The sequence below is a fragment of the Neopelma chrysocephalum genome, unplaced genomic scaffold, assembly GCF_003984885.1.
Source record: "Neopelma chrysocephalum unplaced genomic scaffold, ASM398488v2 Primary Assembly neopelma1_23, whole genome shotgun sequence".
Classification (NCBI taxonomy): domain Eukaryota; kingdom Metazoa; phylum Chordata; class Aves; order Passeriformes; family Pipridae; genus Neopelma; species Neopelma chrysocephalum.
In genome coordinates, this window is record NW_020897691.1 from 22,799,233 (window position 1) to 22,943,411 (window position 144,179).

The 144,179-nt window shown below is 39.9% G+C and overlaps 3 protein-coding genes across 4 annotated transcripts in view; 1 reads left to right on the forward strand and 2 right to left on the reverse strand.

The window, feature by feature from the left end:
* Positions 1-17,768: 17,768 nt before the first annotated feature.
* Positions 17,769-22,939, reverse strand: SLC35D3 (solute carrier family 35 member D3). Its single transcript, XM_027690120.1, has 2 exons — positions 22,504-22,939; positions 17,769-21,355 (listed from the first exon to the last, which is right to left on the reverse strand). Exons 1-2 carry the CDS (start codon positions 22,937-22,939, stop codon positions 20,526-20,528), a joined length of 1,266 nt encoding a protein of 421 aa, XP_027545921.1. The 3' UTR covers positions 17,769-20,525.
* Positions 22,940-26,880: 3,941 nt separating this feature from the next.
* On the reverse strand, positions 26,881-71,908 carry PEX7 (peroxisomal biogenesis factor 7). Of its 2 annotated transcripts, XM_027690130.1 has the most exons (10): positions 71,770-71,908; positions 70,460-70,517; positions 68,793-68,943; positions 64,382-64,459; positions 63,979-64,087; positions 52,838-52,944; positions 52,318-52,431; positions 48,045-48,100; positions 40,102-40,201; positions 26,881-29,538 (listed from the first exon to the last, which is right to left on the reverse strand). In XM_027690130.1, the coding sequence occupies exons 1-10, from the start codon at positions 71,897-71,899 to the stop codon at positions 29,470-29,472; spliced, it is 972 nt and encodes a 323-aa protein (XP_027545931.1). In that variant the 5' UTR covers positions 71,900-71,908; the 3' UTR covers positions 26,881-29,469. The 2 variants fall into 2 exon arrangements, with proteins under 2 accessions (XP_027545931.1, XP_027545940.1); XM_027690139.1 differs by lacking the exon at positions 64,382-64,459 and having other exon boundaries at positions 71,770-71,902.
* A 7,128-nt stretch (positions 71,909-79,036) lies between these two features.
* Positions 79,037-144,179, forward strand: part of MAP3K5 (mitogen-activated protein kinase kinase kinase 5) — a 104,490-nt gene continuing 39,347 nt past the window's right edge. Inside the window, exons 1-11 of the mRNA XM_027690150.1 lie at positions 79,037-79,534; positions 111,258-111,397; positions 114,126-114,149; positions 124,024-124,217; positions 124,482-124,650; positions 125,616-125,722; positions 129,304-129,474; positions 133,467-133,579; positions 139,838-139,997; positions 142,056-142,209; positions 142,740-142,847. Of these exons, the coding sequence (XP_027545951.1) occupies positions 79,132-79,534; positions 111,258-111,397; positions 114,126-114,149; positions 124,024-124,217; positions 124,482-124,650; positions 125,616-125,722; positions 129,304-129,474; positions 133,467-133,579; positions 139,838-139,997; positions 142,056-142,209; positions 142,740-142,847 (1,743 nt within the window). The 5' untranslated portion in view covers positions 79,037-79,131. The remainder of the gene's footprint in view (positions 79,535-111,257; positions 111,398-114,125; positions 114,150-124,023; positions 124,218-124,481; positions 124,651-125,615; positions 125,723-129,303; positions 129,475-133,466; positions 133,580-139,837; positions 139,998-142,055; positions 142,210-142,739; positions 142,848-144,179) is intronic.

Here is a 144,179-nt window from a genome sequence, read left to right on the forward strand (position 1 = left end):
GTGGGTGGGAAATGATGGGTATTTTATGTCTCTCTCTCAACTTCTCACCGATCCTGTTTCCTTATTCCTTTACTTTTCTACGACAGGCCGGGCATCCCCGGGTGGTCGTGGCGGGCTCAGCAGTAAAGGGAGAAGATGATGTTATTTCCTTCACCTCCGCCTCCAGTTTCTCAGTTAAAAGTTCTTTAGTACAGCACCATCCAGCTCTGCTGAGTATCTTTTAAGTGAAATAAATATACTCTCCTTGTCCTGGTTTCAGCTGGGTTACAGTCAATTTTCTTCCTAGAAGGTGGTACAGTGCCATGTTTTCAATTTATTATGAGAATGCTGATAACTTGTGTTGCTGAGCAGCGCTTACTCTAAGTCAAGGACTGCTCAGTTTCCCATGGTCTGCCACTAAAGAAGTGCACAAGAAGCTGGGGGGGTGTGCATGGCCAGGACAGCTGACCCAAGCTGGCCAAATGAATATTCCATACCAAGGAACATCATGTCCCAATATGGGGGGATTTAGCTGAGAGGGGCCAACTTCTCCTTGGGAATGGGCTAATCAATGGCTAGTGGGTGGTGAGCAACTGTATTTTGCATCACTTATGTTTCTTCGGGTTTATCTCTGTCTTCTTTTTATTACTATTATTATTATAATCATAATAATCATAATTATATATTTTTTACCTTGTTTAAATTATTGAACTATCTTACCTCAACCCACAAACTTAACTTTTTTTTCCCTATCTTCGTGCCCCTCCCACCGAGGGGGTAGGGAGAGTGAATGAGCAGCTGTGTGGGACTTAGTTGCTGTTAGTCCACTGGTACTGGGGTTAAACCACAACATGCCTGTTGGCAGGTATTCTAATTGCATGAGCGTATCTACATCCAAAATAGCCTTAGAGAGTGTATTTTTCTCTTTACTCTTCTCACAGAGAGCGTTCTGTGACAAATGTCCTCACATCAGCAGGATTTTGGAAGGGGAACTAGATTAAACGTGGCTTTTAAAAGCCACCATCTCTGCCCTAAGTCATAACACAGTAATGACCAACCTGCTGGCTGAAGAACACATGGAAAGGCAACTTCCATAAAGGAACATGCACTGTAGCTCCTTTATCCATCTGTCTAGAAGCTCCCCACCAGGCTCTTCTCTGAGGGTTGTCCTGGCTTCCTTTTTTCAGATAGCAGAGTTGTAGTCTGAGATTTTTTTAGTAATTTTATATGCAGTTGATGTTCACCATTTTCTCATTATTTCTGAAATTTGTAGTTCTCAATTTCCTAAGAAGCAGTGAGAGAAAAGCAAAATCCAAGAATGACCTTAAGTGCAGGAACCCACTGTGGTGGTGCATCCTCCCCAACCCACCACCACACCCATCTCCCCGTCCCTTCTAAAAAGTCAATTCACAACATCTGCCCCAGAGTTGGACTCCAGATTGTGATGTGGTGCCTTAATTTGTTACTTAAGGAATAGGGGCTAAGGTGTCTCATGGGGTGCCAGAGCTATCAGTGTTCAAGGCAGAGAGCCCATTTTAAGTCACTAAGCCAAGTCACCAAAGAGGAATGTGCATGGGGAAATCTCATGCCTTTCTGAGATGTCAGCACCTTGTGCTAAGTGAAAAGACAGGAAGCTTCTACACTCAGTATCCTGAGCCCTGAAATAATACCTTCTGAAAATAGGTATTCAAGGCAAGAAGGGCTCAGTCTTCCCTTAAGCAGGATCACTAGGTGGTAATGGTATCACTAGTATATTTGAAAGGTTGAATCATTCACTCAGAAATTGGGTCACAGAATTTAACCTCTTCCTCTGCCCAAGGAGGGATGCAAATCCATACCAATTTGAATACTCTGCACACTGGGAATTTTTAAAGCTATATAGCAGTTCAAGGAGGAAGACTTTCCACCTCTCTTGAATAACACAAGAGGAAGCAACTGTGTCATTTCTTATTAGCAATGGTAAGTCATCTGTTCTTGACTCTGCTCTCAGTACTAGCTATTTATTTTATTCATAAATGTAAATGCTACCTACAGTAGAAACAATGGTAACTCTTCTTATGTCCTGTAGGAGACCACAGCAGCCAGCAAGTAAGAAGTCTGGAAGACCAAACTTGTCAGTGTTTATAAGACATTCTCAGCACAGAAAAATTGATAAAGGCCTTAAGGAGATTTAGAGAAAATAAATTGATTTCTGGATTCCAGTCAGGCTGAGAAAAAATTGAAATATATCTCCTGTCAAGACTCAGATTTTGCCAAATCTGAACCTATCTATCTTTTCAATAGATTTTCTACCTATTTCAATACCCCAGTTCCACACGCCCCATACCTCCAGACATTGAAGCATTGTTTTCAACAAAGTATTATTTTTTTCTTTCAAGGAAGGAATAGAAACCATAGAAGACAGAGAAGTTCCACAACAGAAGTTGTATCAGGGAAGACCAGAATTCATAACAGCCATTTAAAAACAAACAGAAAACAACCATACTATTACAGTTTAGGAAAGCAGAAGGACTTGAATAACCAGCCATAGACTCAGGGATAATCCAAGCATGGTAGCAAACCTTTGTTTCAGCTGTTACCAGTGAAGCTGATGTAGAAGATGACAAGCAGGAGGACATAGACAAAATGTCTCAGGGCCGGATATGCTAAACTGTAAATTGCTATCCATGATTTGGAAACAGAGCATGTAATCACAGAGAGAAAAAAATAGGCTAAGAAATGTGAACAAAGTTTCTCATTATTGGAGTGCTAAAGCTCTGGAAAGGCCTTTCAATAGCAGCAAAGAGCCCATTTTTAAGAGCTTCATAAATTAGTGAAGGGGATTATTGACTAGACCAAAATGACCCTAGATATCCTTAGAAGTTCCAAGTTCATGTTTATAAACCAGAGAACAGAGACTCAACAAGGTCCCTGAGACACTAATCACAATGACCCTTCTGTTGGATCAAAACCACTGTTAGAATAGAATAAAATTTCAGCCGGATCAGGTAACAGTGCAGACAAAGCAAAATTTTGCTTCTAGTTCTTCAGCTTTCGCATTACATATGGGTGAAGTTCCTAGTCTTGATTGTGGTCTATAATTAATATGTTTCAAGCAAATTCTGGACCATCTCTTTATTTCCTGTATGGACACATGGACACATGAGTCCTCAAAATGAGTGGGAACATTTTGTTACCATCGTACTCAAAAAACAGATGCTGACAGCAATCCTCCGTTCCTGACACTCTTAAAATGAGGAGACCCTAGTACCAGACCATGAGGCTGCAAAGCCAGAGAAGCAGTAAAGTCTCATATGCAGTGATTAGAAGGATGCCTATTCTGCAACAAGTGCTTCCCCCTTCTGCTGGAGCAATGCCACAAAAGCATTTGAAATAGAGTTCACCTTGCACTAGCACTTGGGCATGTAGCCACAGTTAGTTTCTTTGCTGGTGCATCAGAAAAAGCATGGTGCTTGCATCTTCTTCCTCACAGAGCTGCCAGAAAATGAAGGTTCTGTTCCTGGAAGGGCAAGTGCTGCTGCCCAGACTCCCTGGAACACTTTCAGATCACTGCAAACAACCTGATCCTACTTTGAATCAATGGCTCAAGATTAATAAATTTTCAGAAGGTATGAACCATGGATAGAATGACCATATGGACCTGGTAGCAATCCTGCAGAGATAATAATACCAGAAATTAGTATTTTGCTTTGAGTTTACTTACTTTTTGAAAATTATTTAAATAAAATCAAACCCTTTTACAGACAAACCAAAATAATCAAGAGATCTATCAAGACTTCTCAATTATTTTTCTCTTTTAAGATAAATAGGGTGCTTTTATGTTCACACTCAGTCTTCTGCTAGGTAACTTCAGCCCACTGACAGTCTCTGAAAAACAACCAAAGGGACAGGAGGCCAGCTTTAATCATTTGTAGCTAATACACTGCGCAACCTAGAGAGACTGGGGAGGAAGTTGAAAGTAGTGTATTCCTTACAATTATCCATCTTCAAAGGAAATAAAGGCTTTGGTGGCATAAAAAAATGAGTGGTGCTGTGGTTATGCCATATTTGCTGCATCCTTGTCGTGGGTTTACTTTGGCCAGATTTTTCAAACTCCTACAAAAATGCTATAAGTTGGGAGAGGTTCACAACAGGCAAGACAGACTCAACGTGAGGAATAATATTAAAATTTATTGCTAACAGGATAGAAACTAAAAAGTAACAAAATACACAGTATTAAACACACTTTTAACCACCCCTCGGCCCCCTGCATCAATACAGGAGAAGAACTCTCAGGGTGATAGCTAAAGTCTCTCTTCCAATCGGGGTGCGGGGGGGGTCTCTGTACCCCCTGAGGTCCTTTCATGGCCTGTGGGGGTACAACTTGCTTCACCATGATCTTCACCATGGGTTACAGGGAGTTAAAGCTCTGAGTCTTTTCCCTGCTACTTGAGGTCCCTCTCAGGGCAGTAGGTTCTCGGGGGACTCCTCCCCCAGGTTGCAGGTTCTGGGGTTCATCTCAGTCTTTATACCCCAATAGTTTTCACCAGAGTCCTACCCAGAAATAACCTGCTCCAGTGTGGCTTCTCTCTCTCTCTCCCTCTCTGTTGCAAATTCGAGCAGCGGCAGTAGCTGTGCTGGCTGTGCTTCTCCTCTCCACTCTGCTCCCGAGCACGCTCCATGCCATGTGCTGCTGCCGCTCCGGGCCCGCTCCGGGCCCGCTCCGCTGCGTGCCGCTTGCTGCTGTCGCGCCAGGCAACTCAGGGCCCGGCTAGCCTGCCACCACCCCTCCCCCGTGGTGGGGGGAGGTGGCAAGGCCAGTCGGAGAACTCCCAGGCAGTTTCTCTCTCGCTCTCTGGAATTTCTTCTGAGCTCTGCTTCATGTCTTGGCCAGGGGCCTGGCTCGGCCTCAGTGCCGCGCCTGCCCCCGGGGCCAGCAGCTGCCACGGACCCAGAGTCATGTCCGCCGCCCCTCGGCCCGAGCCAGCCCGACTCCAACGCCGCGCCTGCCCTCCTGGGGGCCCAGGCTCTGTCCCCAGCTGGCCACTCCGGGCCATCGCCGCCACCCTCGCTCGCAGTGCGGGGGAAAAAGCGGCAGGAAACTGCCCCAGCCCTGGCCCCAGGCCTGGCAGCTCTCTCTCTCTCACCCTTCTGGCTCCAATTTCTTCTGCACCACAAGCCTTCTCTTCCAGCTTCTTAAATATGTAATTCACAGAGGTGTTACTACAGCTTCTCATTGGCTCAACACCAGGAAACCCACCTGGAACTAACCATCTCCAGCTCCAGGGGAGGGCTAGTAAACCCATGACATTCTTGTAGGAATTAGTTTCATTCAAGTATGAACTGTGTTGGTGGCTTTCTAATTTACATTATGTCTCTGAAAGGTTTTCTATAGCGACTTTTGAGAAGAACTTGGGGTTTTAGACAAATAGAATATTGTTCTCTCTTTCATGGAGATGACCCAGATCCAGTCAATGACTCAGATTTTTATAGCCCTTTTAAAATTTCATTTTATTTTTAGAGTGCAGAACCTTTTTTGGATTTGTTGGAGCCTATTCTTTTCCAGAGACACATTGCTTGAGAAATCACAAGTGATTTCACATAAACACTCAGGAAGGATCAGAGACTGTGAAAGCTGTAGAGGCTGTAGGAAAACCTGAGGTTGGAGTACAGCACTGTAATGCACTGCAATGGATTATCACACATATATTAAGTGGAAGAGCTACTTGCTGTTCAACATAGTGCAAGCCTTTGCCATACTTGTGACTTTGGGAAGAGATGGGGTAGCTGGGACCTGTGTTTCCTGCACAACTCTGCAGTGACAGCACGATGCAAAGAGAAGAATTTGCTATGCTCAGCCACGACAGAGAAATGCTTCTGCTTTCCTGGCCATAGGACAATTATCTGCTGTCTCTCACAAAATGCAAGCCTGTAGCAATGGATTTATGGAAAAAGTCCTGCCAAAGATGGACTGGTGAATCAGAAGTTTTTAATGTTGTTTAAACACGTGTTAAGATGGCTTTTTGCATTTCTGCCAAGTCACTGCTCCTTCTTCCCAACACCCTCTGTAAGACCCCTTATCTCTCAGGCAGGAGTGTCCTGGCAAGATGTCTTAAGGTGTTCTCATTGGTCTTTTGTTAACCCCTTCCTTATTTGGTTGTTAACTCCCTACCTGATTGTTTTTTTGTAAGACCCCTCACCTTAAATGGTCCCCTTTGACCCTCCCAAGAGCTTTATAAACCCCTACCCCACAATAAACTTCCTCTTTCGTCCGTCTCTCCCTGGTGGTCTGGTGAGTGCTCCTTTGTGGGGTCACAGCACCATGTGGGTGGGGGGCAGGGTGGAAGGGCATACACCTTCCAGGTAATGGACTGAAGCCAAGGCCTGAAGGTTCACCCCTCCAACTCATCTACCGTTACAAGCCCTTCTTTATGGGCTCCAGCTCTAAACCTCAAAGTCCCAAACCCTCTGGCTCTAACGACAGGGAAACAGAAGCCTGAAGCCTGACCCCACTGAGGATTTTTTCCTCTCTCACTGACAGCCCCAGACTGAAGACCATAGAGGGAGTCTCTGAAGACAAACTTGATTTATTTGTTGCAACTTTCTGACAGTCACTATCCCATCACTCTCCACCTATCTTGTCCATTTGCACTTGCTCCTGGAGACTACACTGTTCCCTGCTATAGAAACAGTTGTCTGCAACAAGGGCAGTAAGTGTACTGTCACAGGTGTCTGGGTAGCTACTTCCATAGGTCCTATAGCATGCTCTCTGGTATCAGGAATAGATAACCTGGTTTAAAAAAAAAAAACAAACAAAAACAAACAAACAAACAAACAAAACCCCCCCACACAAAAACAACCAAACCAAACCAAACCAAAAAACCAAAACAAAAAAACACCAACCAACCAACCAAAAAAAGACAAAATAAAATACTATGGAGGCACAGAAAGCTGCCTTGTCAGGGCTTTTGGGGCCAAGCATGTGAGCTGGGCAGCTCAGGAGCAGTGCATGGGTGCTACACCCATGTAAATCAATCCAAGTAATCCCATGCTCTCACACAGAGCTACCTCAGGTGTCTCTGCACCTGAGGCAATCTGTACCTTAGATAATCTTCCCAAGAACAATCAGGAGTTATAGAGAGTAACTCGTACACTAATCCTCAAAGCAGACCAACCCAGGAGTGTCACAACCCACTTAACAGAGAAGGAACAAGAATTTCAAAGCCCTGCAGAAGACCTTGGGCAAGGCAGTGTCTGGTGGAGTCCTGTGTCCCCCAGGAGGGATGCAGTCCTGTAGTTGGCTCAGGCCAGCAATGGGTGCCTAAGCTTGGGATTTGGAGACTCAGGCTGCCAACTAGGACCTGCTAACATAGGAAATGCTAATCAAGGCAGTGCACCTGAAGATGCTGTTGGCAAGGTAATTTCAATTCCTTGTTCACTTGGTGCCTGTGGTAATTTGCCTAAAACTTGAAGTTTGCCATTTTTTGCTAGTTTTTGCATCGCTAATGAGGACTAACCAAAGTCCTCTACATCTTCGTTTAGTTACCACAGAAACATCATCTTCAAAATGTTGTTACTAGAGAGCCTCCTAAACACAAAAGATTCACCGTATAGAAGTACTTACTAGTGAATGAATACTTACCAGTGAAATAGATTAAACATTTTCTATCACAGTATGAAATTCTCCAGGATTTTTTCAAATAACCACTGACTATTAGTATGTTCGGTCCCATTGGAGTCATTTGTGAAACTCCCATCAACTAAACAAGAAGCAGCTAAGAAAAACTGTTTACCACTCACACTCCCTTATCTTCTAAAGGAAATGATGTTTATACATGCCTAAGTCTATGTGATCAGTAACTCCACAGGCCCAAGAATTTTTCTGAAGTAAGGAAGTGTTTAAAAAAAACCCTGCACGTTACCCTCTCTTACTTGGTTTACAGTAAGAGGCTGACTTTTTTTTCTTCTACCAAAGAGTAAAAAGAGCTGTCAGCAGTAGCAGCAACGTTTTCCATTTGCAATGTATATGCTCAGCTCGTTGCTATAGAACGCTAGACAGTATGAACCCAAGTGACAGCTTGGCTGAGCCTTTCAGTGCGAACAATACACCCTGGCCTCAGAGGACTTTTCTGTACAGGAAAAAAGAGCATACAGCAGCTGCTCTGCTGGAGGACTCACTGCATCTTCTTTATCTCACTTCTACACCTGTGAGCTCTCTTCATTGCTTCATCTTCCTCTTTTCAGACACAAGCTATTATGAATTGTTAAGGAATATTACATAATACATTTTATTAACAAGAATTTACCCACAGATGGAACCTGGTATTAGATGAGGCAATACTATCTATCTGCCCTGACAGGTTTGTGAACTGTGAGCAATTTTATTATGCACTTGATGCAGTTTTATCTTCTAGTAGCACATACAGTTGAAGAGTATCACTCAACATTGTATTTTGATTGCAAAGTTTTTGGACTGAGACTATCTCTTGTATAAGCAGAGCCTAATGCAATAGGGACCTCATTTTGTCTGTGTCCTCCAGACACTTCTGGACGGAAATTCTAAATATTATCAATCCATAAGATTGAATTATTCCTGAATCCTTCCACTGCATAAAGTTGGTATAATGCTCTTGGTGTTGTGTCTATTCCTTTACGAAATTAAATCTTTGTGCATTTACTGCAAAAGTACAAGGAAAAAATACAAACTATATGCCCAAGGAGAAACACAAACACACACACATGTATCCAGGTGTTTACAGAAGTACTCCTCACCCGCTGCCTATCTCTGAGGTCCTGCACCAAAGGAGCATATGTTGGCATGTTTTCTGGTGGGCTGCAGCAGTTAGAAATTTACCACGATGACTGACTATCTCGGTTCTCTCCAAGGCACAGAACACAACTGTTGAGCTCTGATCTGGCTGGCATAGCCAGAGGGTGCAGGGTTCAACTCCTGAGACCAAGCCATAGGTGCAACATATTCCTGTCCCCATCCTACTTTTTGCAGCCCTGTTGGCTACACATAGCTCAGGAAAGTCTGCATCTCAACTGCTCAGCATTGATACGTACCTTTGGCTTCTGGGAAGGGCTGGTCACCTTAATATAGGGGTGGAGAGCTCCACAGCTGGAGGAGCAACTAAAATCAGGTTTTGTCATCGGTGGCCACATGGCTTAGATCCAATGTTTTCTGTCTTTGGAGGGTTCAGCCATGCCTCTGTTCAGCTATTAATGCTTTAACAGATGTGAATCAAATTGTCATTGAATCCAGTCATTTCAAATTAGAACAAGTGTAAGTCTTCAGATTAAAATACATAAAAATCAATGAAAACATTTTACTGTACTCTTGGGATTATTTTAGAGATGCAGTTACAGATTTCAGTCAGCTGTGGCTGACTAGATTTGCTAAAGAATCTTGCTGTTTTAAAACTGTCCTGTGCTCCCACATGTAAGATAGTTAGATCAATCCTCCGGAGCCTAATTTTTAGCAACTTTGGAGTATTTTTTGTGTCACAAAGTACCCTGAAGCACATCTTCCATTCTGCAATACAAAGAGCTGATGCCTACAAAGGATGTGGGAGCAGAAAGTAAATGGTGGATACCACAAAGGGGAAACATATAAGACCATTACCTCCTAAAGCTGCAATTCTCTCTTGGTGTTGCACAACAAGACACCAGCCCAATTCCATTCAAGTTTTGTAGACATGATGGGTGGAAGTAGTAAAATTGAGGTTTTGATGGCTATCTATTGACACAGCTTTGTGTTGTGCTTGTAAACTGGGCATTGTCTAGTAGCTCCTTGAGAGGGTTGGAGCAAGTACATCATTCACTTACAAGGTATACTCAGTCTTAGGAACACAGTGTAAGTGCCCATAATAATGATAGATATTATATGTCTGTTTGTGATTACTGTGGTATTTTATAGGTTAGGAGGTGGGGGGTTCCAGCAGGGCATACACTCGAAAGCAGTCAGTGCTGGTGAACTTTTTCAGCAGAACTCAATGGCCTTTGCAAGGACCTTTCTTTACTTTTAACCATGCTGAGTCACCTTTTTGGCACAACAGAGGATAAAAACCAAGCCAGAGAGGGCAACAAAGAAATTGACAGCAGGTAAGCACAGTTTTTAAAATAAGGATCAGTGGCAGAAAGGAGTAAGTAAATTGCTGATGGAAAGGTTTTATAAGACCTTTGAAGATGGAGTATACCTTGAAGAAATCCTTACAGACTTTTTTCCTAGAGAATGCATTAGAGAAAAACATACAAAGGACCATACTAGGTCAAACCAAAGGTCTATCTTGCCTGGTATCCCATCCTCAGCAGCACTATAAGCAGGTGCCTGGGATGAGAGCAGGAGCCTGTGCATGTTACATCCTCTGAATGCTTTCCCAGACTCAACATATTTCCATTTCAAAGGACTTTCTGATCTGTATGAGGGTTTCTGTATTTATTAACCCTCTGGTACCTGCAGTACATGGGTATATGGAGTTCTCTTCCATGTATCTACATTGTAAAGTAAACTTTTAGCTTCTGCTGCATCCCTTGGCAGCAAGTGACACTAGTCTAATGCTTCCTCTGTGAAGGACATTTCTATTTGTTTTGAACCCAGAGCTACTGCACAGTCCTCTCATTATATCAGATAATTCTACTTGGAATAAAAATAACATAATGAAAATTATAATTATACCTGAGACCCAAAAGAAAACTCAGGGCCAAAGATGGAAGAGGCCAGTCTGCCCTTGATGGCACTGAATAGTCACAATAATTTTGCCCTGTTAGTAGTGTAGATATGGCCAGAAGGGTCAGCAGTGCAAGATCAGCCTGAGATCTGATAGTGTGAAATGCAGCAGAATGTAGTTTTTAGCTAAAGATTAATCACTTTAGATCCTTCTACAAGGAAGCTGGTGACTGAGATGAGGAGCCTGCCAGTGGGCAGCTGGAAGGAGGAGAAGGGCAGTTATTAACTCAAGTGGATCTGCCATTGATGGAGGAAGTTTTTAGCCCCTATTGAATTCACCTGCTCCCCATTTCCTGCATTGGACATTCCTGCCCCTGAATTTTGCCAAGCAGATTCACAGTTTGTAGACTGCATCTGAACTCAGGAGGCAGGTATCTCCCAGCATAGTGTTTGTGGTTGGACACAGGGAGTGGGGTGAAAACCTTAACTCATGACAAAATAGCAGCAAACTGTGTAGCACCAAGAGAAAAAATAGCCAGTAAAAAGCTCTCCATTTGTCATGCCTAAATTCTGGATAGGCAACAAGTCCCACAGGGAACTGTTCCACAGCATGGGAAATTGCAACAAACAAGGCAAAAATCCTGAACAGCATCTCAGCAGCTGCTGTGACAGGTATATCAAATCACACTCCCCTCACAAGAGCTTTTTTATGCTTCTCTCTGCTGCCACAGTACAGAACTCTGTAGTTTTATGTCCATCATTTCCTGATCAGGAGGGATGTTTATAGCTCATGTGGGACCTTTTTGTCCTGAAACAACTTTTTCCCAATCAATTTCATTGGCATTATGGGACAGTGACAGTGTAGCAAAAGCAAGCCAGCTCTTTACTTGTTTTGAAGCACATTGATCTCCCCAAATCTACAGAATTAACCCACAGTCCAAAATCAATGCATGAAAACCCCAAATACTCATGTGTCCTCTTGCAAAAGTGAGTGAGAGCACAGTTTCAGAGGGAGTGCAATTCTGTTTACAGTTAAAAAGACCCCAGCAATGAAAGACCTGGATATAGTCCAAGTCTAATGGACTTTATTTAAACATACACATCAGCCCTGGAACACAGCAGCTCCTGTCACAACTGGTGTAAAAAAATGCCAACTTTGGTGGATCATCTTACCTTTATCTCATATATCAGATAGACCAAAAGCAAATGGAGTAATTCATCTAAATCTTTGCCAGTCTTTAAGAAAGCAAGTTAGCAGAAAAAAAATATATTACTAAATTAGTCTGAAGACTGTGGTCCAGAAAAGAAAAAAAATCAATGTTTCTGGCTTTCTTTTTTTTTTTCTGGCAATACTGCAGTGTGAATGCCAGTTGAGGCATTGTCACAAAAAAGTATGGGTGGAGAGAGGTTTGCTCCTGAAAGAAAGCGGTCAGCAAATGAAATGATTGTAAAGTTTAAAATTTCATCTGGATACACAAAGGCAAAATAAGGCAGCAGATGTATTAACTTACAGCCTCCCAGATCCCTGCATGCCTTGGATGGCCTTGAAAGTGCTGTGGTGCATTGGGATGCCCATGGCTCAGATCCAGGCATCTCCTGCTGAAGCACCTTATGGGGTCCCCACACCTGTATTTGGTTCAGATAGTGATGCTGGATTTAAAATAATCCAAATTATCTATGTCCTTCTTACTACTACTCAAATGTTTATTTATTATTGTGACTTAACAATGCAGAGCAACTGTAAGTCTTTGGAAATGTGTCTGGGGGACTCTGCTTTTTTTGCTTCCCTTAGCTTTCCTTCTTCCCTGATAGCTTATAATACTTACACAAGTTTAGCATTTTAGTTAAAATGAGAGTAGTTTTTTGTATGAATCTGCAAAATTGATCTTGTGTGTCTCTACTGGCAGCCACCCACAGTCAAACTTTATGTGCCCTAATGCTGGAAATGCACTTACCTAAATTAGATATCCCATCACAGCAGAGCTCACCGATAGCAGGGCAGATCAGTGCTACCTGCACTCTGGGAATCAGCTGGCTAGTTCTTATCTTGCAGGAGATTGAATTTGTGACTTCTTTTTATTCTAAGGCTCAAACTGTAAAGATGCCAGAATTGTTTGTCAAGTCAGCTCAAGAATAACGGTAAATCCCTGACATTCTCAAATGGATTTGAAGGTTCACTGTAGCAAAGCCACTTTACAGAGCTCATTCTTTATTACAGTCCTCACCTTTACATCTTAGTTTTCCCAACCACTTTGAAGGCAATGAAAATAAGGCAGCCACCAACCTATTCATTCCATACCTTGAATTATTTTGCAAGCTCAGCCAGCATTGTATTGCCTGCAGGAACTTGCTTCTTAAATAAATCTTTTCTTCTAAAAAAACTATTAGTGAATTTGCATATTTCCTTTCAGAAGTATAGAGGGAGATGTGATTGGCATTTAAAAAAAGTAATAAAAGAACTGTTTTTCTGCAGTAATAGTCTGCCTGAACTGCACAGGTAATGTACTGCTCCTCTCCCTCACCATACCACTGAGCACCCGAGCTGACCTGTTACTGTGTATGGGGAGGGGACTGAGTGAACTGCGGTGTGTCAGCTCGCTCTAAGGAGCTGGTTTTTATTCCTGCAGCAACTGCTTTTACAATCAGTTGTATTGCCACAGCAACGTCACTAAATAGATTTGGGGCAGAGGGGCTGTTTCTTTGACTTTGCATTGCTGGAATTGTGAGTCTTAGCTTCTCAAGCACAGATTTCTCCTTGGTGGGATAGAGAAGTAATCACAAAACCCACCTCCAACACTCTCCTTGGCTTGGGGAAGTGGAACACCAGCCACTACTGCGCCACTAATGCAGCAAAATGCTTTCATTTAGGTTTATGTCCTACTGAATGAAGGCTCGGAAAAGGCACAAAATGAACATATGCGTAAATGTTTTAGTGCAAAGGAGAGAACTCCTGGCTGAGAGCATCTGTGATGGCAACTGGGAAGGGTTGAGATGACTGCTCTATATTGCCACCTAGGAATTTCTGTTCACACTACAACCTGAGCCTTCAAAGTTCATCAATTTATGTGCCAACATGTTGGTACTATACAATCCACAAAGAAGAGCCCTACCAAGAAATAATCTCTGTTTTCAGCTCATGCTTTAAATGCAGACATGCAGTGAAACCGTCTTGGCTCTGAAGATCTTACTCACTGTACTTGTTCATTATGACTATAAATCTGTAATGAAGCTCAAGTACAGAACAATGTGTCCTTATTTTTGTCTGTGAGAGTGGCATCTGACATTCTTTTTCTGCTGGCTGCTGCTTTGATTTCCCTGAAGAGGACTCACAGGCTGTGTTCCAGGTCCAGGTCTCTAGATGTTGTGCCCTATCTGACCACAACAGGGAGACAGGTGAAGTTTTCAGAAAAAAAAAAAAAAAAAGAATGGTGCCAAATCAACACCAAAGCTCAGCCAAGACCAATATTTGCAGGTTCTGAAGAAAGGCACTGAAGTAGATAAAGCTGGGAAAAGTCTAAAGCTTTTACAGCAAATAACCCAAACTCCTCCTGCAAAACCTTCTGTCAAAAAGGCAGCTCTGATTGTCATTTTCATCTTCCACATCAGCCAGCTATTACGTAGCGTCTTTCTTGAACTATAGCACTGAATATTTGGAGCAGCTGTTTTTATAAAAGATATAAAAGACAAGCTTACTTAATCACTGTTAAGTAGATTCGAGCTGGACGCAGCATGAGTTGCACTGGTTTGATCAAGTCACTGCAACATCGAAGTGGCCCAGAAGAGTTCAACATTCAGAAAGCACCCCAGGACATGACCAGATATTACAAATTATTCTGCTCATGCATAACTTCTATTAATAAAAAACAAACAAACAAAAAAGTTGAGACATTTTGAAAGTCCAATCCTGTCTCAGGAATCTTTGAAATATTCTTCTGGTTTGGCAGTGACCTCTCTTTGAAGGATCCTTCTTCACAGAGACCTGCACCTCAGCTTTCCTAAGTTAAGCAATTTCTTCCATGGTGCCAGGCAAATGCACCTCAGTCTCTCTTCTTTTAGAAAATATTGTAAATCCCAGGGCCAAAATTGTGTGTCTGTGCACTCAGTTGTGGTGTGTTGTGTGTGCACCGGCCTTCTGGTGTTCAATGAATATGCAGACTCAGTGGCCTCTCAGCCACTGTGCTTGAGGGAATGCAATTTTTTTCCCTGTAAAATTGTGATAAGGACATATTTAGCTGCTTTTCATATGTTTTCAATAACATATGTTGTTGGACCTTTTCTGTGCTCCTGACTATTCACTCACTCAAGAAGATGCATTGACAGAGGGAACCCCTCTGCTTTTCAGAGCCCAAGTTGGCTAGCGGTTTGATAATTAGAAGGGAAAATCCGTATTTTACCTTTTAGTCAGGTGTACGTGGTTTGGAATTGGACTAACCATAAGGACAAATTTGCAGAGATACTCTGAAGACAAAAAATTCACTTAAGAGAATTAAGACAACTCAAGACACAAGGAGTTAATGGTGATATACCATAGCCTGTAGCTGTTTTTATTTAGTAACGATACTCATTATTTACAGCAGCCAGAAAACCTGACCGGTTTACTATCATGACCAGTTCCAACTCATTATTCTCTCTAATTTGACTGCCATGTCAGGTATGAGACAGTCTGTGACCTTAGAAGTTATTGCTCTTTTTCAGAGAAATCCTGAATTCTGTTAAAGAATTGTTGAAATCTTGTTCTGTCGGGAACAAAATCAATAGCAGCTAATTATAAAAAGTGCTGTAATTTTGAGAACAGAACTGGCATTGCTTTTACTTGATAAAGGGCAAAATTATAAATAAAATTAATGTGCCCAGAGCAAAATGTCCCACAACTGTCCAATAAGGAAAAAAATCACAGGACCACAAAAAGCAAATCCACTTGTCTTTCCGCCAGCCAGGTCATTCATTCTGCCTCTGTCCTTCATGTGTATTGCTCTTTCAGGGCCCCAAATTCAAGTTTATTCACTGCAGGTTCACTGTATTGTTTGGCCATGGGTTTCTAATGCTGTTGCTATTTTCCTTCATGCGAGAACATTTGCTTTCCTGCAAACTATCACATATTCCCCATTCATCCTAATTTGTAATTCACATATTCTCCCCATCCATCTTTATCCTATTCCAGGTACTTTGAGCATTGTTTTCATGCTCTCTGCCACTCTCTCAGATAGTCTCTCTACTTTGCAAATACAATGTCTACCGTTGAAGTGTGACTGGCTTTCTTAGTCTCCACCTATAATAAAAACCAGCCTGGCTTAACAGCAGGTTTATAGCCTTATTACTTAAAATGTTCTTACTGTGAAAAAATCTCCTTCTGGTTTTACGTGTATAATAAATATCCACACTGGCATGCACAACCAGATTTCAGTGCTGGCTGGCTGGCAGAATGAGAGCCCTCACTCCTGCGTCTGTCCTGTGCACAGCCCAGCTCTGCAGGACACTGGTACGCAGCCCTGGCCCAACTCCACAAGAAATTGGTACACAGCCACATCTGAGCTATATAGGGAGCTGGTATGCAGGGAGCTGGTGGGCAGAAACATGCACAAAGGTAGCAAGAAGAAATCTGGTCATACAAGATCCCTCTGGTCCAATCCTTTCCTGCTCTTTTAATTAAAAAAAAAAACCAAAAACCCCAAAACCATAGCAGAAGCCTCTGTGGCACGTCCTTCGCCACTGGCAGAGGTTTTCAGGATGGGCACTGGAAACGAGATTTGAAAAAAAACATTTGGAACAAGGAAAGAAAAAGGAGGGTTGTGCATGCTTATCAATTCCTGACAGGAAAGAGGTTGAAGTGAAAGGCTTCCTGATGACCTACAACAAGCTACTGAAGCATGAATATAGCAGCTAATTGAGACACAGAGTCAATTGCCCGCACAGCACTTCAATTCAAAAATACACAGAAGAAACCTCAAAGCGATATGTGAAATTATACAGGACACAGGCAGAGAGAGTTAAGGTGTTAAGCCTTCACCATGATAAGCAGTAAAATGCTCAAATGTTAATTTAGAGACCAGAGCTGAGGGGCTTGCACCTTTCTGCCTCCTGAAGCCTTTGCAGCAAACAGACATAATTGAATTACAGGAGGTTGTTAAGCACTGGCAATAAACTATCCCTGGACATATACAGGACTCTGGAGTGTTGCTTAATAAACTGTAAAGTTTCTTTCACTCTCAGATGTTTTTCTGTAGGTTGTGTATTTTTCTTGCGGAAGTGATGGCAAATACAAGATTAGTTTGTCAGCAGTGTATGCAAATTTTGAATTTATCCTTAGAAATTTTAACTGTACTTGCCTACGAATAATCTGTCCTCTCTTTAACTTCTTTGAGAAAAAAAATTAGAAAAGACAAGCCAGTCTGGCTTTTGCTGTCCTATTGCATGTGTATTTGTGCGCGTCTGTGCGTCTACCTGAAGATCTAGGAGTGCTATAGCAGGTGTTACTCGAGGATGTGTTGACACTGAAATTCATGTTTATTCTCAAAGCGGTCATTGTTCATCAGGTTCATTTATTATCTGGTAACAAGGACAGTTTCTTTCTCTAAATCAACCTGGAGGCACATCTGTGTGGAGCTCTAAGATGAATTCAGTAATAATCACCAACTGCAGCCCGCTCTGGTACAACTCAGTTTCAGCCACAGGCTCATTATGTACCTTTCATTCGAAGCAAACAGGTAAAAGTTAATGCTTAAGTCATCTCCTAGGGTTGCCATGTGGCATAGCTGGTAATACAAATACTTAACATTGATAAATAAATTAATATTAAGTTATTTTATAATAGTGACTTTATAATAGAACTATTAATTATGAGCATCATCTTACTTTTATTTATTCTAAAGTTACAGCAGTTACACCAGTGACACTAAATCATTTTAAATAGGTAACCAAAGAAATCACTGCTGAGAACCACAGAAACTTCAAGCTGTACTGAGGGCCCAGCACTTCCGATTCCTGTATTCCTTTTTTCTGTTCTTAGTCCCTCTGTCCATAACAGTATTTATAGCATGTGGTCACATGTTGAGAAAACTTGGATGGTATAAAGGCACAAGAATAACTATAAATGAACCAAAAATGAGCACCCTGGAGTAGCAACAATAAGAAAACCAGAAGGCTTTTGGAAAGCAATGCATTTTATTCCCACATCTCATTCTGCAGTCTTCCGCTGATGCTATTAAAATACCTCAGCACGAGGCAGTATTTTTATTTTATTGTGCGACAGCGTCTGTTACTGAAAAAGTGGATTGCATTTGCCAAATTCCCATTTTAATTCAGGGAATTTACAGGTATAAACAGAATACAATATAATCACATTTTTGATTATACATGCAAATGTACAACATTGTAACAGCAGCTTTTTTAATAATCAAAACTGTTTCAATTTCCACAGATTTCTAAGAATAATTCAACAACAGTAAGTGGCAAAACATTTACTCCCCCTGAGAAAAATTCCTGAAACAGGAGTCCAGGGGGAGAGCTTCCTACAGCACGTGTCAAACATGGGAGTGTGCGCTACAGGATCTAAGACTGGTATCCAGGTGGTAAAAAGATCCACACTTTTTGTGGACAGAAAACACTGAGCACAGTGAAGACAGATCAGAAACGTGGGTTTCTCTCCAGTCATCTGTATGATTACAATGCAGTTCAATATCATAATGAGTCCAGTAATACAGCAACTATAATTCATAGGCACAAGTGTCTTTAGTCTAGGATGCATTTGAAAAACTAACAAAAGCCCTATTATATTAGCCTAGAAACAATAAATAGTGCTTTTATTGAAAAGGTCCCATATGGAGCTTGCACAGAAAGTAAATGTATTTTGGCATCCAGCCAGCATCTCTCAGCTCTCAAACACAAACTATACATAACCTGTGATGTACAGATCTCCATGCCCCGTCCTCCAGCTCAGCAGCTACAGCCTTTTAGCCTAAATGTATTTATGGACATCTCTTTCAAAATCCATGGGTGATGCCAGGTCAGCCAGCTTCTGCATTGGCTCAGAAAACATACTGTCACAGCACCTGATGTTTCTGCCTGCATTTATTGACAAGAATTTAAAGCTCCCCCGGAGAGCAGTTTTGCAAATATTCCCTGCTGGGCAAATTGCTCACGTTGGACTCCAGCGCTGAATGTGCTGTGAGCTAATGCTGCCTGCTCAGCTTGAGAGAGCATTGGACTAGGCACAGATTAATTAGGGCTGTGGGAATAATTGATTTTCAGTTCAGTGGCTTAATAAATTATAATAAATAATTATTAACAACAACAATAACAATATTAAATACAACAACAACAAACTTGATTCATTTTTTCAGGAGATGATAATAGCTTGTTTCAGACTGCGGTCGAGATGGCCCCAATGGCCACGACACCCTTTTGGGATGAGAAATACTGAGCGTCAAATCTTTTCTCTCTCTAGTCTGAGCAAAGGTTTCACCCAAGTACCTCCACCCACCAAAAGGATATTCCCAGGCTAAGAAACACTCAAAGATTTGTTTCCACAGTCCTTTCGGTTAAACAGATGTGTGACAAAATATTATCACATTCACCAGAGGCCTCACTGGAGTGACTGCTTCGCGCTTCCCACAGGAGCACTTGAGTGGCTGGAGGTAGAGGCAGCTCTGTCTCTCACAACCCACAGCGACAGTGTGGGCACCGGGGAGCTGCTTCTACGAAAGCCATGGACATCCTGGTGCTGAGCGCACTGAGCATCCTGACCCACAAGCACTCAGCCATGGGATCTGCTGGAGCACACTGCAGCTCTCGCCTGCCTGCCCACGCTTCCTTCCACTGGACAACACAGCACAGGGACAGCAAGGGCTCATACTCACAGAGCCATGTACCAGGATATAGAAGCACTGTCCTGCAAAAGCATCCCTGGGAACTCTGGAGAGTTGGTGTCCCCAGTTCTGCTATCAGCCTCTACTTATGAAAGAATGGATGGAGAGGATTCCTAGGTTCCAGCCCAGGCTCTGATTCACCTGACTTTAGGGTACAAGGAGGGATGACAGAAGGCACACACTTTGTCCCTAATTTTTTTATAGCCATCTCAAATCCAATCAACACATAATATTTCCAAACTCTTTTATTTGAGTCAAGCTAATATTCCAAATGCTATGTGTAGTTAAAGCTCATAGATAAACATCCTTCTTTTGCTAATCAAAGCTTCTTAGAAGTCCAGATCTGGTTCTGCTTTCATGTACACCACCACAAGACAAAAGTACTTATACCGAAGACACAAAGTACCCAATTTAAACCAGGTCCAAGGCTCAGCCTGGAGAGTTTCAATTCTTCATTTAAGAGGATGATTTTATGCCAATATAACTTAACTGGTACAACCTCTAGTTCTGTTGCAATTGTACTGACATAGAGGAACACAAAAAAGTACAGTTAATAGGAGTCTATATTGTAGGAATATATTTATATAGAGTACCTATAATTGGATGGATATAGACATGGAAGCACATTGACAGAGCCTCCGAATGTGTAAAAATCACAAGGCTCTAGACACAAGCTAAGCTCTAGGCCACTGCTGTGTCACTGGCACTGCCAACTAACTCAATGGTACTGATGTCCCTCATAGCCCAGGCTGCTGGGCAAGCACCTCATGACTTCCCATTACCCAACTCTCTCTCTGTGTCTGCAGCAGAGGACTCCACACCTTAGCTGGGGTGGGACTAAAGTGATGTACTGAAAGCAGCTGAAAGCAAGCCCAAAGCACGAGCAAACTATGACCTTTTGCTTTTTGACAATGAGGTAAAGTCATCCTGCATGATTTGGATTTGTAAGCATTGATGTAAAATGTATGCTCTGCCTTTCCCCTGTACAGAGAACCGGGTGTCTGTCCTCAAGAAATAGTTTTCAAACCTGCTTTTTAAGGGTTTGGTAGCTCTTCATTTTCTATCAAATAATCCTTCTTTATATAATTAGCACCCCTCACCAACCTCCATACTCCAAGATAGGCTTCTTTCAGCGAGCTCCTGTTCACTTCTTGTGTGATGGTGAATTTTCCCTGGAGCACCGGTGCCTTGGCAGACTTCTCAGTGATGTCCTTCTCTTCCTCTCCGCTCTGGCTGTCCCCTGTGGCTGATCCTTCCACTGGTGCTTCCTCAGCCCCCTTCCCCTGGGAAACTGCCTCCATGGCAAATAGAGCTTGGTCCCCAGCCTGCCTTTTCCCCTCCTCTTCTCTAGCTTCTTTCTCCAGGTCCTCATAATTGCTCTGCCGTCTGGTCTCAATGTACTTGGCCACGCAGTAAATGACAGACCCCAAAGTATTGACCACAACACCAGCTATAAATAACCTTGTGGGCTCCACATCATTGAATGCCACCATGCCTACCGTGATGGTGGCTATACTCTTCACCACCCCTACAAAGCTGGTGGTCACAGCCGAGTTAATGTAAGTGCAGTGAAGGGTGGTAAAGTTCATGGCACAGCTAATCAGGACACAGGCAATAAAGATGCATACCATGGCAGGGTCCTTCCATCCTGGGAAGGACCAGACATTGATGGAATCCATGCTGGCAAAGGAGCAGATGATGAGAAAAGGCGTGGCTGAAACAGCAATGGCGTACTGTGCTGTCAGGGGTCCATATTCACTGTCTACACTGGTTTTCTGAATGAGCACCAGGTAGGCAGCATGTATCAGCACAGCCAGCACACCTGTCACATAGCCCATGGCATCCCCGGTCAGGTCACCAGCTCCTGTCAGGAGAGTCACAGAGAGAAATAAGCATGTGTTTTGCATGTGAGACAGAAAGAGAGCACTGTTTTGGACTAGAGGGATATTTAGGAAATAGACATCATTGCACTTTCCGTAACTCCTAGGATTTGTCATGCTTGTCCCATGGCTGGACACACTTGCCTCCCAGCAGATATCTCATTTTCTTTTTTTTCAATCTGCAAACTTACTGAATGTCTTTCATGCCCCCCCCTAAATCCCACAGTCAAAATCAGATTGCTTTCTCCCTTTTGTGAAGACACTGTGGGAGATTTGTAGCTGAAACCGCACATACACACAGCAACCCTGAATGTCCTCTTGCCAGCGCAGACACTTGCCAGCTCTGGCTGGCCAGGCTGCCTGATCTCCAACCCACTGGCCATTCTGCACCCTCTAGCAACGGACCCCTGTGGGGTCCCTGAAGCAAGAGCTTTCCTTCTGAGCCCCATCAGACCTCTTTGCAGATTAAACTATTCATTGTACGTGTGCTCTGTTCCCTGGGACAGCCCTCAACACAGGAGTGCTGCCAGGCCACAGAGTGCCAGCTTTGCTTCCTACCCCACCTACACCTCGGCTGGAAAGCAACATGGGTCCTCCTGGTCTCAGAGGGTTGCAGCTGACCCCTAAGCTTGCATCTACCCCTGTAAGATTGCACTTACCACAGTAGGGCTGCAGTTGCCCCCATGGGCTTGTAGTTGCCCCCAGAACATTACATCTACCCCGCAGGTGCACCCACTTCCTATAAGACTACACGTCCCTCCATAAGGTTGCACCTTCCCTAGAAGGGAACCACAGGTTTACACCGACCCCCATAAGGATGCACCCATCTCCATATGCACCGAGCCCTGCAAGAATGTACCAATCATCCATCCCTGCAAGGCTGTACCTGCCCCCGTGGGGTCGTAGCTGTCCCCCCAGGACTGTACACCCCTCGTATCCTCACGTCTTTCCCCCCGCCGCCCTCCTCGTCCCGACCCAAACCCGAGCCGGAGCGGCCGTGGCTGCCGCTGCAGAGGCGGCGGCCCCGTCGGGGCGCTCCGCGGCGCGGCCGCCCGCCCCGTCCCGCCGCATCTCGGTCCGCCCCGTCCCGCCCCGTCTCCCCCGGTGCTGTCGCGGCCGCGCTCGCACTCACCGGCCAGGGCGGCGCCGCAGGTGGTGATGAGGACTGCGACGAGGACGCCGGGCGAGGGCATGCCGTCGCGGAGCACCAGGGCGCCGGTGACGAGGGTGACGAGGGGCAGGCAGCGCTTGAAGACGACGTACATGGGGAGGCTGAGGCCGCGCAGGGACCAGAGGGTGAGAGTGGACTGCAGGGTGGCCAAGGCAGCCACGGCGGCGAAGGGGCGCGCCAGGCGGAGCCCGAAGGGCGGCAGCGCCGCCAGCCCCCGCCGCCGCAGCGCCTCCAGCCCCAGCGCCGCCGCCGCGCTGCTGAGGCACTGCAGCAGCGTCAGGAAGGCGAAGTGGTAGCGGGCCAGCAGGAACTTCAGCAGGATGTTCAGCGAGCCCGAGCAGAGCCCGTGCGCCACCGCCACCGCGACGCCCCGCGCCCGGCCCCGCCACCGGAGCATCCTCCCCGCGCACGGCCCCGCCGCCGGGGCCCGCCGTTCTGCCGCCCGCCCGGCCACCCGCCCGGGCACCCGCCGCGGCGGTGGCGCGGGGGGACGGGGCCGGGCGGAGGCGGGGGGCGGGCGGAGGCAGGACGCGCTCCCGGCCGGGCAGCCGCCCCCCCCCACTCGCACCCCCCGCGCCTCCCCCCACGTGTCCTCCCTCCTCCACATGCCCTCTCCCGTCCCCTCCCCGTCCCTGGTGTCTACCCCCGCTATCCCCAGGGTGTCTGTGCCGCCGCTCTCGGTGTCCTCCATCCCGCCATCCTCGCCCTCGGTGTCCCCCCAGCTTCGCCCCGCGGTGTCTCCCGGAGCACTCCCGGCTCAACGGGAGTGGGAAAGACCCCCCGCCGCCCGCAAGCCCTCCCGAACCCGATCGGGTGTAGGAGGGAGTGCAGCGGTAGCGGGCACCGCGGTGCTTTCCCCTCGGGGATAACTGCAGGGTGCCCGCAGCTCCGCGGCGGAGTGCCACCGGCCCCAAAATAACGTGGAAGACCCGTGGGAAACCCCACGCCTCTCGGAGCGGGAGATCAGTGCAGGTTCCCCTCCGCGTGCACAAGCAGGGGGGTACCGCTTCTTTCTCCTCAAAATTATACGGCCTTCCAGGAAAAAACATGCATCGAGCATACCGGCAACATTCTTCCCGTAGCCCCCCGTTTCCCCGCGTCGGGGTCCCGGCCCCACCCGGCTTGTCCAAGGGAACCCCTTCTCAGGCAGGGGACGTCGGAGAGAGGGTAACGGCTGCTTAGAAAGCAGGGAGAACCGAGTTCTAGCAGGGGGATTTTCCTTGAGAAGTCACTAAAAACTGGCAGCCACACAAAGTCTTTGAAATTGATGTTTTAAAGCATCATAAAGTTTAAATAAGCTGACTCCTTCTCTTCAACTTGCCAGATGAAGGTTTTAATAGGAGACTGCAATAGACCACCTCGATTCTGAGGAAAAGCAAAAGCAGTTCTCTCAGGCAGCCAGTCCTCTCTACCAGTCTCCAAAAGTGTCAGGCAACGCAAGGGAATTAAAATTTTATTCAGAGCTGCCTTATAATCTTGAGCCTTCTTTTAACATTATACATGTTAGGTTTCTCTCATCAGTAAGAATGTGTTTCACCCATCAATATGAGATTAGCAAAGTTATTCTTTATTTTAAACAAAACCAGCCTCCTGCCTCTTCACAGGAACAGTTATTAGGAAGAGCCAGCTTGGGAGAAAATGGCTCGATACCCAAAGCTTGTTTTCAGAAGACTTGCCATAAAAATATTGGGGCAGATCCTGACAAGGATTGCCAGCTCTTGTGGGCTTGTACAGAACTTTGCACAAGCACCCCATGCATTTCAGCAGTATTAAAAAGGCATAACTATTTTCTGTGAGTTTTCTGCAGAAAAATATTGTATTTCAGTCTTAGTTTGTTTCCCAGACCTCACTAGATACCCCCAGCTTCCAAAGCCAGCTGTCCTTCTTCCCAGCCATTTCCCTGGAAACTCTTGTACAGGTTGGTGTTGGGTAAGACCTGTAGCAATCACAGGAAAGGGGTGCTGATGCCAACAGTTCTCAGCAGGTGTTTGGAATGCCAAGCAAGCAAGTGTGCACTAAATGAGCACGCTAGTATGGAGGAGTGGCAAAAAGAGCACATGGGACCCACAGCACTGGTCTCCTTGAGCCAGGAGCAGCTGTGTATGCCCAGGATTAGTGCTGGGCACAGTAAGGAGCTCTCAGTGGTCACAGGGATCAGTCACACCAAAGAGGATGTGTTACAAATTTCCTGGGTTAGAACTAGCAGTGGAGCTGGTACAGGCAGGGGAAAGGAGGCAGGGCAAGGTTTATGAAATGAAACAAGGTACACATTGAGTGTCTGAAGATGAAAACTGGTAATGAGGGAAAGGAAACCATAGGTACTGGAGTCCGGGTCTGGCTTCAGAACCCACTGAAGAAATGTGACAACACATTTACACCAGCCTCTATTTGGACTCACCCTGAGCCCACATGCAGCACAATGTACAGGAACGTGTGGATCACCGTGACAGTGTTTGCACATGGGAGGAAAAAAGCTCCTTCTGCCAAATAAGTGCAGATGGAAAAAAATCTAATTGTTCTTTCTGGAAATACTCTAGTAATTTGGACTCCATCTAAGTGTAACCTCTGGAAGAAACAATTTAGTCCCCTCACCAGTGAAATTACTGCTAGAGAAGTGAGTCTCTGACATTGCAGACTATTAGGCTGCGAATCTGCTTTGGGGACTAAATACTTCTCTGACAGAAACAGAAAAACAAACAGAAGCATAAAAATTTTAAGACTATCTCACTTGTAAGGAATCTAGAATGATCATCTAGTCCAACTACCTGACCAGTTCAGGGCTAACCAAAAATTAAATCGTTAAGGGCATTGTCCAAATGCCTCTTGCACACTGACAGGCTTGGGACATTGACCACTTTTCTAGGAAGCCTGTTCCAGTGTTTGACTACCCTCTTGGTAAGAAAATGTTTCCTAATGTCCAGTCTGAACCTCCTCTGGTGTGTCTTTGAACCATTCCCATGCATCCTATCACTGCATCCCAAGAAGCACCTCCCTCTCCACTTGCCCTCCTCAGGAAGTGGTAGAGAGTGATGAGGTCGCGCCTCAGTCTCCTTTTCTCCAAACTAGACAAGCCCAAAGTCCTCAGCCTCTCCTCACAGGATATGCCTTCCAACCCTTTCACCAGCTTTGTGGTCCTCTTCTGTACACATTCAAGGACCTTCACATCCTTCTTACATTGTGGTGCCCAGAACTGCACAGAGTACTCAAGGTGAGGCTGCACCAATGCTGAATTTGGAAACTCAAGTGTCCAAGTACCACTTTTGGTACTCACCTATGTTGCAAAGGCCGCATCTCTTGCAACACCTCTCATGGTATTCCTAATATTAGTCTTGTGTATAGATAGCAAAGGGAGGTGGAGGGGAAGCTGTTGTCCCTTGCCGAACCATCCCTTTCTCAACATGGATTCAGGCCAGAATCAGTACTAGTCTCCCATGGCCTCTCCACCACTCCAGAGTCAGAAAAAATGTCTTTTCCAGCACTTCAGTGGGAAGGAATTGGATAAAGCAAAAGAGAAACATCATTTGAGGTGACACTGCAGTGAAGATACTTCTCCCACACTAGCTGTTCTGGTGTCCAGAGAACAGTGGGTGCTTACTTCATAAGTTGACTCTTTTACACAACTTTGGCCTAGCAGTGGGGCACAGATCATAGTCATGAATAGCTCTGTGGTTCCTTATCCTAAAGAAATTATTATGATGCCTTAACTCTAATCCTTTAGTGGAAATTATGCTCAGTTTTGCATTTTACCTAAGTACAATGGGTGAGAGGAAAAAAATGTCTGGAGCAAATTGGTGTCTTCCTAAGGGCAGAGGGTTTTTTAAAATGGCTTCTTGGATGAAAATCATAAAGGTCTATATAAAATGTTTAATGGACAATTTGCTTTGACCATGAGGTCTCCTGGGGAAGCATTGTGCACAGTTGTATCCATTCCCTATCCCACGACCCCGAGCACATTCAAAGCTGAGCAGTACTACTGAAAGGCGTTAGTACACTTGTGCTTATGCAGCAAAATCTGAGGCCAGCACTGTACTTGGCTAGAAGAAAGAGATCACTTCTTCACTGTCACATACTCTGCACAAGCAGACACAAAGAATCATTTAAAATAGCTTTCCTTTGTCAAAAGGCAGACCTGATGGGACATAGAGCTAGGAAAAGTTGCATAAAGTATGGTCTCTAGAAGTACAGAGGAAAAATGTAACCATCACCCAGTATTCATACAAGAGATAAACCACGATTACGATACTCTACTTACAAGATACTCTCAGTATCTTTCTCCGCATTTACTTTTTGATCGACATTTCTTAATTGGGGAAGTGAACACAAGAGTATAGCCAAAGATACTGTGTGCAACTAATTTAATAGCATTACAGAACAACAAATCCACTCTTTAATCCACTACTGAAGAACTTGATTAAACAGTATATTTCTTGAACCAAAGAGAAACCCATGGACTCCAATAAAACAAAATCTTCCACAGGAGCAAGTTTAAAAGTAGAACATGTTACATCTTTTAGATTGTTGTCATTAAACAATGTTTCAGTAGACAAAAAAAAAGATTGGAAGCTAATATTTTGGTCATAAAATAAAAATTATTTCTTTAAAACAACTATAGCAAATATTCCCTGAGAATTAAGAATCAGCAACAACTATTGCCAGATTGTTTTTTTCTGTTACAGTGAAGAAATGTTACAGCGCATTCTCTCCATTCAAAGACCACACAGGAAGACTAAATGCCACAGTTTTTATTTACTGTGTGCATCTTCTGGATGTGCTCATCTTTCAAAAGAATTAAATCTGGATGCAGCAACCCTCAGTACTGAAGCTAACTAGACATGAGGGGAGAGAAGGCAGTTGAGAAAAGGTTTAATCCATGTGCTAAGTGTGCATGTTCAGAATTCCATTATTTTTTCCCCTGCACTAGGTTTTCTAAATTTTCCCTTCCAACTATGCTATGGCAGCATTCTGGAATATCCCACTCCCTCTGTCCCCCCAGAAACATGCATATAAAATACACACCCACCACCAAAATGTTCCAGTTTGACAAGTAAGCTGAAGTCAAAGCAGAAAAGGGAGATAAAACAGAAGAGTGGAGTAACTATTGAAGTTGAAATAATCAATTTTAATGCCTAAAATTAGATTTTATGGCCCATGGTACTGCTGAAAGCTGCATGCAGCACAGCTTTATTGCTGCATTATTCCTCAGCACAAAGAATTAAAGTGCAGTAAATGTTGGGGATTTGGTGCAGCACAATGTTACAAAAAAAAAGAAAATCAACTTTTTGTTATTAATTCAGCTCAAAAAGATGGCATTTTGGGGGCAGTTTGCACTGACTCAGAAAAATACAAGATCCTACTGGGATCCAAATTATCTGTTGTAGAAGAAAGTTTCTTCCTGTCCTGTCCTATACATCAAATCAATATATGAATGTCTCCCTGTGGATACCTGCTAGTTCCCCAGTTCCTTCTCCAAGACAGAAGAATCATTCTTTCCCTGCAACTTCAGGTCTTAGCTCAGCTGAATTCTTCCTTTCATTGCTTCAAAGCATCCAGCAGATCTGGAAGTGTCTCCTATTGCTTGATCTGTGAGTGGTGCAACCCAGAAGTGTACAGCATTCATTAACAGCAGACTATGAAAACCTGACCAAAGATCTGCAAAGATCTGACCTGCAAAGAGTCTTTTGATGGTAACGATAGCTGATGTGGGTTAACAGCAGAAGGGAGACGGCTTTAAGATGGTAAAAAAGAAAAAAAGGTTAGCAGTAAACCAGGAGAAAAGCCTAACGTATACCAATGAGCACAGCAGTACTACCACAGTTGGATCCTAAAAGACTATTCAAAGGTGACTGGGGAAGCGTAACAACTGAATATCTCTATTTGACCCAGAAAACTTAGATGAAAATACCAGCATGTGGGCTGAGGACTCAAAACGGGAATGCAAAGTATTCAACGTACCTATAACATGTTGGGTATATTATAAATTATGTAATAGTTTGGCCATGCTGGATCTGCTATATTTATGTCATGTAGTTAATCTGCATATATATATATATGTATAGGTTCAGTTTGTCTGGACATCAGCTCTCCCTTTGGCCGGGCTGTCAGTGGTCCAGAAACACTGAATATATGGTCACATTCCTCTTCTACTTCTTGGAAAAACTTCCTAAGTGAAAATAAAAGACAAGTCTAATAGAAGAGATGGCTGCCCTATCTCTAAATCTCGAGGACTGTGATCCAATTAGTTTTGTATATATTTCATTTTTCCATAAGCGTTTTCTCTATTATCAGAGTATCTTTCTACATAACTTCATCAACCGTTTTACTCAAGAAGATCTAACAGAAAAAATATACGAAAATAATCTTTATTATCTTTTTGAAGCAGCAATCAGAAAGGTCAAATGAATCAGCTGGCTATAAACTACGACATTTACTGTCGATCAAGAGTATTCATCATATTGCAAAAGAAAATAATGCAACATGAGTCACAGCAAAACATATAAATGCATCTGAGTGATACAAACTTTACAGTGAAAAAGCCTTCTTTTCCTTTTTTTCCCTTTCTTTTCTTTTCTACAGTGACATTATCAAAATACACTGCCAGTTACTTTTATTCTTTATAATGAACAAGAAGATTCAGGCCTCTGCTCTCATTATTAGCCAGACAGATCACAAAACTGTGTTGGTGATTTGACTCAAAAGACACCACTCATATCTGCTGTGGCCACTCTTCAGGCTGTTGAATATTTTGCTAGTTCAAGTACTACCCGTACAGTAAATCAAGCCCTAAAATCTCCACATGTTTAAGTGCACAACACTCCATTCAAGCAGTTTTACTTAAAAAGAGACACTAAGATTAGTGATACAGTTGACACTTTAGCACAAGTCTGAAAGAGAGAAAGGTTCCTGGTGTGTGAGATCATCGCTTTTCCTCTAAACAGGAACTGCCAGACATGATGGAGTATAGATCTTGACTAGTTCATCCCAAGCACAGTCCACCACCTACAAAGCAAACAAAATCTATTTAGATCCTTCATAAGTGTCATTTTTACAAAAAAACAGAGGGAACTTAGAAGAATTTAATGCATATTGTGGAGTTAATACCAGTCGGTACTCTGATTTACAATGTTTCAAAATTATATAATGAAATGGGTTTTGTTTTGTTTTTTTAAAACTTTGCCTTAACTTTACAAAGGTGCATGAAGATTAACAACTTCCTCTTTTTCATACTCCTCATGAGGAAAGCGGGGAAACCTCTGGGTTTGAACTGATTATTCCAAATAGGCTAAAGAATGTACCTGAGAATTAAATTAAGGAAGGACACACAAAAGTCCAGACCTTGTCATGTTTCTTCTTTTTACAGAGTCTCAGGATATTTTTACCATGATATCTAAACAGTTCATGACCAGATCTGAACAACTTTCTTACACTTACAGGTACAGAAATGTATTACAGACATTTTCCTCATGGATTGTTGAGGAATGGAGAAACAAAGAAGTTCAACAAAATCATACAGGAAGTTTCCTGAAGAATTAAGCCAGAATTTCAGTCTCACACTTGATAAGCTATACTGTCTTTTGTTGAGACGAGAGATGTCTCTGAGCATTGAGATTTGGGGGCCTCACTTTCGAGTCTGTAACAAAGTGAAAGGGTTAGCCACACTGACAATTACTCAAAAAGATGACCTATAATATATATTCACAAAATATTGCGGGAGACAAGAACTAAGGCAAAGAGAAGAAGAAAGAGAAGAGCTAAAGAGAAAAAGCTGATGAGGTCCACAAATATATTCCAGTAAATCTGGCTGAATCCATATTGCATTATCTTTACAATGTCATTTCCAGTTGGGATCACAAAAGATACAGTATTGGATCCTCTGCACAACAAGCTTCCTTCTGTTATAGACTGCAATTCCTGTTCTCTTCTAGAGCCAGAATGAACAGCTGCACACTAAAAATTTGGAAATCCAACTACAATATTTGATATCAGACTATAATTAGCCCATTTTATGTTTACTATACTGCACTATTATTCATTTCTACTGCTTCCTTAGCTGGTTCTACTTAGTTATTTGAAGTACTTTCCACATACATCTAAATGGGTCAAAAAAACTCTTTACAACGTGTCTGTCTATTCATATGACATAATAGAGCTTTCTGTAGCATAATGTTCTGCTGCATTGCAGTCTCCCAAATAATACCAAAAAGAAAATTTGTGTTCTCCACTAAATGCTGTATAGAAACTGGCAATCACATAAACTTCAGGTGTTTTACTATTCTCCATAGCTATGGATCAATGTCTGTATTTCTATAGGCAACACTTTCTACTTTCATAAAGAAACAAGAAACAGAAATAACATTTGGAAAAATCCCATGGGAATTCCCACCTGTTATCAAAGTAATTAGCATCCCTGAAACAGCCTCTGAACAAATATAGTTACAGAACCTTTTAATCTAGCAGCACTAAAAATAAACAGGGGATACTAAAAGGGAGTTTGAAAAGGATCGCTTGTGGTAAGCTGCCCAACTCATTGACTTGATGGTGAAAGGTGAAAACATGAAAGGTTAAAACAGCCACGCAACAAAAGGAAAATAAAAGCTACAGCAAATAACAGTGTATCAAGTTCTCCTGTGCAGCAGGAAGCCTGTAATGAAATACTGATATCAGAAACCTTGATGAAAATACACATGCAAAGAACAGCAAACAGGTACCTATGGAAAACTGGGACACTACAGCATGGAACAGCATTACAAAATGTAATAGCATTTCCATTTCTCCATACTTCCTTCAAAATACACCCAAGACTGTCAGAAAAAGGGGACAACTGTAAGCTAAGAGTGTAGGAGCCAGCATTCATTGATAGACAGCTGCTACGTGCCCCTTTGCAGTATCTCACAGAATATCACTGCCTCAAATACGAACGACTAAGATGAATCCTGAGATAAAGAGAAGTCCCTGTTCATGCAGCTACTGCATCAGTTTACGAAATGTCTTCCTTCATTTTGTCTTATGACATATCTATACAGTAGTCTTATGACTGTTGTGTGCCTTTCCCCAGAACAGGAGAACGTAGGATGTGGAATATAAGTGGTTTAAAAGTATTTACAAAAGTCAGATCTAATGAGACATGTGAACATTTTTAATACATACTTTAAAGCACTTTATCCTTTTTTTTTTTTAATAAACTAAATATTAAAATAGGGATAGAAATTTCATTGGGATGAGGGCTGATCCAGCACACTACAGTAAATAAACATGACATACAAAAAGCTGCAATTTCCTAGAGTTTATATTTTGATCAATGAGGTAATGTTACTAACAGGTGAAGAAAATCTTCCTGTTGCAGGATGAAGAATAAAGGAAAACTGAAATTGGACTTGCATTTTATTTGCCTACCTGATAGAAGTCCTCAGCGTTAGGAGCATGAAGGCATGGAGGTTTGTCTTTCTGTAAAAATGTCTGCTGCCTTAGGGACAAATTTTACTCTGAGATTCAAACAAATCTCACTGACTTCAGTTTTTAGAAGGTGCATGATTTTTTTTTTCAAACTGACATGCTAGCAGAGGACAGTTTATTTCAGTTGCAAAGAACTGTATAAACTGTCATATTCTTGTATTATTGACTGTTTTGCATGGCATGTTTTGTATGCCACGCTATTTTCATTATCATTTATGAAAACTGAATTGGTCTTGTAGCTAGCTTTAGAATGTAATTCTACTATAGCAACTTTCGACTACCATAAATTACAGGGAAAAGGAAAATAACTAGAGTTTAACTGTAAAACAAGAATATTTTATGTTACACTGATTGGTAAACTACATCAAGAAATAATGCAAATAGAAAAAGCATTCTAAACCTGGTAATTTTCATTGTAACTAAAGCTATTTGTGACAAAGGCAGCCTAACAAAATGACTTTTATTACTCATCTTTAATGCTTTTATTTTAGTAACAAATTTGCAGTACTAGCATATACACTAAAGGTACTATACTGTTATTACTGCAGAGTAAATATCATGTCAATTTGTCTGCCAGTAGAGATGAGGATCACTGTATTTCTCTTCAAGTAAAGCCAAAAAGCAAGCACACAAATGAAAACCTGCAGTCATCACAGGAAGATGATTGCTTGACTAGAAAATCATAGTTTAACTCAACTAAAACAGCTATCCTGTATTTTATTGAAGTGTTTATCCTTGTCCCAGAGTATAACAATGTTTTCCACCAACTGATCTAATACGGACATCCATTCATATATCAGAGCCATTTCCATTCACTCACTAACTGATTTAATCCCTCGACAGGCTCTGTGTTTTCTATTCATCGCAATCATCTTGCCTTGCAATAGACTTAGGCCTTTTCCAGCATCCCAGGGCAATCCATTCAGTCTAGTGCAATTACCTGCAAACCATTCTGCCTCTTTACTGCTCAGAAGCAAGAGAACAAGAGAAAACTCCGAAGTTAGCTACTAACTTTTTTAAAGTATTTGAAGGCATACTAAATCTCCACACTCTAACCAAGATTAAATACATTCAAAATAACAACTAAAAACTTAAGAGTTCAGTTACGCCTTTATGAGAACAGGAACAAAGAACAGGTTTAATCAGAACAAAGTACAACCTTCTCTAGATTAATATTTCCAGAACTAATGCAGCTTTCAGAGTGCTCATAATAAATTGTACAATAATACGTAAATGTGCCTGAGAGCGACCCATTTCTCAGCTCTTCTCCATCCTATTTTCAAATAAAACTAATAAGACCTGTCCTTTTTTTTTTATTCTGTAGAAAAGACAATAGAAAAATTATTCAGTTCTTGACTTTCATTAATGTTGTGTTTCCCTTCCTCTTTTAGTTTCTCATCTTCTGTGTCTTCTCAAACAGAATTTAACGGTCTATTTATATCATTATTATGTATTTTTGAGGGATCCTGAGCATCCTCTAAGCGAGTGGGATGGAGATTAAGGGGAGATAAAGCAAGCTATTAGGTTTGCTACTTATCAAATTACTTTCACAGGTGAGCATTAAAACTGATTGGTCAAGTGCATAATGGATCATGCATGATCCACTAAATTCATTCAATACCTATTTTGTTCTAGAAAATCTGAACCACTGCTGTGGCCTGTTTGGTTAACACTTGCCAGAGTGAACTGCACATGATGTTAACCTTTACACAAGAGTGAAAGTGATGTGAGTTTGCAAATTATAACCTTTAATTTTTAATGTGCAGTAACACCAGTATTTTTTAATTTACTTTTGAAAAAACACACCTTAATTTAATTATTATTTCCAGTAAAGACAGAATAAAACAAACCCTGGAAGACAACTTCTTATAAAGATCTAGGTTCAAACTAGAGTTATTAGAAACATATGTTCCAAACACTGCTTAAGAAATCCATTTCTTTCTTAAGAAGAAAATACTGCCTCCCACCCTTCCCCCTTCAGAATCAAAGTGCATTTTCCTCTCCATACGCTTGCATGGATGAATTGCATTACAGAATTGTGATGCCTGACAGCAACCTTTCCAACCTTAGGAAGAGACTTTAGCTGCTAATGGCAAAAAGTGATCATTACTCATGAGTGGCTGGTTTTGACTTACACAGTGAAACTTTTAACAGTTTGGGAAAGACACACTATAGGCACCAGCAAGAAATTTCACCTTCTTTTAGTCTCTCCAACTCTAGATGTTCAAATTGGTTTAACATTTGCAGCTGGTGAAATCTAGTATTTTCACGAAAAAATCCACTCTGAAATTAAGTAGGGTCTTTTTATCTCAAAGAATCACTTTAGTAGCATCTTGGGGAAGGACCATAAGGAGAGACTAAAATGAAGTACAGATAGTGTTATAATTATAGCAATGGGACAGCCACAACAGCTGGATGGAAGCTATCAGTTCCTTGGCAATTAAGTTTAAAAGATAAGAGCAAGTGATCGAAAGAAAAAAGCAGAGAAAGTCTGTTTTTCTGCACATTTCCACAAGATATAACTCCACTTTCGTATGGAACAATCAATATTTCTGGGCCTGCTGAGGGTGAACAATTAATTTAAATGAACAGCAAAATACATAGCCAAACAGCCTCACTAAAGACATCCTCTGCATTTATATTTGGCTATACCGGTTAAGCCAACTTCAGCAGCCCCTCCTGTCCGTTCTCCTGCTTCCTGTGTTGGCACAACTAATGCAGCACACTGCAAAAGGTGCACAAAGAAAACAAGTAGCAGAACAAACCTGTACACTGAAACTTGACAGATGATCAAAAATTTCTCCATAAAGCTGGACGAATTTAGAACCAGATATCAAGTTACCTTCAGGGCATGCAGCTCAAGTGTATACAGTTTGGCTACGATGTCCCTCCAACTAGTAAGAAATTACAGCTTTTAAAATTTTAGTGATGCATGATACCATCAGTACCAAAAAGTTTCATGGGATCAACAGACCGATGCTACAAAGCAGGCACCTCTGCTCAGTTCTAACTACCTCTTAGCCAGGTGCAAGGAAGGAGCAGACTGCGGTTTGGCACAATATGCTGGCGATACCCTGCAGCTTTAGGGAGAAGAAGCTGGAGGTTCAGGACAGCTGAATCACAAGGACAGTGTAACACAGAGCAGAAGAGTCATGGGTCCTGCACTGGTATTATCAATGTATCATACATAATATGTGGTGTTATGGGTTGGGCATCATGGTTTAACCCCAGCCGGCAACTAAGTACCACACAGCTGCTCACTCACCCCGACCTCACCAGGCGGAGGGGAGGAGAACTGGAAAAATAAGGAGGTGCAGTCAGACAGAGGACTAGAGAAAACAAGTTTCCCCCCAACCTATGTTGACAGAAATAGCTATTTAGACAGACAACTGCCTATTTGTAGTGTAATTATTCACATTCACAGTAAATGCAAATCGTAAGTGATCACTATTTGTGCTGTACGTAAGTTATTCTAAAATCCAGACTTCGACATGCATTCAGGTAACAAGATGATTTTGAACTAGAGAACCGACATTTGGCTTACCCTCATTTGGTGCAGAACATTTTTAATTTCCTAAGGGAGCTAGCTCAGTATTGTATGTCATGAAGTCTTGTTCTGATTTGGCATGTCACAGATGTCTAACATGCTTTTCGCATATCAAGTGTTCTAAGCCACTACACCACTTGCCATCACATCCATTAAAAATCATGTATCCTTGCAACTTAGGAATGTCATTGTGTGCAACATAAAAATATAGAGAAATGGAAAGATTCCTCTTCTGTTCCCATTAGATTCTTAATCCTATTCTCAGCAGAAGACAGAAAGCCTGACTCAATGGAAAGCATTAATTTATACTTTCCATTGGCTGCTTTATAGAGTTCAGAACAGATGTGAGGTGTAGCTGAAAAAGGTTTTCAGACAAAATTCAGAGCTTCTGTATCTCTCACATTTGTGTGAAGCAAAATACAGCTTTAGAATTACAACAGAAACAGCTAGGTATTTTTTCTGTCCATGATTTAAAGAAATTTGTGGTATATATGTATTTTTTATTCTTCATATACTTATTGAAATAATTTCAGAATCAAGATAAGAAGTGACTGTTCACAGGATCTGTACTTTTTATCTGTGTCATCAATGGATTGCCTAAAGACATTTAAAATGAATTCATGACTGCCATATCACATTAACCTACAGCATAAAAAAAAGGCTGCTTTTAAATAAAGCTGCACAAACAATACCAAAAGAAGTTAGCTCCAGCACGTAAGCATGAACATAAACACAGCAAAATCCCAGTAAGAGACAGGCTTAAAGGAGTATTACATTTTAATTCATCAGAACATTCAGAGATCACATACAGGGAAAGTAAATATCAGGAGAGAAAAAAGAAATCCAGTGAGCTACAGAGTACAACTCCACTATATGGTCTAGCATTAACAGCCCCAAGCGAGGAATAGCACATAGCTGATTACCATTTTTATAATCCCTACATACTTCCTATGCATATCTAGTGTGTATAGAGACAAGCAAACTTTAATTTTTTCCCTTATCCTCAAACTTTGGAAAGAACTTATCTGGTTTAAAAAACTGCATACTCTTAATGTGGCTGACAAGGTGAACAGATTTGTTCAGTTCTTAATGCTACACACCATTACAAATTTAAAAGATTTTTGGTGCTTAGGGTCTTGTCACTGTTCTTGTGTGTGCCAAAGCTACTTTGGCTGAAAGGGGGAGTTGGGAGTATTGTCTCCTAGACAACCTGCCTGGCAAGCTCTCACATCAGCACTTGCAGTTTAACAGAGAAATACCCTGAATATCATGAGGATCATTTCTGTTAATGCTTTGCACTGTAAAGTACACATCTTTCTATGCATCTGAAAGTTTGTTTGTTGTTTCAAATTGCTATGAACCTGACACTAACATTATGGTGGGGAGAAAAAACTAAACCAAACAACAGCTGATCTTTAAAATGCAAAGCTTTCAAAAAACACTTACTTTACATAGAGGCACACACTCCAAAACAGATACTAGAATCTTTAATTTAGACCAAAGGAGTTTTCTGTTTCATCCAGCTAATGCTAATGGGTCCTTTCACAACCCATTCCTTATGACCAGATCTCTCTCCACAAGATGCCTCCCTTAGCAGATCCTGTACAAGAACCAGCCTGCCTGCATGTACCTCCTCTGTGCCTGAGGGTTCTGTTCAAAACTCTACCAGTTCCACACGAATGTCTCATAATTCCTATATTAGCTACTTAATCATAATATCTATTTTGAACACTTTTCCAATAGTGCAGATAGTTTTGCCCTTGACATGCAAAAGATACTTCAAAAATGCTGAAGTTCATTGGGCAAAGCCAAATAAAACAATCTGTCTAGACAACAAAAATATAATTAAGAATGAAAACAAAGGTAAATGACCAGAATGATACTTAATTTGAGTATAAATGAATAGTTTGTCCATTACAAATAAAATACTCTGCATTCTCCCTGGATCCTCCTTCTCCTTCTCCCTGGAGGAGAGAAGCAGTTCAAATCTCAAGTCCTAACTCCTTATAAAGCATACATGAAAAATCACAAATTGTGCAAATACATGAATAAAATAAACAATAGAGCTCATTATCAGATTGATAAAGAGCAGATGTGTAGGCAACCTACATACTGGGAACAGCAGCATAAAATTCAAGCAAATTATCTTTGTTGCATTGATGCAGAAGCCAGGGAAAGGCAGCATGTGCTCATACTGGAAGCAACTATTCAGTAAGCATTCACAGAATCACAGAATGCTTTGGGCTGGAAAGGACCTTAAAGATCATCTAGTTCCAAACCCCCTGACACTGGCAGAGACACCTTCCACAAGACCGGGTCACTCAAAGTCCCATCCAGCCTGGCCTTAAGCACTTCCATCCACAACTTCTTTGGGCGACCTGTTCCAGTGTCTCACCATCCTCACAGTAAATAATTTCTTCCTTATACCTACCTCAACGTCTTTCAGTTTGAAGGCATTGCATCTTGTCCTATCACTACATGCCCTTGTAAAAAGTCCCTTTCCAGCTCTCTTGGAGGACTCCTTTAAGTACTGGAAGGTTCTATAAGGTCTCCCCAGAGCCTTCTCTTCTCCAGGCTGAAGAACCCCAACCCTCTCAGCTTGCCTTTACAGGAGAGGTGCTTCAGCCCCTTGATCATCTTCGTGGCCTTCTTCTGGACTCATTCCAACAGGTTCATGTCCTATTTTTGCTGCAAGCCCCAGAGCTGAACAGAGTACTCAAGGTGATGTCTCATTGGTCTTCCTTTAAAAATGAGGGTTAAGTTTCCCTTGTGTTCATTCTTTAACTTAGTGAGAGTTTAATTCTATCACAGGTTTTTAAACTTTTTTTAAAAACCAAAACATTTAGATTTGGCATTGCTGTGATATCCAACCCTCACAATAGATTAAATGAACTCAACAGAAAAAAAACAGAGGAATACTAAAGCTGTTGCAAATGCCAAACTTCTGTCTGGAACGCACATTGGCATGCAGTAAATACAGATATGTACTCCACATTTACAGATTCTATGCATTAAGTCCAACACTGGACTTGCAGAATTTCTGCATGGAAAAAAGGATACCTGAATGCACAAACACCCTAATGTTGATAGGTATGCATACCATAATTTTCCTTTTTTTTTAACATACTAGTGCATGTGCAGCAGTTTTCTTTCAATTCGTTATCTACCACGAAGCCATGGGCTTACAGTCAAGATGTAATCACATCCTCAATACAAAATGAAAAGAAAATCTTCTTGCCTCATTCAGATCCAATGCAAAACCCACACCAACTTCATAGAAAGCTGAACTGGGCTCAGCGCATGCAGTGCTGTAGCACTGCGAGGCCCTAAGTGTACTAAGCTATGCTTGCTGCTCCCTCTGGACCCAATACAGGTAGAATCATATCTATGCAGTCACTTGGGATGAAGTTTTAATTCCCAGCAAGTGGCCTTTAAGCATTCTTGCCCTGCATTAATTAAAAAAAAATAACCTGAATGTTGAGAGGGTTTTTCAGCCTCATAAATTCCTCTATGTGGTTCACAGCTTGGCCTCCTGAACAGTTACTGCAGCACCACTGAAGCAACAGATTTAAAGGAACAACCAACCAGGCAGAGAACTCGTCAAGCTATCATGTGGCTAGAATGGTTCTACATGCATTAAGCTAAGTATTTTGCCAAACTTACACCCTTCTCCTGTGTCCTTTTATCAGCAGAAATTACAATGGTTTTATTTGCTTTGTCCAAACAGAATTTAAATGTGGATGTTATGCATCTGCAAATGCAGATTTTTATCTGGGATAAAAAATTCATTTCACTCTGAATTTAAGAGGAATCTAGATGTAAGTAATGTCTGTGGCACATTAAATAATGCATTAGTTACAGTTAACTCAGTTACAGTACTTTCTAGTGAAAACTAAAGGCTTTCTCATTTTAAAGCAAATAATTAACTTCAGGGTTTCTGAGTTTCTTGTCCGAAAAAAACCAGTTCATACTACAAAAAACAATCCTCTGCTTACAAAATAGAAAGACTGTAGCAACAGAGGGAGAGCAAAATCCTACCAGAACCACTAGATAAAAAAGTGCCACTGATAAAGCGTTCCACTCATTCTTGTTAATAGCTGAGGAGGTTAGAATTTTAGAATTTCAACCACATATTAAGCCCCTTACAGTCCTCCAAACAGTAAAACAAACCAGGTCTAGGCATCATGTGCGACACTACTGATGTTTAACCTGACAATCTAAACAGATGGAAGAAAGCTCTGTATCTCAACTTTGCATTCTGGGCTCTTCTCTATTACTCTTCCTTCTGAAACAAAACTACTTCATTTTCCCTGAGCTCACCATGGCTTTCAGTTATCTGATTTTGCTATTTTGTCTGTCCTGCCCTCCTTTCCTACCCAATGCAAGTAACTGCTTTATAAATAAAAATGGACCTGAAATTATGTTTATTTAATAAGCAATCAGCCAGACTCACTTCCAGAAGCTTTCTGCAATCTGGTGACTTATTCAGGATATGAGTCCTGCAGTCCAGCCATGACCATTGTGGCTATAACAGGCAAAAAGTAAATTCATCCAGCTCTTACCTGACCACGGTTGTGAAGACTTAAATCCAGTCCACATGTAAATTCAGTATGATGCTCAACTGTTTCCAGCAAAGGATTAGGCTTGGAAAAGTCCCAGAATCTATAGAGAAAATAAAAGAGGAAAAGGGAAAGAGAGAGACAAAAAAAATCAAACAAACCACAATTAAAGTAATTGAAAGGCCATTTCAAAAATATAATGCAAGATATTGACAAATCTGTTGCTGCCAGGATATTTAAAAAAGCAAACTCATCCACTTAGGAAACATAACAAATCATATTCCTGCAAAGCCATCTGCTGATTTGCATAAATTAAACCCCACTAGGCAAAGCCATCTTTGTCTCCTGTTGCAGAAACTGAGATCAAAGTTGGCACTGAGGAGCAGTCGTTGGGACACTATTAAAGCAGAGTAAAAAAATTTAGGCTGAAATACTCGTTATATTTCTTGAGGGCTGAGGAATTTTATCCCTGAAAGACATTAGCACAATTTATTTTTTTTCCTCAGTTTTTGGTATCATTAACTATAAGGTCTTTATTTAAATGAAAATGACACATTCATTTAGAGATCTCAGTCATTCACATTGTGTTCCCGTAAAACAGAATTTAATATTGTAATTTAATAACAAATTTGTACTACAGAGATCAGCTGCATTACACAGTTAATTCCACTAGTTCATATTTTAAAAAGCAAATTTTGTTTCAAGCCTTGGTTGAAAAAATACTGAGAAAATAGACATCTGAGGTGCTCTACTTCTCCCAGCTAATGTCCCATTAGACGCTATGTCCATGAATGCAATCAACAGCAAGGATAAGAGAGGTGTAAGAGTGGATGGGACAACATATATGTAAAAGACACTTCAGTTGTAAAAAAAAAGGATTCAGAATAGAACTTTCAGATAATAAAACACTGACAATACCCCATATGATGGCACAAACCAAAGATTAGTTCCTCTTTCTTGTGTTGTATATACTGTTTTGAAAAGTCCATAGGCTGCACAGCACAGCATATTTTGTGGGCTGGCAGCTGTAATCGAGTTTTCTACAGTTCAAATTTTCACACAGGGGTCAATTATATGCTTTAGTACTTCTGTAACAATCACAGAGGTCTCTTTGCCTTGCTCTTATTAGGGAAAGTGAAAATACTGAACAAGAACAGCTGATTATCAGACTAACTACACTGAAAGAACTGTAAGTTCAAAGCGATTCAGGTAAAATAGCAAACACTGGAGCCAGCAGGGTCAGTTTGTTTAATATGTAAATGTTATTTCCTTCATAAACAAGGAGACTGGTGTCAGCACAATGGCTTTGTCATAGCAACAACCCTCTTAATTTTTTCCTAGTACCTGAGATCTAAGATAAACAACTTATTTTGCAGGAGAGAGGAGCAAAAGACCACCTCAGCATTTTCATCCTCCCACATTTGTTTCTAAGAAGATAAGGAAACAAGTCTTGTTTTTTCTAAGTAATAGTGGTAGCCTTCCTTACCACACTAGCTCTCTACTAACTCTTGACAGATGCTCATAACTGAAAACTAAGATTAAAGGAGGTAACTTCAGAGCTACATGAATAAAAACTTAGAAAAGACTTTCTGATCAATTTTAAAAATAGTAGGACAACGTGGTGTTTGTACTATAAAGTCTTGTTGTAAAAGTCAGAAGCAGTTTAGAGTTTAAGAGTACTGCAACTCAGTTCAAGTTCAACAGACTGACTGGGAGTTTTGATTTTTTTAACATAAGAATAATTACTAGCTAAAGCTCAAAAAAATGTTCAGTCTCAGGACTGAGAACCATTGATGACAAATTAATGATGGCTCTCATAACAACTTTGCAGTCCAAAGTGAGAAACACTGTCTATAGCACAGTTTCCAAAACCAGCACGGTGACAACAATATTATGTTCACAGTGAACCTCCATCACATTCTGAAGACTGAAATGGCAATGCAAGTTTCCTAAGACACTGTTTAACCCATCATAGAATCATAGAATCATAGAATAGGTAGGGTTGGAAGAGACCTCCAAGATCATCAAGTCCAACCCCTGATCCAACTCCAATTACTATATCATGGCACTAAGGGCCACGTCCAATCTCTTTTTAAAAACCTCCAGGGATGGTGAATCCACCACCTCTCTGGGTAGGCCGTTCCAATGTCTGATAACCCTCTCTGTAAAGAATTTTTTCCTAACATCTAACCTAAACCTCCCCTGGCAGAGCTTGAGCCCATGTCCCCTTGTCCTATTGTTGGTTGCCCGGGAGAAGAGACCAACCCCCGCCTGGCTATAACCTCCCTTCAGGTAGTTGAAGAGAGTGATGAGGTCGCCTCTAAGCCTTCTCTTCTCCAGACTAAACAACCCCAGCTCCCTCAGCCTCTCCTCATAGGACTTGTGCTCAAGTCCCTTCACCAGCCTCGTTGCTCTTTTCTGGACCCGCTCCAGCACCTCAATGTCCTTCCTGAACTGAGGGGCCCAGAGCTGAACACAATACTCAAGGTGTGGCCTCACCAATGCAGAGTACAGGATGGCTGTACAGGCATTCACAGCACAAGCTTTGCAAGTGCTTGCATTACTTGAATAGTGTCTACACAGTCAGCAGCATGAACTTAAAAAGTGGGCAAGACAACCACATAATATTTTAGGGTCCATTACAGGTCTGTACAATCACAGGTGTGTCACTTAGACAGAACTGCTATTTTTACCCATATCACATACGTTATAACTAGAAGTCACAACTTCAGTCACATCTGCACTGACTGAAAATACCCCAAAACCTATATGAGTGCAGTTTCTTAAAACTTTTTTACAGTGGAATTGTTAAAAGTATACCTTTTCCCTCTTTTTTTTAGTTTTTTTATTTATTTTACATGTACTTCACATGCAATTAATAAGCTGCACGTATATTCCAAGTGGACTGCTTATTCTAAGCAAGGCATTATGTGAAGAGAAAAAGCCTGGATTTTGTACTTCGTACCACCTGTTGCAGAATCATGAAGACTTGTGCTCCCCTACCAAAATACTTTTAGAACCCAAATATTGTTTCTCCTACCTATCTCCTACCTTGTCCTCCTCCCCACTCTACCCTTACCTCCTGCCCCTGCGTCTTCACCACTAGCTGGGAAAAAAGGCAGTGAGTATCATTTCAGGTTCCAGCGTCTGTACTAGGTAGTACGATGCAAGTTGCTGCATGATGAGGAGTTAGCAGATTAGACAAGTGGTGAATGAATGCTACATCTCCTACCTTCCTTAAGGAAATACTTTGGATTATATCTTACTACAAGGATAATAAAGATAATCAACTGAAGTGAAAATCCGTTTTTTTTATGAGCAGCCTTATTCCATAAGATTTGTGATCGAAGTTACTGAACTTGTACATGGTGATGAAGAGCTGGAGACAGTGGTTCACCTTAAAGTGTGTTGCAGAGATGATGTCCAGTATAGTACAATTTTTAACAAAAGCCACCTTTTTGCCTTGGGGCAAGCTTCTGTAAATACAATTCAAGATGTGGCTGATACCAGCTTAATGAAGCTCTATAATTTATCAGATCTTCTGTGTAGATTTTGGTGAGCACTGTCTGTGCCTAATGCACCAAGATTTCCTTTTCATAGTGAAGAGTCCAAAAACACAAAACAGTTATTCCAGTAAAAGATGACACTGATGTTCTTCCAAACTGAATTTTAATAGAGATAACGTTTAAGAATATGCATGCAGACCTAAAGAAGTCCTGGAAATGTTACAGTACTTTGTGCATTTCCTGGCACTTTAATGATTCGTTTGTGTTAAATCTGCTCTTTTGACGTACATTTTTTCTGAACTCTTCCAAAGAGTAAGGAAATTGCATAGAAAAAATTTGTCTCAACAAAGCATTTACTGGAGAGGGGTTAAATCCAAACCATTATACCCAAGTATGTAAAAACTTCTTCTTAGCTCCCAGTATGAAGTTGGCATGTGAACTAGGTTTCTTTTCAGTAGCTGGACTACAGTGCACAGATGCAGTCATCATATGTTTGCAAAGGATAAAACTAAGCGTTGTTAACTTTGCTTTCAAGCTACTGTTTTTTGCTTTTAGATATCCAGTTGTGATGATGTGCCAAACTAGCTGTTCTACCTGAAACAAACAAAAGCCCTGCCTCTTACATGGAAGTTTGGTAATCTGATCTAAGATTGCCGTTGTCTGGTCAAACTATAAAGCTTCAGTAACATTGAATATTATGGAGCTTAAATAGTAGGCTATGCTATATCCAGTTATCTACTATAAGTTAATGCTTGCAGATAATTCTGAACTTCAAACAGAAACATTAAAGAATATAAATGAGCAATTGCATAACTAAACTGCTATTAAAAGAACACTGAAATGAATCTGTTTCTAAAGGACTGCCATACCATGCTGTTCTATGAAATGCTATCAAATGGGACTAAAATGTCACAGCCCTTGAGTAGGTTCAACAAGATCCAGAATTAATGCCATGTACTGGAATCCCTACTTCTCTTCTGTCTTTTATATATTTATCAAGGATTTTTATTCTTAAATTTAAATGTATTTATATGTGTGCATATACTCATCTCTACACACCTACACGTGTGTGGTGTATATGCATGTGCATACATGGCAGGATGTGGGCATGTATGTGCATGTAGAGTGTATGGTGCATCCAGTCAAACTCTGAACATTCCTAAGTAAACTCTACTTCTTACAGTGAGCAACATTCTTTTTTGTAAATGACAGTACAGGATATGTGATAGAGGTACAACATACTCTTTAAAAGAGATGTTGCCAAAGTCTTATGGTAACAAAGTTTCCTCCATTTTGCAGTATAGTTCGCTTGTGACACCTTTTTCCAAAGACTTTCACCTGGCCTTCTCTGTTGTTTGTTCACTTATACCAAACCCAACAACTAATACTTTTAGAAAATTGTTAAAAATCTTTATTTCATCTCTTCAACCCTGTCCTCTGTCCCTAGTTACAACAAGTAATTATTTGGACAGAAAAATAATGCCTAGAGTCAATTTTGTGAAGAGGTCCCCAAGCTCTGCATTTACAGACACACTGTTATGTGAGCTAGGAGTTCTCTGTCTTTACTGACAGTTTCCACATATGAAAATGTCAGAGCTAAATTGCACTAGGTTTCAGTACCACATGAATTGCATTAGAGCCAAACCTGAAGGATGTAGAGTTGGTGTCAAAAACGGGAAGAGCATGACAACACAATCAAGTCACTTCAATGTATCAGCATGCTGATTATTTGTCTTATTGCTCAGACAAGGCCACTGAAAGAAACCAATAACCACTTTTCATCTTAGTCCTAGAAGTCTTTTGAGAAACAATACACCGCAAACCAGCGGGCAGAGCATCAGTAAAGCATGTTAAGATCCCATAAATAACCTTACACAGACCACTAGTCTATGAAAAATGCATTTGAAACACAAACAAAATTAAGCACTTTATATAAGACAGAATGTGGGTACACTGGCCTAGAAAGTTATATGCATATGTACATCACAGTACTTACACTGTCAGGCCCCTAGCAGCAACTACACGCCAGTGGGTATCACTGGTAAGGGACTACCTTATTACAGTAAGCAAAATAATAACAATTAACATAAAGAAATGTTCTCAAGCACTTAAGTCCTTCAGTGAAAAAACGGCATGCCTGTGGGGGACAGGGGTATTATATAATCTCACCATCCAGTTTTAATCTACAACAAAAAGGCATAATTTTTGAAAGGAACAAGCCCATGCAGGGACTGAAAATTTAAGGGAGTAACTGGACTGGGAAACAGACAGATTTGCCATTATTACCAACTTGCCTTCCTAGCCTCTCTTTCTTGAGGAGTCTTTATTCATTGCAGCACTCCAGTCTTGTGAGTGGTTTCACCATCTCTTTATAATCCCCAACTTCTCATATTGGCCTTTTCAGCCACCAACGCGCTTGCAAGAAACGTGGGTAGAGCCCTTCCCAAATCTTTGTTCGCGAAGCCTAGCCATGATAATCCCCAAGAGGCCATACCGCTGCTGCCACACATGGACTTCTAATTCCCCGTTTCTCTCCTTTGCTGTACTCAGGTGTCAGGTCACTTTCCCAGCTCACAAAATACAAAACACAAAATTCTCTCTGATCCTCATGCTTTCATTCTCTTCAGATTATAGTCACTCTGCCCTGATAGCTGTCATTTAAAACACTCCTCAGTAAGTTAGCAAGCCTGTTGGCAAAGATGCTCCTACTCTACGTTATCAGATGAATCTTGTGCCTGCCTCACAGCGCCCCATCGCTTAAAAAGGACTTTGTGGTTGTAAAGACTAAGCCCTGCTTGTGACACCAGCCATGCAGCCAAGTGTTGACTTGATGCAGATGTCTTTTCCTCTCTGAACCTTTCTCCTTCACTATCAGGATCAAGGAAACCACCACCTGAGCCCCCAGTGCCATGTAGCCACACTTGATATATTTATGATCACCTCCTTCAGTAACATAAGAACCCATACGGGTAAGTGAGAAAAGGAAGCATTCTGAATCTGAACAAACCTTAGCAGTTTCTCCACAGCCTCCTGGACCTCAACCCACGGGAGGCAACAAAACCATCCAAGATAGCAAAGTGTGTTAGCAGACAGATACTTAGAGAGGGAATGCAACAGGAGGCAGTCTCCAGTGATAACGCACATTTTTCTTCTGATGTAGACACTTGATTCAAGCTCACCTGATTCTGACACCTCCCCTGACTGAGGTTGGTGTTGCTCAATCACTTCCAGGGCCCTAAATCTGTTCTCTAGCTCCAACGTGTGTTGCCAGATGTCTCAGATTTCCAGCTTTTCCCATCAAGAGAATCTTTACCCTTATTCTCTACTGCTTGAAACATAGTCTCTAACTGTCTCTCCTCCTTCCTGTGGGATTTGGGCTCTCACCTCTCAGGGATATCTGTAAAGACCTGTCAATCTTGCATTCACGATCCTTGATGGTGCACAGACTGCTCATCTCCTCCTGCAACTCCTTCCCCTCAGTACCTCAAAGAGAATACATCTTCCACAGGTGACACCACCATCACCCTCAGCCTCAGGAAGAGGCATCAGGCATTCCCTGCAGCCAAGACCTAGAAGGCAACATCCTCTTTAGTGCTACTGAGGTTGCCAAGGACATATGCCAAGGACAGCTGCTCCAGTAACTATGTCCCTGTGAAATGTCACCATTGTCACTGTACAATGTCCAGCAGTACCTCACCATCTGTAGCAGAGCTTCAGAGCCCCTTTGCACCCCTACATGCTTCTGTTAGCTGCATTCTGGGAGCTTCAATTAAAACAGTGTTCCAGCTCTTCCAGTAGAACTTTTGAAAATAAACAAAATTCCTACAATGCTTACAAGGTTAACTTCATGATGTAACTTTATATGATGATAGATTTATGATTTAGAAACATGTACAAGCACTGAGAATTAGCAAGATTTCCCTTTGGAAACAGAACCTTTCTATGTGTGGTGTCAGACCACTCAGAACACAACCAGAAGTGACATCAATTGCTATGATTTGGACAAGTGGGATAACTTTGCAGTCATTTTTGGAGGCAAGAGGGCTTCTCCCATTTCTAAATAGGAGTCCATGTTAGAAATATACATTCAGTCCATGTTAGAAAATTAAAATATAGAACAAAGAATGTGACTGAGATATTCAGGAATGTACTTCACAGTTTATTGACTTATGACAGTGTGTATCTTAGAGAAATCCCAATATCAGATTACACTTCTTTAGGTCTTTTAATCAGCTTTAAAATTCTCAGTAGTATCAGATATACTGGGCAGCCAGGGGAACTCGCAGAAGTTCCAGTGCATTTTCAACATAGTTTATGAAACATCTGATGGCAACATTAACCGCACTTCAGTATGTCCTCTCTAGAACTGTTTTCTATCGCAAGCCACATTAAAATAGATTATCTTTCTATTTTTATCCAATTAAAAATAAAGTACTGTACCTTACAGTAAAATCATAGGAGCAAGAGGCCAATAAGGTTGCATGGAATGGTGAAAACTGCAAGAAAACAAATCAACTTTTAAAGTAAAAACATTGTGAATATATACAGACTTACTATAAGTAGAAAGTTATCAAAGTTCAACTATATCAATGGTCTTGGTAGGTATCATGTCATGCTGCAACAAAACAGGCTACATCAACAAATTTCTCCACCATGCTTCTAATGACAAGAAACCATAGAATTAGCATTAATAATCACAAGGAATGCTCTGTAGGATCCTGGTTTGTTTTGATTTCATTACAGCCATGCCAAACAACCTTGCTGTAAATTTAAGAAGTTCTAGAACAGTCATATAAACAGTTACTAAATTCCGCTTTTGGCTGAGCATCATCTCATTATATAAATCAAGTTTCAAAACAGCTATGTGACCAGTTAATTATTTTCAGAGAGATAAAATCCTGTGCCCTACTGCAGAGAACATAAGATAGATTATTGCCATCAATTCTATATCCTAAAATTTTGAAACTGTTTACAGAAATGGGAAAATTGTAGATGAGTGGAAAAACTGAAGGCAGTATAATGTCACTTCATTATTTCCCTCTCTTCTATGGGGCATTTTACAGGACACACCCTTCGACGGACTCCTGCACACTGGTCTAAGAACAGCAGCAATAAGGATGCAGTTATGCAAAAATTTTTCACCTCGGCTCCAGCTTCTTGCTAACTCTCAGTTTCCAACTATTTTAAGGTCTGTATTTCTCAACAGGAAATACACAAGCCAGTGACATAACTTGAGTTTGAAATGCAGGTCCCCCACATCATGGATCATAGGTAAGTCTACCTGCAAGACTTCTAATATTATTCATAGCAACTACAAAGTCAAAAGTTAAGTCTGGGCTATTGCCACAACTGCCCAAGTTGCCAAGAAAACAGTGTATGTTAATGGCTGCTGAACTCTGCTGAAATTCCCTTTACTGTAGCATGCTTGAGTGCTGAGGGATGTGCATGCTTGAACTTTAACCTCCATTTTTCTGGAGAAAAAAAAATCAAAACAAAACATCTTTTTCTTCTGCACCTAACAAAAATGAATAAAGGGGAAGAAGTGTGATGGGCAACAAAAACCAAGGGTACACTTTTCATAAACTCCCTTTTGCCTCTTTGTCTGCATAGTTTCAGATGAAGCAAAAACATCTTGTCAAAGCTTTGTCATTAACCTTAAGTATCCTAGAAGCTTATCTAAGATGCAAAATACGTAGCAGAGCACTACACGCATAAGTTGAAAGAATATGCATAATGTCTTTCTGCTACAAGAGAAGATAGTATTTTAAAATTCTGTTCCATTTAACTGTGATACTACAATTTTATCATCTGAACAGTTGTATATAGACAGAAGACACCAGCATATCATCCATCCTGACCTCGAACAGATCATTTATCCAAATATCTTTTTAGGTAAACTCAAAAACCGTAACTAGGTTTCAGTGTAAGATATTGAAGCCAGTTAAGATCTGAGAGTCAAATGCACCAATATCAAAGCCTCCTGAAAAGGGCTCCAAATGATGTCAGTGTCCTGATAAGGCCCTGTACTGCACTGAAAGACCACAAGAAATCTGCAGGAATCCCAACAGTATCATGTTGGGTAGAATTCCTTGCCAGCCTCAGATCTGAAAACCCTTGAACAAGTGAACAGAACACAAAAGACAGACAATTGAAGAGTTTGATTTCATGGTTGGTTTAAGCTAATTTAAGAGTTCACTGCTGCCAAGACTCATGGCTTCCATTTTCCTTTCCACTTCGGGCTGTGTGCTCCTGCCCTCCTCCTTTGTGTCAAGGCTTGCGATTTGTGTGGTTGAGCAATAAACTGAGACAGCTTAGTGATGCAGACAGAAACTAGTCACTTTTAGGGACAGGATTTTCAGTCAGAGCCATCAGCTGAGCCAGCCTGCTGCACAGCTTTATAATTGCTAGTGTCAGCACAATGCAGGGGAAGGAAAATCAGTAGGGAGAGCTGCCTCTATTTGGGCAGCATCCAGGTCTCTCTCTGCACCACCTCTAAGTGCTGGCCCACATTCTCATATTTTATGTCCACAAGGACCATGTCTACCTTGAAATGGAAGCAATAAAAGCCTCCTAAGATGGAATAGAAGTCATGTACTCTCACATACCTCTCTGCTGCACATGGATGCATGTACAGCCTCTCCACCATTGCCTTAAAACCACTTCGTCGCTTAGATCTCAGAGGCTGATGCAAAGAAAGATCTACTGCTGGTCAACTTCTAATAACAATTTCAAGCCATTTTAAGAAAACAAGGTGTATGATGGTCCATAAAATGGAATAAGACAGTATAAGAATATATAAGATCCCCTACCTCGTGAGGTTGACAATCTTTGAGCCCAGTGCTCTATGTTTACATGGCATTTTCAGTATTTTAGTTTATACCAGTCGCCTCTGGTCCTGTCAGTAAATACCACTGGGAATAGTCAGGCTTTGTCTTCTCTATTTCCCCCAATCATTCATACACAGCGGTAAGATTCTCCTTCTTCACACTAAAACAATCTCAACTCTCTCAGCTTTTCCTGGTAGGACAGAGGTTTTAGTCTCTTAATCTTCTTTACGGCCCTTTGCTGAATTTACTCCAGCATGTCTATGTCACTCTCCCTTTTACTGGGAATCCCAAAACTGGACCCAGCACTCCATACATGGTCTCACTGGTGTGGTGAGTAGCAGGGAAGGATCACTTCCCCCAACCTAATGGCAGTACTCTTCCTAATGCCGCCCAGGATAAAAGAAAGAAGAAAAATTCGAGGTGCTATCCCTGTCTAGCTCTTCCAGTATCTATCAACCAGCCGCTATCCATGAACCTGATGACACTGCCTGCCTATGCAGCCTCTTGTGCAGAGAGCTAATTCAACAAGTCTACTGCCTGATGTGTAAGAGAAGTACTCCCATGTGTTTGTAAACACATTTCCAAAGTTTCATTAAGTGTCCTTTAGTTCTATTATCACAGGTTAGGGTGAATAACAATTCTGCATTCAATTTCTCCATTTTATCATGAAGACAATGTGCTGTGAATCCCTTAGTGGCAGAGCTGTTTTTAAAAGATGCCACTAACTGTCAGAGAGTAAGAATACAACAGTCTGTATTGATTAATTTGTCTTAATGGTTGTCAAATTGGAGTCGCAAAATTATCTTGTTTAAAAACCAAGAAGAAATAAACAAACTCAAACAGCACTGCTAACTGTTCTTCTGCTATGAAGAACCTTTCACAGAGCCAGATTAGAGTGTGGTCATGCAGGCATTAAATTAGAAAAAAAGACTGAGCATCAACCACCAGTTAGGGTAGCAGGCTGTGGTAGCTGGGATAAGGAGAGGCAGGAGCTTCTCAGGTTGTCTGACCACGAACAGGATTTGTGATACAGAATGACCACCTGTGTCATATCCTTTTCTGACAGATTACAAACTAAGCACAGTAACTTCTAAAGTTCTTAGAAACATACTAAAGATTCCAAGGCCATGTGAAGCAAAATACTGACTCAGGATAACTTCTTTTCCAGTTCAGACTTCCTAGAAAATGTTAACACCTGTTCCAGAAAGGCTTTAAAAGAATCAGGTGTTATCTCCCTTTTCATAAGACTGATATTGGTGCATTTGACTCTCACATTCTTAGCTGGCTTCAGTATCTTACACAGAAACATAGTTATAGTTTTTGAGTTTACCTAAAAAGATATTTGGATACATATTTTCATATAATATTAAAAAAAGTCATTGTGCATCAGAACAAATTCCTGTTGGTGGGTGATCTCGTAGTACACAGATCCAATATAGTCATCTGTAGCCTTTCATGCTAGAGTCTCAAAATCTCTTACAGAAAAATATGTATTCAGAACAAGTTCTATACTGTCTTCTGTGAATATTGACTCTTTGTGTGGAAAGACAAAGACACAGCACCATTTAAAAATGAGAAACGGAAAGTATTTTCTCTGTCTCCAATTTCTCATATAACTTAGCTGAAGTAAACCTCCTAGCCCTCTCTCAAGCTCTCTAACATTCCTTGTGGAAATATATTGACTTTGAAGACTTTGAAATCCCAGCAATCTCCTAAACATCATAATGTTTTACAGTGCTAAACTGAAAGTTTTCAAGAACAGTCACTGTAACATCTAAAATCCTGGTTTTTTTCTGAGTTATTAGATAATATAAAATATCACTGCTTTCCAGAAAAATTTGTGTAACAATTCAGTGATGGTCAATTGAAAATAAAATACAACTTACTTTTACTCTTCTGATAGCATAGGTATGACCCAGCAAGACGAACACTGGTTGTCGGATGTTCCGCAAATCCCAGCCTTTTAAGCTACAGTCAACTGCACCAGTTACCAGTAAGTTCTGATAATTTGATAAAACACAGATACACCAGGACAATTTAATTACTAGATGGCAGTGATGCATATGTTGGCTACAAAAGTTAGATAAATCAAACAATACAGATGAATAAATCATAAATGAGGTCAAGTCTCCAGTGTGTACATTAAAGACCACAGAGAAATACCAACTGTTTCTCCACTACGGGGTATTCTGTCCACTATATGGAAGAATAAGCAAAATCTCTGACCTACTTGGGCTGTCTATCCATTGGAACAAAGCTCTTCTGGAGATGTAATAGTGAATGAGAGCAACAAAGTACGTAGACATATTTTTATAAAGAGAAGATGTAATATTTTTGCAGCAGAAACATCTGCTATTTAATGAGAGTGGTTCAATTAGGAAAACAGTGGGATGAACAGTTCTATACCTCATCATATTTGCACCAATCACAGCTCAAGATCTCAGCCTGGTGGGCCGGTATCACAAGTTTGACTCCTGGGGCTTTCACATCCCAAATTCTTAAAGTCTGATCACCTGAAATACAGAGAAATTGATTCAATGTTGTTGCATCAGTTATGGGATACAGTTAATCCATTAGTACTTAGTAGACAACTGTTTCTTAGCTGCATGAAATACAAATGACTATATGTGGACACTCATGCCAAATAAAGCAAGCACATTATAGACACAGAAGTCAGAGTGATGCAAAAAAACTTCACTTTATTACTAACACTTCCATTCTTTTTGAAACTCTGATTTGACTAAAAGAAGATGGGTTAAAATACTTGAATAACATTTAATCAAACTAGGAGCTTAAGGTCCATTTAAAAATGGACTTAAAAGATCAGAATCACAAAAAAACTTTATTTGCAAGCCAGCTGAGAAGTACCACCCAGTCACATGCTTTTGGCACAAAGAAGAGTGAACTGTATCTGAAATATCAAGATTCTTTCAATAAAAGCAAAATTCAAGATGCATCACCTGTACTCGTCATGTACAAAGCCTGCAGTTACTCTCATTTATTGAAATATTGGAAGATAAAGTCATTCTACTGTAACTGTTACAGATATGAAAGGCAACATGTGCTTTAACCTTGGAGCACACACATACACCTGCATACACACACAGGTCTTCAGAGAGCAATGAAGGGAGTCCAGCTTAACTTAAGAGCTATGAGTCATCTGAGCCTCTCTCTTTACCTCCAGCCATAAATTGTCTTCTACCCCTAAAGATCTTTAAAATTCTTATAAATTTGGTTCCTAATGGCTTGTGAAGACATAGAAAGCTGCATCAGCTGACAACTATGCTTTTCAATGTTTTAAATTGGGATTCTCTCCCTAGCCCTGAATATTTAGCTTTGTATCAGCAAAAATGGATTTTCTAGCTCATTAGTTTACAGAGAGACAAAATTAATTAGAATTGATCATTATGCCTATGTTTATTTAAGAGAGAAATTATATCACTAAAGACTGTATCCAAACACCCGTGATTTCTACAGGAACCACGTATCAATACTACCTAAATTAAAAAAACAAAACACTGTTTTACCTTGCTACTGAGGAAATTATTGGTATTTCCTTATTGGAAACACTTCTGGAAATTTTCAAATTGATTATGATCAATAATTATGATTTTCATGCTGTTTAGATCCAAGCATTTTGATGGTTTTAGTGCCCTGTTGGTCACTGGCCTTAGAATATACAGCTGGGCACAAAAAATCATAGCTCTTTTCATAAAACCATCCCTAGAACCACAACAGCAATATGTCTATTGCATGAACTACCAGGCCCTGCAGACTTCACAAAAACACGTTAAACATTTGGAAAGTCTGAAAAGAAAAAATTAAGGTGGAAAGAGCTTGGTTCACTACATGTCACAAGACTGGCCTGACTGTTGTACTACACAGATCACGGGGAGCTTTGCTCTGGTGGTTGGTTGGCTTGTCCTCAGATCTCATGACTGTGAGAGATATATATCCTTGTGGATAAATTCCCCATCTGCAAGGTGGGAACAACATGTAATTTCTCACTGGTTTCATTGCCCTTGCCTACTGTCAGGAGGAAGACTGCTGCTCAGGACATGTACAGCACTCCTGACAGTGACATCCTGCAGTCAGCTGAAGCCTCAAACATCACTACAGTGCTTACAAAAACAGGGCAACATATGGAGGGGAAGAAACATGGACAGCAGGATCTTGGCAAAAAAAGGTAGTATGCCCATCCACTCACCATCAGTCTTGCTAATCTGCTTGCCTGCAGAAGACAGATTTCAGTTTGAGTCTTAAGTCTTTCTGAGATATTATTATGGGCTTCTTAAAAAGCTTTTATTTTAATTTCATCAGATAACATATATTTGAAGGGGAAACACATATTTCACTGCAGACAGGATCATTTTTTCCAAGCAAATAAATATATAAATCCAGGTGAACTAGAATGAACTGCTCCAGAGATGCAGCATTATGAGGGCCAAAAACATTTGAAAAAGTAAGCTACTCAGCCAATAACAATTTTGACACTAAATATACAATTGTCCCAATTATTTCTTTTTTTAACAGAAAATGCTGATGCATGAGAAAAATAAAAAAGAGAGTTATTTTCCCTTTTTTAAACTTTCTTTGAAAATGCTAGACTTAGCTGTTATTAATTCTGACTGGCACTATCTGGGAAATGTTTTTAATGGAGTAACACAACATGCAAGTCAACCTTTTTGTGAATGGAAGAGAATGAATTAAAGCCAAAGGCAAATCCGAATTTTCCTTTTAAGTGGAAACATCAGATTAATTTAAAAAAAAACAAACACTTTAACAAACTTTTTTTTACCTAAAACATATTTCCATTACCTCACAATATATATATATATTTACATTTAATTTCAACAAAAGCTGCTCTTAAAAATTTTGCCATTTCCACATTTCCATGATTCCTTCAAATCTGGATTACTAAGGATGCATTTCTTCCATGTGGTAAAGCAAAAGTAGAATAATAATAATAATAGAAAGTGCAAGTAAAGCACACCTAGTACAATCATATTCACTAACAGCCACTTCCAGTTCACATCCAAAGTAAGCAACCACAAAAGTAGCCAACATTTTGCCCACAAAATATTTCTATTTTTGTAATAAGCAATTTCACTATGGCAACAGATTTTTGCTGGTCTGTTAGATAATTATGATTCCAGAATTGTTTGTCTATTGTACAGGCTTCTTTCTTTCTAATGAATATTTGTGAAATCTTGGATGAATCAATACAACTACACAATATACACTCATCTATTCAAAATTTTCCAAAGAGATGCTAATCTACAAGTATATCATCCTTACACATAGGATAAAGACTGCTAATGTGAATGACAATGTATAATAGTGAAAAGATAAAAGTTTATTTCAGATTTAAATTTCATGTAGGTTTTATACTAGCTTTTTTATTCACAGATATATTTTACCCAAATCCATAAATCACCATCTCCTAAGTCCTGTGAGAACAACCAGCTAAGCAGTCATTGCCAGACAGTGAAGAAGTACAACATTAACTATAAAAAATAGCTAGGTATTTGGGAGGTTAGTAAAACTCCAAGAAACCTTAAACACTATCTGAACGGAAGAAGGATTCTAACTAGGACAGGTATAATGTTTTTGAGGAATTGAAGTACTGCTAGCTCAAAGTTTTACTTAAAAAAAAATGAATCTGGGTTTTGGGTTGGTTTGGGGGGTTCTATGTTCTGAAGCAAGAAATCTGATCTTCTTACACTGTTCTCTCATCAAGGAAAAAAAACTACCAACAAATAATATATCTTTAATTTACTGTAGGAAAACAATTTAGCATAAAGGACACAAGTACCGGCATATATGGTTTGGGTTGAAAGATCATCTAGTTCCAACCCCCCGTGCCATGAGCAGGGACACCTTTCACTAGAGGAGGTTGATCAGAGCCCCATCCAACTTGGCCTTGAACACCTCCAGGGATGGGGCATCCACAATTTCTCTGGGTAACCTGTGTCAGTGCCTCACCATCCTCACAGGAAAGAATTTCCTTCTAACATCTAATCTAAACCTACTCGCAGTTTGAAGCCAGTACCCTTTGTCCTGTCACTACATGCCCTTGTAAAAAAACCAAAAAATTCTCAATGAAAGTAAGTACTTCTGCAGTGCCATTGAACAACTACAAGTTAACAGCACCTGCTTACTTGTCTGTGATTTTAAATACTAAACCAGATTAAATTATTTAGTTCAAATCAAATAGAAAATCTGTGGGAGAATTAAAAGGAGAACCCAACTCTCATGACTCTCAAAAACAACCTTTTTATGTATGCTAAAGTGATAGTGCTGATCATTTCTGTCATAGATAGTTGTCTTGGTTTTGGCTGAAATAGAGGTATTTTCCTTCCTAGTAGCTAGTATAGTGCTGTGCTTTGGATTTAAGACAAGAATAGTGTTGATAACACACTGATGTTTTAAGTCAAGGACTTCTCAGCTCCTCAGGGTGCCTTGCCAGCAAGGAGGCTGGGGGTCACAGTCAGAATATCTGACCATAGCTGACCACAGGGTATCACATAACATACGGCATCATGCTCAGCATATAAAGCTGGGGGAAGAAGAAGGAAGAGGGAGATGTTTGGAATGATGGCATTTGTCTTCCCAAGCACTCATTATGCATGATGGAACCCTGCTTTCCTAGAAATGCTTGAACACCTGCCTGCCCACAGGAAGTGGAAAATGAATTCCTTGTTTTGCTTTGTTTGCATGCACAAGTTTTGCTTTGCCTACTGAACTATCTTCATCTCAACCCACAAATTTTCTACCTTTTACCCTTCTGATGCACTCCTCCATCCCACCATGGGGGAAGGAGCAAGCAGCTGTGTGGTACTGAGCTGCCAACTGGGGTTAAGCCTATACAACAATATAAGCAAACCCAGAACAGGACTAATAAAGCTCATGGGATTCCACACAAAGAGACAGAAACAGAGTGACACAAATACTTAAATCATCCAGGACTACTACCAAATGCACAAAATCTATTTCCATCTTACACAGCAAGTAAATGTAACTACCAGTGGAAACATACTTTTCAACTGATCATTGAAAATGCTGTCAAGCTAAAAATCAAAAGTTTTAAGTTATTTCAGAGAAGAGCCCAACAGAATCTTTTCCTGAAAACAGTAGATTAAAAAAAAAATCAGTAAAACCTTTATTTCAGTGTTTTCCAAGATGATTAAACTTAAATCTTGGGAAAAAATTTTTATTTCAAAATTTACCAAAATTATGACATTATTAAACCATTCTTCATCAAATGGCAATACTGGCTAGATACTTATCTGCAGTTTAAATGATCCAAAACAAATTAATTTACTGTAAAGAACTGTTACTGCATATTTCTTCTCAACACAATTTTAGAATATGAGATTCTGAAAGTGTTTTATATTATAGCACGTACTATAAATTGAGGTACAAACTCATTTCCTGAGAAAAACTTCAGCTTGTACATTAGAGGTTGATTTAGTACAGCTTATCTGATGTGCACGTTTTGGCTGGGGTAGGCTTAATTTTCTTCACAGTGGCTAGCATGGGGCTAGCCATGTTCTGGATTTGTGCTGAACACAGAGTTAATAATCTAGAGACGTTTTTGTTCTTGCTGCGCAGTGCTTACACAGAGCCAAGGCCTCTTCTGCTTCTCATACTGCCATGCTGGCAAGGAAGTTGGGGGTGCATGGGAGGTTGGGAGGAGACACAGCTGGGACAGCTGACCCCAACTGACCAAAGGGATATTCCATACCATATGACATCATGCTCAGTATATAAAGTGGGGGGAAGAAGGAGAAAGGAGGGATGTTTGGAGTGATTGTGTGGGTTTTCTCAAGTAACTGTTACGCCATGATGGAGCCCTGCTCTCCTGGAGGTGGCTGAACACCTGCCTGTCCATGGGAAACAGCAAATTAATTCCTTGCTTTGCTTGTATGCATGGCTTTTGCCTTCCCTATTAAACTGTCTTTATCTCAACCCATGAGTTTTCTCACTTTTACCCTTCTGATTCTCTCCCCAGTCCCTCTGGTGAGAGAGCGAGTGAGCAGCTGTTTGGGGCTTGGTGGCTGGCTGGGGTTAAGCCACGACACTTGAGCACAAGACTTGAATGAATTCAATACTGTGCTGGTATGTCTTGAAGTAACAGACTGCAACTGAAAACATCGCACCTCATTACAAAGATTTGACACAACAACCTAAGCAAGTAAATTGTATTTCAATAGCTTATAGTATAAACAGCAGTTCAGCTAAACTGAAACAAGACACAATAACTCCACAGTCAGTTTGTTCTCTAGATGCTTGATTTGTACAACAATGTACCACACAGTAAATTGAAGCATCTTATTCTTTTATCCCTTGAGGATTTGGATTCCAAAACTGACCAATTTTTGCAAAGCCTCGAACCTTGTTCACAGTGGCATTTGTTCTAGCACATTCAATAATAAAATAACCAGGAAACCAGTCATAAGAAGCAAAGAGTGGAACCACACCACACACAAACTGATAAACCTCTACTAAAGTGTTTTGGAACTCGTGACAGAGCACTGTCATAGCAAAACAGAAGACTATTTCTTCCAAAACACTTTTGGAATTACTTATCTGCAAGCTCTACTCCCCAGCAGTTCCTTGTACTATTTTTGAAGCAGGAATGTGAGCTGAAGCTTCTGAAAACTGATGTCAAAGACCTGAAAACCCCAAACTTGGTCCAGGAACATACACATGAAAAACACCTCTCTACTGCACTCAAGACTATTCCTTTCCAACTAATTAAGTAAATGTTCTCTTAGTAGGTGTACATCTTCCCCAGTTCATTATTTCATGCAAAATAATTTCTTCCAATTATAGTTTTCTTTTACAATTTGAATACAAAACACAGAGAGGTGTGCCAATACTACATGCCAGCCTCATTTATGAAACTAACAGCTTGACAACCCCTTAACTACACACATTTGTCACCAAGAGGCTAGTAGGAAAGAAGAGAAACTTTTCAAAAGGCAACTCACAAAGTCAGGGCTGGTAATAAAACAGAATACGAGATAAACAATGGGTTTCAGTTTTAACCTTAAAGTCTAGCACTGAATGCAAGGGCTTACCAGAGTGGGGCCTGGATTTACAAGTTCATTTGTAAAGCAGCAAAGCTACAGTTACCCAACTCTTGTGTCAACATAATCAAAATTTATCAGAAATTATCACACTTTGTTGTGCTATGAGAAAATTGTTTGCCCTGGGCTTTCAGTCTGAAAAATAAGTCTTTCAGGAAAGAATACAATTAATTGATCTAAGTACTGATGAATACAGACATTGTCATGCAGATTTCAAAAACACTTCCTTCCCTTATTCGCGATTTAAGATGTTATTAAAACCACATACCTGCCCTGATCAGTAAACTTAAGAAGTGATTTAAAAAGGAATGCAGCACTAAAATTGAGGCCCCACTGCTTAAGATATAAGCTAGCAGTCATTCTAAATTTGGGCTTTGTAAAATCTAAAACATTCATATTTTCATTTGCCAGTGTTGTATCTGTATTGAAGAATCCTACAGTTATGCAGATAAGGCTAAAATGGTACTCATTAATTACTTTCTATGGTTAAATTTAAAGGGCAAAAAAACTAGTTGATACTATAAAGGATGCTTTCTTTATAAACCATGGGACTGAGCAAAGCCTATCACTTTGCAGTTATGGAGAATCATAGAGTAGAACTGATTTACATTTGACTATATACTACTATTATTTGCATTTCACAAGCTCCTTATGTGCTTCTCACCAATTTGCTCTCTGGGTTAAAAAGAAAATTTTCTGGGCAAATAACACAATGACTCATTAAACCCTTTTAGCCATGAAGATGTTGTTAAAACATTCATGTCACTTCTTTAATGACATTTTCCACATCAGTGTGTTTTCAGTGTAAGGCAGACATTTACCAGGGCTCTGGTTTGGTGCCACATGTACTCCTGAATCTCCTGCTTATCTTATCAGCTCAGAAATTGCTACTGACATCACAGGAGCAGTTATTTACATATACAGAATTAAGAGTTTGTTCTATTACTATTAACTCCCATTTTCAAACAAAAAAGATAAGCCCTTTACTTTCTTTTTGAGAACACACATAATTGTACATGAAGACAACAGCATTGAAAAGTACCTCACATTTACATCCCTGTAAATGTTAAATGAAAGTTTATTAGATGCTGAATAAAAGCTGATTTAACTGAAGCATCAGATATACATATCTTTGGTAATTCAATTGCATTTTATTGTCCACTGCAGATAAGATCAGTTTTTCTGTATGTATTCAGAATGGAGACTTAGAGAAGCAAAATAGCTACACCTAGTATCAATTTTTTTTTTAACTGCTTTATATTGCAGTCTTAGGTTTCTCATTTTCTTCACCTAGATTCATTTTGTAGTCTCATAATAGCTTGAGAAAAAGTCATATATCAAAATCAGAGATTAGCTTCAGGCATAAGTTGGTTCTTCTGAGCAGCTGTTTCACTGTGGCTTGCGGTTCTGTTTGGTTTTCTGTTTTCAGTGTTCACAAACTAACTAGTTACATGGAAATTAAACTTCTGCTGGCATCTAATGGGATTCAAATAAAGGCAGAGAAATGGCAGGGGCGAGGCTCGCAAAATGTTCTTTAAACATGCTTCCCTCTTATTTTCTTTAAAGAAAAAAAGTTTAAAAAAAAAAAAAAGATTGCACTGCTTTATTTAGATTTAGTTTAACAAGAAGTATTTCAAGACCAACATTTTTTCCAATCTGTGGTTCACAACATATCTAACTTATTTTACTAATACATGCAAAATTGAAGATGCTGCAATATGAAACAGTTCATTTCTCGAGCACTATGACTTTGTAATATTAGGATATCGGTAAGCACATGGTTGTGAGCAGGTATGTGTGAGGTGGGATGAGAGAAGGGGACAGGTGGGGTAAGAGACAGAAAGAAAACACAGACACACACACTCTACAATCCCAAAGCAGTGTAGACTCCTTCAAGGTGTGAACGTTTCAATACTCTTCAACAACTGTCAAAAAGCCACCATTTAAAAATTTGAAAAAAAAAAAGGGAGATGAAAGGAAGTAAAAAAAATTCCCTCCAGATACATTTCCAGTTACTAATTGTCAAGACAACTAAAAGTCTCAAAATAAGAGACCACAAAACCGCAGATCAACCTTCCCAGCGAGTGTATCAAAGAAGGGAACAGCTGTAAATTCAACACAGTACTATCACACTGATATTCAAGTTTCTCCCCAGCTCCAAGTTAAGCTCAATAGAAGATCAATCAGCAGTGAAATTAAGCTTTCTGTCCCATGATTTTCTGTCATCTTTATAAAGTATACAGACAATAGCAAGTCTCAAATGAGGAGGTCCAGCCTCCTGAACAGTTCCACTTGTCTGCTATCATATATGTTACCTGGGAGAGTAGAATATCAATAAACACTAAACTCTCTAAAGATAAACTGTCTAATATGCCTTTTTTACCATAAGGAAATGGCATTTATACAGAGAGCTAGAGAGTCACGAGTACTTCTACCACTCAAAGTCCTGCTGACCAAAGAAAAGACTTCCCATATGTATTTTCTGTAGTGAAGTAATCCAGTCAAACCACAGGAAAATTCCAGTGTAAACAATGCAAACACATTTTCCACATTAGGATGTCATGACTTCTAAGCAAGATCTTTGGCTTGATGACATTTCATCTAGAAGCACACCAGATGTTTTATTTTGGAAACTGTAAGAAAGTTCACCATCTTTTTGAAGACTTCTTTTTCTCTTACCTAATGATTTTACACCTAGCATTACACTACCAGTGTTCTGATGGCAGATTTTTATTTCACATGTGTGCAGTACCTAGAGAAGAAAAATGCTGTGTTTTCTGTGCATGTTGTTTTTCCATAGTACATAATACTGTGGAGTAATCAATCAGTGAAAACTGACTGCAATTAGCTTTAGGCTCCACTGGTATGTTAGTAATTTTCAAGAATCATCTAAAATTCACAAAAGAATAGGAACTCTTTAATGTTTTAGTCAAAACTTCCAACAGCTGCACTCAAAGAACAGATGAATTGTATGCTGCTGTACCCAATTTAGGTACCATCATGTGGACACTATGACCATCTACCAGTCAGTGTTTCCCCAAATTGTTCATGGTAATGTATTAGAAGAGAGTTTGGTTTTATATCCTAGAGATTCAAATTTGAAATACCTGGATCAATACAGTCCTTCTGTTCATCTAGAACGTGAGAAATTTTGTATGAGTAAGACTACCATGGACAGGAGCATTCTGAGCAGAATTTTAAAGAGACCATAACATCCTTCAGAACTTGCAAAAAACACTAAGCACTTAACCTTGACCAAACAGTACTTAGCTAGCATTTTGTAGTATATAGCTGCATTTCAGTAAACTGTTCATATACAGTGTACAGGGCTCAATCCTGTAAGTTTCTGCACATCCTATTATCTCACTAAGAGTTGACTCAGTGATTCTTCAAATAAGTTGGAAATATCTGTGCTCCAGCACCTGGCTTTAAAGCACTACCATGTTAGAACAAATAAAAATTACTTGTTAGTCATTCTAGCTTAAGTCTGCAGGCAGAATCAGATGGAAATAGCCAGACTGAAATTTTACGAAAGCCATATGCACTTTTTCATCAAACTTCCTGCAGAATAGTGAAGACCAGTATCTGTGAGTACAAACTGTCTCTCTAACTTCGGGAACAGGAAAACATATTTACACTTGCTTACCCTCTCGATATAAGAGCCAAGGAATTTCTGTTTAAATCAGTACAGATGTACAACAGACTCGAAATCGGAGAAATTGAACCAATTAGAGTTAATCTATCAGTATTTGTATTAGGGCAGTGTCTTACAGCCCCTCTATTTCCCAATCAAACTCCGTGGCTACCAGCACCCCTTGCCCAGTTAGTCATCAGCTGAGCTCCAGGTCTCACTCCAGAGCTCTTCTTGTGCCTCTGGAGCAGGAGCAGTGTTCGGAAAACGCTACCACCTCACCTCTCTTTGCCTCGGGGTACACCCAACTCAATTATGGTTGCATTGACAGCACTGGCCAAAGCAGGATGGTAAAATTGATCATTACCTTTCCCAAAGAACAATGCACAACGATCTACAGAAGTACTTAAAACAACTCAATGGGAACTGACTACGTATTTTACAGAGTTAACAATCTACTGACACTTGAGATAGTTTGAACAAAAACGCAGGCCAAAACACAAAGTAAAGTACATAACATAATTTTGTGGTCAATAACAAGAGTGAGATGAATGAAAGAGAGTTACATAAAATAAGAGAAAAAATTGCTACAAGGTCACTGCTAGAGAACTGCTGATCGCCATTTAAATGCACAAGAGGATGATTTACTGACTGTAACAGAACCTACAAATCCAGCTGCAGCAATATGTTTACCTTTCCTTGTTCCATTTTTACGTATGACACACGCTACCATCTGCTGGACAAAGTGCTGAACTAATCCAATAACATAAAAAGTGGCTTTTGGTTTTTTGTTGCGAGAACCTCTTTACCATCATGTTTACCTGAGGCAGATGCAAAACAACCTGGGATGTGTGGAGACCATATAGTGCTGTAAATGACCCCTTCGTGGCCTTTAAAAGTGCGTAATGACTTCCCCACAGCTGGATCCCACTGAATAAAGTAAAAAAGAAAACTGTTCAATAAGAAAGGAGAGAGTTTCAAACATTAAAAAAAAAGCTTCATACATACCAGAAAGAACTAAATTAATTTCTTTTTAGCATGTATCATGAAAAGCATTTGTATACTTAAACTGCTATCAACTGAGGGATTAAGCAACACCTCAGTTAAAACAGAATTTTAGCCTTAGGGTAAAAATAAAGAGCAAAAGTGCATTAGTGCTGTTTCTTAACACAAAGCAATATCAGATTCAAAACATTTTTCACCTTCAGCAGAAAGCCAACATACCAGCTTGGCTGTTTGATCCCATGAACCAGACACCACTAGCTGCTCTCCTCTAGTTTGGCTCCAGTCAACACTATATGCCTATAAATGATATAACGGCATAGTTTAGAAGGAGCATTAAAATACAAGTTTGAGACTTTAGTTAGTCAAAGTTTCACAAAATAGACTTGGATTTGCAGACTATGTCCTAGGCAGCTAAAAAACTGTACCAGTCAAGCACCACAAAACTGCCAACAATGTTATTTACCTGAACAAAAATTAAACTTAGCATCTCAGTCAGGCATTAAAGGTACATATAGGCTCAGAAAAATATCAAAAAAAGCAGATGGGCCAAACTGAGGGAAAAAAAAAAGTTGTAATAAAATCCACATACATCCCCCATCACTAGAAGTCTACCACCTTAAAAGCTGTAATTCAGACTAATTTCTTATTGCTGATCCATTTTTATGCAAATACCTACAGTTTCCAGTTGCGAGCAATGTAAATGTCATCTCTGTATCTGACTTTGAGGTTTTAGCTGACTAAGAATCAATGCTTTTTACTATACCTGATTCTCCTAAGAAATATATGTCATAAAGTACCCCTGGTTTTCATCTGTTCCTGGTTTTATGACACCTTTTTCTTTACCATTCAAATCTTCAAACAAGTAAAATAAAATGAAATAAAAAACTCAACTTCCCTCATTACTAATCATTTCAGCTATTAAGAAATTGCTTTTTTACTGTATAGTTGAAAAAAGCTCCCTCTTCCCTGACAGCGTATTGTAGAACTGGTCCCTGTCTCAACAAGAGGATACCTTAATTCTATCCTTCACTGCTCATTTTTCAGCTCTGCTGCCTCGCAAAAAACAAATCCCCAAGTCTCATGTACAACTTCCATCTTCAAATACACAGTCTCTTTATCTACTTGATGGAAAGTGCATTCTATTCTGTCTAGTTTCACCTCACACTGACACGGCTCAATAAGCTGCAGCAGGACATGAACCATTTCAGTGCTAAGGGGGAAAAATATTAGCTAAAACAATTTATTTGCTTCACTTCCTGACCCAATCAGATCTTCCATGACACTTCTTAGAAATATAGTCACTACCTACCAGTAATAGGTGGCACTGCTTTCAACAGCTGGGCCACTAACCACTGAGGATTTGTACTCCACCTGGGATAATCTAGTCCTAGCACAGCACTTGATTGATCTGAAAGTCAACATGACTAGAAGATGTGTTTGTTTTGGATAGATGGAAGTGTTTATTAAATTACAGCAACCCTGTTTTGAAGGTGAAAATGCTTTCACCTGTGTCACCAGACAAAAAAGCAGAGAAGATGAAAGGGAAAGAAATCCAGCAAACACCAAAGTCTTCTATGGAAAGTTTCCTGTGTGAAAAAGGAAATTGAGGTAACATTTAGCTACTTCTGAGCATTTTCCTTCCTAAGAAATAATATGGTCTATGCTAGATTTAGCTTAAATTAACTGTTTTTCACCTACTTGTTTATTTTCCATAAGTGGAAAGCAACCACTGCCCACAGAAAAAGAAGGCACATTATCTGCAACTGTCCTTTTTTATTTTACAAAATCTTGCTTTGCACATACTGAAAGCCATATTGCTCTGGCCCCATTCTGTACTAGCTCCCTTCCTGGAGGAGCTTATAGTCCAAATCTACAAGGCACTGTAACAGTACTTGACAAAAGCCAAATAACCAAATAACTAGAGGTAATTATTTTGTTTGTTTTGCCAAACCATGCCTTTACATCTTGACTTTTCTACTTTTGTTAGCTAATTGTAGTACAGCTCATTAAAACATCCTCCCTGCCAACCTGACTCCTCTTACTAAAATAGTAACAAAGGAGACACACAAGTACTGCTACATATTCTAAGAGTCGAAGACATGACAGTTCTCCGAAGTGCCTCCTGAGCTCCTCACATACATTAGCCTCCCTCTTTACCCCTGAATTTGTGGGATGGCCTGTGTTCAACCCCTAAGCCGCTGCTGTTTCGAAATGCCCCTAAATGCATCACTACACAGTATGCCTCTTTCACAAAACAGCTCAGTAGAAGTGTTTGGCTCTCATATTCATGTTCAAGATTTTCCAGAAATAAATACATCCCTGGGAAATATTCACCTGTATCACACAATTCATGCAGCCTGTACTGAACACACGGTATTTGGGCTATATCAGATGTTCTGCACAGATAAAGCAAAGAGCAGATACACCTTGCAGCTCACTCCCAAGCTATCAGCACGCAGATCTGCTGTGCACATGTTTGACACATGGACCTGTGTGCATATGGCAGACATGGCTGGGACTGCTCAGCGCTCTGCAGCTGCAGCGGAGGCAATGGGACCTGGGCATATTCTCCTCCAGGCAAGAATTACAAATAGAACAGACAACAGGCTCAGAAAAAGCAAGAACTACTGTCCATTTGGCATGTGACAGGTCCAGGTAACAGGAAGAGAATGAAAAGAAGATGGTGTGAAGAACCAAGTAAGGTTCACTTTTATTCTTTCCTTTTCATGCTGCCATCCAACATAAATTTGCAGACAATTCAATAGAAGCTGTGTTGATCAACTGGGGAAGACAGTGCTTTATCTTCAATCATAAAATACATGAACACTAGTTTATGCCTTAAGAGCAGCAAGAAATGCCTCAGGCAAGAGGAAAAAACAAGGGGGGGAAATGTAAAACCATAAAATTGCATTCAGAATAAATGTTCAGGCTCACTTTACAAGACAAATTTAATTCAAGCATTCTGTTGTCTTACATTCAAGTGAGACTTCGCCAAAACCAAAGTAAATTAGACTAATTTATTCATGAGATTCAGCAGTTGGTTAGTGCTGGAATAAAACTCACTGTCCTTTGATAGTACAAATTCACTTCTAAATTAAAAATGCACATTCTTTTTGTGAAGGGACAATGATCTCATTCGGAAAAGATCCCTGTCAATCTTGTACTAGAAATAATATAAAATGCAGTGACAAAATCGTCATTAGAAATGTCAGATGAGATTTGAGGATTAGAAAGGTAGTGAGAACACTGTTTGCCAGTGTTTACCACAAACTATTAGGGAAGTTCCCTCTGAGATCTTATGTCTTAATGTAAACTTATAAAGAATAAATACAAACCTTTCATATCTCACAATAAACACTCAGCCCATGTTTCCTACACTGTCTTTCTAATCATGGTTGAATATGCCCACTTCCCCATGCTAACTGCTAAACTAAGACTTGGACACAGAAATGTTTACTTCACAAACAACAGATGGTGTAGCATAACCAAAATAAACTTATGGACAGAATTTCAACGAGAAAATGATAGAAACAAAATAACAAAAAATTTGGTCCTTTCTTTTACCTCCTTACTACTATCAGCCTTTGAAAATTATCATAAAATTCTCAAAATTCTTTATTTATGCCATATATGTACTAAACAAAAGTAGCATAACTATAAAGAAACAAGGTAGAGAAGATGGACAGTTGTGTAACTGCAGTCACTCAGCTTTTAGCTTTGTACTTCATATCTGAAAAACTCTTGAGGTTTTTGTGAACAAAACTGAATTTCTTCCATCATCTTTATTAACTACATATCTACTAATTTATTTTATTGAGATTGTTGTCATTTAGCTAAAGTAGCAGTAATCCAGGCTAAAACTGATTGCATCTGAAGTTCAAAGAAGTGAGTGGAAAGCTGGAAGGAAAGCTTAAAAAAAAGGGGTAGAAAAATCACTTTGGAGAATATATACACTTTGGAGAAAAGTACTACAGTAAAATATCCTTAAAACTATGCAAATATATTTATAAACCTGAATACAACATTATTCTCTACCCATACAGCACTGCATACCGAGATTTTAGGAAAATCAAATGCAACAGTTATCATATCAAGGCTAAAAAAACCATACACACTGTCCCAACATTTGACTACAGGATCTGTAGGATCTCACAGATGCTAGGATGGAAAAGCATAAGCAGTTCTGGGTGCAACAGAAGTCCTAAGGATCTGCATCATGTGTATCACTCTATAACCTCAAGAATAACACTGATACATCAGCTACCTGATTCTGACCTACCCAATAAGGCTTTCTAAAAATCACAGTGTGACTGCAGTAATTTCATACAACACAATGATTACTTAGCCCGTAAGGAACCACAAATGCTATTCTAAATGTATTAGATCTGTGTAATTAAGCTGTACCTACTACAGCATATGAATGTAGACAAGAATATGTATAATAAGCAGGTCACTTTATATTCAAAGTAATACTCAAAGTTATTCAAAGTTATTAATTCAAACCACAGACCCAAAAAAAGTTAAAAAATAGGAAACAAAAAGCCACTGTTGATTATAAGACCACAAATAAATCTTTTAATTACTTAAACACAAGATCATCCATTAAATTTTTTAAGTTTGCCTGGTTTACCTCCAGAGTGTGCTCTTTATAGACTTGCAGTGGACCTTTTGTTTTAGCTGTATCCCAGATTTGCAGAGATCCATCTCCACTACAAGTGATCAACACATGTTCATTATTCTCACTCCATGTCACATCAAACAGGCCATCATTCCAGTCAAAACTAAACAAAAAAATGAAAATATCTGTCTGTGAGAAAGCACAACATAAAAATCCGGACTAATTACATGCAAAGACAGTATTTCTTTAAATCGCCCTTTTTCCCATTCTAAGAGTATTTTTATATATTTGAGTTCCAGTGACTCTCCTCACAATTATAACTTACTTGCTATAATGCTAACTTCTATAACTGCATGACCAAATAGTTAAAGCATAAATGAACCAAGGACCTTTCACACATAGAGAATGAACTCTGATTTCAGTCTTGAACTTGCCATGCAAACAAAGACAGAGGTACAATATGTCTCAGTCTGATCTACAGTTTCTCCACGCTGCTGCTACAAAGGTAGGAGTCCTTTGTTTATAACAATTACGGTAAAATAAGAAATAAAATTGTGTTGGGAGAGCCCTATCCAATTCACAACACCATCAGGAATCTGAGTCACAATGAAAAACCAACAGAAACACAGTAATGAACTTACTGAAGGTCTCTACACTCCCCTAAAAACGCTATCAACACACCAACAATTCATCACGTGGGATCTCGTACCATATATTAATTGCTCTGTGACAACTATCAATGATTGTGCTACTATCTGATGGCAAATAAAATTTATTTACTCCCTTTTCACTGAAGGTTTAGCTAAGCTGCAGTTAAACTTCATGGCACCCTGCAGTAATGATGAGGGAAAGGCACGCACATGGAACGTTTTGACAGAGAAAACAACAACAGTCTATGGCTCAGGAAGTTAAGAGGACTTTCTACCACAAAGTCAGCGGAGTCACTGGAAACATGGAAATGAACAGTACTAAGCCAGAGAGCACTTAGCAGAAGTAACAGAGTGCTGAACACCTTCAAAGAGTGTTGCTTTATAATTATGAATGAAAAAAAGTTTCTCTGAGTATGATCAACTATTTTTTAAGCATTTCTATTTCAGCCCTCTTAATCTAAACAGCTGCTGTTTCAAAATTTTCCTTAAAAAAATTTTAAGTCAATGACAGCCAAGTATTAAACCCTCTCCTTTTTAACCTTTCTCCTCCTTCCATCCAGAACGAAATCAACCTCCTCTCAAATGCTTAGAATATTTAGTCTCCTAGGAAGGACCCCCATGACTTTATGTAGCTTCCTGCTCTATTTTCAGTAGAAATCAATCATAAGGGCATAAATTTAGGTGGCAAAGCACTGTTCCTAAAAAGCTAAAGCTTATAATTTCAAGCTAGGGCAGAGAGGCTGCTTTTAACTTACATTGTCAGTTTTCTATAAAATGGTTTACATATAGAAATAGCAGAAGCCAGATGACCTCCCACAACAAAATCTATGCAATGTAAACATATCCTTTGTATTCTATGTAAATACATTAATTTATATGTAAATAAAAAGATGGGTATTCAGTAAATACTTTAGCATAGATACAATACTTTATATCACTAACAATAACCCAAAATACTTGAGTTCTGTCTTGTACTCACAAGTATACAGTAAGTTTTTCTCTTTAAAAAATAAAAGATAGACTTCTTACCTCCTCAGCAGAACAATCCCAGCTTCAGTTTGTTCCAGCACTGCCAGAGTTCCACAACCTAAACCAGCAAAATAAAACATCACAACCAGTTCCCCTAGTGTGATTCTCCAATGTGCAAATTGAAAGGGCACCTGAAGTTTTAAGAGGCCAAACAATTAGTTGCACAATTAAACATCTTGTGGTTTCATGTTCTTTAAAACAATAATTCATTTATATCAGATAGTTTTGGTTTGATTTTGGTTTTGTTTTTTCTTCACTACAGTAGATCTATAGGTGAGGTTGAAAAAGACTCACTTATAAAGCATAAGTGGGCCTCGTGACAGACATACCAACATGGGATTCCCTTTTGTCTTTTTGATAACACAGCAGACCAGACAGAACACTTCCCCCCTCCCTCCCTCGAATCTAGTAATACAAACAGAGGTCACCAGAAACTAAAAAAATTCAGTTTTGATAAAAACCACACAGGTTCTGCTTTCCCATCTGAATGGGATATCGTCACAGTAATTCCACACTTAGAAACTCTATTTAAAATGAATGTTTTGGGGAGCAATACTCCCACTAAAAATGAAAAAAGTCCCAGTATTGAGGAACGTTCCGCCTAGCTCTTCCACAGGGCCGCAGGGTTGCCAGGGCCTGCCTGGGCACTCAGGTATTGAGACAAGAACGGCTGAAACTACAGAATCACAGAATATTCTGAGTTGGAAGGGACTCACAAGGATCATCGAAATCCAACTCGTAGCCTTGCACGGAACACCTCATGAGCCATGTACCTTAGAGCGTTGTCCAAATACTTCTTGAACTGTCAGGCTTGGTGCTGTGACCAATTCCCTGGTGAGCCTGTTCCAGTGCCCAACCACCTCTCGGTGAAGAACATTTTCCTAAGAGCTAACCTAAACCTCCCCTAAAACAGCTTCGTGCCGTTCCCTTTCGTCCTGTCAGTGGAGAAAGTATTTTCAGACATTTTATTCACCACGTGTACGTCTTTACTAGTGTATTTATTCTCGACCCTATCAAATCAGCGCTCCTCCGCGAGGGTGCTGTGAGAACACACGGCAGCAGCGAGCTGGGACTCGGGAAGCGGCAGATCCCGGGGGGCTGGGGGCGGCACGAGCAGCTCCCGCACCAACCCCAGCCCGGCCGCGGGGCACAGTCGCTGTCCCACAGCAAAACCAACGCAGCGTAAAGGGAAGTCGTCCCCAAACGCTTTTGCAGACACCGTCTGTCCTTCCGCACACCCACGTTTCCAGCCTCCTCCTCCCGTGAGGAGCCACGTTCCCGGTCACCCCCGCCGCCGCCGCCCCCCGCACCTGCCATGCCGTAGTACTGCGCGGCGGCGCAGGCCGCTCGCCCCGGGCAGTACGGCGAGAACTCCGCCGCGTAGCCGTGCAGCCCGGGCAGCCGCAGGGCCCCGCCGGCCCCACCCGCCATGGTGCCCATGGCCCCCGCCCGGGCCTCCGCCAAGCCGCGGAGGAGCCGCCGCGCCCCGGCCCCGTTCCCGGCCCCGGCGGAAGCGCCCGCCCGTCGGGCGGTGCCGGAGCCGCGGCGCCGTCACCGCCATCTTTGGCGATGGCAGGGCCGGTCCGAGCTGTGCCAGTGCGGCAGCTCGGGATAAACAAGCCCTCGAAATCACCTTCCCGGTGAGCACGAGAGCCCTTCCAAATTTCAAGAACAGTCCGCTCTTTTTTATGCCTCGTAAGACATAAATCAGCTCGTTGTATGAACATCAGCTTGAATACAAGAGATGTTTCAATCAAAGAATGTGTGTTATCTGCCATTTTTCTTTTTAAAAAGACTTAAGGTATTTCATTCTTCAGGTTTTTTAAATAGATCTGCATATTTTTTCATTCTTCTCATTAGGCAATTATGCCTTATGGAAGTCCTTCTATGAACAAACTTCTTACACCCATGACAACTTCTTTTTAAGTCAGTGGGAATTTTGCCTTTGAAAGGAAGAGGCAGTGGGGGTGTTCAGCCTTAGAAAATTAGTATTTCAGCAGAGCAGCAGGTGCAGCTTTTGCTGTGTTATAGCCTATCTATATGTCCTTAAATACATATATATGTTCTATATATGTATCTATATCCTTCTATATATCTATCTTCTATATATCTATATATGTGTTTTAAAATACGCATATAGATAGATATATACAGAGATTATTCCTTTTGGACACAGACTAATTAGTTATAATCACCCGTCTCTGTATTTAGAGATAAAAACACCAAAGTACTACTTTACACATTTGGAAGGTACAGCAAAGGCAAATCAGGTTATTTAAGCAAGGTTACATCAGAGAGCTTGGAACATAGTTCTGCTACTCAGCCTTATATTTAAAATTAAACCTTGACTACAAAATCTATTATAAAGCCACAGAAATGTCCAATTGCTTAAATTGAAACTCAGATGCAGAACACTGAATTAGGAGTTCTACTCATTCTTTGATTTCATGGTAAAAATGAAAACAAATATGTTTATCAAGCAGTCTCCAGGATTTTAGAATAAAATCAGTTCAAACTCAGTGCAAGTGAAGCTCAATCTGATGTATTCTTTGTATTATCACAGCAGCTCCCAAAGCCTTACAGATGGGAATTTATAGTCTTAATGATGGACATCACATGAGATAGAGTTTTTTTAGCCTTAGGGCAAATTCCAAATTCCACCAATTTTAACCTCTGTGGACTCTTTTTACATCAATTTATCTTTTTGAAATGCAAGTTACAAGACAGTTTTCTGAGCAAGTGTTTTTAAAGTAATTGTCCCCTTTGTGACTGGGATGTCAATAACAACACTTGAAAAGATACAGGGCTACCGCAGTGGTGCAGTAAGTAAATTTGGACACAGCCATTTGCGAGATGTGTGAGTCAAGTGCTTGATGGTTTAAAGTCCGGTTATTTTATGGACAATTTATCACTGAATTGGAAAGGTTTCATCAAGTGCATTGTTCAAAACTAGTTGATCTTTTGTAATGAGTGAAATTCTGCAGAGAGGTTACACAAACAGGAAGCAGTTCTTATTGGTGGCCCAGCTTTGTTTAAAAGATACGATTAAAACAATTTTTGTAGATATAAAGATCAAGAAGCGGATAAAAGGTTACAGGGAGGTCCCGAGATAAAGACTAGTTCCCCAAACATTTTTTTCACAAACAAACTTGTGAATTCAGGTTTTGAAGATCCTTAGAAGTAGAAAGCAAAGTGAACGTATTTGCATAGGACAGTTTCAAGATAGAGAGAATAACAACTGAAGAAACAAAAGCTGTTTTACAAGCAAAGAGAGAAGGGCCCGACAAACAAAGTTGCTAAACGTGACTGTATTTCCTCCTCACCTTCTGGTCATCTGAGTAAATTAAAGAAACATGAAAGACTGCCAATCATAGTAGCACTTTATATGCAGCTATTGAAACTGGGTGGTGTACCTGCCAGCTCCTTCTACTGGGTAACATCAATCACAGAATCAATTAGGTTGGAAAAGACCTCTGAGATCACTGAGTCCAATCTGTGACCGAACACCACCACATCAACTAGACCATGGCACTAAGTGCCACATCCAATTTTTGCTCAAACACTCCCAAGGACAATGTCTTCTTCACTTCCCTGGGCAGTCCATTCCAATATCAAATCATCCTCTCTGTGAAGAAATTCCTCCTAATGTCCAACCTAAACCTCCTCTGGCACAGCTTGTGACTATGTTCTGTTATCCTGTCCCTGGTGGCCTGGGAGAAGAGGCCAATCACCACCTGCCTACAACCTCCTTTCAGGTGGTTGTAGAGAGTGATAAGGTCTCCCCTGAGCCTCCTGTTCTCCAGGCTGAACAACCCCAGCTCCCTCAGCTGCTCCTCATAAGATTTGGCTCCAGTCCCTTCACCAGCTTTATTGCCCTTCTCTGGAATTGCTCCAGCACCTTAGTGTCCTTACTGAATTGAGGGGCACAGAACTGGACACAGTACTCACTGGTGAGGTGTGGCCTTACCAGTGCCTAGTACAGGGGAAGAATCCACATGGATTCTTCCAAACAGACGAATCCTGTGTACAGCAGTAGATGGCAGCCATGTTCCATGCAAAAAACCGAGTGTCCTCAGTTGTAGGAAAAAAATCCCCAACTACACTGAAATTATTGTTTTCCTAACCCAACATAATTTCAATTAAAAAAAGTTGCTTAGTATGTAACTTTTAGGCTGTATTTATGCAGCTGTCATTTCTCTACACTCAGCTCGGAGTCCTACCCCTCCTAAGCCTTAGAATAGGTGGTTGAGATGCTTACAGCAGTATTTCCACCCTTTCGGTCCCAAGAGTTCTGTTCTGTTACAAACATATCTCCCTCATTTCATCAGCTTGCTATCTGACAGCTAGCTTAGGTGTGAGCTGAGCTGGTAACCATCACTACTGTACGCGCCAATCCTTCCAAAACCCTTGCTGGTCATCAGAAACAGTAATCAGGTAGGCTTGGGTCCAGACGTTTAAAGAAGTTATAAAAAGAGCTTTTCTACCAGAGAAAGTAGAATGTGAGCCATTCCTTCACGTGCAAGGATAAGTAGCTTACAACACTGAAGATACCCAGGGACTGGGTTCACTGAGTAAACTTTTTTCTTGTCTTTTAGCTATTGAACCATTCATTAGGCTCCATGCCATCAAGATTTTCTTCTACAAGTGATTGCTCATATTGACTAATAGAAACGTAGAGGTGTTCCCAGCTGAAATTCCCATACTGTCATAAAGCTTTAAGAAAAGCATTAAGGTTCATTATAGGATTGCAAAACTGGCAGCAGGGAAAATAAACAAATGAAAGTAAGCAAGGGGGTTGCAGGAATGAATGAAAAGGCTCAGGGTTGTGGCGTTTGGAAGGAAGAGGCAGTTAGCACAGAGCCTTTTCTGGAAGTCTAAAAAAAGAACAAAAGAAGCAAGAGGAGGGAAAGGGAAAGACTGGAGCAGAGGAAGATTTAGACAAGGGGTTTAGAAAGAAATGGAAAAGAGTATGAAGCAAGAACAGCACACATTCTTCACCATGCTCACAGGAAAAGGGCTTCAAGGACAGTCCTGACTGGTGAAATATCCATCCCTGCTGATGTATCCACCTTAGTCAGGTTTTGCTGGCTGCTGTCTATGTGCACCAGGCCATAATTTGGTAAGCAGATTCCCCACATTATTACTGTTCCATGATTAGCTGCATCCCTACACAATGGCCACCAGCCTCTATCTATCTGCCCCTTTGTACGTAAATATTGCTTTAAATGTTCAGTGTAATTGTAAATTTACCTTTTCTTAAAGATTGGCAAAATATTACCTTCTCCCTATTGAACTTAAAAGCTACTTCTCATTGTCTACAGTGATATATTTAGTCTAACTTTTTAAGACCTTTCTTAGAAACAAGTTCTTTTTATTTCAGTTTAATTGTTTCTACTGCTTGTGAGAGTACTGGCCTAAAGCTTACAAAAATTGCATTATGTACTTTTAATATCTCAGATTTTTGTATCTGCAAATTTCTTTAAATTCTTCTTTTTTCTCACACCGTAATTGAAGCATGCTGGACTCCTGCAAACTTCTCTGTCCTGCTTATCAGTGAAGAGCTTACAGTGTATCTCCGATCTCTCATTCCTATATATTATTCTGTAGTTAAATAAGAGGACCTTAAAGTATGAATGAAATCTAACATCCCCTTTAAACCCCGTATCTGTAGTGAAGTATTTCAGTCCATTCTATCAATTCCATCCACATTACCATAAACAAAATTCAAAATGCAGGTTATTCTACAATAATTTTTCTCCCTCTACTAGACACTGATGGCCATAATACATTAAAAATATAGTTTGGAGAGAGCTATGTTAAATGTACATATGTTTTAAATTTAATCTCTATAAATCAGGATGCATTTGAACTACCTTTTTTGGTCTTGGATCTTGTTTACACCAGTTGGAACAGCTAAATCAAGCCTGTGGCATCTGTCATATGCTGTTTATCAGTCATCAAAAATTGCATTTATATTTGCAACTATTAACGTTGGTAAGCTCTTCGATGTTAAAATTATAATTATGGTTAAAAGTAGAGGCCTGTGATTTATAGCTGTAGAAATGCATAACGAAGAAAGGGTCATTATTTCAACAAGTCTACAGCTGACTGCTTGTTACATGTTTTTGTCTATTTCATCTCTGAAAAAAACAGAGCTGGAACAGGACAACACTAAATAGTGATTATATGCAAACTGGTGCTAAAGATGTTAATTCTACAACTCTTGAGAAACAAGTGAACAAGGTAAGAGTACTTCTGATAATAAATGGAGTGTTATTTTGGTTTTTAAAAAGTCCTTGGATTTATCTCCTAATCAAACATGAAAACAGAAGAGCTCCTAAATGATCATTCACTTCAGAGAGCTAACAGATTAAAAGATATGTTTTCACTTTATAAAAGCATCAGCAATTTGTGTTTGTTATTCAACAGCATTTTGATTTCTTTCCCAGTTTAGCACCCAACCTCACTCCCAGCCAAATCAGTAGAAAAACTAACTTAAATTTGGAGTAGACATGGTGCTAATAATGAAGCAAGCGTCACAAGTCAGTAATGCTAAGTGGAATAGCATGCTTCTTCCGTCTCCTTTCAGTCCATAACTTCCTTCTGCACTGGACAAACACGGGCTGTTCTCGAGAACAACAGAGACATATTGTTCTTGCTTCCTGTAAGGTGATGTAATTGCAATGCTGCATGGATTAACACCAATTCTGCATTTTGTGGAAAACGCCATAATTTAGAAAAACACTATTTGCCATTCAGATTGTAGCAAGAAACAATAACCTAGTGTGTCTGGCAGATGAGCAAATATTAACTTTTCCGTGTAAATTAGTCTTTAGTTTGCTCGTCATCTTCCTGCCCCATTTACCCATTTCTTATCAGCAGAAGCAAATGCCAGGCATATCTTGTCGTAAAAGGGGACTGCTCAACACAGAAGCAAACAGAGCTACTGAAGGTACTGCAGTGACTTATTTTTCTAATTATTCCAGAACTGACGCTCGGTCTACCTAAGTAATGAACAATATGATATAGACCAAGGCTTCATGCCAACAAGTTGATTAGTCTTAACAAGATCAATTTTAACAGGATGGGACCTATTGATATGACATATAAACATAACTAAAAATATGCAAGTACTGTTTTTTCCTTTTTTCTTGTACCTGTTTAATAGAAGCTCCTAAAAAAAAGATATTTAAGAAATCATACAATATCACAGTATTTCTCTTCCAAAACAGGCTACAGAAGCCTCAACATCATTTCCTTTTCACATCCATTTTGAATTCCCCAGAGATTCACTCTTAGCCTGTAAATAATCTGAAATTTTGGGGTGTTTTTTCATATGATTTATTATTTCAAATCTCAAGGGATCTTTTCCTCAGCTGGATGCCCTACCATACAAAGTTAGTACAGCTTTTGGCTATATGCTAGTTATTCCTACTAGTTTGCTTTTCTGTGAAGTAATATTTTTTGTGATTACCAAGCTTTCAAGTATTCTTGACAGATAAATTGCACGTGAATGCAAGAAACTGGCATATTTAATCAACATACGGAGTAGTTTTACAGTTTCCAGGTGCAGCAGTGATCCTGCTGGAAACAGCCATAAACCCTTCAGTGAACTCGAAGTCTTTTGGGAACACAGTAAGGGGGAGATGACTTGTGGAAGACAAGGGGTAACGATTACTAAATCATGACACTACTCTCAGTGCAAACACCCAAAGCGTTTACTCCTGACGAGATAAAACATGTGTGCGCAGTAAGTGATAAAAACCCATTTAGCAGGACCAGGACCTGGCTTCGTGCAAACACAGGCTGCTTTAGGTGACCCCAAAGCACCTCTGAAGACTGTAGTGCGAGTCAGGGCACGCATTGTTTCAGCGGCGGGGAGGCGCAGCGTGAACCCACAGGTTTGAAGCACAACTGCAGGCTCGAGTTAGGAGGAAGGATAGTAAAAAAGCAAAGCTCCGCAAAGCGGCAGGGAAGGGGCGCCTTCGGCCCTCTCCAAGAGCCGGTACCGCCGTCCTCTCCCGGTGCAACCCGAGAAGCAGGGATGGCTAGTCCGGGACTTCCCGTGGGGAGCGGCGCCCTTTCCGCCTGAAAAGCGCTGTAAGGACACGGCGTGGATCCCCACCCCAGGAGCTCCCACTCGGGACGCGGCCGGAACCCTGAGGGTGGGCGGGAAAAGGTTATTTCTGCCCGGAGGCGGGGCCGGAGGAGGTGCCAGGAGCTGGGGCCGCCCCAGCCCGCGCTGCCAGTGGCTGCACAGCTGTCGCTCGGCTAAAGCCGGGGCGGCGGAGAGCGATCCCACAAGTGGTTTCTGCCGTGGCTGAGGAATTTTGCCCGGGGAGTGGAGAGGCCGGGGAAGGAGCGAGGTGCTGGGGGCGGCAGGAGCAGGAGGCCGGGCTGCTGAGGGTCGGCGCGCCGGGTAGTCCCTGCAGGTGCGGGGGAGAAGGGAGCGGCGCGTCATGGTGCCGGCGGCGGGCACAGAGGGAGGCTGTGCTCGTCTCCCCGTCTGCGGCAGCCTTCGCTAGCGCCCGAGTGGAAGCCCCTCGCTTCAGTCCAGCCGCCTCTCCCCTCCAGCAGCTCGGCGGGACCGCTCCGGGGCGGGCGGCGCAGTATGGCATCCGCCTAACGCCGGCCAGCGCAGCAGAGCCCGGGGCTGCTCCTACGCCGCCGGGATGAGCGACAGCAGCGAGGGGATCGTCAGCCTGCCGGTACCCGGCCCGCCCGGCGGCGGGACCCCGTGCGAGGAGGTGCTCGGCAGGCGAGCGCCCGGGGCCGACGCCCGCAGCCTCCTGCCCGACTTGGCCGCGCCGCCGCCCGCCTCTCTCTGGGCTGAGGACGGCGCCGCCGCTGCCGCCTGCCCGAGCACCGCGGCGCGGGCCAAGGGTGGCGGCCGGCGGACCGCGGTCACCTACGTGATCAACGAGGCGAGCCAGGGGCCGCTTCTGGCGGCGGAGAGCGGCGCCCTGCAGAGCCTGCGGGAGGCATGCGAGGCGGTGGGGGCCGAGCTGGAGACCCTGCACTTCGGCAAGCTGGACTTCGGCGAGACCGCCGTGCTGGACCGCTTCTACAACGCAGGTGAGAGCGCCCGCCCGCCCGGAGCTGGTCATCGCCGCCGCGGGACCGGCATGGCCCGCGCTCAACCCCCTCGGCCCGGCCCGGGGTCACCGCGGGGACGCGGGAGTAGCTCCGGCCGCCGAGTCCTCCGGGGACTGAGCCCCGCGTTGCCCCCGCGGCCCCGGCTGCAGTGACACCCCGCGGGTGGCCACGGCGGGTCCGTGAAGAGGCAGGGCTGCGCCAGAGCCCGCTCTTGTCCCCCGCGCTAATGTGTTTTGGAGAAGAAACTCGCTGTCAGTAAACGTGCTGTGAATCAGCGCTCGTGGATGCTACCAGCGGGTTAAACGTGACCTGGCTGTTTTCTCCCGGTCTCCTAACAGTGCAGGGATGCGAGTTTGTACTAATACGATGAGTTCTGGCTGAGAAAGGCGGGAGCTGCGAGGCCACGGGAGCTTTGAAAAGTAGATTTAGCACCAGACGTGTAGCTGGACAATTTCTTGGGGCTGACACAGTATCTGTGTGTTTGTGCTTGGAAGTTTGTGCTTTTGATATTGGTTTCATAAAACATTTGTGATGGATGTGCTTGAACAAAGAGCTGCACACACCGATCTAGTTAGTTGGCAGGAGTACCCAGAGCTGCATCCCCTCGACCCAGTTTGCCCATTTCACGGCAGTAGAACACCTTCATTTGAAACCACTGTGGTGGCTTGAGCTTCTGTCTTATGGCCCCATTTGTAAAAATAACAACAAAAATATTCCACTATCTTTTTATTTTTTTGACAGATACGTGGTGGGAATGTAGAATAAAAAAAACCCTCCTTGCTAGATTTGTAAAGACTTCATACAACTAAAATTACAGTACTGAATTAACATTTTTTTTTTGCTTTAAAAAAATCTGAAGCAGGAAATTGACCTGACCTACAATTTTAAGCTTATTGTCTGATGTGGCTTTGGTGTATATGAAATATATGCCAAAAATAAGCGTAGGTTTTGTCAGATACTGTAGTTTCCTCCTCTCCTGGGGAGGGGTGAAGAGAAGGAAAAAAACCCAATAAACAATCCCCAAACCAACAAAAATCTCCTGCCAGTATTATAAGCAGTTCCAACCTAAGACTCTTTGGCACAGGCACAATTATACCTGTCATCTCTTTGAAACTCTTTGACTCATGGACTGCTGCTTTCAGTGAGTTCAGTGAGGTGGGTGATTCTGAAGCATGCAGTCACAGCATATTCCCTCTGCCTCATGCAGAGCTGTGTCCTTAGAGGTAACAATTCTCAGAAGTCAGAGGAAGTGTCCTCGCAGGTGGAAATAGGAAGGCCATAGAATTTCATTATAGATCCTATATTCTCTGCATATAGCTCAGAGAGATTTCAGGCACCCTGACATCTCTTCATTCCAGGGCAGGTGGAATCTGAGAGTCTCTTTTGGTTCTGTTGTAGAAACTGTCTCATAGTGGGGCTCACAAGGTTGAATTATCCATGATGTTTTTGTTACTCTTACACTGGTTAATTTCTAGACTCTGAGCTTTGCAATAGGTGGGATCTCAGTAATTCACAGAGGCTTTTCTTGTAATGGGAAATTTGACTTGGAGTGGGCCCCTTTCAATTTTGGCAGTAGGCGTCTGGCATATAGCGCTACATAACTGCACACTTATGTAATATAATTTGCTTATTTCAATGGCTTTTCAGCAAACTGTAAATGTGAAAATATTACTTTTGCTTTTGTATTGTTTGGCTGGGGGACTTTAATGCAAGAGTTTCAAACGAGAAAAAATACTTTGCCGTTCTGCTTTAGTAGCCAAGTCCATAAACTTGTAAAGAACTAGGAGAGTTGATCACATTCAACTCCTGGACTGAAGAGAGCTAGATGTAGAAGTCTCTGTCTGCTCAACATATACTCTGTACTGTCTGAACTGACCGGTCATAAACCAGCTGCAACCCCAAAACTGCATTATGCTACTGATCCTAAGTCTAGAGGAATCGTAAATTTTCATACTGTTTCTTTATCCCTGTTGCACTTTCTACACTCTCTCTATTTTTAAGAATTAGTTGTTCTTCCGAAACTTCAAAATAGCGAAAAAAATGTCTCTCAGTTTAGGAACAGTGTTAAAGAGCACTAAAACCTTGTAGAAGAAGAATGCAAATAGGGAACAACGTAGGGAACAAAAGCAAAATGGTCATGGAGGGTGTAACTATTGCACAGATATTTCTTTTTGACTGCTTTAATAGGGCAGTGGGACAGAGCATTTGTAGGTGACCTAAACTCCTTCTTTATTGCTCTTCTTGTTCTCTCACGCTGTGTGCTTTCAGTGATCAAAGGTGACATTAGTAATATCACAGAGAATGTCTGCGTACTACGTTATTTAAAAAAAATAGTGTATGAAAACAGCGCAGCATGACTGAATGTCAAATAAGAATTTAGCAGTGAAAGTGCTTTCAAATTAAGTGATAGTTAAGTGAGCATATATATTCAAGGTATCAAGTCTTCCTGAACTCATTGTAAAGGCCAGCTAAGCTACAAGAGTAAGAAATGTGATTTTGTGAAGTTTTGGAAAATCAAGCTTATTAACTGTCTTTGAATGAAATAAAACATTAAACCTCTTAATTCTTACAATGCGTGTAAATCACCTGTGATGGGGGTGGCAAAGCTACAGTATAGCATACCTGTCCATCATTAAGGCTTCCCTTTTTATTTTCTTATTTTTGCTTTGTATAACATAGTCTGAACTCTTGGTCGTTTCTGTTGTAGGTTTGCTTCATGCCTTTCACTGCTTCAAAGAGAACCTCAAGGAGTATTAAGTATAATATCTTAGATGAAAATACTCATCATCTGCTCTAAATGTAGATTAGCCTGCTAATAATCTCCTTTTGCCAGCCTCATTCAACTGTGGCCCTTAAATGCTGAGGCATAATTAGCAGTCCATATTAGTGAGTAGGTGTCAGCTGTGTATAATTGAACCATTCAACCACCAAATATTAAAATATCAAGCACCACTTGATTTCAGCAAAAAATTAAAAAATATTTTGAGAAGCAAGTGTCAAATAAATCCTGGAAACTGCTGGAGAAGGGTCTGACAAAAACAGATTTCAACATTTATAAGTTTTTCCTTCACTTAAAGAGAAACTAAGGTGAGAATAGGAAAAGGTAGTTCTATATCTTATAAAATTTCATGTATCTGGGTTTGATCAACTGTTTTAAGGGTTCTTTTTCTTTGTAAAGGAAAAGAGGTTTTCTTTTTTTTTTTTTCTGTTCAATTATTTTGAGGTGCTGCAGGTGAATTGCAGGTATTTCTTAAATTCAACTTAGTTTCTAAACACTTCAGGAATATTTTAAGAGTTGGGCAATTAGAGTCATACCAAAATGTAGCAGAGACACCATTCTGCAGTGCAGTAGATAATCATGCTGTTTTAAAAGTTACTGAAACCATTGATATTTTTAATTAAATGACAATTTCTCTACATCACAATGACCACATCTTCATATCCTGTTGATTTTTCTTTAATTGTTCAGTTCCTTTTGTAAACAGCCATAAGTGAGCATAGAGTGCTAAGGAGTTTGTTTGGCTTAGGTAAGCATTCTTTTTTTTGGGGGGGAGGATTGTCCTTATCTTTTTTAGGCAATTGAAATTAGAATATTGTCTTTCTGCACAGATCTTTACATGTAATACATCACTTTGTATTACACAAATGCATCAAGGACTGGCTGAACAGAGTGTTTGAGGAAAAACAAAATAGGCCAAAGTACCATAAGAGGAAAAAAAGTCCCATGAGTCAATAATCTGGGTCAGTTCTTTGTGGTAGGGAGGTGCTCTAAGTCAAGGTAATTTCTTTACACATGTGTTTAGAATTAGGCAGGGTTTTGTATGGGAATTTGTTAGAAGCACAGAATTGGGCATTCTGACAATTTCTATGCAATCTCAGAGGGACTGGTGGAAGATAAGAAAGTTCACACAGTGACTGAGGAGGATACGGGATTTCTAATCTATGCAGTCGCTTGTTTTAGGTTGGTTTTCAAGCTAAACAGCTTGACATACAAAACTGTCCTTGTAACTTTAATGTTGTCTTATAATGGGAAATTTCCTTTTCATAAGCTTCATAGGCATATGCTCAAGTTTCACGAATCAATGGCCCTTTTGATAGTATTTTCTCCTAACACTGTCGCGTGGGGCTGTTGAGATAATTCCCTAGAACAGCAATGATTGATTAAAATAGAGTTCATCAAATATGAGATAATAAAATAGATTTAGTATCTTATCTTTGCTCCTAGAATTCAGCATAATTGCTTTTAGAATTCATGCCAGCTTGGGCTAGAAATTGTCAGTGTTGGCTTATTGGGTTTAGAATCATATTGTGCAACCTGCTTGGAGGAGACTCTTGGTATACAAGATGACAAAGAGTTCAGAGAATCAGTACAGTCACTTGTCTGAAAGTGAAGTCTGCTTCAAAGATGTTCTACACATAAATTGTTTCTGCAGATTCTACAGAACATTTGTGGATTATGCATTCATAAGCATTTACAGGCACACAGAAATGTAAAGCAGTACCAGGGCTCAGCTACATTCTTGCAGCTTCTTCCTGTTTTTCCTCTAAATATGCTATGTTCTTGATTCTAGAAGTTGACTTAAATGTTTTCCTTGGTAAAAAGCAGCATGCATCCTACCATATTAGCTGTTTGTAGGAGCAAAAAATCACCATCAGAGAGAGAGTAATCACAAGCTTTATTCTATTGCACATTGTCTCAGAACGATTCTGTGTTTTTTCACCACTTTTTTCTCTGTGCTTCCTGACTATTATGTTTTAATTTCACTGACAGAGTTTTGTCAGACACTTGAAATACTGCACATGCTTTCTGTGATTATGCAGCACTTACATTCATCACTTATTTTACTTTTTTTGATACTCCCCCGTTCCCCAGGTGCTGCTGTATGCCCCCTACTGTTTCTATAGCATTGTACTGGAGACTCCCTGTTCCAAATGATAATTCTCATTAACATAGCAGGAGAAACTATCCTGATGCATTATTCTTGTCTGATTTCAGAGTCAAGGGCAACTAGTAAAAAAATAAGAAGTTTAGTCCCACCATCCATGGAACTCATGTTGAAATATCTTGTATTTCAGCAGCACTATGATGCAAGTGATGAGTTGGAGCAAGAAATGCCAAGTAATTTAACAATGGTGTGCGGAATAGAGTTGATGTCTGTCTTAAGAGTATGACTATTATCATGTCAGGCATGCAAAGTATTATGAATACAGACTCTTTGTGTCTGAATGCATAGCACATGTTGTAATGTTTAAATGGGGTGACTCCTGATATTGATTCCAGACTCTTAGAAGGCAGCATTAGAAACCTAAACCAAATGCGTGGCACATCTTCAACACAAAACAGTGTTTAATTCTGAAGCATCTGAATGTGATCTACCTCTACAACAAAAATGATGAGAGTTCTGGAAAAAAATTCCATAGTCCTGATGTAAAGTTTCTTTTGTGTGTTTATAGTGCTAGTGGAGAACTACTGAATTTATGAAGAAATCGTGAGACTTGAAACAATGTATTTACAAATACTCCATTGCTGGACCAACTGTAAATATTTATAACCAGATTCCAATATTGGCACTGTGTTGCATAACTTCCATCGGCCTACCCGTCAGTAGTATTCCGTCAGTTTCTCTCTGAAGTAGGAGGAACATAGCAAATGCACCCATTCTATACATGACCTCCATGTATGTGGGCTGAGAGACCTGGGTTCTCTTTCAGACTTTGTCACCAGCCTGTCATAGCAGTTTGTAACTCTGCTGTGCAGCAAAAGCTCCCTCGGACCTCTCCCACAGCTGAGATGCTTACATAGCATCTAGCATGGGTGCCCTGGGCAGAGAAGCCTGATACTAGTGTGAATTTCCAGCCATGTCTGTAATGTAAATAATATTAAGGGTGTGCTCTTGCAGTGTTTATTTACTAAATCCCTCAGTGATATCAGTGAGACACCTGGCTAGACAGTCTGCATCCAGGCTTTTGTTGGATTATTAGAAGTTACAGACTTTTTAAATGCTACTTTCTCTGTTAAATGCATCAGGGCGATAGAGCTAGTTTTGAATACTGTATGGTAGTTGAAGGGGTGGGAGAAATGCAGGTTATGAAATTATTAGAGTCTCTTAAAGTACAGTAAAGATGTAAAACTCGTGAGGCATCTGTATGAGCAGAAATCATCTAAGTGTATTCCCCACTGGAGAAAATGCGGAATGGAGCTAAATGAATGCTTTTTGAGTAATGCAGAAGAAAGCCTGTGACTGATTTTTCTGCAGTTTGCATTTCTGTAGCTCTGAGCAGGATGTGTCATAAAGAAGTGGCTTCTGGATCTGCCACAGTCATGATAATAATTTGACTTCTCTTTTTAGTAGCTTATTGTGCTTAGTAAAGAAGCACAATACAAAAAGTTGTAAACGTAGCAAGGGACAACAGACTGAAAAAATTGCATTAGAGCCCAAAGGTTAAAATGAAAAGTAGGCCTTAAATACACCATTTAGGATAATTTGCCATTATCCGCAGTAAATTTCCCCCTCTGTTATGATCTTAAATAAAATGAAGTTAAGCAAGTGAAAGTTTCAGTTTTATGGCAGGTTTTTTTGTTTTTTGGGTATTTTTGTCTCAGTATAGAAAAACTGAGTTTTGAGTGTAGTGTATGGTGCTGATAATTTAAAACTTGTTCCTCTTTTTTCCCAATGCCTCTGGAAATGTGTCCATTTAGAACTGCTGTATTTGCATACATAGGCAATCTGAAAGTTGTTTTTGTAAGCTAAACCCAAAGGAACTGAAAAACCCTGCAAAATGACAGGGATTTTGCAAGTTTGAGGTTAATAAAATGGAAGTTGTTGCTGGGATTCACATCTTTCTTTGTGGGCTCCCTGCTTTAGATTTTCCCCGAACAGCCACTGTAATCTCCTACCGCTTCTTCTGTATGGTGTCTCTGGGGTTTTATATTCAGCGATACAGACATAATTAGAAGTACAGCATTTGTTAGAAACATATGTAGCAGTCAGTGAAGTTATACAGCAGAACATGTGTGTGTGACAGATGACAGAGGAATGTGTTTTGACAATTGGGGAATTTTCTGGTAATCACTGATAGGTAGATTTCTGTAAGAAGTTTGTAATTGTTTATATTCCAAGAGAACATGAACCTCAGGCTGAGCTTAACACACAAGCACAAGCTGTTTTCTTAGTTTATATTACTTTTTTCCTCTGAGACCAAATTTATGCCTTGACTGATGCAGATATAATATTTCAGTTATGAAGAGCTGCTGATCAACTACTAACAAACACATGCCAGAGTTGAATTCTTTTTCAAATCATGTCTGCCTTTATTCATAACCATTGGGATAAGTTTAGATGCAGCATGGGGCTTAAAGATTTCCCACAGACCGAATCATTCGAAGTCAGTGGGAATCAGCTCTCTTTCAAATCCCACAAGAAACGTATGTTTTGATTTAAGAGGTAGATACCCTTGTAGAAATTTGGCTCTGCATTTCTCCTTTACTGTAATAAAGTAAATGAGTTGTTCTGGGACTTGCTGATGGTGTCCGTGGGTGGCTCTTACAGAGAGTGCTCTCTGGATGAGCCAGCAGCAGGTGCTTTCAGTGGTGAAGATGGCTTTTCAGTGATGTCACTCGCAGTTCTTGCACAGAGTTTTATCTGATTTTCTTCCCCTTCACACAATACCTGTCTGATACAGGTATAGTATAATGCTACTTCCAGTAGTCTTTGACTTACTAGGGACTATAGTCTGAGACCTGCAGTCTGTGAAGAGTGAAGATGCATGTCAGGTAATTATTGAGAGTTGGAAGTCCTCCAACACCTTCCCATGGACTTCCGTGCTGTTCTGCAGTGTGCACGAGTGCCAAAGTCACTCATCTGACTGTAGCACAGGAAGCCCTGGATGTGAACAAGGAAGACTCAGTGATGTACCAAGAGTAAAGGAACACTTGTACCACTGTAGGAGTTTGTTTATGGTTCAGAAGTGGGGCCCCTCCTGCTTGGAATAAATTTATTCAGTTATCTTGACACAGTAGCAAAGTGCTTCATTTAAGTCCACCATAAAGGCACACCCATAAGATTAAAAACTCCTGCTTCCGCTGCTCCACCTTCAATATGATTTTTACAGCTACGCACACTGCTAAAAGCATGATAGTACTGTCTTTTCTCTATGGAAGTGTGTGTCTGTGGGGGAACATGCTAGATGTATGCAATGATTTTTTGTTTTACTGGTTTATTATTGTCTTATCTAAGATAAAGTTTCTCAGCTTTCCTCCAGTAACCTTATAGGTCATTCAAGTGAAAATGGATTGACTTTAACCTGAATGTCTGTGTGCTGACCATTGGTTTGGCTTGCATATGCTTTCAATAATGTGGCATGATAGTGAAAGCCAGGTTTTTGGCTGTGTGGTGCATCCTGTCTTCACTCACTCCCTGCAGCTCTTGCCATCAATGGAAGTGACATGTGGCATTGGTGGAGAAGGGCAGAAGCTGTTTGCCACCTGAACGTAACCTTGTCTTCCAGATCACAGTTGGAAATGAGAAGTTTTTGCCATGCCATTGGTATGAAGAACGGGGAAACCTTCCAAATCTCCTTGGGAGTGTAATTTTATCGATTCTGAACATCACCATCATTCCTGATTCAAGTGCAATTGCAAAAGGCTCAGTGACTCTGTCCTGATCACTTTCACTGGAAAAGAAGTGGTTGTTACCTGTGTAAATAAACTGAAGTCTTGTGTATTTATGTTCTCTATTTCCCTGGGGTCACTTTCAATTTTTGTTTTCTGCAGAGCTGAACTTAACTAGTACTTCATATAAAAATAAATACACTTCATATGATACTTGGAGTCCTTTAATATGTAGTCTCTTGCGAGGGTTTTCAGTGACCTTGCAAATCATGCAAATTGCTGTGCAGAAACTATTTTCCTTTGCTTATGATGATGATACTTATTTCAAGAGGTAAACTTCCCTGATTAATTCATTCAATATTTGTATGTTATTCATATTTCAAGACTCTGAAGACTGCACCTTCCACAACTATTTTTTATGATTGTATGCTAATTAGAAAAGGAACAGACCTTCTTAAATATTTCTTTTTTATTTTGAGACTGCGTAACTCAAAATCTTGGTCATTCTAGTTTCTTTTTATTTCACCTGGAGTGTATTTATGTCTTTCAGGGGTTTTATTGATTTTAGGAATTTTCCTGATTTGTCATCCAGGAGTAACAGCTCTGAGTATAGTGAGTGTTGCATGTATAAAGCATGGCAGAGACTGCAGGGTAAGCCAGAAAAAAAGTAGCATTTCCAAAATATCCTGTACAGTTATACAATTGCTGTACAAAACAGAATTTATTATTTTTTTAAAAGGGTGCCTGTAAAGGGGGGAAGGAGCATGTTTCCTTAGTGCTGTGACTCTAGAGGGAGGAGAGGAGAAAAGGCACTACCTTTGTCTTGAGAGCAGCCTGATGCAACCAATGCTGTTATCGTTGAAGAAATGCTGTGATTGTGCAGCAATGCCCCACTCTGGTACGTTCTTGAGGGATTATGTTATTTCCTACCCCTGCATCAGGGTGAACAGAGAGGGGTTTTTCCTCTTCTACTTGGTGTCACAGGCCAAGGGCAGCATGTGGGTACCCTGACTTATTGCAGCCATAGAAGGCCACCTTCAGTGGTGAAGTCTGAACTTCACATGCTATACAGAGTCCAGGTCTGTAGCTGGAGAGAAAGCACTTCCTCAACCTCTCAGCATGAGGAAGGAAGCCCTTTGGCCTCGGCTAGAGCCAGGGACTGGTGATGTATGTGGTGGTGTATGCTGTGTTCTGGACAAGCCTTCTAGGCTGGAGCCTCTATGGGCAGCACTGTCCAGAGTTGAGACTGCATGATGCAGCCAAGCCCAGCTGTGGTAGCAGCTTTTAGCTGGACCAGTCTCCGGGAGTATGGCAGAGTGCTCTGTTTGCAGATGAGAAGTGTCTCGGGCAGGACTTAGCAAGTCCTTGTATTGAAGCTTTACTCAAATGTACTTATTTCTTTGAGGCTTAATAGTGTCAGAAGTTTGTGGAGGTCATTAAGTGTGAAGTGGTTTTAACTTGGTTTAAATACCTCAACACACTTGGGTGTATTTCACAATTCTGATATAAATGGAGAAAGTCTTAAAAGTGTGTGTTCTAAAAGCATTCCACAAAAGAAGCAAGAAAATGAGAATTCTTGCCAGTAATTCTGTTACCAGAACCCATGATCTCCCTTTTCCAGCTGATGCAAGAAGGCCAAAATGCAATAAAAGTGCTAGGAAAATGGACTAAACTCAAGCAAGAGCTTCTGCAGCAAGCCCTGCCAGATGGGTGTATAACTGCAAAACTTCCAGTACATTTTGTTACTTAACTGCTTGCATTTTGATCTGTTTTCTGCAGTGTTCCAGAAGTGTCTCTGCTTTGAATGATCAGTGTGTTGATGACCTGATACTTGTCTCTGTATCCTCTCTGTTCAAGTACTCTAATAGTAGCTTTGGTTGAAAAATTTCCTGGTAGGCAGATCAAGCCTTAGGGGATTTCAGTTTGTGCTGTGGCTGGTTGCAGACTGGCAGATGTCTGTCTTCAAGATTTAGTTCAATTCATAAGAAATTACATATTCCTTATTCATTATGAATCAAAACTGTTGATTCACAAGTTGAGAGAGCTGGGGTTGTTCAGCATGGAGAAGAGAAGGCTTCAGGGAGACCTCATTGTGGCCTTCCAGTACCTTAAGGGGGCTTATAAAAAGGAGAGAGATGGACTTTTTATATGGGCAGATAGTGACAAGAAAAGGGAGAGTGGTTTTAAACTGAAAAGTTAAAACTGTGGATACCCCTTCACTGGAAGCATTCAAGGCCAAGTTGGATGGGCCCTGAGCAACCTGATCTAGCGAGTGGCATCCCTGCCCATGGCAGCGGGGTTGGAACTAGATGATCTTTAGTGTCCCTTCCAACACAAACCACTCTGTGATTCTATGATTTAGAGATACTGCCATAGTAATTTCAAGCTGTACTTTTGCAGTAGAACTGTCTCAGACTTTTAGCACTGAAAGACCTAAGTTGACATGGCATATTTTCCAATAATCCTTAAAGCCAATAAATAAATACAAGTGAGGTGACAGTTACTGCAATATGCATATCAATATCAGAAAAGAGAATTATCCTGCTGCTAAGAGTTTACTGCTGCCTCACTCTAGCTGCAGTGCTAAGCAGGGTAAGAAGATCATAAAATCCATTTTTCTGTGCACTTACTCTCATTAAGTAGGACTGCTAGAAGAGTTGAGCATTGTATCCTTTGAGGTGCAGTCCCACGGAAGCTTAAGTGGATGAGAAACTGGACTAATGCACTTCTTCCTGATGCTGCTTTCAGTGTTCAGAGAATTACATGATGAGGTAGGTCAGGGAACTGACCTGATTGCTAACTCACCCCTTTATTTACTTCTGGTTAGCTTTCTGTTGAGTAAGTTCTCTGAGCTGAGCTTACATTCCAGAGGAGAGACCAAAAGCAGAACTGCAGCAACCTGTGTTGAGATTGCCTAAATGTGTGGTTTCATATTATTCTTGATCCTGTCTCCATGTGGATTGCCTCATATCCTTTCCTCTTCCGGTAAGGGTGGCTAAGGAATGTATTTCATGTTGACTTTGCCAGCTGTTTGTGCTCTCAGCGTGATGTTTTTCAGATACATTCAGTTTACAGGTAGATTTGAAAAACTCTTGAGTTTTACTCTGTATCAGAATAAAAACTTGAGGACTTCTCATCAGCTGAAAGTTCAAAGATTCTGCCACTCGAAATTTGTGACCACGTTTGCTAGCAAATGAGAGGATTCATGTGATGTCCCACCCTTAAGGGGAAGGGAACGCCCAAGATTCATAGATGCTCACAATCAAAAGGAACAGCAAAAGTCAGAGGGTCTGCTAAAGCTTACAAAGTTTTATTTGTAGATTATACACTTGGCATGGAAATTGGTGTGTTAGTCCCTGTCTCCTAATATAAGCACAAAGTAGTGGGTTTTGAATACAGGGGTAGGGTGAAAGGGAAGAGAGAAAGAGACGTTGGTTAAAGAGGGCAAGAGAGAAAGAACGGGAGAAAGTGAGATCACGAGTCCTGGCTCCAGTGCCAATCCAGCTGTTGGGGTGTCCACAGTCCTGGGACACCCAGGTTTTTTGGGGGTACCTTTTTATAGATAAGTTTTCCCTGCCTTGGAGATAAGTTTCTCACTTTCTATGCGAATTAGTTATCGTGTGCAGTCCTTTCTTCTAGACCTTTCTGGAAATGGGTTGGAGGGCTTTGGGGGTCTTTGGTGGTTTTGTGCCTCCCCTACAGCCCATGGCCACTTCATGACCTCATTCCTGTGCTTCCACTGTACTGTGTTGTGCTTATCTCCAGGAGCCAGAACAAGGACGTTTGTCCCAGAAAAGAGCTGCCTTACCTCCCTATGGCCCCCTTCTCCAAGCCACATCCTGTTCTTTTTTACAACAGTCCTTGGTTGGCTGCACAGCTATCCAGCTATCAGTGTTTGAGACATACACATTAGTCTCCTTATCTTCTAGGCTTCTACACATGGATACCAGAGTTCGGTGGTTTATGCTGTTAGGCTGTTATCACTTCTGGCATGCTTTTGGCCTGGGCCAATGAGTCAGTAGCGTTCCCAGTGGCCAGTCTGGAGGGAGCAACTTGAGGCTAGGAGAATTTAAGACTGATGTAAACCATTCCTGGCCACTTGGTCCTCATGCAGAAGTGGGACTTGGGGCATGTTTAATCAGGCAGCATTGCTTTACTGGTTTCCTGGTTTAGGTGTAACAAGTGTGCTTCTTAGAAGCTTGTGTTCGCAGCTGAGGATGTGCAGAGTTGCAGTGCCGTACTCATTCAGGGAGATGGGTTTAAGATATTGCATCTGTGAAAGCAAAATTCCAGCAGCTATCTTAGCTTCCAAATTCGCAGTCTTTCTTGGAGGCTTAAACTGAATGAAGGGCAGTGTGTAGCTATTGCAAGTCTTAGGCCTCAATAGTCATTAAGGAAATAATCTGCTAATATGTGCTCTTTCTTGAAAATAATCTTTTAGAAAAACACCATATAGAACTAGATTGCAGGTACAGCATTTGTGCATCTTTTCCAGCATGGATCATCAGTTCCTTTGTATCTGCATGTAACGTAGAAAATGTCACGATTGAATATGATGTAAAAATTTTTTTTTCCATTTTAGTACATTTGGACTTTCAGTCAAACTCTAATGCATAACTCAGCACCTCTCAGTTCCTTTTTTTGATAAAAGATATAGTATATTTCAGTGATTAATTTCTGCTCAAATATACCTGCCCTGCATTACTACAGTTATACTGAAAAGCCTTCAGTGTGAAAATTGAAGAAGGTTGACGGCAAAAAGAAACAAATGAAGTTTCAGGAGCTTAATTTGGACTTGTGAAATTGTAAATTACTTGATCCATGCTGGCAAAATTGTTTCCTAGATTTTTTTGGTTTAATATGCTGACCTTTATATCCAGGTATTTTTGGATAAACCTCAGTGAAAGAGTGGCTACTCTGCTAAAAATGAATGTGTGAGTAGGTGGTGGCTGTTGTCACTTTTGTTTTTCCAGTGTCTCAAATATTTCTTCATCCTAAGTGATTTTTTTTTCTTCTCTATAGAAGTTGAAGAGCCTGAAGCATGAGAATTCAAGTGTTTATATCTTACAAATGCAAAGTGAGATATGTTTCCTACCAGCTGTGTGAGTTATTTAGTTTTCGTAAAGCTGAGTATCTATTTTGCTGGCAATTATTCGGATTTACGTCGGTGTAGTTTTCCTTTTCACATCAATAATCACTGTAGGAAGAAAAGAATCCTGTTTTTAGCATAAATTACTGTTATCTTTACCATTTCATCACTGCAGGTTGAATGCAGTTGAATCTTGCAGTGAGATCTTGCATACTGAGTTTAGTTATTTGGTACTGGACCACTTGGAATACTAACTGAATTGCGGAAGTTACTTGAGATGAAAACATTTTTATCTACATGTTCATGTACATGTACACAGAAAATGGAAGGAATATGAATATAAGATAAAGTAAATAATCTGTTTTATATGCAAATGGTTATTCCTGCTACTTTGACTCTACTAACCCATTCCAGTCATCAAACTTTCTCTCGCCCCGCTGATTTAGCCAGTTGGAATTGATGAATTCATAAGGTTTTTCCAGTATCATTTCATTGGTTCAGTTGTGGGCTAGCTAGAGTGAGGTTTTGGTGTCTGCTGAGATTTAAGAAATCTGGGTGATGGATTAGTTTGTAGTCTATTTTCTCTAGTAATGTGTTTGAATGTGTTCCTATTTTGTACTCCTTGTTCTTACTCAAAAATATTATGCTATGCAAGACACTTGAAACCTCATTTGTAGTGCTAATTCTGCTTCAAAAGTGCTACTGGAACAGTAATTTTTTTTCTGTACGTGGAGTTCAGCACTGTGCTGACTTGGTGAATGTCTGTATCTAAATACTTCAGAATGAAATTCAACATTTACAGTGCTCCAGGTGCTTTATCTTGAAGTTGCTTCTACCAGGTGTGATGCTGGCCATTCTCCTTTTGGGTAATGTGTCTATTTGTGAATTTTATCTGTAGATTCTAAAGCACCTTATAGAGGGAACAAATAGCAATCTCATCATTTTAAGTAGAGTGAAACTAGAAGGATAGAGAGTAAGTGACTTGCCTGAAGTTTGGCAGCAGACCATAGATAAAGGTGAGAAGAGAACTGAGGTTTCCTGGGTTTGTGAGCTGCCAGCTACATCAGATGCCCTGCTATTGTGATCATTGGTGATTTAGATATTACTCATTTACGTTAAGAAGACAGAACATCTATGATGATTAACATCAAATCAGAAGTTGTAAAAACCCTTACACAGTATTTGGATATTAAATTGTACTGCAGTAATTCTAAATCAGTGCTGTAGTCGTATAAAAGCAGCTTTTGGTACTGGAATCACATGCGGAGATGGGTTGCCTTTGGAAGTAAAGTTTGAGCATCTTGTATTCATATAGAGAGTGACAAACAACATTAAGCAAGGCTGTTCTTTTTGCTGTAAAACTGAATCGAATGAGAATGGCAGGCCACCTGGAGTTATCATTGACAAAGTGAAATGTGGACCTGCTTATCAAACCTGTTTAATCTCGTTTTGTAACAATTAGCAGCAATCATGTCAAGTGTTAAGAATTTAACTCAGATGAGTCATATCCGTTTTCTGTTGTGGGATGCAATAGTGCAGTTACCTGTGAGGCCAGGCGGTCGTAAGCAGTAGTATTTTCTATATGAGTTTGCCGATAATTAGTTGTTTGTCAGGAATTTTTGAGTGTGATAATCCAGTAACTTAAATACCAAGTAACTACTTATGTGCATATATGCAGTTGTTTGGGTAGAAAACTAGTGTGTAAGGTTTTGTCCTCCTTAATAAGGTGCATATCACCTCCTCTCCCCTTTACTGATACTTCCACTGTTAATCTGAGAGTCTTGAAATATCAGGGGCAGCTCTGTGATCTGTGGACCTGTGCTGCAGCGGAATAAAGCAAAGCATTACTTGGTCTGTGTAAAAGGGAGATGAACTTAAGCTGAATAAAGCAGCCTAGATGAAATCTGTGTCTGTCTGAAACTTTATCCTAGACTTTTGTCCTTGGGAACTGGTGAGAGATGTTTACAAGAGGACAGCCGTTCCAACCTTCTTGTAGCTGGCCATAATACTTGCACTGTAACCAAACTTGTATGTCTGCAACTGTATACAAGACTGCAATTTTGCTTCTTGCTGCTTGAGAGAAACTCCTCATCTTTGTTACCTTCTAACAAGGCTCTTTCAATTTTTAAAAGTATTTGAGGCTTTTGTGTTACAGGACAAGATTACCTAAATCCACGCTGTAGAATGCTTTACGAAGCAGGACACTGATTCAGGATAGATCTTTTGTGAATTGTGATAGAAGTAAGTTATAGTACCACGTGATGTGTTAGTGATGTATATCTGGGTTCTGATGGAGGGTTGCTTTTTAAATTTCTGAATACTCCAAACTATAGTCTTTTCTTTAAATTTGAGAAATTATTTTCTGTCTTAAGTAGATACTTTTTTGCAGTGTTTTTGGTGGACCCCAGGGATCTTTCAAATTAAGTTTAATCCGGTCTGCATTGTTTACTCTGCACTTCACCTGTAGTGACTGAAGTAAATCAATTTGCATGGTTGAATGCTGCATGCGGTAAAAAGGATTCTGATTTTTCCCTGCTAACTTACAAGGAGGGCAGCGTGCAAATATTGTACTTCGGACTTACAGATCATTAATGTCTGACCAAACCCTGTGGGGATTGTCCTACCTTCTTTCAAATCATGTTTGACTTGTAAAGCCTTAGTACTAGTGTTAAGTGGAAAAAGCAGCTTAACTGTAATTCTGCAACTTGCTTGCTTTTATTGATGAAAGAAAGTGGTGGTGGTAGTTGTGTTTTTGGTTTGGTTTAGAGATTTCTGTTTGTTTTGTGGTTTTTTGTTTGTTTCATTTTGTTTTTTAAAGGAAGAGCTGTAAATGGATAAGGTATATGAGGTATGGGTGCAGATACTGGTATGTCTGTTTTTTCAAGGATTTCTTTGAAATGGGACATAAATAGACTTTGTAAGATGCAAATGAATAAGAAAAGTAGACATAACTTTTTGTATTTAAACAGTGAATATTTAGTACATTGAACATAAAAAATAAATAATAACAAATTCTTGTGCTAGCAATGGTGAATTTGTTGTCATGCCCATAGGGAAAGAACATGCTTTGCTACCTGGAAATCTGTCAACAATGAAACAATTCATAAACTAGTGTTTATATGGGTTTATTTTGGGAAATATTGGTCAGTGCAGACCAATTTTAAAAGGAAATAAATAGACGGAGACACAAAATTACTAAATGCTGGTGTGTATGCTTACTTTCTAAACCATTAGGATCTCACAGAGGTTAGAGCTATTGTGAATAAATTTGTGAAAACCTCATGGGAGTAATAAATAAATTTGTCAGGAGTTGCAAGGAAAGAAATAAAAGAAAAACTGAAAAAGTTACTTGCTGTATAAATTTGTGATGTGTCATATCTTTATTACTACATGCATCTCTACTCATTGCATTTCAAAAATTGAATTTGTATCTTGGTGGAAGACACAGACAAGGGAAAAAAGGATTATCAGAATCTTTCATGGAATTGTTTCCATGCAGATGGAGACTGAATAGATACGATCTCTTCAGAAGGAAAACAAAGGGAAAAGTGACATAATTTAAAATCAGGAATGGAAAGGAAAGATTAATTAAGGAGCAATAATTCATTTTTAATTTTTGACCTAACTCTTATCTTTAAGCAGCTTTAGAATAACCTAAAAGAAGGACTTTTCCATACAAGGACATAGTTAAATAGTCTTCAAAAGTACTAAAATTCATGAGAGGTGGATTTGCTGAGACCTGTTACGCATGGTGGACATATGAAATTACTTGGAAACTCTTCGGGCTGTTGAATTTCGCGATGCTTTAGGGTGTACCAGGTGGCTCTGCAGTTGCTCTCTCTTTACTTTTTCCTAATAGCTGCTGTTAGCCATGGTAGAGATAAGATCATAGAATCATAGAAGCAGCAGGGTTGGAAAGGACCTCCGAGATCATCAAGTCCAACCCTCGATCCACTACCACCGTGGTTACTAGACCATGGCACTAAGTGCCCCATCCAGTCTCATCTCAAAAACCTCCAGGGACAAAGAATCCACCACTTCTCTGGGCAGCCCATTCCAATGCCTGATTACCCTCTCTGTAAAGAATTTCTTCCTAATATCCAACCTAAATCTCCCCTGGCAGAGCTTAAGACCATGCCCTCTTGTCTTACTGATAGTTGCCTGAGAAAAGAGACCAACCCCCACCTGGCTACAACCTCCTTTCAGGGAGTTGTAGAGTGTGATGAGGTCTCCCCTGAGCCTTCTCTTCTTCAGGCTGAACAACCCCAGCTCCCTCAGCCTCTCCTCATAGGACTTGTGCTGGAGTCCCTTCACCAGCCTCGTTGCTCTTCTCTGGACCTGCTCCGGCACCTCAATATCCTTCCTGAATTGAGGGACCCAGAACTGGAGACAGTACTCGAGGTGTGGCCTCACCAGCACTGAGTACAGGGAAAGAATCACTTCCCTGGTCCCACTGGCCACGCTGTTCCTGATCCAGGCCAGGATCCATTGGCCTTCTTGGCCACCTGGGCACTGCTGGTTCCTGTTCAGCTTCCTGTTGATCCAAACTCCCAGGTCCCTTTCTTCCTGGCTGCTCTTCAGCCACTCTGTGGATTTGACTTAATGCTGCTACCCTTAAGACCAAACTGACACAGTTGGTTGATGGATGATATAAATTTTTAAACTAATTTGCTAGATAAATAAATTTGCGTTCTCCAGAAGTAGGTGCAACTGATGGCGATGAACAAGGCTGGTCTATTTAATTCCAGGTTTGGCCGTTGTCGAATGGCAATAAACTTCTGGATACTTTGCCTGGGGACTTTGCCAGTGGGAAGGGAGGTGAGTTCTTATCAGTAACTTAATGCCTTTGCCCTTCAGTAACTACCTTTTGTTGAAGTGAAAGAAAGTTTGGCTAATATGGGGTACTTTTGAAGGCAACACCCTTCATTACATCTCCTAAAATGTTACTGTCGTGTAATGCAGACGCGTGAGGAAGGTTTTATAGAGGGTGGCTCTAGGAACTTCTTTTGGTTGGGATGTGTGTGTGTGTGGGGGTGATATTATGCAACCCTTGATTTGTGCAAAAACACTGAAAGTATATCAGAGGTACCTGGAACATCCTGGAGTAAAAGGAACACTTTTTATGAGACATCTTGTTTTCCTCTTGTGCAATTTGCTTTCCATACTGAAACCACTCATAGTATGGTTGGGCATGGTCTGAGCAAATTTTTTATTTTGTCTTTTCATTTCAGAGAAATTTGAAAGGGGAATTGTCTACATGGTTTTATACATCTAATCCAGATAAGGACATTTTCTTGTAAATAAAATGAGGTCTTAGGCTGCTGGAGGTGCTTGTTGTCTGCTTCTTTATTGTAAATATTAATTTCTATGTTTCATGAAAGCTCTTCTGATATATAATCCAAGTGTCCTAGATCAGACCTGTGTATGCAAGCTGTTTGGAATACCTGCAGTGTCGATATTGGCAGAAAAGCATTGCTGTTTTCTTCAAGCATCATCAAATTGTATGAATGCATTTTAAACATGAATAAAACTGACAGAGTTATTCTCTAAATATCATGAAATCGGAAGCAGCACTACTATATCATTTTTGTTAAATGAGAGTAGTGTGGCTTGCAAATACAAAAAGGGCAGTGCAAATCATAGAAAAATATAGGGTTGGCAGGGAATCTGTGGAGTCACTAATCCCCCTTGAACTGCAGGATTCATCAGTCCAGGGATGGATCACGTATTGATGCCCGCACCCCGCCATGAGGAATCCAATCTGTTATTGGAAATTTTCTGTAGCAAGGAGTCTTCAACCTACCGTAAATCTTGCATGGACACAGTTGCCTTTAAAGATAGACTGTTTTTTCACAAAATTTGTTCTAAATTTCTCTTATTTTGGAAGCCAGTGTATTCTAATAGATGTTTAAAAAAACTCTACGATGATATTGTGTGTTTTAATTTAAAATAAAGTTTTATTCAGTTCTGTTGTTCTTCTTCTGTTCACAAACACAGGGAAATTTGCTTTTCTGCTTGGCAGCAGCTTTTTATGCAGTGAGGAGTTACCGTATGACATGTGCAAGAATAATTGTAGATGAAACAACTCTAATATGTTCAGTCATTCCTCCTTAATTGGATGCCTTTAAATCTCTTCTCACTGTCATGTTTTGTTCTGTTCTTTTGGGTACTTTGCCAGAAGTTTAACTTTCTTCCTTCAGTTGTGCCCAAGATTGTCCACAATATTTAATTTGATGCCTTGGGAGTGCATGTAGAAGGGGATAATGATGTCTTGTGTTTTGCATATGAAGCTCCTCTTTACACAGTACAAAATGGGGGGGGGTTTGTTTGTTTGTTTGTTTTACAGTAGCCTACAGTGCTGGCTCATTCGTTCTGTGCCTGCTAGTAAGTGCAAACTATATGTATATGTGTGCATTTTTCTTCTTTCCTATGTGTGGTCTAGACAGTTTTACATTTTTCTTCAGCACCTGTAGGCATGGGGCATAATAAATACTCATGTTTTCTGAACATTGTGAGTCTCACTTTAGAAAAAGTTTCTCTCCTGTCCTTCAGGGTGCTTTTCAAATGAGTCCCTCAAGTTCTGGCTCTATTGACGTACGAGTAGGAATGCAAATATGACTTTGCAGAGTTGCTTGTGATACTGAGCTGCAGTTTGACAGTGAATCATGGGTAAATACTCTACTCTGATAAGGAAGAACTGGTTTTTACAGGACTTGGAGTTTATATTAGAATATTCAAAAGCCAACTGCAAAAAGTAGGAGTGAGCAGTTTAAATTCCTGAGTCCTGCATCCAGCCTGAAGTTTAAACAATGTAGCATATTGCCAGCTCAGTAGTTATGACCAGGAACTTTAGATGTGATTTCCCATATCAGTGTTTTAATGGAATATGAATTGTTATGATTACCTTCCAGCAAAGCTACTTAGAATGTCTCTGTTCTGGATAAAGATTTGTGTACTTTTGAAGAGATGATGATGTTTTCTATAAGAAAACCAAAATACAACTGTGTCATAAGTGAAAATAGTCAGATGTTTTCTATAAGAAAACATCGTGTGTGAGCCTCCAAAGCCCTTGGGCAATTAGTTTTCTCAATGCCCTTTTGTTCCTGGGAGAACATTTGACAGAGCAGTGAAAATGCTACAATGTAGAGACTTTTGTGGAGAGGGTGGTGAGAACCAGGAGTGGTAGGTGTATTTTGTACCTTTGATTATGATAAAACTTGGGTCCTAAAATTCTCAAATACTATATTATATATGAAAGATAGTTTCTTCTTAGAATGGAAGTATTTTCATGACAAACTAAAGACTTTTAACAAACACGCTTGTTTGGATCTCTTAGAATACTTCTGCTTCCAAATTTTCAGAAGCCTGGGAAGATTCCCATTTTGTACAGGCATTCCAGCTGCTGTTCATCATATTCTTGAAATACTTGTATTTATTTTTCAGTCTGTGCTTGCTGGTCATAAGTCTTCTACGTTTGAACCATTTTTGGTATCACTAGATTGGAAAACATTAACTCCCGTGACTTTAAAATAATGTAGTAAGAAATAATTCTACATCTTTGGATTAGAAAAAATTCCAGAGTTTTTTCAGTGGCTTAGTGAGCACTGCTCTGACCTTCTTCAGAAGGATCTACACACTCTGCCTCAGTCTGTCTTAGACATTTAGCTTGGCTTGATGCAGGCCACATTTCTACTAGAACCTATATAAAAATGAGCAAACTCCTTAACGGGAAATTGAAAGGAGTAGCTAAAAAGAGGAAAAGCTTTCAGATAGCATGAAAACATCTCAAGGAAAATTCCTTTCAGAAAATATATGCTATTTATTAACAGAAATTTTAAAATAACCCACAGAAGGTGGCATTGCTAGGAAGATGAAAGAATGGAATGATGCCCTTTGAAAGGAGAACTTTTGTCCAAATGAGGAAACAAGTTAGAAAAAAACATGTAAAAAGGCATTTAAGCCTTAGTAAGACAGTTTCTAAAAGAGTTTGAGCAATACTTGCTAAAGAAAGACTGAAAAAAAAAAAAGCATCCCTGAACGCTTCATCAACAGGGAGCAAGGTAGGGGTCCTGTGCAGTCAAGATGGAAAAGGAGGACTTGAGAAAGATGCAGCTTTCCTATTCCAATTGTAAGAAGGATTTTCTTTAAAGGAGTAAGGCTGAGGAAGTACTTCAGACTTAAATTGCCAGAAGAGTTTTTAAAATAAGGTAATGAAATTAACAGTAACAAGTCATAGGAACTGTGGGATGGTGACTCAAAAGTTCTCAAGGAGCCCTGACTGAAACAAGCTGAACTGTTAACTATGGTGCATCACTTCTGACTTAAGTTGACGTTGGCAGCATAGGAGAGGGAGATGTTGGCATTACATTAGGGCAAATGGGTTAAAAGTATAAATAAAGAATACATTGCATAGATTCATGGATAAAATCTGGCAGTAGGGAGAAGTTCACACGACTTTTTTGTAGAAGGAAATCACACTCTTCTTGTGAGCCCATACTTAAGGGTAATCCATTTAAGACAGTATGTTGAAAGCTTTTTGCCTTTTAAAGGGACAAAATGGTTGGAAGTGAAATCTTTGCATATTTCAGATAAGTGGATTCTTAAAGGAAAGGAACAAAGGATCAGTTTTGCAATGAAGCTTGCCAGTAGAAAAATAGGCTGTTGAAAGGATTGCTCTGTACTTTCTTTTTTGAATTGGGCTTTTCAGAAGTTTCATGGCTGATCTGAAAATCTCCTGCTGGTGGATAACATGATGGCAACGTTTGCTGATGTGCAGGCTAGTCAAAACTATAAAGAATAGGCAGTAAAGAATTGCAGAAAGTCTTATGGTACGAGGCAAATGAGCAGGTAAAGGACAGTTGAACTTCAGTGATAGTGAATGCAGAGTAACACATATGAAGAAAAGCAGCTCTAATTGTTCACATAATACTGAGCACTAAATTAGTTATTGATACACAGCTTTCTGAGTAGCTCAACAGTTTTCAGTAAATGTGTCTGGATTGCTGTCTGAGAAAGCTCAGTCTTTATTTGCCCCATTCGTACAATGTCTGCAACACTGATTGCTGGCTTATGGCAGAGAAGAGATACTGAGCTAAACAGAGTTTTGATCTGATCCTTCCAGCTGCTGGAATGAAACCCAGAGTTGTTTTTTGAAGCTTGGGGGTAAATCTGCCTAGACATTTTTGTCACAGTGAGATGCACTAAGAAACCAAAATATAACTGTGTCATAAGTGAAAATAGTTAGATTTTAGGGTAAAAACTGGAATATTTATCTTCTTAGATGGAGAAAACTTCAGGTCACTAAGTCAGAAATAAACAGTACAGAATAAACAGAAATAAAAAGAACTTTTGATCAACTTTCCTCCTGCCCATCCTGTCCTTGAGGTGGATGGTTGTTTTCTGCCTTGGTTTTAATGAACTCTGTGACTTCGGAGATGTAGAAAACCCTCTACTGTTCATTTAGTCTTCAGGAAAACTTTCCACCACCTCTGAGACTTGGCTATTTGTTTTTCTTATGACTCTTCTTTCTTTTCTGAGCTTGTCTTTTGGCACACCACCGGCTGCTGCAAGAGAGGAGCCCCGAAGAAAAGATACAAGGACTCCCTGAAACAACATCTCAGCCTTGGCCATATTGACCACCATAACTGGTCTACTATGGCCTCAAATCAGGAGGTCTGGAGACAGACCATCTATAACGCTGCTGATGCTTTTGAGAAAGCACGCAGGATCACCCTTGAGGAGAAAAGACAACACAGAAAGAATCATACCTTGCAGAATATACCACCTAAGGAGTCTTTCTGCTGTGACTTTTGCAACTGGACATGCCTTTCTTGTATTGGCCTTTTTAGCCACCAACGCGCATGCAGCAAATGTGGGTAGAGCCCTTCCCAAATCTTTGTTCGCGAAGCCTAGCCATGATGGTCTCACAAGTGATTTCTCCTTGGGTAGTCTCAGTCACTTCTCCAGAGAATGAATAATCGCTTTTTTGTCATGTATCTCAAAGTCACTTAACTTGGAAACATGAACCAAAATAATCACACAGATACCATCACATCCCTTATTTATTTATTCATCTTTCTAGGGGTTTTCGTCTGCTTAAGATCCTGTCCAAGCCAAAGGAGCGTTTGGTCTTTTTCAAAAAAAATTTGCAGTGATGAAGATCCTCTGAACAAAACTTCTAACTGTAGAAGTACTGAGTTGCTAGGGCTTGCCTTGTTTTCACTGAGTGCTTCTGCTGTTGTGTTTGTAGATTGTTTAAATAACACTTGGTACAGATACTAACACTAGCCTTGTAATGTGCTCCAGCCTTCAGCTGAGCTTTGGTAGTTACCTCTTGATGGCCGAGTATTTTTGCTGATGCAAAGTTTGGAGTTAGGGTAATCTTTAGTATATGGTGTTATTGGCACTAGGGAGCCTGTTTCCCTAGGATTGATACAGATGCAATGAGCCTGAACATATTGAGGTTATTTTTAAATAAATGGCTCTTTGTTTGCTTGTCATCTTTTATTCTTGCCTAATCCTGAATTCCTCCCACATGCATCAAGCTGAGAGTGGTTTTTTTTCAATTGTTGGGGGTTGGAATCATGTGATAACATCAAAATCCTTTGTTTTGGGCCTAGAGAGAGAGGATTTTTTGAATCTCAAGCTTTCTTCTTTTTTCTTTTATTTTTCTTCATCAGAAAGCCTTTCTATATTGTTCGGGTTGTCTTCAAATCACTGATATAGTAATTTAGATTTTGCTGGGTAGTTTGCTGTGTTAATTCCTACACACCCCTTTTATGTTTTTTTATCTACGCTTTCCCCCGTCTCATTCCTTTTCTAACATCTGTATGAACTTTCTTTGTGTTACCAGTTAGTCGTAAGCTTCTGCTGTTTTAAGGTAAGTACCTTCTGCTTTGCTCCTATCAGCCTTTGATTACAGAAGCAAGAGGTTCTCTTCTCTTCACGTCCTTCAAGCATAGTGCAGGCAAAAAGGCCAGGCTTTCACTTGGAGGATCTCAGTACAGAATACTGTTGTCATAACAAAAAAAGTCAGTTGTTTTTCTCTCCTCCTTGCCTGGATGGTTCTTCTTGGTGAAGTACTTTTGTAAGAATGATCTAAGCCACTTAGCTGTAAAAGTTGGCAGGAATCAATTTGCACAAGTTTTACTAAGAAGCACCTCAATATATTGTGGGACGGTGCAAATTTTGCAATGCTCCTGTGGAACAGCAAAGCATACACCACCAATCAGTTAAACATTTGGAGAGGTGCTCCAGGGCATTAGGATTTGTAGATTATGAAGGTTCTTGTGATTTCTAGTTTAAATTTGTACAGGAACAGCTTATATTTGCACACTTTCGTCCTTTAACTTAAGTAGTTCTTCTTTCTTACCTTATCTACCAAGAAATCAGCAACTATTGATGATTTGAAAAGATGAAAGATTGTTTTTTAAGTGATTAGCTAGTTTACTTTTGTTATTGAGCAGATTCTTAGAGATCCAAATTGAGTCACATACAGAGTCTGTTAGTGTGGTTATAGATGCCATTTAATTTGTATCTGTATTGAGGTGGATTGGGTGTATGTGTGTGTGTTTATTTATTTATTTTCTGTATTGTTCCTCAAGAAACTCTTCCTCCTGTGATGGAGGAACCCCTGTGTGGGGTTCCCAACCAAGTGGATGCTACATCCATGTCTGTATGGAGGATTAAAGTTTACTTATTCACTGGAAACATACAGGACTCTCAAGCAGAAGTAGGGAGGTATTAAGTTGCATCCCTGCAGATATTGTGGTGTCTGGTGTCTTCTTTGTATAGGACCTAGTGATTGTGTGGGTGGAAAGCGAGATCATCTAACTGATCCAGGAGTCAACTGATCCTGAACACTCAGTTGTCTTGTTGGATATTGACCTCACTAGATATGTAACAAACGTGGGGAGGGTCAGGATCACCTCTAACAGTAACAGCTAGCTGTTTGATAAGTTTATCTGAAGTGAAATCATATCTTTTTGCTTATGAGTCTAGGTGCAGAAGTTCACTTTGGAATTCAAGGGCAGTTTAACTCAGTTTAGCTATTTAGGGAACAGTGAGCTCTTAGTACCACCATGAGGGCAAAATGGTACTGTTGTATATCTAAAGGCAACATGTTGCTTTTTGGGCAAGTATTAAGTGCTTAATTTGTTTCTGTTTCTACATTGTGCTATGCATTATCCGAAAAGAGACATCCACCAGACAGCTGGGCTTGTGTTGCGTCTGCTGGGAATGTGTGCTCAGAAATTCCCTTTAGAGTAGATTGCAGGACAGCATCTGGTCTGTACTTCAGTGATGCAGAATCTCTGCTTTCATGTCATAAAAATGAGACTGCTCAAGACAGGATTAGATAAGGTTCCTAATTCATAGTGCTTTTTGCTAGATAAGAACTAGCACATATCCATCCTGTGTCTCTTTCTTAGTGTCTTCAAGTCTACTTTGCACATCAACTAGATCTTCTACAAACACCCTGCTTTTCTTCCAGTATATGGCATACTAACCTGCCTGTACTGCCATTACCTGCTTTTCCTTCTCCGTATCCAAGCCTCAGACACCTTTATAAAGTTATTATTTTGGTTAGCCTCTCCCAACAGACTGGCTTGGCTGGATGGGTTTCCTGGGAGGGCAGCCATTTCGCTGTGTTTAGGTATTCTCACGCCAGAGAGAATACGCTCCCATCAATTGTTTCCGTTCTTGGAGACGTACAAGACACTCTTGACAGGAAATGTCTGGTTCCAGTGCTGTTGACAAGTCAGTGATGCTGTGGTTTGCACAGTTGAACCAGAAATACCAAGCTGTACTGACGTGGTGTTGGGATTGCCAAAGCAGGTTTCCTACCTCATGCAGGCACTCTCTGGGTAAACAGGAAGATATCTATGCCAAGCATAGAGAATCGTACAGAAGTTAAAGTAGATAAGGATGTTCCTTGCTTGTTTCTCAAAGTTTGCCCAATAGTAAATGTCATCATAGGTTGTCAAAATCATTGTTCTAATGCTGTATGGAGAGCTGCTACTGCAGTATGAAATATTCTTAGTGTTTGGACTTGCACTGAAATAAATTTTGTTCTAATACCTTTTCTTCTTTATCTCTGTCAGAAGAGTGTCTTACTCTGTCTTTTAACCACCAAGTGGAAAAGAATACAAAACATTGGTCTGTCTCAGAAGTTGCCATTACCATCTTTCCTTTTGCCCTGATTAATTGTGGGACAATGAATGTAAAGCAATGGTCATGTCTGTAATACCAATTAATCAGAAGATAATAACAAACATAAACATTCATTAGTTCACAGCTGCTCTGTTTGTATTCATTATTTTTCCTGGCAGCACTGTAGTAAGCAGGTAGTATCAAAAAGTAAGGTGTACGTGTATGATATCTTGGAGCGTTTGTTTAAACATTCTTCTTTGCCCTGTTATATTTAAAACAATGAGTGGGTGATGAACTTTGACCACTGCATTTCATTTATCACTTTCTTGGTGACTAAAGGCATTGCTAATAGCCAAGAGCAAAGGGCTTTATATCCACTAATGGACTCTTACCCTTTTTTGACTATATTAACATGTCTACTCTTAAGTTTTTACCATTTCTTAAGAAAGGTTAATTAGTAGAGATTTTACATGTAAAGTGCTCAGTCTTTGCACAGATAGCTTATAAAGAGCTAAGTGGATTTACAATGCAGGTAAGAATTGTTGGTAACACAGCTCTAATATGTGCCAAGCGTCACAGAGATGTGTCCTTTTCCCATGCTTCTCAGGCAAAAAGGGTCAAGTTGGCTGCCTCCAATTCCATCTCATGAATCCGATTTCCCAGGGTAATACAAAGCCGATTACCAGTGTAGTGATATTTTGATCTCTTGAGTGTGTGACGGTGTGTTTCCAGCTATAGTTGATATAGATGTTTGTTAGCCTAATAACAGAGATGGTGACTGCTTGGTGGTTGTTGGCCTGTCTGCAGCTCAGTGTGTGGTGACTTAGCTAATGTGTAGGTAGGCAGCTTCATTAGAGGCAGTTGGATTGATGTCAGCAGGCAGGTAGAGCTTGAGGTGATTTAGGAAATGGCACCAAGAGGTTACTGAGCTGCCTGCTCTGTATTTATGCTGCTTTTGCTACCTAGGCCAGAGTGAAGCTCTAGTCTCATGCTTGTGATACACTTGTCATACCTATTTAGTCATACCAGTTTTTTAAGGGGGTGGGAGAGAAGATTGTGATTAGACTTACTTTATTGTTTGTTAACTAGAAAGATGCAATAATTTACTGCAAGGTTTATTGTAAGACTTTTTAGCTGTCATGTCAAAGATGACTAGCTAATGCAAAGACTATACTATCTCTGTTTTCTTTAAATAGTATCGGTGATGTGTACCCAGGTACAATTTCATGAGATAGAGAAAGTGAAATTTAATCTTGTGCTCAAAGTAAGGGATAAAATTTATTCTTTCCTGCAACCCTTACAGGTGTTGCAAGAATTGCAGTTCTTCTTTTCCTCCTGTTTTATGCAGTGTGCTTCAATACTCATCCTACTCATTAGGCTGCCGGAGCCTCAACAGACTTTCTCTCCTGCAACCTTGAAGATGTGCAAGAGCATTTGAAGTGAATTGTCAGTCCCTGTTTTTCAGTGTTTCATCCTGAGGGCTTAGGTGTTGAGAGAGCTCTACGCTGATTCCTGTGCTTGAATAGTTTTTGCTTGCCTAGTAACTGAAACCACAGATGTTTTAATAAGGGGATAATTCCAGTGTAGCTGTAGAGCTAATTCCTCTACCTTTATTAAAATACCGTTTTGCCACTTATGAAACTGTGTTTTCCAGGGAATGGAAAACATATCTTTTATTGCATCAAAATATTAGATTAATTTCATCTGGGGGAAATGAGAGAGCCTGATAAACAAGGTTCTGGCAGTTTATGTGTTGATGACCAGACAATTCCCTTGGGCTTAGCTAAATCCTGGCTCTTTTGAGCTAGTGAGAATTTTGATGTATGTATACTTTACTTAGATTTGTCTTGCAAACCATCAGTCTTGCCATTTTTGTTAAACTTCTAATAATATCTTATGTAATTGAATATAGTGTTTTATAGTGCAGTCGGTGGTACATTTCGGGTGCTTTACAGGAATCATTACCACTCCTGGTTTTGAGTTTTGTGTTTGTTTGTTTGTTCTTTGGGGGTTTTGTTTTTGTTTTCTCAAATGAGCTTCCATTTGCTGCATTGTATTTGACTTCTGCACTTCTGACTCGTGCACTATACACTGATCCCTCCTTTGGTCAGAGGAGTTTCTCTTCTGATGTTGAGAAAGAAGATAGAAATAGGACTGTCAGAAGAGTTGGTTTAGGGTGTATGTTTTTTAATTGGATAGACATCTGGTCCCAAAAGTGCACATACCTTTTGTGGCTTGTTGGAATTGCAGGTAAGAATTGGGTTGCTCCCCTTGGAAACTCTGATACCAGCCCTGAGGCCTAAACTGGACTTCAGAAATATGATCTCTTTGTCATGAACGACAACTTCATCTTAAAATACGTAACTGCTACAGCGAGCAGGAAAACTTCACAGAGGATGGACCTATTCTAAGGGAGATACTGCTCTATCAAATGAGATTATCCAGAAGACCTGGATTTCACAGAAGTCTTGACATGCAAAGGAAAGAAATCCTCTTTAGTTACATAAGAAATACAAGTATCACAACAGATATCTCAGTGTATTTTTTCATACAAATGTGTATTTATTATTGTGGTCCTTCCATACTTTGTTTAAGTAACTCAAGGTTTTTGTTTGGTTTGGTTTTTTTTTATTTTATTTTATTATTACCATGATAGGGATGAGACAGGACCCAAGAATGTTTTTTATGGTGTGGCCCTGAGTCAGCTTTTGCTCAATGGATTTGGCCAGCTGATCTTGACAGTAATATATATAGGTACACACACACACACATACTTTTTTTGAACTTGCCATTTTACCATAGGATTTCTCAAGTATTTTCTGTAATATGACTTTGATCAGGCTCTACTGCTTTATTGTTAAAGTCATATTTCTCTTTTCCATCTCAGTTTTGCAACTCTAGTAAGAGCATATTACCTTGCAAGATTGCAGAATTAAGTCATGGCAAGTTGCGCAAATTTTCCTCCTGTTCAGTACGGTAGATATGTACCATAGCTTTAGAGTTGCTCAAGATTGGACTTTTTTGTAAATAAGAGCAGTTAAAAATAGACTTGTATTATGGCAACTTTCTGAAGAAAATAAACAAACAACTAGTTAAAAATAGAACTCGGGGCAACTTTGTGAAGAAAATAAAGAAATGCTAATTTCACCCAAACAAAATATAGCAGCGATATTGTCATTCTTGTTTGGCTTTTGTGATGTTTCAGTTTCCTAGAATTAGTGAAAGTGAGCATATGTATAGTCTTAGCAGTGCACTGCCTTTTTTAGTTCGATAAAATTGGATGGAATCCACACTGCAAATATTTGTGTGAAATTGGACAAGGAGAGATTCTTAGAACACAAATTATGAAACTTTTAAAAAACATTTTTTAAATCTTAAAAAGATTTTTAAGGGTGGGGGAATTCTCTTTTTTGTACCATGTTAGTCTTCTCTCTTTTAATCTTGTTCCTTGAAAAGCTAAAGGTTGTATAGGCAAATGCTTGTTCTTTCCCCTTTGTTTATCTATCCTTTCTTCAGTTTTTTAATAATTTACAAGCCCGCAGGCCAGTTACAGGAAAGTATGACTGAAGAGTAGATGTCTCAAAGGTACTACTTTTCAACAAGTTAGAGAGACTCTCTTACTGCCTCCCCAGTTGAGAGCATGGCCACAAAGCTAAGCTTGTATTGAATATCTTCATTTCAGTTTTGATGACCTAAATAAATAGGCAAGGTGAAAAGTTGTGGTTAGAGGTAGAATCTTTTATTAGATTAATTAGATGAGAGAAACTTGATGGTACATAAACCTTTTCCTTACAGAGCTTGTCTTTCTATCTTTTAAGTCATCAAAGCATCCACAGGAAGAAGAAAGCATAGACAGATACTGGAAACCAGGCTGCTTTTTTCTTTTTTTTGTCCTACTCTTAACAGAAGTATATTTCTCTGATTTGGGTTTGGGTTTTTGTTGATTTCTTCTTTTTTTTTTTCTTTTTTCTTTTTTTTTCTCCTTTTTTTTCTCCTTTTCTTTTTTTTTATTATTTTTTCCCTTAAAGATAAGAAAAAACTGCATTGGGTGAAAAGATAGAAAGGTGTTTGCAGAAGAGGTAGAGGTGAGTTAGTTTTCTTGTTTTGCTCTTTTGATACCACATGACTTTTTCAGTGGAAATATGCTGCCTATTACAACAGAGGTCTTACAAACAGTCAACAGAAATAGTTAATGGCCTCTTGTTTTAGTCTTACATGGCTGTGAATTTGGGCAAGTGAAACACATGGTTTAAGAGAAATTGGGGACTACATTCTTTGTTGTTTTGAATCAAAATAGATCTGAATGGTAGTTTATAATGGAACTTTACGTTTAGCTGTCTTTTAGTTTATTTTCTTCCAAAGTTCTGGTACAGAATCTATACAGGATGTTCTGCAGTAATGTATAGAAATTGTATGAATTTTTATTGAAATGTGCAGAGAGGGTAAAAGCACATAAAATGTAATTTTTTTTCTTTTCTTTTTCCCCATAAAGTCATTGGCCATAATGTATACATTTGCCAAATTAATTTTATTCTTCAAGCCACCAAGTTAACTTTTGCCGTTTTGCCTTTTCTTGATTAGTGGCTTTACCCCTTTTTACCTTTTTAAGGTCTCATTTAAAGAAAAAAAAGGGGGGGAAAAATGAAAGAGAAAAAACCTAAACCACATCCTGCTGACTATATTCAAAATTCAGGCATAGTAGCTAAAATGGGAAAATCCCTCTAGATCTCTTATTTACTACTTAAAATCAGGTCTTCTTATCAATGCAAATTGTGTGAAGAGACATGGCCTAGAAATACTTGACTGTCAGAGATGTGTGGCAATGACGATAACTTTTTTCATTTCTTTTACAGATATTGCTGTTGTAGAGATGAGCGATGCTTTTCGTCAGCCTTCTCTGTTCTACCACCTGGGAGTCAGGGAGAGCTTCAGCATGGCTAACAACATCATCCTCTACTGCGACACAAACGCAGAATCTCTGCAGTCTCTGAAGGTAGCTCTGAATGCAAAAAAGCCGGGGGAGGGGTGAGGAGCAAGTCACAGCTGGTCTAACTCTTGAAATAAGCTCTCTATTTCTATGTGAGATACAGACACCACTTGTGGTTCACAAAAGAATAGCAAAAATGTTCTGAGGCCTGTCAAAGATGTCCACAGTGAAATGCTGTGAAACTCAGTTTAGATTTCTAAAGAGAAAGATGATTTTATCAGTCAGTTGAATACCTAGGTGTTAAATGGCTGTTTACAGCAACATAAATTTGCCAGATTTGAGATGAGAAATTAAATACGTTACTTTGTCATTCAAGGGAATTACTGGTGTTTGGGGTAAACTGTTATGGTAACAACAATCATGTGAGAATGGTAGTGTGGAGGCAGCAAAATAATCCTTAATCTTTAGCTCCGTTCTAGATTAGCAGTTTTCTGCCAAACTGTATGGGGCCCCCATATGGCCTCTGCATGTCTTGCTGAGTCACCAGCTGTTTAGGTCAGGTATGTGCAAGATTGCTGTGCTGGAGATTACCAGCAGTGTAGTGGAGTTAGTAAAAACAAAACTCATGCCTCAGTTCACACTTTGGTTGAAGTGAAGAGGGTTTTTTGGGATAATCTATCGGGCTGTGAATTGTGTCAGCCAAGGAGTTGATACTTGCTTCCTCCTGCAACCCTTCTAAAGGTTTAGTAACTTCCATGATGGGAGAGGACTGTCTGATGGATGGCAGTCTGTTCGATTACTTCCCCTGTCTCAGATACATTGGCTTTGCTCAGGAGGTGAGCAAAGTGCTATTGCACTTCCATTCTAGGCATTGCTGAAAAGAAGCATTTAAATTAAGCAGCTTGGGGAGTCAGACGGCAGTCTGGGCACCGCCACCTCTTATGAAGGATTTGCCTCCACTGCTTCTGGAAAGTGCAGGCTGTTTTTGATTCTGTCCTGTTTTTTTCAGGTTGGCCCTCTATTGGGAGGGACATACTTAGTAATTCAGTTTCTTCCCCCTGCTCTTCCCTCCAGATTTTCTCAGCCAACTGGACTGCTTGCAATCCAGTTATTTCCTTTCTTTTTACAACACAAAGAGTATACAGATAAAAGCCCTAAAAATAAAACTGCTAATGATAAAAGACATATCTGGGAATAGAATTCAATTATGCAAGTACAATGATCTACAGTATAAGCAGAGCAGAATTTCATTGTATGGGGCAAAGAGCCAAATACCCAACGCCCCCTGAAAAATCACTTGGGGTGAGGCATCAGGCTTTCTTGGGCATTTGGGAGAACTTTTTACTAGTTTAGGAATCGAACTTTGTAATTGGGTCTGGTGCTGGATTCCCACTGCCATCAGTGAAAGCCTGGCTGTATGCAGGGAGACTTGGATGTCACAGTTGCCACGAGTACTTTGTCCACTGAAAGACTCCTACCAGTTTCCTTTAGCTTTGAACTGGGCCCATGTTTCTGCTTTTTGACAGTCTGTAGGAAAGTTGTCAAAGAGCAAGACCCTTTCCATATTATTTAGTAACTGCCTGGAAAAAAAGCAGTTTATGGGCATGCCTGGGCATCTTCTGAGGCAGTGTTTGTTCCTGTATTTGTTACAGCCAGCAGATAAGAGTAGAAGCAATTTAGGAGAGCGTGTGCAGTTTTAATCTTGTATAGAAGGGTTGAATTCAAAAACTAAAAATGAAGGAAATGCAGAACTGCAGCACATGATTTAACTGGGGCACAAAGCAATGTAAGTAAACTTTTCCTGGTGGAATGTTCCTCTATATGAACATTCAGGCCAGGCTGAACAGGGCTTTGATCAATCTGATCTACTAAAAGATGTCCCTGCACGTGCTGGGTATTTGACTAACCATTTGTGACCCATACTTTGAAAGCTAGCAACAGTCACATGGGAAACATGCCCTCTCAACAGGGAGAAGAGCAGCTTTATCAAAGCCAGTCTGAAGCAACATGGACAGTATGAGGCACCTTGATTTGACACTGTGTTTGTTTTTAATGCCGTTGTGTAGGTGAACCTGCTCAGCAGTCCCAGTGTCAGAGGCATAGCTGTCTGATAAATCTATTAGGGTTGTCGATTGCTGGGATCAGAACTTGCTGACAAATCTTACTGGAAGCAAAGTGACTGTTCACAAGTGGTTTACACTTGCACTGTACCACCCAGATTGATGTGCAGGAATCAGTCTTTCCATCTCTGTGTGCTTCTAGTTCTCTGAAACTTTACATTAAAAATGTGAAGATAAGTTCTTTGCATCAGACTTATTAGAGCCAAGTGAATTTCAAGCAGTTTTGGAACATTTTAAACCCTCATATAAATACTGCTCTTACTTTTCATTTTAGTTGCTTCTCCTGGTAGCAAAATGTTACTTACTGTATTTGACTTCTCAAATATGAATAGATGTTTATTAATAGTCAACTGCTGGACAGCATCCCTCTAGGAAAATTTATAAAGGGAAGGACATGTATATATGTGACTATATGTATATACACATGCACACAGTATGTATGCTCTTATGGATCTATAAGGTGTATGTATCTACTTGGTTCAATAGTAATTTTGTCTCTCCTGAGACAATACTTCATTTATATTGATTTGACAGACATAGAAAATATCTATCAACCAACCTTTTCATGTCATGTGTCTGTAAACGTTAATCTTAGCAAGTCATATTGATCAGATATCTCTCCTAGTAGTTGTTCAGTGCTATTATCAATGTTATTTTCTTCTTTTTTATTCCAGGAAATTATCTGCCAGAAGAACAATGTAAGTATGATGTATGGGTTTCAGTTGAATTCTAGGCATTACAAACTTCTGTTCCATTTAATGTTGTTTATCTTCTGTTTTCCACTTGAATCATTTAACACTCTCCCATTGTATTTTACAGAGTTAGATGCAGAATTCTGGAAATCCTAGCAGCAAATCTGAGTATATCACTTGGTTGCTAGGTACCAGGCTCACTTCTTACCTTGCCTCTATCTATCAGTGGTATTTTCCTTGCTGCCTTTACTTGTCTGTCATATTTTTTCACACCCATTTACATTTGTCATTTTGATTATCTTTTTTTCTGTTGCCTTTTTCTGTTCAGTGTTCAGTGTTTTTAAAAAACTGATGTTCATTTTAGAAACCTGTGGCTACAGCTATGAAAAAAAAAGGTATATATTTCTAAATAGATAGTGTGTGTGTATTTATTTCTAGAAGTTGAGTCCTGGAGCCTGTTAGTCCAAGTGCAGTGCAGATGGTGGTAGTCTGTCTGTGACTGTCAGTCATTAAATTGTAGGTTTCTGCACCTTGGTTTCTGAGGTTGGCCTTGCAAAGCCCCTTTCCTTTTTTCATGCCCAAGTTTGAGGGAGGCAGAGAGCTGTGACTGTGAGAGCACTGCTTTCTCAATGTGTTTTGTTCTGGAGCAGCAGGGCCAGTCATGTCAGGATATATATCTGGCATCATGAGTTGTTCTTGGCTTCAATTCGTGACTTACTGGTAGCCATATTTGCTAAGATATAATTCTATAGAGGTTAGTCAGTGGTGTGTCAATATCCTAAGGTGCTATGTGTATGCTGTACAGTTCCATATATTTCCCCTTTTCTAAGGGGCATATGAAATTTTTAATCTCAGGAATTAGCCAGGTTTTATTTCTCGCGGTGCCATAAAAACTGTAGTATTCCTGGCTTTACTTTTTTTATTTAAGAGTGAAATTCATGGATTCAGTAATGACTTCTGCCAGTATGAAATATGATTTTCTGAAAAAGATGCAACTTTTCTCTGCAAAGAGTTTCTAAAGATTGCTTCAAAACCAGTGCGAGCTTTGGTCTAATGCTGCATTTTAAGTTATAGATTATCAAAAAAAAAAAAAAGAAAGAGGGTTCTGTATCGAGTTTCTGTGTAGCTCTTAACCAAAAAGTGCTTTTCAGAGGCTCACAGAACGCTGTGAAAGATGTGCCAGACTAAAAATTTCTCGCCTTTCTCTAATGAAAGTGGGAGAAATGATCAGTTATGCCTTTTCATAAAATGAAAGAGAAGAACAGTGAGGCCTTTCTTGTAAATGAATGTATTACATTCCATGTTTTTGTTCTGGTGGCCCAGGACCTAGGGAAAATGATGTGTGACTAATGTAATGTTGCGGGAAGGGTAGGGGGAAGAGCTCTGTTGGCAGGAAGCCAGCAGGAGATGACTGGTACAGTAGAATAAAGGGGAGATGTTGTTGTCCTGTTTTTAAATGACAGTCCCTGACACAGGTATGATAACTTGGCCTTTGTCTGTTCCAGAAAGGATTGTTCTGTTTTCCATTTAAATTTGGATAGGTGGCTGTGACACTGTCATTTATCACTTTTAGAAATGTTTCAGTGTATTCCAGAAAAAGAATGTGTTCCTTGAGAGTCTTAGATGTTTTCAAGCTCACCCACATAACATCTTTTCTGGGAGGAAGATATTTTCCCTTGGATTAGAACAGGGAAGTCAGTGAAATGGGTTTAGTAGCTCTGCAACTGATTTTTTTTCCTCCTATTTCCTCATTTTTGGCATGGTGTCAGCCAAATTACCTGGAAGTAGACTTTTCACAATGTTGGTGCATGCCTAACTATTGAATATAATCACTGCTTCATGAAGGTCATGTTTCTTCATAAAACTACTGGATAAATAGGTCTGACAAAGATTCTGTTCTTGAGAAGCTGAGACTGTGATGCCTACCCTTACCAAAAATAGTCATATGAGGTTGCAAATATGAAAAAATTAAATTCACATATGGATAAACAAGGAGTTCGATCGTACTGTCCTAGAACACATTTTTTCATAGCATGCAAACGTCAGCCATAGCAGGACTATGGTAGCCTTGGCACCAGGGGATTAAAAAGACTGCAAAACAAGTGTGTGTGTTTATCTATATATATCTGTCTTAACTGAAATGCCTTATGTTTGCTTTTCCTGAACCTCGTATCCCTAAAATAAGTGGGATAACAAAAAAAAAAAATCTGTTACCAACTGTTTTGTTCTTTGTTCTGACTGGGTTTTTGTGCTTCCTAATAATAGTCAATACCATGTTGCATAGCTAGGATAAGCTGCCTGGAGCCTGTCTGGGCAGAGCAGTACGAGATAACATTGGTTCATTTCCTGTTGTATGTGGTTTTATAGCTATTTAGTTGGACCTTTTCCAAATGTTCCAGTAATACCAAAACCATACGTTTTTTCAGGGAGTAATACCTTGACAGGAGGTAGTTACTTTGCTGGTTGAAAGCTGAAGTTCAGTTTCTGCTGTTATCTGATTTTTGAGGTCAGTCAAGCAGCAGAGGCATTCTAAAAATTACTACTAAAGAGTTTCAGTCATGAGGAGATGTTGGTATAAAGGCTACAGTTCATAAGTGCACTTTGCTTGTTTTAGCTCAACAGTTTTTATTCATCCTAGTTCTCTGTGGTTTGAATCTTACCACCTTTGGAGAAAAGTTGCAGCTCTGGTTCTAAATGTCTATTCAATTTTATAAAAACTGACTTCTTGCTGAATCTGAGGGTGTTTAATGTGCATGCATTCTACTGTAGTTGACAACCAATTGCAGTAACACTTTGACACAGTGCTCACCATTCAGTTCAGGCTGCTTGCTTGCACCAGATTGAAGTGATGGACAGCCTCGTGAGCTGCCTGGGGTGTGAGAAGGCAGTACAGCTGCTGGCCTGATCAGAAGGACCGTTGGAGGCCAAGGGAATTGTTCTGCTGGGCACTGACTTGCAGGCAATAGTGATTAAGCAACAGGGTTAATGTTGTATGGCTGGGGACCCTTAGTAGTGTTTTCCTTTCCTGGTGTTTCCTTTCCTAAGGGATCAGAGACTGTAGTGATAGGACAAAGGGCAATGGCTTCAAACTGAAAGAGGGTAGGTTTAGGTTAGGTATTAGGAAGAAATTATTGGTTGTGAGGGTGGCAAGGCACTGAAACAGGTTGCCCAGAGAAGCTGTGGATGCCCCAACCCTGGAAATGTTCAAGGCCAGGCTTTGAGCAACCTGGCCTAGAGGAAAATGTCCCTGCCCATGACACAGGGGTTGGAATTAGGTGATCTTTAAGGTTTCTTCCAAACCCAAACCATTCTATGATTCTATGATTGTAGTTTTTACTGGTTTTCCACAGACTTTTCTAACTGCCTCTTGTTTAAGGTGTAGCTTGGGAGACAGTTTGGTGTACTGCTCCTTCAGTGTGAGTGGGAGAACTCATCCAGTTCTGGGCTCCTCAGTACAAGAGAGACATGGAGTTCCTGGAGCAGGTCCAGTGGAGGGCAACAAAGATGACTGGGGGACTGGAGCATCTCTCTTATGGGGAAAGGCTGAAGGAGCTGGGGCTGTTCAGCCTTGGGAATAGACAACTGTCTATAAGTATCTGAAGGGAGGGTGACCAAGAAGAGGAAGCCAGGCTCTTCTCGGTGGTGCCGAGCAACAGGACAAAAGGCAATGGGCAGAAACTGATGCACGGGAATTTCCATCCGAACATGAGGAAGAACTTCTGTACTGTGTGGATGACTGGGCACTGAAACAGATTGCCCAGAGAGGTTGTGGAGTCTCCCTCACTGGAGATATTCAGTTCCGTGCTCTAGGATAACCCTGCTTGAGCAGGGAGGTTGGACCAGATGACCCTTTGTGGTCCCTTCCAACCTGACCCATTCTGTGACCCTGGATGAGGCGTTCTAGAGGCATCTGCAAGACTGGAATCTCCATATAGGTATTGCTAGAAGACTGTAGCATAGCGTATGCTACAAGACTGAATAGAGGGTATGTTTAGTTATTGTTCTCTTTCACCATGAAAATAGGGGGAAATATTTTTAATACTCTTCATCCAGCCAAAAAGAGATTTAGGGGTGGTTTGATTTTTGTTATCCAAGTATGTCAAAATGCCTCAGTAAATATTTCATTGATAATGATAACTGTGGTATTATTTATGATACATTACTATCTCTTGCTTGTTCTTTCATTTTTTGAATTCTTGACATATATTGGACACAAACTTTCCTTGGAAAAAGCTGAGAACTTTTTTCCTATGTGAATATGATGAAAGGACCATATGAGGTGTAAGCTGATTTTTAACAAGCATTTAGGATGTAGTATGGCTGCAATAGAATGCTATTGCTGGATATATAAAGAAAGAATATATTCTCAAAGAAAAGGAGAAGTATTTGAAAGAGTAGATCCAGTCTCTGTGCTTCAGTACATTTGAGGCATGAGGCTTACTTAAGTTCCTTTTCCAATCAATAGTAAGGCTGTCATTCATGTGAGTGGGATTTGAAGTTAACACAAACTGAGTCTGTATTCATTAAAACATCAGCACATGTTGATATACTGTGTGTTTGGGGGATGGAGGGAATAGATTTAATCTTGGTTTATGATTTTGCCATCTGCTGCATGTAATGCCATGTGCAGTCAGACAATTACCTTAAAAATTTCATCTGAAGAGTTGAAATAAAAGCCAATATTTTTCAAAAGGACTAGTGAGATAAATACAAAAAAGCTCTCTTAATTAGAGGAGCGTCAGCAGGAGGAACATTTCCTACTGTGAGAGATACTGGCTATTTTCATTACCTCAGCTGATTTTTTTTTTTAAAGTTATGTTGGATGCTGACCTGAAGCTTTGGCAAGAAGATGGGATTTTGCTAGTTTCTCCCATCCATGAGTAAAGTATCATAGTTTTGGTTTGAGGGAGTTTTGTTTTCTTTGACACTTCATGTCTATGAAGGCAGTTTTCTTCTCTTTGTGGATATTTGAATGTCAAATTATTCCAACAGAGCAATGTTAGTAAAGAGCCTTAGGGAACTGAGAGAACTGTACATCGATTCCCTGGGATTTTTCATATTTTCTCCCTCCTTTTGAAGTAAAATTCAAGATATGAGGATTAACTGGCCAGGATTCAATTGTTCATTTTCCTAGCACCATGTCTTTTTAATCTATGCAACTTTCAGAGAAAAATCTTTTTATTACATCAGATGTATTTGTGGGGAGAGAGTAGTGCTTATCTTCTTGCGTGATGTCCTTTCTAAGAAGACATGGTCTCCAAATTCAAGTCCCAAAAGGCTGTGCTTTTCACAAGTAGCAGTTCTGTAGGAGAGGGGGATATTGAAAGAAGGGCTGTTTTATATTTTTATTGTGTTCATTAAAATGTTATTATGTGCTATTCATTTTTATTATCTCTTAAATACAGAGAGGTGCTATATTAATTTCTTTTCAGAAGCTGAGAAAGCATATTGAAGAAGAAGGTGGTGCTTAATGTTCCAGTGACCACTAGGTCTAGCTAGAAGCAGCAGTGTCTTAAATTCTGTAACTGTAGAGCTATTAAGATGATCTTACATCTGTAATTAACTGAAATTACTAACACTTTGGAATGGTTTGATTTTGCACAGTAAGTAAGGAAGAAACACTAGAAAAATATAGAACAATTGAAACATTTTCAAAAATGAATTACAGATTTTGTCTCTTAGTTGTAAGCATTTATGTGCGTAGCTGGCTCCAGCCAGCATCTCTTGCCTTCTGATTAGCCTGACTGATTCGATGAAATGGGCTGACATGGATAGGCTTTCAGAAAGTGATCTGATGCTGTCAGGTACTGAGTGTGCTGGCCCAAAGCCTTCAAAGATATGTGTGTTCGTATCTCCTAGATATAAGTAGTTCAGCTGATTTGAGAGCTCAAGCCAAGATTACCTATCTAATGTGGATCAGGCTGAACCATAGTAACTATCTGTGTGTGTGCACATGTGTGGCCTGTCCCAGTCCCGGATGTTTTCGGTAATGCCCTTCAACTTGCAACTCAGGGGCCCTGCAATCCCTTTGCAACTTTTATTACTGTAATTTGAGCTTTTGAATCTTAAATAATGAGGGATTTATAAAGGAAGGGAGTTGGAAAATGAAACTTGTAGCATTTGTTCTTGGTTGGGGCATCTATTCACACCCACTTTTGAAGACCCTGTATGCTACACGTGTTTTAAAGGGTGTTGATGTAACTGAGAATATTACAATTGGATTTAAGGTGCTACTCTTTCAAAAATATCCTATTTTTATTGAATGATTTGATTCTGTTACTTCTATTATACATGATATGACAAGTCACAAGAATGGATCAAAGGAAAACAACAATTTTGTCTTGTATGCTCAACAAACTTAGAATATACAGTGAAGTTAATTAGGGTTAGGAAAGAATACCAGAGTTTGTGAGATCAAAATTGGGATGGAGTGTTACAGAGCAGATTTTAATAGAATAAATGGAATATATTTTAACTTTAAAGTGGAGTAATGTGCATTAAGTCAAAATGTAAAGCAGTGTGTGAGCAAATGGGAAGTGTGTGTCAGAAAGACCACCTGATCCTTTCTGACTTTAGGCAGTGTAGCTTGTATTTTGACAAAGAAAGATGAGAAAGAAGTAGAAGTGGCTGAGACAGGTTGCCTTGCCTGGGAATGAGGAAAGAAGCAAGTCACACGCGCTGCTTTGGGGTAAAAGGTTTAGAGCTGACTGACATTTGGAGCAACACCTCAGCTGCTGCTCCCACAGCTTGGTCGTCTTGGGCTGCCATCCCAATCATTGCCCAAATGCAGTTGGAGTTGGGCTCTTTGCATTTAGAATTTGTGATGGTGACAAAATACATTTCTTCACAGTAGGAGACCATAGACTTTGTTATACTAGAGCAGTCTTGCCGTCACTGTTATCTTTTGTCCGCCACCACCTTTAGTAAATAATATATAACTTCTGATTCTTTTTTTTTCTTTTGGCACCGGACCTACTGCATATCTGCCTTTGTCAGGTTTAGCTGTTAGATATCTAATGTGCTCTTGAGCTAGGGAAGGGAAATTGAGGTCAGTATTTCTTGTGTTTCTTAGCTTTACTGCATATGTGCTCTATTTTTTTAAAAGTGTATTTCCTAAGGAAATGAAACTTAAGAGCTTGTACTGTTTTTTTATCCTCCACCTTCGTTCTGTATCTGCCTGTTTGTCTGTCTGATGACTTTCAGCTAAATTTGAGAGGTTTCAGAGGTATAGAGTTCCCAAAAAAGATAACTGTCTAGATTAACTTAAGGACCAAATAATGCCCTATCTGAGAAAAAGGCCACTGTGTTCCTACACTACCTACCACTGAATATCAAGGTGAGATTCTACCTTGAGACAATTCTATGAGACCCCTCAAGGCCCTCTGAACAATTGTAAATTGATTTATTTTCTTCTGTTTTCTTCCCACATAGTGGTTTCTCTTATCTTTTACTGTTAAATTCTTCCTTGTCCACTGCTTCCAAAGACTATTGGGTCTGCAAGTCTTCTCTACCGGGCTCTATAAGCTTTTTTTCTTCCCCCTCAGGTAACAGCAAAAAAATGCATATAAACTAGCTTTTGCTGGTTCTCTTGTTCCACTGAAATAGATACCTACTTCCTACAAAAGGTGCACTCAGGATTAGTTTCAAAGTGCTCATGCTTAGTAATGGACTCAGCAGGAAGAGTAGTTTTCCCACTTGGAGATTTGAAAATGAAGGTTCCTGTATTTTCTCTCTAGGTGGCCTGACCAGTATGCCAGGATAAACTTTGGGTTCTGTGGATTTCAAAAGATAGAAACATCCTTTTTCAGAGTTGATTTTTATTTAAGACCTGAGCATTGGAAACAGTGTGCCAGAGGTCTGAGAAGGCCTTCCTGCAAGCAGTCTTGAATGTAGTTTTAATGCACTGAATAAACATTAGGAAGTAAAATGCTTGCCCCCGGATATCTGTAGCTACTTCACCCTTTCTCTTGACTCTGACTTGCCAGATTTTTTGTTCTTTATTTTAAAAAAGTGGAGAATAGTCTGCCTATGTGTAATAGTGGCTCTTGTGCCATTAGTCACTACATATCCATGTCCTGTAATTGCTGAAACCAGCTCCAGCAAATTCATAATTTTCTCTCTGCCTTTGACTGTGGGGCTTATTAGGTTTTAGCAGGGTCAAGAGTTCATCCATTCACTCTTGAAAGCATCTGATTGCCTTACATGAGCATATTCTTGAATAGAAATATCCATTCAGTTCTCCATTGTAAAGACAAGCAGTTTGGGTTCTGGCATCACACTCCTTAGTTACTTGTTAAAAATTTTGTCATATACTTCCCAGTTCTCAAGTTTCCTTTTAAATTGCTGAACTCACGCACAGAATAATGTTTCCTAGCTATTCAGCTGTGATAGTTAACGATTGTTAGGGGAAGAAGACTAAATTAACCATTATGCAAGGCTGTGTATGCAATAATCTCCAACCAAGTTCTGGGTTAGTTGAGCTCAATGGATCTTGTGTAAATGCCTGCATTGATTACTTTTAAAGTTTACAGAGTTTGTCTATATCTCTCAAAAGTCATGGTGGGGTTGCCTTTATAGTGAGGTCTTACAGTTTTATAGTATTAGAGGTGTAATTAAAAAATAATTCCTGTACTTTTCAAAGCCATTCTCTGATTTGTACACGAACATGTGTTTACTGATATATCTGTATGCATACATTTTTACAGACTTGAGTATCTCAATCTTTCCATGTTTTAAAAATCTAATAATGCATGTTAAAATGCATATTTTAAGCACACATCTGGTATTGTGGCATTTGACCAGCTATTCAGTCACTGCCCTCTGAATGGATGGAGGTCAGCTAGGCAGGGGGGTCTCTGAACTGATGTCCCTGTTGCTATGTTGACTTCTGGGAGAACAGAAGCAGCTGACCAGGAAGTCATTAACCTTGGAAGTAATTTAGGGGTACCAAAATGATAGGTCTCAAGAATTGCTTCCTTAAGGCTTTTGTTGTTGGGCTGCTGGCCACTTCAGTAGTGGAGTCTGAGCTTTGAGAGCCAAATGGAGGAACTCCTCCCTCCTCTTGATTTTGATGGTGTTCTGTCTCATAGTTAAGACTCTTTAAACCACAGATATTAAGCAAGTTTTTCTGTGCATAAATGTGTACTCAAACACATGCCACAGACACCAGACATCTTGTCTTCCTCTTTTTTGGAAGATAAATTTTATTTTTTTTTTGCGAAGTATCTCTTATACATTGATATTTAGAAATCAATACAGTTTAGTAAGGCTAAGATGTTCTAAAAGTGATTATTCTGAAATATGTATGGTTCTAAGTCCCACTGGCCAGAAAGATTTGCTATATTACAGGGAATTTAATTTTTTTTTAATGCTAAGCTATTTGAGTAGTTTTGCAGTTCCTATGAGGATTGGTTTTCTCTATGTTTTTCCTCTTGTGAGGCAACTAGCTTGTGTTATTGTTTTCAGCACCTGTAAGCCTGACTGTACTGCTCTCCTCTGAACATCTGTCATCTTGAAAAGTGTGTACATCAGCTTCACTCGAGTCCACCAGCCTTTTTGGGGTGACTAGGGTGTGCCCTCAGAATTGTTTCACTATTGAGCCAATGACTATTTTAAGGTCACCTTGATACTTCTAAAAATACTGATTTTACAGGAAGCAGTTCAGAAATCTGAAAGAATACATTTCAGATGTATGTTGTATTTGAGGTGAAAACTGAATGTATGGAATCCTAGGCTTCATGGCTAAAAACTTGGTTTTACTGAAGTAAGGTCTTTCTTTGACTTTAACAGGTGAAATTTTGCAGGTAGTATATGCAGTTGTTTCATACTTTGGCTTGTCAAACCATAACTGCCCTAAATATTGCACCTGGTTTCCCTACAGATGTGCACTGGGAACTACATATTTGTTCCTTATATGATAACTCCACACAACAAGGTGTACTGCTGTGATAGTAGTTTTATGAAGGGACTAACGGAACTGATGCAGCCTGGTTTTGAGTCGCTGCTTGGGCCTATATGCTTACCTCTGGTGGATCGATTTATTCAGCTCTTGAAGGTGGCACAGGCCAGTTCAAGGTGAGTTGCCTTTTTTGTACGTCTGTGTAAAATTCATATATTCCTGCTGGCAAGATAAATGTCAGGCTCTTGCTGTGGTGATGCAATATTTTGCCTTTTATTCAGACAAACTGACAATTAATAGTTTAGCTTGACCAAATCTCTCCATTGACACTGTTCTGTCAATACATGTTCTGCATTCATCTTGTGGGAGAGCTGTGGGGCCAGAAAAACAAGTGCAAGGGACCTGTCCAAAATTGCTGATGTGAAGTTGTTTCTCTCCAGCCAGTATTTCCGGGAATCCATTCTGAACGACATCAGGAAGGCCCGTACACTTTACACAGGCAAAGAGCTTGCAGCAGAGCTGGCAAGGATTCGACAGCGAGTGGATAATGTTGAAGTCTTGTCTGCTGACATTGTAATAAACTTGCTGCTGTCCTACAGAGACATCCAGGTGCGAGTTCTGTGCACTAAGATAATCTAAAAGAGTAGTAAATTAAATTATGGTCTCACTGAAATTGTTAGTGTATTTTGCACAGAATTGTTAACAAACTCTACGAATAAAGCACACTTGTAAAAATCTTTTACAATATCTTCACAGATGTTTTTTACTCTTTTTTTTGTGTAGTTTCACTGTTCTTTGCCTTTATCTAGCAGAAAAATGTTGTTTTATAACAGTGTACCTAAAAAGTACATGACATAAAATAACTTCTCCATCTCAGCATTACTGTGATGAATGGCCTGTAGCGTGTCCTAGTTAAAGGCTATGGTAGCATTCTGCAATTGATAGGTAAATGTATTCTTTGTCACCATGCTTGTGACATTTCTTATGGAAACATAAATTGTTCCATATGCATTTCAACTTTTGGAATGAGGCTAGTAATTGTTTATTTTGTTATACATAATTTCAACTGTTTTTCCTTAAACATTTTGAAGTGGTTTGGTTTTTATTTTTGGTTTTCTTTGTTTTTTGAATATGTCAGTGAGTAAGCCACTGTAAAATCTGTGGTATTCAAAGAGTCTTTTGTTTTTGTGGGTCATGCCTACTTCTGAGTTTTGGGATGCCTTAATTCGCATGCAGTTAGCTTTGTAATGTACACACAATATGAACGCTAATATGTGTTCAGCTCCTGAAAATAACTTTTATCGTGAAACAGATGTATGGCAATTTCCACAGGTCCATGTTGCAGCAGCACAGGAGACCAAATTGTGTTTCCCTGCTCAATACTGTGATTATTGACATTTCTGCTGAGTGCTAGGCTGTTACCAGTTTCAGACTGAAGAAACTGAAATCCATAAAACTTACGATGAACTGAATATACTTCTTAGTATGAAATAATAGCTGCTTAGGTCAAAGAGTTTGTATAGGCATACCTCAGTACAGCCACTTAAAACTTAATTTTTCCCTTCTTTTGGAAGGATTACGATTCTATTGTGAAACTGGTGAAAACTTTAGAAAAACTGCCTACTTTTGACTTGGCTTCCCACCACCATGTGAGGTTGCATTATGCATTTGCGCTAAACAGGTAAGAAGTACCCTTCCTTCTGCTATTGAGCAGTAAATTAGAACTGCAGACTTCGTAAGGGGTGGGTGATCATGTGAAGTTCCCTACTGGAATCCTTATATGCAGTCCTACAGTTTTGACTGAAGCATCTTTGGGGACTTTGACCTTTCTGTTAAATCTAAGTTGCTTTTTCTCTCCTACTATCAAATTTCATTCCTTTTTTCTTTAGCATGTTTGGTTTGTCTTCTCTTTCCATAGGTTTGCATTATTTTTTGTTTCAGTACCTGAATTGGAGCAAATAATGCCTAGCAGTATTCCCCTCTGTAAAATACACTTTTAACATTGCAGTATGAGTGAGAGTGCTGCAGCATTTGTGCTAGCAAAGACGTAATCTTATTCAAGTCTGAGTTCTGGTAATGTCAGGACACAGGAGCAGGCTGTTCATCAAATGTCCATCAGAAGATCTTATTGTATTATAATAATGAATGAATTTTTGTGTTCTCCGATAACACGGACTAAATGTGATACGTGGAGGAACACACACTACTTCCTTGGATTAAATGAAAGCCAAGCCTAGATTTTCTTTCTAGGGTAATGGCATTTAGGTGAGAGACTAAAAGGGGAGTTTTTTTCAAAGGAAATTACAGATGTTCTCTGCTTCCTTGCTGTTATCACAATGAACATTTTAATGTTGACTTTTAAAGGAGTAGACCAGGTGTCAGTAGGCATTGAAATTCTCAACTACAGAAAATGTCTACAGATAATTCTGCTTTTCACAGGTTTGAATTTTGTAATTCAGGTTCACCGAGGAACTGCATATCATGCCAAAGTGATGTCAAAACATGTCACAAGTAATTAGCTGAAAAACTAAACCTAGTTTTGAAAGAAAAAAACAAACAACCCCTGCAAAAAAATTAAAAGCAGTTGTCTGGCGTTGTTTATTCTGTCTGAATAAAATGTCCAGATCCTTTCTTGTGCCTTTATACCAGGTATATGAAGATATAAATATTGCGCCTTTTTTGTTTCTGCTTTGCCATAAATATGTGAAGTTTTGCAGATTAAATAATCCAGCACGTATTTGCCACTTCTACAAAGCCTTCACAAAGGTCACTAGGTGTTCCTTGGGATTTTAACAAGTTATTTAGACCTCAAGTTCACAGTTTTCTGAAACAAAGTCACCTCTGAAAAGACGACTTGACTAGTTCACTGAGGCACTAAAAAACCTGCAAAACTGCAGTATAATCTTTTCAGGCAGATCCTAATACTTCACTGATTCTGTTGGGATTTCTTGCAGACTGGAAAGTTTGGTTTTATAGGTGTGAGTCTAAGATGTAGCCTTTGAGGTTATCTGACAAAAGGTCTACACATACATTTCTGCTGAAGTACCTTTGTTATCTAAGTGAAACATTTTTCCCAGCAATTTGAATCAAAATCAAAAGGACAATTCATTACCTATATTATCAAAAATGCTTTACTTCTTGCTTTCAAATTGATACTTAAGTACCTCCGGAGAAGGTCAGATGAGATTTTCCTCTTCCTCTCTTCTCCACGTTGAACATTAAACTGGAATCCATGACCGTTATGAAAATGTTCATGCTTTGGTGCACCAAGAAGGAATTACTTGGGTTAATTGTAACTTTCTCCTTACTGAGAAGATAGAGGATGTTTTGTGAGCTAAGGCAGGCCTGGAATAGTCTGCACTTCTGAATCTTTCCTGTGAAAGAAGCTGTGTGTCTTGCTTCTAATCCAGGTCACTAGTACGGAAGGATGGAACGACTTAATTAGTCAGGATTAGTCTGACCTAAATTAAGAAAGTGTGAGGGCACTGATGATGGAAAAGTAAACAGAAAGAAAAGTAGGGACCTCTGTCTCTGGAGACCAGCTAAGTGTAAATGGCCCAAGTTACAAAACACTTTTGCCTTGCTAGTTTTATTCTCATTAAGTTCAGCTAGACTATTGGTTTGATCTGGATTAGTGATAGTCAATACAAGACTTGGAAGTGTTATCCACCTGAAACTCTATTCTGCAAATGTCCTTCCATAATCAGAGTCAGCCAAAAAAATATAAAGAAGCTGCAGACTTACCCTTGTTGCTTTACCTGAGTGGTGAATATGAGGAAACAAAAGGAAGTAAACCTTCAACAACTGGGTTGGCAGGTGAACTAAAATAACACAGACCTCCATGAGACTGTTAATTGCTCAGACAGGAGCACTTAATTTCTCTCCCTGGGACCTGGAATTGGAAGCATGTTTCCATCTTAAATGAGAACACCAGTCTTGCTGTGCAACTCTAGAAGTACTCGAAGACACCACTGCAGCTAATTTGTTAGAATTTAAATGAGTGGTCTGGAGGTCAGGAAGAGACTTCAATGGGTTTCATTTATGTTTTTCATAAGGCTGAGGCATCAGTAGAGGTTGACCCACACACTCTGGGGTTTTTTTGCTTAGAAAAACAGTTTTATACTGCCTACTCTGTTTTTATAATTATTTTTATTATGATGCAAGTACTTATTTGTCCTCTGCTAGCCATTCTGCTTGATTTAAACCTTTTCTTCCATGTCACTCCTTTCTAGAGCTACATACATGAGCTCAGAGATCATGAGCTCAGGTATCACTTAGAGTACATGTGCTCTGATCTGTCAGGTTTGATACTGACACTGCCGTTGCAGGTGCATCATAACTTTTATAAGTTCCTGTAGAGGGGAAAGAAAAAAATCAGTTACTGAACCTCAGATCAAGTAGGATCTCCTCTAGGATGGCTTTTCTTTCTGAGGTAGCCCTCTCTTGTAAGCTTCTTCAGTCCAAAGCTAGCAAAACAGATATAAAACCACTTTTACATATTCCTCCCAATTCAAATTGTAGCCACTAAAATAAAACAGGCAATTTCACCAAAACCATATAATACTCTCTCCAAACCCCTGAAGCATCATTTTTGCTGAGAAGGGAGTAATTTGCTTGTTCAAAACACAAATATATTAAAATTCTAAACTTTTGATACTGAATGATTTATCAAAACTATGACTCACTAGGAAATGTCTAATGCTTGCAATTATGTGGTTTTCTTGTCTGAAGTATTTCTTTTAATATTGCCTTATTGGCTTTACTTCCTAACCTTCCCTATCATGGGAATTCAGTCTGGTTTGTGTTTTTTGGACTTCTTGCTTCACATCCAAAATGTATATAAAAAATAATATCACAAACGCAAGATTGAATCTTTTTTTCCTTTAAAGCATGGATTACAATAAAAGAAGTATTAGATGTGAAAGTGAGGTTCGTTCATACTTTCTGTTTTAGAAGAAAACACGTGATCTTTCTAAGAATTGCTCTTTAGGCTCTTGTTGCTGTTTTCAGTGCTTTGCTCTATCTAATGCTTCCTGAGAGAGAGAAAATGTATTTGGGGACTTTTATAAAGGTGTCTCATGATATTAAGAAAGGAGAAAAAAAAGGAAGAGGAGTTAAGTATGTATATATAACATAGTCCATTGTGTCTAGAAGCACATTTTACATGGATGAAGTCATACATCAATGTTCAAATACAGTAAAGGAGAAGTATTTCTTGTTAACTTTACTGGGTTTCTTAATCAAAATTTTCATTTTTAATAGGCGAAATCTGCCTGGAGACAGACAGAAGGCTCTAGAAATTATGATTCCCCTGGTAGAACAGGAAGACCAAGTAGCTTCAGATATGTATTGTCTGGTTGGTCGAATTTACATGGACATGTTTTTGGAATCTGGATTCATAGATATAGAAAGCAGGGACAAAGGAACATTCTGGTAAGTACTGTTTTCCTGGTCTATGTCCTTTTGTTAGCTTGGGGAAAATATTCCTCAAAAAAGAATATATTTAAACTGGATTTCATTCCAAATATTTGGTCCGTAAGGAATAGACTGAATCTTCTAAACTTCTTTGCTTATTTGTTAAGAATGAGAGATTTATGTTGTTCACAGATCTCATTCTGCAAAGTTCTTGAAATGCCTCACAGACTTGGAAATTCAAGTATCTCGTCAGAGTGTATTTTCTTCATTTTTTCCCAAATGCAAAGTCTCCTATTTACTGTATTATTCTTAGGAGTTTGGGCCAGACAATAATCACCCAGCATGACACGAGAATATTCTGAGTTGGAAGGGACCCACAAGGATCATTGAGTCTGACTCCCCTGGCCCATACAGGAGATTGAACCCGTGACCTTGGCATTATTAGAACCATGTTTTACAAATGAGTTAATCTCAGGGTCAGTCAGTCATGCATCGATTGGCTTATCTGCAATCTGATAGATATTAGCTGACTAGGCTTGGTTTAACTCTGCGCTGACGCTAAGCACATACCATTCTGTCTTTTCTTTTTTCCATGCTCACAAGGAATATGACTGTTTCAAACTCATGCTGACAAAAGTTGTATCACCCCATCATCACCATATAGTATGTACATATTGCAGTGGACTACAATAACATTCATAGTCAAAGAAGCACACAGGGGAGTAGACAATAATAGGCAAATTTTTCATTTTAGAGACAAGAATAATGCTTTTTAATCCTTTTGAAATGCACTAAGATGCTGTTATGTGGAAGAGGTTAAAAAATGAAGGCACTGGATACCATCCTAGAGTTCTGTCAGGATGAGCTGCTTCTCTCCATTCAGATGAGGATACAGACAATGTGTTTATGTATCCTGCACATCACGTCTTAGCTCTCATCTTGTGCTCATCAGCTGCTGGTTAAAGTAAATGCTTAGAATGGAAAGCTTTCATCTCCCTTTGTCATATATCACTTGTTTTCAGTAAACTTCAGCTTAGAACTGTCTCTTGTAAAAGATAAGATATAATGGTTTATTATTTATGGCCTCAGAATGCAAGTACAGTTTATAATTTCTGGTCATGCTTTACAGTTTTGCAATTCTTACTGGATTTTTAAAAGATATTGAAGTAACAGGAATGCAGCATATTGTTGTCGTCCCTCCCTTTGTATTTTGAGTTAAAGAAAAGTTTCATTTCCTCTAAGGCAAAGCCCATAACAAACTTTCAGGGGTCTTTCTTAAAAATTTTATTTTGCTAATGTGATGAACAAATATAAAAAGAAAACTGTAGTTCTGTGTATAAATATTAGGCATTATTAAAGGCTAAATAAAAGAAATATTAATTACTTCTGCTATTGTACATCTTGCTTTTTCCTTGTTCATAGTGCTTCATGAACAGATAAACTTGGAGATTTTCAAACATAATTGAACTAAAAATGACTATATATAAAACAGTGGTAATTTCTTATTGTTGTTTTAACACACTTTGAATAGATGCATCATGGTAATCATAGATCTGATGATGGGAAGTGATTGCAGTCAGGCATTCCAGTTTAGGAAAGGATAGAGGCTGACAGCTCCTGCAACAGGGTAGGGTGCTGGCCAGCCAGCCCCTAAATAACCCCTGAAGTCTTCGGCAAGTAGGACAATACAGATCACTGTGTGTGCCTGCTGCCATAGAACAGTGTGATCTCTGTTGAGTGAAGTTGGAGTTGGGCTGGAAGCTATACTGGATGGTCCAGTTGCTTTTGGTTTGTGCTTTTTGCTGAATGTTGATTTAAATTTCTAGTGTGAGTCATCCAACAGGCTTGACATGGTTGAAAGGTTGACTCATAGCTCAGTGGAAAGCTCTTAGAAAGGAACAGACCTACCCTAGTGCTACAGCAGGCCACAACAGGAGATGGTATATGTAGGAACAATGCCTCCATGGTAGTGTTACTTTATGTTGAGATAGAGGTTATTATCTCAGTCTTAGAGAAATGAGGATGTAAGAGAAGTATAATGAATTGCAAAGATAATGAGAATTTGGCAGCAGAACCAAAGCACTGGTCTTGCAACAACTAGCGATGTCAAGGTACTTTAGTCTAGTCACAAAAAAAAGAAAAAGCAGTGTACTTTTCTGACAATTAAAAGCAGAATAGAAGACATCTTTCATATAAATATGAGAGAATAGATGAAAGATTAATTATTAACTGTCACTTTCTTGTTGGACACCGACAGCGTGAATCAGATTTACCAAAGCTACCAAGAATTTATTCATATCTTTTCACTGCTACCTCCCTAATTCAGTGTCTGCACTGCATCATTTTCCCAAATGTCAGCAACTGTAACATTTTTCCAAAAGTACAATTTTTCTTGTATTGGAAGAAAAATATTAATTTTCAAGACTTTTCTTCTCATGTCAATCTTTCCTCTCTCCTTATTGTATGAGGATTACGACATGAAAGATCCTAGGGCAAAAAAGGTAGTACAGTTCCCAATATCACTATGTACTATGTCTCCAAACAGATAATGCCAGTCAAGGGGCTTCTCTCAGGTGTATATACTTAGAATCCATGAGAGTGTTGTCCTGTTAGGTTGGCAGGGGTTTTTTTGGGGGGTTGGCTTTTTTGTTGTGGGTTGGTTGGGGCTTTTTTAAGTGAGCAAAAATACTTTTTATCTATTTTCTTCCTCATTTTGTTGTAACTCACAGTACAAGAGGATGGCAGATGTTGAAAGAATTTAGTCCTCTCTACTCATCTTGGTTTTTTTTAGAGGACTAGACTCTTGTCTAATGATTAAGTTCTTTGGAGGTGGGCAACTGAGGTATAAAAATTGTATATATGTAGCAGACTGAAGAGGAGCCTGTCTTACAGTTTTCGAAAGCAGAGCTTATGTTAAAGGATGCAAAGTCCTGAATCAGTCCTTGAGCAGAAAAAACAACAAACAAACAAATTAAAAATCAGCCAGATTTTTGGCCTACTAGGATTAAAATGCCTTAGCTTTGCTTACATGTCAAAGTGTGGTCTATAAGCCAGATCTTTAGGTTTTGCATAGATTATTTTTCTTTCCTTCCTTATATATTAATCTCACAACCTGCTTAATTTTTTTATGTATTTCATTTGTTTGTCTGTATTTTTCCCATCCTTTTGAAAGAAATTTTAAACTCCACTTGTTTGCCTCCTCACAGAGGCATGAAAATGTGTGTATATATATGCAACCAAAGATGTTCTTATACTGAAGAATAAGTTTAAAGCACTGTAGATCTGCTGTTGCTGTTGTCACAACTACTTGCATTGGTAGTACGAGGATAGTGTGTGCTGTTTGTGTGAAGCCCTTTCCACTTCTTTTAAGACAAGACTGAGGCTGGGGGAATACCAGTGCCATTTTTCTTGATTGCTCACTTCCTCTTGAGGAGAATGAAGTCAGGTATAGTGCTTTTTTTTGTGAATAGATTCATAAGGACAATGTCAATAAGACACCCAGTAAAGAATAAAATTTGGAGTAGCTGTAATCCTAGCTAAATGTGAGGTATGTTCTTATATCCCTTGCTTTTCTGCTTATGCATTTTGGTATGCCTGTGTGTCACTGTAGCAGATCCACAATAGAATCTAGGTTTCAAGCCAATGAAAATTCATATATTTAAGAATAAATTAATGAACTTATTAATAAATGTAAGTGAGAAACAGGTCTGTTACAAACTGATAGTATTATTTTATGTAAAGAAAATAAAGTAAGATATGTAACGTTACTGGGATGAACGAGTAGTGTCTGTGCTTGTTGCCTGAGGGGAAAGAAGTGGGAGGAGGATGTATAAATAACAGAATCCTAAAAATAACCACAAAGAATGTGTGGAAAACAGTAAAATATTTTTTCTTCCATGGATTCTTGCTGTGTAAACAGAAGATAAGCTCTTAAAGTACCTAAAACAGTAATGATGCCCATACTAGATTGCATTATCTAGAAAGTAAACTTGTATATTTGTTTTTTCTAGGTTCAAGAAGGCATTTGAGTCAGAGCCAACATTACCATCAGGAATTAATTATGCAGTACTTCTCCTGGCAGCTGGACATTGCTTCGATAGTTCTTTTGAGCTGCGGAAAGTTGGTAATTATAACTTGCAAATTCACCGTGAAATCACAGTCTAGCAAAAGTACACCACCCCCCACTGTTTTAGGGGAAAAATCTGATGGTTTTATATGAAAGCTTTGATAGAGAGCATGTGAATATTTAAGTTGGTCTCTTGCACCACTACTGATCCCACCTGATTGCAGGTGAGTGCTGTCATAAAGATCTGGATCCAATTTCAAGGCTTTGTAATGGCATAGTGTGTGTGTGAAACAGGAATACCCGAAGGAGGAATCCAATTCCAGCTAGCACTCTTTAAAACAAACAAAAAAACCCCACTGTAGAACTGTGGGGAACATGGACAAAAAGTCCATCCTAAGAATGAGGAAAATGCATTTGACTTGAGCTTGTTGTTGGGAGAAGAACGTTTCTCTTCTGATGCATTCTTTCTGAATGCCTGTGTTCATAGAATCATAGAATCACAGTGGTGTGCTTTGGGAGGGACCTTTTAAAGACCATCTAGTCCAACCCCCTGCTGTGGGCAAAGATGTCTTTCACTAGACCAGGTTGTTCATCCTCACCTTGGACACTTCCAACAATGGGGCATTCACTTCCCCGGGGAAACTAGTTCAATGTCTTGTCATGAAAAGTTTCTTATTTAGGAGGGAAGAATTAAGATGTCCATTTTGTTTGTGATTTTCTGGATTTGAGGAGAGTGAAAAAGTCAAGATTAGTCAGTGATACATTCAAGGAAGGTTTTGAAGAAAGCACTGAATATTGTAATATGCATTGCAGTTGGTATTCTTCTTCTCTGTGAATGTGTATAACTCTTGATTTACTGTAAAGTCTTTTTTATCTGTGTGTCTCCTGAGGAGGTTGTCAAGTGAAAAAGAAACAATGTTCTTTACTCCACGGAATGTATCTGTTATCAGCCACTGCTCTAGTTCAGAAATTTGGTGTGCCTTGTATGTCTGGAAGTAATTTTACAGATAGAGAAGTTTTTTTGAGTGTGAAGGTCAGAGTGAGATGATTACTTTCACATAAATAATGGAAATGAGATTTAAATTCTCAGTTGTGAGTGAAGGTATTAATTTGGATGTGTTAGGCTGCATAGAGTTGCCCCAGCTACTGTTTGCCATTCTGTGAGTGGGTGAGATTTTGCTTTTTGGTTCACGTAGAATATTTTCATATTCTACACTGAAACTGGAATTCTTGTGCCAGGGTAGGAGGTAAAAATATATGTTCTGCATTCTGCATAGCATTTGCAAATATTCACTTAGCTGGCCTACCTTTAAATGAGATAGTTTAATGGAACTGGGCTTTATTTTTTGTGTGGTTTAATTTGAATCCTTCCATTTTAAAGAAACTTCTCAATTGCATACAGGCTACAGCCAACTAGATTTGTACAAATTAATTGTACTGATGAAATCTAGGTGTTATTTGTAGGGATCAAATGTTTGGTGTCATCTTCTTGTGCATTTGTCCAGTGCTGTTTTCCCTATTGTCTGTATGGAGAACATGACAGAAATTAATGTTCTTTATTATATAAGGTTTTAGCCATAGGGGATGAATTATTTAGTGGAGATTTATCCTGTTCCTTTGGTGGTTTGTTTTTTTGTTTGCCTGTCTTATGTAAACATTGAATTGGTGTCTCCTGGAAACCCTTGATACAGCAACCCCTCCTGTTATTTACTAGTGTCTATCTTTGTTTTTTGTTATGGGAAATAATGTCAAAATATGTTAGGCTTCAGACTGACCCAGCTACTTTGAAACATGTCTTTCAAATATGTTTATAGTATAGACCCTGTGTGTGTCACTGGTCATTTATTTCTTGTCCACAGAATCATGAAATGCCAGGTTGAAAGATACCTCAAGGATCATCTGGTACAAACTTTCTTTGCAAAAGCACAGTCTAGACAAGATCATCCAGCATCCTATCCAGCAGAACCTTAGAAGTGTCCAATGTGAGCAAATCCACCATTTCCCTGGGGAGATTATTCCAATAGCTGATTCTTCAAGTTGTTAAAAGTTTTCATCTTGTGTCCAGTTGGAATCTCCCCGGGAGTAACTTGTACCCAATACCGCTCATCTTTTTCACGGGACTCCTTGTATAAAGGGAGTCTCCATCTTTGTAGCAACCCTTTAAACACTGAAATACGGTGATAGGGTCTCCCCTAAGCCTTCTCTTCTCAAGGCTGAACAAACCCAGCTCTCTCAGCCTTTGCTCATAAGGCAGGCTTCCCAGTCCTTTGATCATCTTTGTGACCCTTCTCTCTCCAGCCTATCCACATCTTTTTTGTATAGCAGGGACCAAAACTGAACACAGTGGCCTGTTCCAGGTGTGGCCTGACAAGCACTGAATAGAGTGTGATAATGGCTTATCTCTGTTGGCGATGCCCTTGTTGATACATCCCAACGCTGTGTTGGCTTTCTTTGCTGAAGTAGCACACTGTTTACTCATATTGAGCTCGTTGTTCTTCTGGATCCCCAGACCCCTTTTCACAGAACTGCTACCCGGTTGGGTAGATCCCAGCCTGTGCTGCAGTCCTGAATTATTTATGCTGTCCCAGGTGCAAAACCTTATATTTGTCTTTGTGCAACAAGGTTTGTCAGGTGGCCTGAGTTGTGCTAGATTCTGAAAAAAATTTAGTATTTTCTTTGTCTTGGGCTAAAGTTAATGTTTTAAACAAAAACAGGCAACATCACAGAGGTTGTATATGAAAATGTTTTGATTTTCTTTTCCTGTCCCAAGAATCCCTTATCTGCGTGTAGTTCTTTTGATGTCACGTCTTGTGTAATCTGTGTGTACAAGACCATTTGTTAGCATTAGTTAGTCCACCCACAGCGTTATCTGTAGCACATAGAAATTAGAGGAAGTCTGTCTTCTTGTGGGGGATCTGGAGAGAAGCAAGAACAAACCAGCTAAATTCAGTCTGGGTTACATGGAAATTATATTGATAGGCTGGGAAAGGTTAAGGAAGAATATGGTCACTAACAGCTTTTCAGAGGGTACATGAGGCTGTAATTAGAAGAAGCATATCTGATTACATTGGCAATGTTGTAAAAATCCAGTAAAAATAAGAATAAATCCATTATCCAAGAGAATTTTTACCAATCTGCATCAGATCAGAAAATTTGCCTTCTAAAATTTCCTACCTCTACTTGTCGGATAATAGCTCGTAAGTAAATGACCATGTGAATTATTAATGAAAACCCTCCTTCTATTTTCTAGTAGTATTGCTTTCTTAACCCTACAAAGTTGCAGAACTTTGAGCCCAGAACAGAACTGCAGTGGTCTCTGCAAGCTATGCAACTTTCACACACAAAGGATCCTGTAATATGAATTGTTCTGTCAATATTTGAGCAAGGAAAGCAGTTTATTTATAAACCTTCATAGTAATATTTAACTGGTAGTATCTACTTACTGTATCTTGTTTTCGTCACAAGCTGTGGGTATATTCTTGGCGTTATAAAAACAATGGCTTTTTTGGCATTAATAGTTCCTCTGTTTTGGCTGATTTATTTCAAAGGCCAAAATATTTTTCATAAACTGTTCTGGAATTCAGCTGCTGCTTTTTTTTCTCCCCCCAAGTTTATCATGGAAAGAAAGAATGTCTTGATTCTGCCTGGATTTTCTTATACTCTCAAAAACTTTTAAAGGTGGTGAAATGAAAATAAACTAATAAAAGATAAATTTACAAGGAGACCATGAACTCAGAATTAAATTCAGGAAAGTTCACTTTGCATGTTTCCATAGAAAGGTTTTTTTGTTCTACCACCCCCCAAAAAAGACCAAACCAACTGGAAAACAAAATAATCCACCACACCACCTTTATTAAATTAGAATTACAGTCTTTTGAACCTATCGCTGATGTTGTCACGTAGCAACTGCATTTTTCCAACTTGCCTTTCAGGGATAAGTAACTGTAGATAAGCTTGGTAGTGGAAGGTCAGCAAACTAGTGTGAGTTTTAGGACCAAGTACCTCATCTTTCTCAGAAGAGCTTGATGAGAGGGTGATGTTGTCTTCTCTAAGGTAATAGGATCTGCTCCATGGAATACTGGGGTAAAACTTCCAGTTTATCCAGACTACATAACAGTAATGATTTGAAAACTTGGTGTCATCAAGTATCATTGCTGCTACACATCCATCCTTTCTCCCACTATTTTCCTATAGCTCCCCCATATTGATCTGGGACTCAAAAGTCATTGCTGTCACCAGTCTTACCCTCCTAATAAACACTTCTCCCTGCCATGCAAGTAATTCCAGTCCCTCCCCATGTGAGTTGTACTTTTCATCAAAAGCACACTGTTTGTACCTTGCTTTACCTCTGTTCCCACGTCCGGAGCACTGAAGGGTTGTGATAGGTGGGTTCCTGCAGGTGCAGTGAAGCATGGCAGAACATGTAAACCTGTGAACCAGAAAGCAGTGCTGCTGTTCACTGTGGCAGATAGCTTGTCAGTGGTCACTGCAACTGTGTGTGCCATCACGCAGTACTTAGCCAAGGCCCTATGCACAGCTAAATTCCTCCCTTTCCCCTTCCTTCCAGCAAAGGTATATCCATATGAAATGATCCACATATCCCTGTGATACTAGCTCCTTACTTCCCTTGTGGTTGAGGTCATAATCAAAGCCTGTGGAAATTAGTAGGTGTCTGTCTGTTCTTATGCGTTGCTATCATGTGCATGCAAATGTTATAGACATTCTAGCAGAGCCTTGGGCCTTTGAGGGTATTGCTGAGGAGTGTTACTGTAGGATCCTGGGAGAGATTAATTTTTTCCATTTACTGTGTTTTGTGGATAGCATTCAGGTTTTGATTTCTAGAACCCAACTGAAGTTGAACACATTTAACACAAATTCCCCCTTCCTCTCCTACACTGACCAGTGTGGGTGTACATTCTCAAGTGGTCTCTTTGACAGTGTGAATGTATATAGCACCCAGGCTTAAAGCCTTGCAGAGCTGGTCTACATAGTGATGGTCACCACTGTACCTTGTGTAGCTGATGGAGGTGATGTATGTTGCATCGTGTCTGAGGCAGATCAGAGATATTTTGTAACATCTGTGGCATTGTTTTTCTCTTCAGGAATAACTAAAACTTATTTCCCAAGAGGAAAAAAATTATTTTTTTTATGATTAAAGAGCTATTTTGTTCTGTATGTTACTCAAGCATCACAATTTATTGTTAGCAAGCGAGCACAAAGTGTGAAATACAGATGTGAAATAAGCTATAGGCCACTTGGATACAATTTCACATTTTAAAACCATTTATTGTCTTGACATTGATAACATAAAAATGTGAACAATGTGATAAAACAAGATAAACTTTCTAGACTGAAATTATATATTGTAATGATACCCATTTTGATAGTATTTATTGCTACTTCCGCCATGAAGTAGCAAACCTACTCAAGGAAGGTTAAGGAAAAAATCAAGATCAACATTGAAATTTCTCGTGAATACTCAGCCTGAATATCAAGGCCAATGGAAGGTGATGTGGGAGGGAAACTGTCAGAGTGGAGTAGTGTGGGAAAAGTGAATAAAAGACTATGGTGAAGAGGCTTGTTCTGTAAGCTGCAAATTGGTTTATTTGCAGGGGAAGGTATAGCATGTCTCATGTTAGCTATATGTAGCAGCTCATATGAACTAAAAATCATCCTGAAGACCACAGGGGAGCCTGTAGTTCTCGGCAAACTTAGCAAGTCAAAATAAAACCTGAGGCTCTCCATAGTCTTGAGTTGCTAAGGGACTTATGAATATTAATAGATGTCTTTCATTGGGGTAGGACTTGCGGCAATTAAAAGAACATCACTGCTGGAAGAAGCTCAGTGGATCATCTGTTCCTTCTGCATGGGACCTTGTCTATAAAGGTAAGTTTGGGGCTTGGGGCTTGTAAGTCAAAAAAACAAAGCAGAAAAAAACATAATAGGTGCCTTATTCAGCATCTGTTAAGTTTTTGCAGCTATGTTGTGTAGCCTAAGGCCCCAATTTACCTTTACAGATGAGGTCCATGCAAGAACATAGGTAATCTGACTGTCGCCTTGTCCTGACAGTGATGTCTTAAAGTTACTTTCTTGAGAAGCCTTTAGGAAGAGGGGGAGGGGAAGAAAAAAGTCTGCTACCACTTAGGGTGTTTGGAAGGTATATAACATTAACCGGTAAGTATGATTTCCATCTTACTTTTTCAAAATGGAGAGGGTATAGTAATTTAAGCAATTAATAGATTTTAAATCAGGGAAATGGTCTTTTAAAACTGCATAAATACAAAATCTTGTGACCTATTATTCTCTTTACTACAGGAGTAAAGATCAGCAGCCTGCTTGGTAAAAAGGGGAGCTTGGAGAAACTGCAAAGCTATTGGGAAGTGGGATCTTTCTTGGGGGCCAGTATGTTGGCTAATGATCATATAAGAGTGATCCAGGCTTCAGAAAAGCTGTTTAAACTAAAGGCACCAGCATGGTAAGGTGATAAACAAGGCCATGTACATTGCTATGTATTAATTGGATTCCTTCAGCTTTCACATTCAGCACTGTATTTAGCTGACAGGAGATTAGTTTTGGGTTTTTTTAACAGATTTTACTCTCTGTGCATTGTTTCACTGTACTTTTGCCCAGACAACGGACTCTCTTCCTTTTTTGTCCTTATTCAGGAATAGATCTGATATGGGTCTTTAATTTGATGTCTGAGAAGGGCAGATTCACCATTGACATCAGGCTCTTCTGAGGGCAAAAGGGAAAGGAGGAGTTGGTTCTAGGCACCATACGTCAGCAGCTGCATTGCTGAAGAGAAGCGGTAGTGGCTTGAGAGTTCAGTCGTAACTGCCTGAAAGTTTTGGGGAATGTAGACAACTTTGCTAGAGAGGCCCGGTTATACCTTTAAATACTGTGATGGATATGGCACATACCAGTTGTTTTAGGAATTGAATATAAATGAGCCGTATGGTGTAAGCTTTGTCTTGTTACAATTGAGAAGACTGCAGATTAAAGTCCAATTGACAGAAAGGTTATAAATCTAGGGTTAAAGACACCCCTGTAGACTCAAAGTCTGTTATGCAAAGGCCAAGAGATGTGTACTCTGACAGCATGTTCCCAACACCTGTTCCACTTTTGATATAGGCAGCAATTAGGGACCAGTCACTACTCATTAAGGACTGGGATCCTGTTAGCTGGGGAGAACCAGGACTCCTTTCTGACTAAAAAAGTTTTCACGGTGCCAATTGAAAGAATGCGTGTGTCGCAGCCTGTGTATTCTTGTCAATTTATAAAGGCTCCAGAAGCTTATCAGAGGGGAGTGTATGTATATGTGCTAAAATATGGAAATGCTCAACTTCTGCATTGACATAACATAGGAAACTGTCAAAATTAGGAACTCTAATTTTCTGACAAAATGTTTCATAAATGCTATTCACAGTGTATTTATTTGCAAGGTTTTCCATTTTTCCTATGTGTATATTTTACCGACAGCCTAGATAGCACTCTCTGGAAGTCTCCTGGTAGAATTTTCTGGACTTTATGAATGCTTGGTTGTCAGGATTTTATGTACCCCAGTGCCTTTGGGTTTTAAGTGGATTAAACTCTGAAAATACAGCACACTCATTTGTGCTTCAGGAAGAATTTCTCCTGTGAGCAATTATTTCCTAGTCTGTTGCCTGCTTTATAGCAGGGCTCACTTGGCACAAATGGGAGTAGATACAGTACTTTAAGCTGGATATCCTCATGGCCTAAGAAGGATGATTGGAAATTGTACAGCTATAGAAGTATTCACAAAAGACCCTCTGAGTTTACATTATATCTTCTTGTCATGAGCTTGAAAACAAAAGCTTCCATGAATAGCCTAATGTTGATAAAGTGATAGCTGTGATAAATCCTCTTTTATCATGTATATCTCATTGCTGTAGTATTCATAAAGATTGCATGAGATTATGTGTGCAACCTTTTTTTTTCTAAAATACCAAGAAAAAGCAATGTTATGAAGGAGCCCCATAAATCAGCACCAGAAAGCAGAACAGCAGAGAGAGGGATGAACTGCATTTAGGGGAGACATTCAGCACTGCTGTTGTCCTTCCCTAACAATGCCAAAAAACTGCTTAGCATAGCTGTTGTCATCTTTATGGGATAACCAATTCCAGAAACATCATGTTTTAGAAATCTGTGTAAAATAATTGTCAATGCAGACACAATACAGAAGACAGAATACTGTAGGAAGTTAAACTACTGGACTTTTCACTTGAATTTTTTTTGAGGTAGGTTGCTAGTGAAACAAATTGGACATGGGCTCACTTACGTGGATTTAGCTATATCATGAAGTGTGATAGAAGACAATATGTGGTATTAGGAATATGTGCAGGAAGGAGTGTCATTTATATTTGAGTTGACTAGCACCTTTGTTTCCAATTCTAATTGGGAATTGCTGCTATGAAAAGCAATCCTAGAGAAGCAAAATGTTACTGGCAGTCTTGGTGTATTTATTTACAAACTGTATTAAATTTACTATCTGTGTATGTTTGGATGATCACAGGTACCTGAAGTCTATTGTAGAGACTATTTTGATATATCAGCATTTTAAGAAACTGACTCCAGAGCAACATACGGCCACTCAGGAACTTGTCGATTTCTGGATGGACTTCCTTGTTGAAGCCACAAAGACAGATGTGACTGTAGTTCGATTTCCAGTAAGTGGCTGTTTTGTTGGGTCTTAGGGGATTTGCAGAGGTGCTTGTTGCTTTTGAGAAAATCTTTTGATCTGGTGGCTACAGTTCATGGTGGTCAAAAAGCAGTTCGATTTAGGTTAATGTGTTTCTCTAGCCAAATATGCTTCTACCAAAAGATGATAAAGGCATACCATGAATCTTCTCCACATAGGAGGTGGACATTCTAGAGTGGCAGTGCAAGAGAATGAGTTGTGACAGAAAGATTTTCAAAACCTGATAGTTTTCAAAAAAGTAGTTTGCAAAATTGATATATGCTGCCAATTGACTCATAGTAGCCTTATATAAAAAACCTAAAGTAAAATTGGCTTTTTTGTAGTCTTAAATTACTGTCAGCCATACTAAACTAGCCCTGTACCTAAAATTTTGCCTTTCATTGTTTCCCCTGCTTTTCTTGCTGTGGTATGACTACAGAAATAGTTCTAACAGATTTCAATACTTTTTGAAGTTCCACAGATTTTGCACTAACTATTAAAAATATTTTTTTCTACTAGGTTTTAATATTAGAACCAACCAAAATCTATCAGCCCTCATATCTCTCTATCAACAGTGAAGCTGAGGAGAAGACTGTATCCATCTGGCATGTGCTGCCTGATGACAAGGTATACCATGATGTTGTCTGTAATTGTAACTTTTTTCACAATTTAAAAGTATGCATGGTACATAGTGCATGTAACATATAGCCAGTTACATCTAATGATGATTCTGAAAAGTAGAAAGGTGTTCTAGTAACACACAGGAAGATGCTGTGAACATATATTGCTGTGCTTAAGATTGTCCTGATTTTCAATGGATCTTTCGTCTCCCATCGTTTTTCAAAATAACTTGCATCTTCTTTCAGGTTGTTTTAAACCAGTGAATAATATACAACAAGTCTGTTGCTTAAGATTTCGTAAGTAATTTACAATACACTGTCATCATACCAATAACATAGCATAAAATTGCTTATACAAACAGAGCTTTCTTCCTCTACTTGCAGTTTTACTTGTCAGCTGTGATAAATATTCTAATATGAAAGTAATAGAGACTGGTATGTTAAAATGGGAGCGGAATCAATCAAAAGCCAAATAAGTATGTGGCAGAAGGATAGATGGATGCTCTAGAAATTGGAAAAGCTGGGAAGTCCTATGTCAAGGTGTGAGATAGCCAGATGTATTTGGAAAGGTGCTTAGAAAAACTGGAGATGGAAGGGAAGAGGAAAACCTGGAATGGTTATTACATTCTGAGATGCTTAGGAAGCAAAATGTTGGTAAGGGGGAAGACAGGGAGGATGTCGTAGAACCCTGGAGAAGGATGACAGCACAGAAACATGAAGGGGTATATGAAGAGTAAAAGGAGACTGAGTTAGCTTAAGGCAAAACACTGGGGATGGTGTGATTTGTAAGAACTAGCACTGTTCATTCTTCTGTGGCAGCATTTTATTTGCCTGCAGGATTAGAGTGCAAAGACCTGTTTTTTAGGTAATCATAGAATTGTTCAGGTTGGGAAAAACCTTTAAGATCATCAAGCCCAACTGTTAACCTAGCACTGACAAGTCCACCATCTTCAGCCTTCCCAACTAGTAGTCTGTAAAAGGAGAAACATTTTTGAACTCAAAATACAGTGAGGCTCTACTGCTTAGAGTTTTTGTTATGAGTTTATGAGAAAATATGAATGGCAGCTGAAATAGCATCTTCAGAGCACAAACTGAAATGTTTGCCTAGACCAATGAATTTCTGTTTATTTGTTGTTTACTCTGATGTTTTTTGAAGTAGGTTTAGCCTCTGAGAATAATTTAAAAAATAAATTTATACAATTCTTGGGCAAAATAAAAATTTACCCCACAGTAAAGAATTATTTGTCAGTATTACAGACTAAATCTTGCTATTCTAAAGTACCTGTTTTGAAAGTATTTCTGTATTCAGAATTTGGCTTATTTAGAAACTACTTGTACT

Coding starts and splice junctions, on each gene's coding strand:
- SLC35D3 (XM_027690120.1), bottom strand. CDS start 22,939: ATGCTCCGGTGGCGGGGCCGGGCGCGGGGCGTCGCGGTGGCGGTGGCG. Junction 21,356..22,503: donor CTGCGGCGCCGCCCTGGCCG/GTGAGTGCGAGC, acceptor CTCTCCTGACAG/GAGCTGGTGACCTGACCGGG.
- PEX7 (XM_027690130.1), bottom strand. CDS start 71,899: ATGGGCACCATGGCGGGTGGGGCCGGCGGGGCCCTGCGGCTGCCCGGG. Junction 64,460..68,792: donor ATAAAGAGCACACTCTGGAG/GTAAACCAGGCA, acceptor TATCATTTATAG/GCATATAGTGTTGACTGGAG. Junction 40,202..48,044: donor TCCTATGATTTTACTGTAAG/GTACAGTACTTT, acceptor TTTTCTCTATAG/ATTCTGGGACTTTTCCAAGC.